We start from the raw sequence: 144,179 nt of genomic DNA, 5'->3' as shown, positions 1-144,179 counted from the left end.
TGTTTCAAGTTACACATATTACTTGGCTCTAAATTCAAACCAGTGAATTTTTCAGGTACTCAACCACAGAGAGGCCATAAAGGCAATTAAAAAAAAAAACATTTTATTGGAGTGAGTTCTAAAGAATTGATGCTTTCAAATTGTGGGGCTGGAGAAGACTCTTGAGAGTCCCTTGGACAGCAAGGAGATCAAACCAGTCCATTCTGAAGGAAATCAGTCCTGAATATTCATTGGAAGGACTGATGCTGAAGCTCCAATACTTTGGCCACTTGATGCAAAGAGCCAACTCACTGATAAAGATCCTGATGCGGGGATAGATTGTGGGCAGGAGGAGAAAGGGGCAACAGATGATGAGATGGTTGGGCGGCATCATTTGAGCAAACTCCAGGAGATGGAGTTCAAACCCAGGTCTCTGCTGTTTCTGCTACACAGTGGGTGCCTTCGTGTCCTTAATGATGCCGGGAAGGCTGGACTCTGGAAGTGGCCTCAGCCTGGTGCCAACTCTCACAGGCCAGTGCTGAGCCTCCCTGTAGCCTGGTTCCTTATCTGTAGGACAGGCGTGACAATAGGGCCGCGCCATGCTCCGTCGCTCCAGTCATGTCCAACTCTGCGGACTGCAGCCCGCCAGGCTCCTCTGTCCATGGAATTTTCCACGTAAGCTTACTGGAGTGGGTTGCCACGCCCTCCTCCAGGGAATCTTCCTGACCCAGGGATCGAACCCACAGGGTAGCCTGGTGTGCTGCGGTCCGTGAGGTCACAAAGAGTCAGACACGACTGGGCAACTGAACAACAGCAACAACGTAGTTGCTTCACAATGCTGTGTTAGTTTCTGCCACATCGCAAAGTGAATCAGCCGTATGTGTGCATATATTCCCTCTCTTTTGGATTTCCTTCCCATTTAGGCAATTTTGACCAAAATCAGGTTTTGCAAACCCAGGCCTGATCCCAGACCCTGGCTACCACGTCACCATGTGACCTGGGAGTGGCACTCTTGTACTGAATGCTGTCAGAACTGGCTTCCAAAGACACGTGGCAGCCCCATTGAAATCAGCCTAGGTGAGGGCCCCTCCTCTCACAGGAGGGCCCCCAGAGCATCTAGGGCCCCTCAAGCCTCTCCTTCTGCACCCCTCCCCCTAGCATGAGTGTTCTGGAATTGTTTTTCTTGAAACTGGACACAGGGTTTGCTTTAAGTCAAGTACCTGAAGCCCGAGGGCACCCTAGGGCTGCGTAGGAGCTCTAGGAACCCAGAAACCCAGAGGGGCCACCCCAGAATGGACAGCCTTGTTGTCAGGGAAGCTTGAGGCTGGAGACCTCAGAATCTGGGAGCCAGGCAGGACCAGGAGCAGAAGTGGGCGTGACCAGACAGGACAAAGCATCTATTATTTATTCGGCGCGTCCTGTGTGCTTGGCAGTGGGACCCAAGCTTGGCTGCAGGTTAGAATCATCTGGAGGAGAGGGGGTTTTAGAAATCCAGGCTGCTCCCCTATCAATGACATCAGAATCTCGGGGGTGGGCGGCTCAGGGATTTTCAAGCTCTGAGAAGAGCTGTGATGCATAACAAGGTTGCACTCTGAAGGGCGTTGCTCAAAGTGCTTTCTCTGCACCGTTTCATCCTCTGATTTCATCCTCACCGCTGTCCTTTTGTTGGGCATCCCTGATGGCTCAGTGGTAAATAGTGAAGTTGCTCAGTCGTGTCTGACTCTTTGCGACCCCATGGACTGTAGCCCACCAGGCTCCTCTGTCCATGGGATTTCCCAGGCAAGAACACTGGAGTGGTTTGCCATTTCCTCCTCCAGGGGATCTTCCCCACCCAGGGATGGAATCCAGGTCTCCCACATTACAAGCAGATGCTTTACCGTCTGAGCCACCAGTGAATAATCCACCTGCAATTCGGGAAATGTAGAAGATGTGGGTTCGATCCCTGGGTCAGGAAGATTCCCTGGAGGAGGGCGTGGCAACCCACTCCAGTAAGCTTACATGGAAAATTCCATGGACAGAGGAGCCTGGCGGGCTGCAGTCCGCAGAGTTGGACATGACTGGAGCGACGGAGCATGGCGCGGCCCTATTGTCACGCCTGTGCTACAGATAAGGAACCAGGCTACAGGGAGGCTCAGCACTGGCCTGTGAGAGTTGGCACCAGGCTGAGGCCACTTCCAGAGTCCAGCCTTCCCAGCATCATTAAGGACACGAAGGCACCCACTGTGTAGCAGAAACAGCAGGGACCTGGGTTTGAGCCCTGCTTCTGCCCCCGACCCCCAATGCCTGTAGGGTGGGATTCTGGGCAAGTCATTTCATTTCTTTGATTCTCTCAGCCTCTTATCAGCAGGATCGGGGCCAGTGGGGGAGGCTGTGGAGGGGGCAGGTGTTGTTATTCTTACAGAATATTGGAGGATTCCATGAGATGCTGCTTATGAAGGTCCTTAGAGCAGTTTCGTGCACAGTTCAGTGTTTGACTGCCTATCCTTATTATTAGATGATGTGGCCAAAAACGGGTCAGCAGCTGAGACAGTACATGAGAAGGGAGCATCTCTTGAAACGAGTTATCAGTCAAAACCCTGAGGGGCTGCAGGATGGGCGGCAGGAATGGGAAGGGAGGGCAAGGCTGGGCCTGAGGCCAGGAGGGGTCCAGCAGTCCAGTGGATAGGGACCAGCAAGAGGGGATGAGGGCAGGGCGGCCAGGGGCGTGTGAAGGGACCACGGCAGATAGCGCCACTATGTCATCCACATCCCGTCCCCCATGCTCCTGATCACGGGTAAACACAGTGTCAGCCCAGAGGGGAAGGTTTATGACCACTCCCGTTTCCCGTGGCATCCCCTTTTCTTTTTCCTTTTTTTCCCCCCAAACCTATGCCAGGCTTCCCTGTCATTCCCTCTCTCCCAGAGTTTGCTCAAACTCATGTACATGGAGTCGGTGATTCCATCCAACCATCTCATCCTCTGTCATTCCCTTCTCCTCCTGCCCTCAATCTTTCCCAGCATCAGGGTTTTTTCCAATTAGTCAGCTCTTTGCATCAGGTGGCCAAAGTATTGGAGCTTCAGCTTCAGCATGCAACCCTTCAGCCACGGGTAGTATTGATATTTTTGGTTGCTTGCGTTTCTAAACTTTCCATTTTATATTGGGGTATAGTCAGTTAGCAATGTTGGGATAGTTTCAGGTGGACAGCAAAGGTATACATGTATCCAATCTCCCCCAAACTCCCCTCCCATCCAGACTGCCACGTAACATTGAGCAGAGTTCCCTATGCTATGCAGTAAGGTCTTGATGGCTATCCATTTTAAATATAGTAGTGTGTGGGCAGGGTCCATTTAAAAGCGGACATTAAAAGAGGGAAGGGGGAGAGAGGAAAAAAAGGATGTGCCATTCGTTTCTGACAATTCAAAAGTAATACTTGTGTGCTTAGTAGGTCACAAGTCTTACTTTTTGATACTTGTACATGATAATAAGAACTATTATACAACAAAACAACCAGAAAGTGTGAATAAGTAAAAGAAAGAAAGAGCACAACCCTATCCACGTGACACTGTTCGTACTTGTGTGCATACCCCTCACCTCCTCCTTTAGACATGCGTAAAAATAATTTTAATTCAATTCTATTATCACATGCTTATAACTTGTTTTTTCACTTAAATTATCATGAACAAAAAAATAGTCATGAAGATCTTTAACAATATGTTTGTTTCTGAAACAAGACTCTTTCTAAGCTTAAACCACTTCCAGTGCGTCATATAACTTAGGATAGGACCAACCCACCAGCAGAAGATCAGATTGTTGCCAACTGTTTGTTATTATAAACAATGCTCTTAGAAACCATCTCTAACGATAAATCTTTTCTTTTTAACATTTAGAATTTTTTCCTTATCTTTCCTTTTTAACGTTTAGAAGGTTTTTTTCTTTAGGATAAATTCTTAGAAAGTAGATTGCAAGGTCCAAGGTTTTGCTTTGGAAAGACCCTTTTCCTTACTGAAATATGCAAACACTCATAAGTAAAGCAAGGAATGTCACGAACGTGTAAGCACCCTTCACCCAGATTAAACAACTGTCAGCTCAGGGCCAATCTCCTTTTATCCTCTCCCTTGGCTTGTTTTGAAGCAAATCCCAGACATATATCATTCCATTCATAAATATTTCAACACGTATCTCCAAAACATGAGGCAAGAGCAGGCTCGTTTTTAAAGCTCCTGGGCGATATTATCAAGCTGCCTGCCAAAAACAAATTCTGCAATAATTTTCATTCCCACCATCAGCTTAAGAAGGTGGCAACTTCTCAGTTTTGTCAACCGGGGCTGCATCCATTCAGTGTCCCTTGCAGGGGAAAAATATGAAACACACAAAGCCAAAGCAGAGAGTTCAATAAAGGTGATTTTGAACAGAGAGCCAGAGAGAAGGATAGTGGAAAAGCTGCAAGAACGAACAAAGCGGAGTGACACAGTCCGAGAGCCAGAAGCTTCCCACGAGCAGCCCTGGGATGGAGGGATAAAGGGAACAGGTGAAGCAAGCAGAGCCCAAGGGCCAGGGCACCCACCTGGAGCCAGAACACCCCTCCCCACCCGAGAAATGGTCAGTGCCTGCAGGAGACGCCACCAAAAGCAGACAGAGTGTTGCCGGCCAACATCTTGGCCTTCTCTTCCCACTGAAGCCGAATTAAAAAATACGAGACAGCGTGTATGGAAATACGAAGGTGGCTTTAATCTTCAGCCAGAGGAGAGGGCAACACAGTAGGCTCGTGCCTAAAAACTGTGCCCCCCCCAAACCCCATGAGGAGTCTAGGGGCTTACATAAGATGAGGGCTTGCAGTCAGGTTTTGGCACCAGTTTAGGCTCAGAGGGTAAAGCATCTGCCTGCAATATGGGAGACCCAGGTTCGATCCCTGGGTCAGGAAGATCCCCTGGAGAAGGAAATGACAACCCACTCTAGTATTCCTGCCTGGGGAATCCCATGGACAGAGGAGCCTGGTGGGCTACAGTCCGCACGGTCCCAAAGACTCGGACACGACTGAGCGACTTCACTTTCGCAGTCAGGAGTCGCTGGTAAGGAGCAAAGGTGTTAGGAACTTGGTTTCTTCTCCTCTTGCATTGCTTCAAAGACAGTTAGAAACTGGTGTCAGTTAGCCAGTAATTGAGTCTGACAGTTCGGTGGCCTCCTTTCTGATATATAACTACAAGGGGAAGGGTGTTGTAAGGGTAAACACCAGATAGGGATGTATTTAGCACAGGGTCAAAGGAAAACGTGTGAATCACAGCTCCTGCAGAGTAAGGGGGCAGAAAGGCAAACTTAGTTCCAGACGTTCAGAGATAGGAGCAGTAAAAGTAAAAAAAACAAAAAACAAAACTAGGAATGTTCAGGCCTGCAATGTTCTCTTCATCTTCTTTGTTTTCAGGAAAGGGAAAAAGGAAAACTCATTCATCTTCTTCCCTTTCTGCCCACAAGAGTGAGCAAGGCCCCAGTTTCCCCACTCAGCCCCTCTGCTCCAGCAGCCAGTCCTAACCTGAGGTCAGTGGACAGGAGAGTCTGGGCTATGAATTTGCTTCAGCTCTCACACCGCATCCTTCCCCCACACCAATCACTGATACAGGGAGCTCGTCTGAGAGCCAATATGCCAATGACCAGCACTCTGAGCATCGCCATTTTAGTTGAAGTTTCTTAACGAACACAAGCTCTGTGTGCGTCAAAAATATCTGCAAGGGACTTCCTGGGGGTCCAGTGGTTAGGACTCTGTGCTTCCGGTGCAGAAGGCTTGGGTTGGATCCCTGATTGGGGAACTAGGATCCCGCATGCCTCACAGAGAGGCCAAAAAATAAATAAATAAATAAGAGGAATAATAATATCCGATCAATTTTAAAATTATCTGCACATCATGAGGGAAGGTACGAGACTGACTAGTATAAAGTGTAGACCACAGACACATGCTGTTGGGAAGAAGGCATATTAGCGTGACCCATTTGGAGGGGAATTTGTCAATATCTCTCAATATTTAAAAACACCAGCTGTTTAGCATAGAAATTTCCCTTCCAGAGATGAAGGTTTCCCTGGTGGCTCAGATGGTAAAAAATCTGCCTGCAATGTAGGAGACCCAGATTTGATCCTTAGGTCTGGAAGATCCTCTGGAGAAGAGAGTGGCAACCCACACCAGTATTTTTCCCTGGAAAATCTCATGGACAAAAGAACCTGGCAGGTGACGGTCCATGGGGTGACAATGAGTCAGACATGACTGAGTGATTAATGCGTAGAGATATAGGCCTCATATACTTGCACATAATAAAGGAGTGTGTGTGTGTGTGTGTGTGTGTGTGTGAGTGTGTGTGTGTGTGTTCATTTTGGTATTGTTCATAATAGCACAACACTGGAAAGAACTGACATAGCCATAGGTATCTGATTAAAAACATGAACAAGTTAGTCGAATGAGAGATTTAACTAAAGAATCTAAGAGATTTAGATTTAAAGAATCTAAGAAATCTAAGATTTCTAAGAGATTCAGCTAAAGAAATAATGTTTTCATGTTGAGGTACATCAGAAACCCACACAATAATTTAAAGCAAGTATCCTTCAATTAAAAATAAATTTTTAAAAAAGGGTGCAGGCCATGCTTCCACATGCTCATCAATTAATATGCAAGTAAAATAGTTCTCAAAGTGTCTGCAATTATTCTGCAGGTCGAAGCAGCAGCTGTTGCCCTTGGGGAGAGGAAGCAGGGATTAGAACAGAAGAGAGACTTTTGGACCCTTTATACTCTCAAAATTGGTGTGCGGTGTTTTGTATGAGACGGAATCTTGTGAAATTGCCAACGTGGTGTCATTTCTGACCCGCAAAACAGCAGTTCCACATGATCCAGGCTAATGTGAAAGAAGTAACTAATTTTTAAAATATCAGCAGTAAGAGAGCTATGACCTTGGTATGTGAATTTGGAGATGACACTTTCGGTATGATAGGGGGGGCATTGATAACGTCACCCCACCCAGCGTCAGGATGGATCTCACAGCTCTCAGAATTCAGTTAGAAAAACCAGACTGGCATCTCATGACTCGGTGCTTTCAGGGGAAATAGTCACACAAGGATGCCTTCATGACGATCAAGACAGTATCAACTTGCTTTAAACTGTCAACTGAAAAAAACATAGTCACAATGTGTTTATTTAATTGGGTGGGAATGTTTAGGACTCTGAGCCCAGGAGACAGCATCTCAGTAGCTCTGAGAAAACTGCTCCAAGGAGGCAGGACCAGGAGTCAGGCTATACAGACTTGGTTGCAAGTTTGCAACAAAGGGGCAGGGAGTCTGAACATCAAAGATTGGGTATCGAGTTAAGGAATTTAGCATTCTGTGTATTGGAAGAAGCATGCCTCTGGGCTCACTAAATTCTTTCCTTTCGTGTGCGCCTCAGCTGTCTGGGGCCAAATCCTGCTTCCTTGTTCACCTTAAGGAGTGGCAAATGGCTACTTCTTGCATTTCCTCAGCTCCTCAGCAATCACTGCCATTGTGTGGGGCTGGGGTGGGGGAGGTGGTGGCATCTGGTGGATCATAGTTTGGGGAGCCCTCATTCACATCTGGACGCCAGAGATTGTTGCTGGCTGTGACACTGGAGTATAGGCGATTAACAATGCTGTGTTAGTTTCAGGAGTACCGCAAAGTGATTCAGTCATACATGTACACGCATTCATTCTTCATCAAAATCTTTCCTCCATTTAGGTTGTTATATAATATTGAGTAGGTCCTTATTGGTTATCCATTTTCATTAGGGGGATAATTGCTTTACAAGATTGCATTAGTTGCTGTTGTACACGAAGTGAGTCAGCTGTATGTACATATACACTTCTCCCTCTGAACCTCCCTCCCACCCCCATCCCACGCTCTCGGTCACCACAGAGCACGGAGCTGAGCTCCCTGTGTTACACAGCAGGTTCCCACTAGCCATCCGTTTTACACGTGGTAGCGTATACATGTCAGTCCTAACCTCCCAGCTCATCCCATCGTCCTCTACCCCCGCTGTGTCTGCATGCCCATTCTCTATGTCTGTGTCTCTATTCCTGCCCTGGAAATAAGCTCATCTGTACCATTTTTCAAGATTCCACATACATGCATTAATATGCAAATCTTTGTTTTTCTTTTTCTGACTTACTTCACCCTGTATGGTAAAACGGTCTCCAGGTCCATCCACATCTCTACAAATGACCCACTTTCATTCATTTTTATGGCCAAGCCAGACTTTATTTTTGGGGGCTCCAAAATCACTGCAGATGGTGATTGCAGCCATGAAATTAAAAGACACTTACTCCTTAGAAGGAAAGTTATGACCAACCTAGACAGCATATTGAGGAGCAGAGATATTACCTTGCCAACAAAGGTCCGTCTAGTCAAGGCTATGGTTTTTCCTGTGGTCATGTATGGATGTGAGAGTTGGACTGTGAAGAAAGCTGAGCACCGAAGAATTGATGCTTTCGAACTGTGGTGTTGGAGAAGACTCTTGAGAGTCCCTTGGACTGCAAGGAGATCCAACCAGTCCATTCTGAAGGAGATCAGCCCTGGGATTTCTTTGGAAGGACTGATGCTGAAGCTGAAACTCCAATATTTTGACCACCTCATGCGAAGAGTTGACTCATTGGAAAAGACCCGGATGCTGGGAGGGATTGAGGGCAAGAGGAGAAGGCGATGACAGAGGATGAGATGGCTGGATGGCATCACCGAGTTGATGGACATGAGTCTGAGTGAACTCTGGAAGTTGGTGATGGACAGGGAGGCCTGGCGTGCTGTGATTCATGGGATTGCAAAGAGTCGGACACGACTGAGCGACTGAACTGAACTGAATATTCCACTATATATACTTACCACATCTTCTTTATCCATTCATCTGTCATTAGACGTTTAGGTTGTTTCAATGGTGAAAGAAACTGATGGGTCTCAGTGAAGACAAAAACCAGGACACACATTTGAATGACCAACTGAATACTTGGACCAGCAACTGAGATTTTAAAATATATATAGAAGGAATGACAAACAAGTTTAGAGAATGGTAATGAATGAGCTTTGTTTGAAACAAGTTGAATACAAACTGTTTATGGAACAGCAGAGTGCAGATACCTAGCTTACACTCTAATTTGAGTCCAAATATTGATTAGTCAAACTTCCCTGGTAGCTCAGCTGGTAAAGAATCTACCTGCAATGCAGGAGACCTGGGTTCGATCCCTGGGTTGGGAAGATCCCATGGAGCCAGCTGGTAGGCTACAGTCCATGGGTTGCAAAGAGCTGGACATGGCTGAGCAACTAAGCACAGCACAGCAATTTGAGTAGTCTCTGCCCAGAGGTTTAGATACTAAGGCCATCAGTAGGCAAATTCCAGTTAAATCAATGAGGGTAAATAAGAAGTTCCAGGGAGATAGGGGTGTCTGTAGAAGGGGGCCAGGTTGTCAGGGGAGCGTGAGATCTAAGAGGTGAGAAGAGGAAGAGCCATCTACCAGGGAGACAGGCAAGGAGAAAGGTTTGAGAAGACAAGAGCCAGGAGAATGCAGCTTCTTGGAGTGATCAGCAGCATTGGACACAGTAGAAAGAAAAGACAAGCATGTCTGCCGGTTGGATTAAGAGGTTGTTGGAGCCTTTTGATGAGGGTGAAGAAGGAGAATGAAAGAGCCAGCTTAAAACTAAATATTAAAAAACTGAGATCTTGGCATCCGGTCCCATTACTTCATGGCAAATAGAAGGGGAAATGGTGGAAACAGTGACAGATTTCCTCTTCTTGGGCTTTCAAATGACAACAGATGGTGACTGCAGCCATGAAATCAGATGATTGCTTCTTGGCAGGAAAGTTATGACAAACTAGACAAGGTGTTGAAAAGCAGAGACATTACTCTGCCATCAAAAGTCCATACAGTTAAGGCTCTGGTCTTCCCGGCAGTCATGCATGGTGGTGAGGGCTGGACGGTAAAGAAGGCAGAGCACCAAAGAACTGATGCCTTCAAACTGTGGTGCTGGAGAAGACTCCTGAGAGTTCCTTGGACAGCAAGGAGATCAAAGCAGTCAATCTTAAGGGAAATCAGCCCTGAATACTCATTAGAAGGACTGATGCTGCAGCTGAGGCTCCAGTATTTTGGTCACCTGATGCAAACAGCCAACTCATTGGCAAAGTCCCTGATGCTGGGAGAGATTGAGAGCAGAGGGAGAAGAGGGAGTCAGAGGGTGAGATGGCTGGAAGGCATCACCAATGCAGTGGACATGAACTTGGGCAAACTTTGGGAGATGGTGAGGGACAGGGGGCCTGGCGTGCTGCAGTCCATGGGGTCACAAAGAGTCAGACATGACTGGGTGACTGAACAACGGCAACAGGTGACTTTTGAAAGAGCAGTTATAACTGAAATTGGTGGATGTGTTGTCAGGGGTTGAGGAATGAGGTGAAGGTGAAGGACACACAGAGAATGCAGATTACTTAGAGCTTTGGATCAGGGGAGACGGATAAGATGACACCTTGGAGGACTTCCAGCTCAGTGGAATTTTATGATATGAAGGAGGTTTGAGAAAGAACTGGTAGAGAAGAAGCAGAGAACAGAGAGAAACTGATGATTCTTCAGAAGAATCTGGACTGATGGAGTCCAGAGCAGAGAGATCAGCAGGGAACAAAGCCAAACACCCTTTGAACTCTAATTGCCCAAATGTGTATCCATCCCCTCAAACCCCACTGGTTAGCTGGGAGCTCATATCTGATAGTGCCTGATACATGGGTGTGCTCATTGCTGAGTAGACGAATGAGTGCGTGGATGGCTGGGTGCCATAAGTATATAAGATCAGAGCAATCTGCATGAGATGGCCAAGGTTTGAAATATGAGCTCATCCAACAGAGCTCCAGACCTCCTGAGCAAGACAATGATCAGCAGTAAGGAAATCCCCAAGACTGACTTCCCAGCTGCACACTTAAAAACCAAACCCCAACCACATTATGCTGGATAAAGGCCCCTCTGGTGAGAGTTGCTGGCTTAGAATCAGAGAGGTTAGAAACCAATAATATTTGTGTTTAGATTAACTGGACATCTTAATAGCACTGATTTTTATTAGCTCATTTAGTTTGACTTATAAGAGGTTACTGTGGTTGTCTGTCTTGCTTTGTCTCTTGGTTGGGAGATAGAGTCAGATTTCTTCTCAAGGCATTTCTTTAGGATTTCAGTTGGATTTCTCTCCCAGAGTGACTAAGGGTCTGATCACTCACAGAGAGTTGAAGAAAGGGTTCTTGTCTCTGATCAACGTCTCTGTGAACTGTGGTCTCCATTATTCGTGCCTTCTCTCTGGAAATAGTAACTTCCTGGGCTTGCAGTTGGCTGGATCAACCAGAGAAGTCACCTACAAGGTGGCTGGCTGAAAAGATGCTGAAAACCAAAACAAGAATTGTGGTCATTTTGGGGGGAAAGTGAAGATAAATAGGGAAAATAAAGAATTGTATTTCTTTTGAGGAGTAATAGGGTGGCTCAAAACTCACTCACTGCTCACTTCTTCACATTTCCCATTTGGACAGGCAAACCTTCATGAAGCTCCTCTGACATGGCAATTTATTCATGTAAAATTAAATTGACCTCTGCACTATTCTACACACTTAAAGAACATCAAAAGACAATAATAATACAGCTTCTTCAGAATGCTTTTGGGAGTAAATGAGACAGTATATATAGAATTTCCTGGTGACCATTCATGGAAGGTGCTGACTTAAAGGTCAGTACAATGATGATGGTGCCTCTCGTACATGGAATATAATAATACAGGGATGTACGGGATGGAGAAGGGTTGATGGAATGATCATTGAGTTGAACATCTTATTTTTCTGCTGGGTTGTATGCTCCATGAGTCCAGATACCGTGCGTGCATGCCTGCTAAGTTGCTGCAGTCCTGTCCAACTCTGTGCAATGCTATGGATTGTAGTTCCCAAGGCTCCTCTATCCATGGGATTCTCTGGGTAAGAGTGCTGGAGTGGGTTGCCATGCCCTCCTCCAGGGGATCTTCCCTACCCCTGCATCAAACCCATGTCTCTCATGTCTCCTGCATAAGGTCTCAGGCAGGTTCTTTACCACTAGCACCACCTGGAAAGCCTGAATCCAGATACCACTTCTGCCTTTTTCACCTCTCTGAATCCCTAGCACAGACTCTCACACATAAATATTTAGTTATTAATAAGAAATCATTCTCAACTGATTGTTGTCAGTTAAGTTATAGAATGTCTTCAAATTTTGTGCTCTCCATCTGTCAACATCCCAAGTCGTAAGGTCCTGCTGACAATTAAGAAAGTGCAAGGCACTGCTACAATGCCTGCTCCATGGAGATGCTCAGGGCCCAGTGATTCCTGGATCACTTCCTGTTTGAGGGCTCAGCCCAGTTGAACTGTGTTATCCCTGAGCAGGTGTGCCTTCAGCGCTCCTCCGGCGACTCCCCATGTGCACAGGGGAGGAATTAGGCTCAGGGATGTGGAGGGAAGTGCCCCAAACCACTCACCCCATAACAGACTGAGCTGGGGCAGGGCTAAGATGCAAGAGGTGTGAAGCTGGTCAATGCCTCAGGGTGTGTCTGCTTTCACTAGGCAGAAAACCCACTCATCTGTGAAACAGTTAAATACATAAGGCTGATTAAACATCCGAAGTCCCATGGTTGGGGAGGAGAGTGTGAGCAGGAATATGGAAGGGGGCAGCATGGAGAAAGTGGGACTTCAACTGGGCTTCTGGAGGGGAGAAAGGAGCTGATGGGGAGGGAACAGAATGAGCCAGACCTCAGAGGTGAGGATGGCTGTGGTCAATCCAGATGACAAAGAGGAGAGCCAGGTCACGGGAAGGAGACAAGGCTAACTGACCTCTTCCACGTCTTCCGTGACCTCATGCATGCCTGTCAGGGGTCTCCACCCTAGTTTATTTCACTGTCGACTTAAAAACCTATTCGCAACCTAAAAGCTGAGAATTATATTTTATTTGATGGGAATTTTCAGGACTTCAAGCCTGGGAGGCAGCATCTTACATAATCCTGAGGAACTGCTCCAAGGAGGAGAAGTGGGAGGAGCCAGGTTATATAGTTGTTTTGCAACAAAGGGCAGGCAATCTGAACATCAAAAGATTATTGTTAATAAAAGAAAAGCTAGATATTTCAAATTAAGGAATTTAGAGCTCTTTTAGGTATGGGAAGAAGCAAGAGTCTGGGCTCATCGAAATCATTCCTTTTATATTGCATCTCAGCTATCTGGAGCCGCTATCCGGTATTTTCATATCCTGAGTTCCTTGGGGCTCACCATAGGGAGTGGCTGCATGTTAGGGTTGCCAGATAGCAGATATTCTTTCCTTCAGAGTTCCCTTAGGGCTCACCAACTCGCCATCTGTGGTGACTAACTGCTGACGACTGTGATATCCTTTGTTTCCTGATACGGCAGGAAATCCCATTTCTCATCATCCTCCCACAGAATTATGAGATAGATTGTTGTTGTCCTTTTATAGCTGGAGAACAAAGACTCCTTTGATGTCATTGTTGTTCAGTTGCTAAGTCATGTGTGAATTCTTGCAGCCCCATGGACTGCAGCACATCAGCCTCCTCTGTCCTCCACTATCTCCCAGAGTGTGCTCAAATTCATGTTCATTGAGTTGGTGATGCTGTCTAACCATTTCATCCTCTGCCACCCCCTTCTCTTTTTGCCTTCAATCTTTCTCACCATCAGGGTCTCTTTCTATTCCTGAATCCTCTCCATCCTTAGAACTCCCTGTGTGATTTTAAACCTCAGGATAAAGAATGTAGGCATGAGTCTAATAATTGGGAGTCTTTAAGATTTCCTGACAAATGGGAGGGGTCATGGGTAAACCTATGGCTGATTCATTTTGATGTTTGGTAGAAACCAACACAATACTGTAAAGCAATTATCCTCCAATTAAAAATAAATTAATTTAAAAAAGAAAAAAACTTCCTAAGAAGGAAGGTTGGAAATGCTGAAGTTCCATAAGTCAAGGGAGACAACAATCGAAGCAGTGTTGGAGCAAAGACAAAGGGGATGGAGTGCAGGGTGTATTTGCAGTGGGAGAACCTGAAAAGGTGGCAGCCGTGGAAAAGATTCTGGAACAGTCCAGGGAAAGCGTGGAGTTCAGATCGTGCTGATGGAAAGAGGAGGCAATTTTACAGAGGCATTTTATGCAATAAACACTCATGGAGTATCTACTCTGTGTTAGCACTGTGCGAGGCTCTGGAGGCACAGAAATGGACAAGAGTGACTGCAGAGACACTTCCAGTCCTGGTGGGTGAAACAGACATGAACGACTCTTCCTTTTAGGAAATAAATGGAGTTAATGAAACTTGACCTTGGATGTGGCCACTGGACTTGCTTTGGCCAAAGGAGTGGAAATGAGCGTGCCACTTGTCTGCTTCTGTTCTCACCCCTGTGCCCACCTCAGAGAAAGATGCAACACTTATTTGTATCCCAAAAAGGTCAACCTGAAACATCCCTTTAGTGAAAGGTCCATATTCTACTGAAGATATCACAGGGCATCTGGGAAAAGTCCTGCATTGCACACACACACACAAAATACGGCTACCAAAGTTACCAAGCCCCATTCTCCAAAGCTCTTCTTCCCTCATCTGTGCCCTTACTACAGCCTACTTCACTTTCTTGTCCTAGGTACTAACACCCCCTCCAATATCCGTAATGTTCTTTCTTTTCTTTTTGCAAAGCAAGTTAGCGTTCCCCATCAGCCTGTCAGAGTCTCCATCACCATCCTAGCAGAGGATCAGCCCTCTTGGAACTCCTCCTCTTTAGAAGGGGAAACAGGTGGTGAAGACAGCCATCAGCTTTCTCCATCTCAGTCCATCGCTTTCCCTGACACCCTTTACAGAGCAGAGAACTGTGGCTTCAGCTAATCTATGATTTAATCTTTTCTTGGAGAACTCTGAGAAGACAAAGCAGGCCTCCCACCTCTGCTGGGACTCCTCTTGCTTCTTGGCAGACATCTTCCCTCTTCCTTTTGGCTCTGCCTTGTCATTTAGGACAGAAACATGTTGGCCTGGATCCATGGGAGAATCCACTGAACTTGACGGCCGGGGGATTTGCAACTCTCTCCGGTTCTCCACCCCAGTGCTCGGATTCCAGGCACTTGGGGAAGAGGATGGATGTCCCTGCTTGGTCTCCTATGGATCTTTCTCCCTCATAGAAAGGGAAATTCAGCTCCCAGTGTCACAGCCATATAAGTAGAATTAGCATTCCGAATAAAACTAAATGATGAATATGCTCGGTTCAGTTTAGTCGCTCCATTGTGTCCGACTCTTTGTGACCGCATGGACTGTAGCACACCCGGCCTGCCTGTCCATTGCCAACTCCCAGAGCCTACCCAAACTCATGTCCATTGAGTCGTTGATGCCATCCAACCATCTCATCCTCTGTCATCCCCTTCTCCTGCCTTCAATCTTTCCCAGCATCAGGGTCTTTTCAAATGAGTTAGCTCTTCATATCAGGTGGCCAAAGTATTGGAGTTTCAGCTTCAACATCAGTCCTTCCAATGAACACCCAGGACTGATCTCCTTAAAGATGGGCTGGTTGGATCTCCTTGCAGTCCAAGGGACTCTCAAGAGTCTTCTCCAACACCACAGTTCAAAAGCATCAATCCTTCAATGCTCAGCTTTCTTTATAGTCCAACTCTCACACCCATACATGATTACTGGAAAAACCATAGCCTTGACTAGAAGGACCTTTTTTGGCAAAGTAATATTCTTCCTAGAATGATAAAGCAACTAACAAATATTGTGGTTTTTGTTTTTCTAGGGGATTTTTGTTTTTAATATTTGTTTATTTAGCTGTGCCAGGTCTTAGCTGTGGCACGTGGGATCTTTGATCCTCCTGGCAGCATGCGGGATCTTTCATTGCAGCATGTGAACTCTTAGTTACATCATGTGGGATCTGGTTCCCTGTCCAGAGGTTGAACCTGGGCCCCATGCAATGGGAACGTGGAGTCTTAGCCACTAGACCACCAGGGACGTCCCCATGTTTGCAAATATATAAATAAACAAAGCAATGTGGAATGAGTGACTAATGTATCAATGACTAGTGTCCATTCACTGAATGATGTTGAGATCACTTCCTCCTCCTTGTCCTGATTCACAGCTGCTGGCTGGACTCTTCCTCATCCCCAGCATATCCTGGGCATGGAGAAGGCCCACATCTCTAAAGCCTTGAAAAGAGCTCCTGTCTTCACCTCAGTCGGGTCTCTAAAGTTTCCCCAGATCCTAGAGAAGGGCCTGTGACAAAGCCCTTCCTCTTCTTGGGAAGCAAGTAGAACTAAAGAAGCTTGAAGCAAGTCCACCAACCTCTGTGTGTCCTTTTCCTGGAAAATAAATGAACAAAACCCAGGATGGTTAAGAGGAAGGAGAAAATGTGCCGTGTGCAGAAGTTCCTACACAAAGCCCTCTTGTTGGGGAGACAGTCCCCGGCTGAGTGCTGTGTTTCTCTTAGAGACAAAAACAAACACCCAACCAAGCTGCTCTGGTGCAGATGACTTGGGAAAGTTGGGACTCTGGTCCACAGAGGGCGTAACAGGGTTCAGGACACCTTGCACCTTAAAGGTGACCGCCTGCCTGAGGTCACGAGCTTTGCTGGCCATTGCAGACCAACTGCCCTGAGCCCATTCTTGAGCCAACAGTGGATGATTAGATACCACCCACTGTTCAATCATGTTTTATTATTTTCTGTATTTCCTAACGTTTTGATGTCTTGGGGCCTTGCTTCCCAGAAGACACTTCTATTCCCAGGACCAGCCAATTTCTAGAGATGGAAAAAAATCTATAAACAGTCAATGCTGGAGAGGGTGTGAAGAAAGGGGAATCTTCCTGCACTGATGGTGGGAATGTGAATTGGTATAGCCACTGTGGAAAACAGTATGGAGGTTCCTTAAAAACTGAAAATAGAACTAATATATGACCCAGCAATCTCACCCCTGGGCATATACCCTGAGGGAACCATAATCAAAAAGAAACTCATACCCCCAGTATTCACTGCAGTGCTATTTACAATAGGCAGGACATGGAAGTAACCTAAATATCCATAGACAGAGGAAAGGATAAAGAAAATGTGGTACATATATACAATGGAATATTACTTGGGCATAAAAAGGAACGAAACTGGGTCCTTCACAGAGACTTAGAGATGGATCTAGGTTGATGGACTTAGAGAGTGTCATAACAGTGAAGTAAGTCAGAAAGAAAAAACCAAGTATCATATATTAACACATATATATGGAATCTAGAAGAATGGTATGAAAGTGAAGTCGCTCAGTCGTGTCGACTCTTTACGACCCTGTGGACTGTAGCCCATCAGGCTCCTCCATCCATGGGATTCTCCAGGCGAGAGTGCTGGAGTGGGCTTCCATTTCCTTCTCCAGGGGATCTTCCTGACCCAGGGATCAAACCCAGGTCTCCTGCATTGTAGGCAGATGCTTTACCGTATGAGCCATAGGTGATCCTATTTCCAACACATAAATAGAGACACAGACATAGATAACAAATGTATGGACACCAAGGTGGGAGGCGGGGGTGGGAGGAATTGAGAGATTGGGATTGGCATACTTAGTACACTATGGATATTATGCGTAGAATGGATAACTAAAGCAGACATACTGTAAGCACCGGTAGCTCTACTTAACGCCCTGTGTGGTGACCTGGATGAGAAGCAAGTCCCAAAGGGAAGCCTGTCTGTATAAGACAGTGGATTCATTTTGCTGTATAGCAGAAACGAACACATTGTAAAGCAGCTCTACTCCAATAAAATTAATTTGAAAAAAGAAAAAGGAGGAAAAAAATCCAGCTGCAAGTCTTCCTTTCAAATGCAAACCTACTAACCCAAAGCCCACACCACAAATATCTCCCTTATTGGGCTCACACAGGACTCTCACACGCCAGGCCAACATTCCCCTGCTCTGATCTCCGCACCACCCCCCAGGAAGAGCTGGGTACCAGACAACCCAGGACAGTCTCTACACTGCCGAACCTGATGAAATTAGTCAGAGCAGCTAATGCTAAGCCTGCCTTGCCCATAGCTTCTCACAGAAACCCCAATACAGGCTCTTGCCGTGTTCTCCTCCCACTGTCTGCCTCCTGACCAGCCTTGGTGCTTCCTGCTATGGCCCTACATGGTATGATGCGTCCCCTTCCCCTGGGAACCGTGGCTGGCCGGTAATTCTCAATGGCAGTCATCTCCTGGTCTGTGTACCTTACTATTTCTGAATAACAATGAAACTTACCCTTTCAGACATCCACCATGGGCAGAGGGCTGGAAGTGATGTTGGCAATATCTAAAGGTTGCATAGCTTTATCTTGGATGGGGAAAAAGGGTCAGTGACTAGTGTCAGTCTCTGGGTGTCTTGAAACTTCTGTCTCACTGGATTAACAAAATCCAAATAATTCTTAGGGCAGAGAGGTGAGTCACCAACAATCTGACAGGTCCTGAAACAGAGAATTAGTACGGGTTTCCGTGTGTCCTCATTTTGCAGTGAAGTTTGTCAGAACCCAAAGTCTTCTCAGGTGGCTCAGGGTAAAGAATCCACCTGCCAGTGCAGGAGACGTGGGTTTGATCCCTGGGTCAGGAAGATACTCTGGAGAAGGAAACGCAACCCACTCCAGTATCCTTGCCTGGGAAATCTCATGGACAGAGGAGTGGGATCAGAAGAGTTGGACATGACTTAGCAACTAAACAACAACACCAAAGTCTATGTAAAGGAAATCAACCCTGAATATTCATTGGAAGGACTGATGCTGAAGCTGAAGCTCCAATACTCTGACCACCTCATGCGAAAAGCTGAGTTGTTGGAAAAGACCCTGATGCTGGAAAAGACTAAGGACAGGAGGAGAAGCAAACACCAGACGATGAGATGGTGGGATGTCATCATTGACTCAGTGGACATGAGTTCAAGAAAACCCTTCGAGATATTTAAGAACAGGGAATCCTGATGTGCCGCAGTCCATGGGGTCACAAAGAGTCGGACATGACTCAGCAACTGAATAACAAAGCAGGTATGTTTCATGTCACCTCAGGAAAGAACTCATCCTTGAACCTTATTACCCCTAGTGGGGAAGGAGGTGAGGAAGACTCCCCATCCAGAAAGCAGAGAAGCATCTTCTTGGTAATTAACAGACATGAAAAGGAATGAAACCAGACCCTGATGCTGGAAAAGACTAAGGGCAGAAGGAGAAGGGGGTGACAGAGGATTAGACGGTTAGATGGCATCACCAACTCAATAGACATGAGTTTGAGCAAACTCTGGGAGATAGCGAAGGACAGGGAAGCCTGGCATGCTACTTTTCATGGGGTGGCAAAGAGTTGAACAGGACTTAGCCACTGAACAACAACAGTGATGAGACACCAGCTTTCCCTTGGTTGGTATATTTCACTGTTACAGACAAAGGCTGCAGGGAACACCATCACACTTGAACCTGAGCAAACTTTTGCCAGTAAATTCCTAGGCTCAATGCCTATCTGGTGGATTCCTGAGTCAGGGGATACTTGTAGTTTGCACACCAGTGCACATGTGTGTGTGCGTGTGTGCTCAGTTGCTCAGTCATGTCCGATTCTTTGCTACCCCTTGGACTAGTATGTAGCCCACCAGGCTCCTCTGTCCATGGAATTTCCCAGCAGGAATACTGGAACAGGTTCCATTTCCTACTCCAGGGGATCTTCCCAACCAGGGACTGAACCTCACCTGAAGGGTGAGGGTGGATCCTTCTACCACTAGGCCATCCGGGAAGCACACTGGCGGGCTGTGCCAAGCCTCCACTTCTGAAAAGCACCCCAGCATATGCTCCCAAGAGGAGTGGATGAGAGAGCCTCCTCTCATGGGTGTTAGCTCATTTTAGAAACAGAGCTTCAAGCTCTTTGTAATTCCTCTCCTGACTCCTGACTCCCCAGGCAAATCGAAGATCCCCAAGTGCCCTTCTGTCTCTGTTATGACAGCTTCCGGCAAGGATTTATTTAGCTATAATTTCCCAAAGGCAGAGGAAAGCTGGCTTCACCTCTGCGCACCCAGTGTCTTGATCACAGCGGGTGCTCCTTTATCGGCTCCTTGGAGTCCCTTCTGATCTCACAGATCCTGTAAGTCTAAGTTGGAACAGTGTTTTATTCACCTATGTTTCTCTAGGCCTGAGCATAGTACCTAACATGGGCAGGTGTTCAAGAAAGAGTTCTAGAGAGCAGCACATTCCCAAGAAGTCAGGTCAACCGTGATGGGCTAGCTGCTAGTTTTCAAATCTATCCCCTCTGCCCCTTGAGGCAGATGGAGAGAGGACAAGTGAAGGAAGGAGGGGGAAGGGAAGAGGGAGGAGCAGGAAGGAGGGAGAGAAGGAGGTAGGGAAGGTTGGGGGGTGTTGGAGAGGGAGACAGAGAGGTAAAGAGGAGGGAGAGGGGAGAGGCAGGGAAGAGAGCTGAAGCTGCAGAGAAGACATGTGAGGTGTGGCGGGCGGCCTGATGGCAGAGGCACTGTCATTTCTGGGGAGCCTGCCTGCAGAGGGACACAGTGATGGCCAAGGAGCAGAGGTCTGTGTGCTGCGGTGGTGGTGGTGGGTGGGGGGGGGCTCAAGTCAAGTCCCAGGGTGTCTTGGGAAACTGTCACTCAGAGGGTGGTCATGGAATGCAGGTGGGCTCAATGTGATGGGCTGGCATCTAGCCCATCTGGGCCATCAGAGTAGATAGAGACCTCGGAGCAGAGAGGGGCTGCCACTCTGTTATTTCAGCCTCCATCAAATGTTGAGAGACTTCCCTGGTGGTCTCGTGGCTAAGACTCTGAACTCCCAAAGCAAGAAGCTTGGGTTCGATCTATGGTCAAGGAACTAAATTCCACACAGGGCAACTAAAGATGCTGCAACAAAGATGGAACTTGCTACGGTGTGCACATAACCTGGTGTAGCCAAATAAAATAATTTTTTTTTAAAGTTGAGATGGTGCCCCTCACTTGGCAAGCCAAGACTGTGATCTTCTTAATGGTAAAAACGTTAAAATTTCAAGATACTTATGGAGATGCCTACTGTGCCTTTATTTCCCATCTAGTACCTCTCTAAGTAACATTTGATCTTACCTGCACCACTTCAACCTTTCTGCTGAAAGTAATATTCTTGGAGATTTGGAGGTGTTCTGAGCCCTGAGCTATCAAGATCCCCACTTTGCTGATGGTGCATGACCAAGTGCTATGGGGTCGACCAGGTGACTCTTTCATAGAGTGACAGTAAGGGAGGAGGTGTGCTGCCCTTTTATGACTTTCCTGGGTAGAAAATACCCACCGAGGCTGAACTGCAGTCATTACTGCCTTATTTCATTCAAGACATTGTGGGGAAATTCTTGTGAAGTTCGCTACTAAAACCTTGGAAGAAAGCAAACCAGCATTGTCCAAACTTTTTTTTTTTTTTTTTTTTTTGAGAAAGAGCTTGGAAATCATCAATGTGCGTTTTCCTCTCCCCAGCATCTTCTGGGGTTGCCCAGACATGGATATAGCTTTGCTTGAGGACAAGAGGCAAGAGTCTCAGCTCTGCCGTTAGAGAGGTTCTACATTGTAACATCCCTTCTACATGAGAGCTGGACTATAAAGAAGGCTGAGTACTGAAGAACTGGTGCTTCCAAATTGTGGTCCTGGAGAAGATTCTTGAGAGTCCCTTAGACTGTATGGAGGTCAACCCTAAAGGAAATTATCAGTACTTCATTGGAAGGACTGATACTAAAGCTGAAGCTCCAATACTTTGGCCACCTGATGAGAAGAGCAAGTCATTGGAAAAGACCCTGATGCAGGGAAGAGTGAGGGCAGGAGGAGAAGGGGACGACAGAAGATGAGATGGTTGGATGGCGTCACTGACTCAATGGACATGAGTGTGAGCAAACTCCAGGAGATAGTGAAGGACAGAGAAGCCTGACGTGTTGCAGTCCATGGGGACACAAAGAGTTGGACAGACTTAGAGACTGAACATGGAGAAGGCAATGGCAACCCACTCCATTACTCGCCTGGAAAATCTCATGGGTGGAGGAGCCCGGCAGGCTGCAGTCCATGGGGTCGCTAAGAGTCGAACACGACTGAGTGACTTCCCTTTTACTTTTCACTTTCATGCACTGGAGAAGGAAATGGCAACCCATTCCAGTGTTCTTGCCTGGAGAATCCCAGGGATGGGGGAGCCTGGTGGGCTGCTGTCTATGGGGTCACACAGAGTTGGACACGACTGAAGCGACTTAGCAGCAGCAGCAGCAGTGACTGAACAACAATAACTGGATAATCTAGTATATTCTCCCGATTTCAAGATTCTTGACCTTAACCACATCTGCAAAGTCCCTTTTGCCCAGTAAGGTGATATATTTTCAGGTTCCAGGCATGAGGATGAGAATATATTGAGATGTGGGGGGTGTTATTCTGCCTGCCACAGGCAGGGAGCCCTCCTGGGTCTAAGGTCTAAGGTCAATGTATCTACACAAGTATTAACAATGACTGTCTTTGGACATATAAGGTTGTGGGTAATCACTATCACCTGTTTTCATTGTGATTGAAAAGATACTGAATTACAATAAGAAAAAATAATTTTTAATGGCTCCATTTGGTTCAGTGTAGGAAGTTGCCTGGTTCTATTATTGGATATCTAGGTCACTGGCAGGCTTTATCTATTAGACTTTGGCACCAAGCAGAAATAACTGGCAGAAAATGAATTTGAAATGAAAAACAACTAGTACAGGACAAAGAAAAACAAGGCAAAGAATTTTTAAAGTGGCCAGCTGGCTTTACCATGGTCTGGAGACTTCTGAGAATTCCCTGCGATGCTTTCAGGGGCTCACAAAGTCAAAGCTACTGCCCTACCACACTAAGATGTCATGTCTTTTCACACACCCCTCGGGAGTGGACAGCTGGGGTTTCCAGAGGCTGCAGTAATATTGTGACAGACTGGATGCAGATGAGGGGAGCCCACTGGCTTCTGGCCAGGCAGGAAAGAGATTTTCAAAAGCATAAAACAATGCCGTTCTTCTAATTATCTTTTGTTTTGGAAAATAGTTATTTTTCATAGAAATGTTTCTATTAACATGTTGCGGGTTTATTATTGTTCAAAATAATGCTTTAGGAGACTTCCCTGGTGATCCAACGATTAAGAATCTGTCTTCCAGCGCAGGGGATGAGAGTTCAATCCCTGGTCAGGGAACTAAGATCCCATATGCTACAGGGCAACTAAGCCCACTCGCCAAATCTACTGAGCCCACAAGAGAAGTCATGCACCCCAGTGAAAGACATTATGTACTGCAAGCTAGGGCCCAGTGTAGCCAAATAAATAAATACTTTAAAAAAATGGTATAAAATCTTATTTTTAATTTCTAATACAGTAAATATTAACAACTATGACTCACAGAAACGGAACTTGTTGGGATGTCTCCATAATCTTGAAGATTGTGAAGAGGTCCTGAGATCAGATATTCTGACCTCTGAGACTGAGAGTCAAGAGAGCAGGGTCAAAGCCCACCCAGAGGGACGTGACAAGGACTAGATAGGCCTGGCGGGGCTGGAGCCTGGGCTGGGGGCAGCAGTGGGGGGTGGGCGGAGGGCTTAGGAGGGTCTCCCAGGCCACCAAGGAAAGCCCCCATTCCCCGCCCAAGACATAATGAAGGGTGAGCCAAGTAACAGGGCACTTAGAGAACCTGCTTTCTCCACCCTCAGAGCAGTCAGGAGGGGTGGGCAATGAAGACCCTTTCTGAATTTCTGACTTGCTGATTCCAGTGATGTAAGGAATTCTCAAAAAACAAGTTTGGATAGAAGGATAAATCTAGTTTTCAGAAGGTGGAGGGTGAGGTGTGTGGTCTTCTTGTCACCACCTACGATGTGGAAAAATGGCTTCAAGTCCCCAAGCCAGTTGGATTAGCAAGACGATGCTTAAGAAAGTAGCTCTTAAAAGTTCTCATCACAAGGAAAAAAATCCGAACTATGGGTGGTGATGGATGTTAAACAGACTTATCGTGGTGATGATTTTGCAATAGACACCTATCTGCTCATCATGTTATACACCTGAAACTAATATGATGTTCTATGTCAACTACATTTCACTGAAGGAGAGAAGATGTTTTATTAGTAGAAACTTACCATTCTCTTAAAAATAAAGCACAAGGAGTTCTCTGCTGGTCTAGTGGCTAAGACTCCGCTCTCCGAGTGCCGGGGAGTTCAATCTCTGGTGCAGGAGCTAGATCCCACGTTGCACAAATAAGATCCGGTATGGTGAAAAGAAACAAACAAAACACAAAAAAACGGTGCTATTTAAAAAATAAATAAAAGGGGCAGGATGATCGTTAGTCCCCTTGAAGGCAAAGGGCTATGGACTATAAATCTGACTTTGCTACTGACTGATTGCAGTGGGTGTGCAGTTCTGAGCCTCTCTGGCCCTCAGTTTCCCCATCTATAAAATGGGAATTAAAGCATCTCCTACTCAGGGCTGTTGTAAGAATCCAGTGAGCCCCAGGGCAGGGAAAGTACTGAACACGGTGGTCAGTAAACTGCCTCTTGTTAAGGGACGAGGCTGTGGGGAGTGTTGGGTCTTTGGAGGCAAACTTCTCTCTGTTAGGAAACTTGCATCATTCTAAATGCACATTCTTTTTCTCACCCAGGGCTGACTTAGTCACCCACTTGGCAACAGTGGGGACCTTGGTGGCTCACACACTTGCCTAAACACACACCCTGGGAAAGGAACCCGAGCAGGGGCTGGACACACCCAGCTGAGCGGCCCGCCCCGCCCCGCCCCATCACCCGATGTCGCCCCACTCGCGCGGGCCAATCAGCGCGGCCACAGCGCTGGCCAGGTACACAGCGGCACCTGGCAGCAAACCCCTGGGATGCTCTGGAGCGCTCTTCCGGCCCCTCCCAAACCTACAGGGCTGCCAGCCTTCCCGGGAGGCCTAGACGCTCACCTTTGCCGTGCTCTCGCCCAACCCGTTCGTTTTAAAGGCCCCTTACCTTTAAAAGTCAGGAACCTTAATTCCTTAGCAGCCAGGGGTTAGCGGGTGGCGTGGGGCTGGCAGAATGAGGAGAGAGCCTCCCTCACCAGGGCATTTTGGCCTTGAGGCAGTTTTTTTTTTCCTTCCCTTGAGACCAAAACTGGCTTTTCCCCCTTGGCTGGCAAAGATTGTCAAGGGGAGGTGACTGCAGAGAGAAAGAACTGAAAACCTGGGGGATATCACCTAGATGTGGAGACAATGGAAGGAAGGTGTGACTGCCAGGCTACCCCCACCTAATTTCCCCTTAGAGCTAGGGAAGATCTGAAGTCCCTGTTGGGTGTTCTCTTGAGTACTTACATCAGGTATCCTGTGGAAATGCTTTTTTTTTTTTTAAATGCTTTTTACATTATTATCTCATTTAATCTTCTTGCCTGTTATTTTTCAGTCCCTAAGTCATGTCTGTGACCCCCATGAACTGCAGCATGCCAAGCTTTCCTGTCCTTCACTCTCCCGGAGTTTGCTCAAACTCAGTCCATCGAGTCAGTGATGCCATCCAACCATCTCATCCTCTGTCGTCCCCTTCTCCTTTTGCCTTCAGTCTTTCTCAGCATCAGGGTCTTTTCCAATGGCTCTTTGCATTAGATGGCCAAAAAGTATTGGAGCTTCAGCTTCAGTATCAGTCCTTCCAGTGAATATTCAGGGCTGATTTCCTTGAAGATTGACTGATTTGATTTCCTTGCAGTCCAAGAGCCTCTCAAGAGTCTTTTCCAGCACCACAGTTCAAAGAGATTTGTATCATTGCCTCCAGTTTGCAGATGAGGAAATTGAGCTCCCGGGATGATGGTTTAAGCAACCAATAAGCAACAGAGCCAGAAGGCAAAGCTCTTGGTGCAAACACTGCACCTTTCCGCCTCTCTTACTCCGTGATGGATCAGCTAGCATCCAGCAGGGAGCTGTCACTGAACACACCAGCTTGGTGGGCAGAGAAATGTGGACTGAAAAGAATTGCAGAACTTAAAAGTTGAGAATTATGTTTTATTTAGCAGACTTTCTGAGAACTTCAGGCCTGGGAGACAGGACTCTCAGATCTCTCTGAGTGACCCCTCTGAAGAGGTAAGGGAGAAGATAAGGTATAGAGGAGTTTTTGCTACAAAGACCAGATAGTCAGAACATCAAAAGATTATTAAATGAGTATTAATTATTAATGTGTTTGTCCCTCAGTCATGTCCGACAACATGTGGCCCCATGGACTGTAGCCCACCAGACTCCTCCGTCCATGGAGTTCTCTAGGCAAGAATAGTGGAGTGGGTAGCCATTCCCTTCTCCAGGAGATCTTCTGACCCAGGGGTAGAACTCAGGTCTTGAACTTGATGGACATTTAGGTTGCCTGTACTGTAGGCAGTTCTTAACCATCTGAGCCACCAAGGAAGCCCTTTGCAACCCCGTGGACTGTAGCCCGCCAGGCTCCTCCTTCCATGGGATTCTCCAGGCAAGAATACTGGAGTGGGGTGCCATTTCCTTCCCCAAGGGATCTTCCCAAGGAAGCCCTTCAGTTCAGTTCAGTTCAGTCGCTCAGTCGTGTCCGACTCTTTGTGACCTCATGAATCGCAGCACGCCAGGCCTCCCTGTCCATCACCAACTCCCGGAGTTCACTCAGACTCACGTCCATCGAGTCAGTGATGCCATCCAGCCATCTCATCCTCTGTCGAGAAGCCCTTAGTTATTAATAAACCAAGATTATTAATGAAAGAAAACCAGATATCTGCTTTTCTATGTATGGAAAAATGCGAGAGTCTGGGCTTACTGAGATCATTCCTTTGATGCACATCTTGGCCATCTGGGGCCTGTATCCTGTGTTTTCTCATCTTGAGTCCCCTCAAGGTGCATTGTTGAGGGGGTGGTGGTGACTGCAGTGGCTGACAGCTGGATGGCAGACATCCTGTTTCTGTCCTGAGTTCCCTCAGTGCCCAGTGTCTGAGAGGTTGTGAAGTGTGGGCTTGATGGTTGCGTCATTCTTTGTTTACTGATATGGCAGGCAACATTTTTTCCTTCAGGGGACAAAAGATAGGACAAAGGAAAATACCGTTTTGATGATAACTGCCCAGAACATTTGGCCTTCATAGCAGCACATCCAAAAACCGTCTGATTTATTTAGGCATTCAGTTAACAAACATCCATTGAGCCCTTCTATGAGCCAGGCACTGTCCTAAGAATCAGACATATAGCCTTGCCCTCGTGGAGCTGACATTCTAGTGAGGGGTGGGAAGAAATAGGCAATAAGCAATAAATGTAAGAAAATAATAATTTAATTATACAGTAAAATCAGTGCTATGAGAAAAAGTGGAGCATGATAAAGGGATTGAAAGTGCCAAAGAAGTGGGAGCAGATTGCAATTATAAATAGGGCTTTTGGATGTTGACTTAAAAATATTCACAGCCTAACAGTTCTTTGGAAGGACTGATGTTGAAGCTGAAACTCCAATACTTTGGCCACCTGATGTGAAGAACTGACTTACTGGAAAAGACCCTGATTCTGGGAAAGATTGCAGGCGGGAGGAGAAGGGGATGACAGAGGATGAGATGGTTGAATGGCATCACCAACTCAATGAACGTGAGTTTGGGTAAACTCTGGGAGTTGGTGATGGACAGGGAGGCCTGGCATGCTGCAGTCCATGGGGTTGCAAAGAGTCGGACACGACTGAACAACTGAACTGAACAGTTAAGTGTTATGTTTTATCCGGTGGGAATTTTTAGGACTTAAGCTTGGGAGGCAGCATCTCAAGTAACCTTGAGAGAACTGGTCCAGAGGAACTAGGGCAGGGAGAGGTTATATAGAAGTTTGTAACAAAGGGCAGGTAGTATGAATGTCAAAAATATTTTTGTGAATTAAAGAAAACCAGATATCCCAAGTTAAGGACTTTAGCACTTTTCTTTGTATGGGAAGATGCAAGAGGCCTGGCGTGCTGCGATTCATGGGGTCACAAAGAGTAAGACACAACTGAGTGACTGAACTGAACTGAGATATCCCAAGTTAAGGACTTTAGCACTTTTCTATATATGGGAAGATGCAAGAGTCTGGGCTTACTGAACTCATTCCTTTCATGTGCATCTTAGCTGTCGGGGCCAGTATCTCCTGTATTTCAATTCCTGGGCTCCCTTGGGGTCACCCTAGGGAGTGGCTGCAGTCTGATTGTTGCTGGATCAGAGGTATTCTTCTCCTACCTGAGTTCCCTTAGGGCTCACCAGCTCACATTGGAGGGCTGGAGTTGCTGATGACATTCCTGTTTTCTGATATGGCAGGAAATACGCCATTTCTCACGGGATAGGATTCATTGAGAAGATAGCAGAGGTGTGAGCTTATTGCTGTGTTAGGAAAGCGTTTTCTAGCCAGGGGGTGTACACTGCACAATAGTGCTGAGACTGGCATGTAACTGGAGCAACGGGGGAAGCTAGTAGGGCTGGAAACAGGGGAAGGAGTGAGGAATGAGGAGGGGATGGTAGGAGGTCTGGAAGAGGGGCCGCTCGTCACATCACGTAGGATCTTGCAGGTCATTGTAAAGCCTGACTTTCACCCTGGGTGCCATCGGAAGCCATCCAAGGTATCACATGGTTTGACTTTCATTTGAACAGGATCATTCTACCCCAGAGTAACATGTGAGGAGTCAGGTGGAAGCAAAATGCCAGGTAAGAGGCGTTCATAGCTGTGCAGTTGAGAGATGATGGTGGCCCAGGACCAAGGTGGGAGCAGTGAAGCTGGACAGAAGGACTTTGATTCTGGATCCACTTTGAAGATAGACTCAGTAGGAAGTGGTGACCGACTGGACATGAGTCATGAACTAGAGGAGTCAAAGGCAACTCGAGGTTTTACCAAACTGAAAGAGTAGAGTTGCTCCACCTGAGACAGGAGCTACTATGAAGACACGTTGCTGGTGGGGACAGGGAGTTCACTCTTGTTTTTCAGCCACTGCGCAAACAACAGATAAGGCACAACCACATTTGGTGTGGGAGTGTTTCCTGTGCTCCAGTGTGATGTTTCATTATGTCGAGGGGGGGTGCTTTCATAGCACCTTATGCCCCAGCTTCCTTCCCACCACCACTGCCAGGTAAGTTTCTACTTATCTTTGTATCTTAGGTAAATGGCACATTTCAAAGAACCTTGTGTTGACTCTAAGTGCCTGATGTCAATCTCTCGACCCTTGTTATCCATGCCACCCAGTGTGACACTTGATCACATGCCATCATTTGTGGTTCACCACTTCCTTGAGGTTTGGTAGCCATCTTTCTCAAAAGGTGAGTGCTCATGCCTTATCTGGAGAAGACAATGACAACCCACTCTGGTACTCTTGCCTGGAAAATCCCATGGATGGAGGAGCCTGGTAGGCTGCAGTCCATGGGGTCACTAAGAGTTGAACACTACTGAGCGACTTCACTTTCACTTTTCACTTTCATGCATTGGAGAAGGCAATGGCAACCTTGTCCAGTGTTCTTGCCTGGAGAATCCCAGGAATGGGGGAGCCTGGTGGGCTGCCATCTATGGGGTCGCACTGAGTCGGATATGACTTAGCAGCAGCTGCTGCATGCCTTATAGCTTGTATTTGACAGGGTATGTGACACACGAGCTTCGCTCTTAATGGGACTTGATCAGAGCTTATTGATTGAGCTGCTCTTGGACATTGTGGTGAATGACCACTGACATGGTATGTGGCTGTGTCAGCTGGCAATCACAGATTTGAGATCATGGTGTCAGCACTTGTCTATTTCAGAGACCTGTCATCAGATAAGAAGCCTGGATCCCAGGAAAAATAAGTAACTGGTCAGAGATCTTTTAGGGAATCACAGAGGCAGGACTAGGATCTAGTTGCTCCAGTTTTTAGACTGGTACCCTTTCCCCCACACCCATACAGCTGGAACTGGGACAACTGGCATCTTTTAAAAGAGACTCCAAAATGAAACTCGGATTGCCTCAGAGCAGGTACAAAAGAGAGCGTTTTGAAACAGACACTCTCACAATCTGTTGCTGGTCGTAAATCTCCACAGGCTCTTCATAAAAGCTTGCCAGTATCGAATCAGACTTGGAAATGAACAAACGCTTTAACCCAGCAAATCTGTATCTAGATATTTGCCCTAAATTAGACTCTGATGGTCAGGAAATGACATGTATGCAAGTCTAGCTATTATAGCAGTGTTTGTACTAGCAAAATCTGGAAACAATCTAAAAAGGCACTAATATGGAAGAGTCAAGATCAGTCACAGTCATCCCTGTAAGGCGTACAGTTCTGAAAAGGAGTTGATCTCATGCAGCCAATTTCTCGTGCTAATATGGATGTAAGAGTTGGACTATAAACAAAGCTGAGTGCTGAAGAATTGATGCTTTTGAACGGTGGTGTTGGAGAAGACTCTTGAGAGTCTCTTGGACTGCAAGGAGATCCAACTATCCTAAAGGAGATCTGTCCTGAGTGTTCATTGGAAGGACTGATGTTGAAGCTAAAACTCCAATACTTTGGCCACCTGATCTGAAGAGCTGACTCATTTGAAAAGACCCTGATGCTGGGAAAGATTGGGGGCAGGAGGAGAAGGGGACGACAGAGGATGAGATGGTTGGATGGCATCATTGACTCAATGGACATGAGTTTGAGTAAACTCCAGGAGTTGGTTATGGATAGGGAGGCCTGGCATGCTGTGGTCAATGGGGTCGTGAATAGTCATACACGACTGAGCGACTGAACTGAATATGAAATCAGGTCCAAGGGGGAAAGGCACAATAGGGAATGGTGTGTGCACAAGATTGTTACATTTGCATAAGAGAAAAGTGGACATGTCTACATAAATATGTTTGTGTATATTTCTGGACCAAAAAAAACTGACAGCAACTATTTGGGGGAAGAGGAAAACTAGGGAGGGAGGCTTATCTTTTTTACTTTATACGCATTTGCATTTTTTCAATTTCTATTACCTTTTCAACTAAAAAATTTAATGAAATATATTCATATAATCGAAGTACTATATATTGCCCAAAAATGATTTGCAGGTAGCCCTTGTTGTCATCCTCTCTTTTAAAACTTTCATTTATTTATTTGGCTGTGCTGAGTCTTAGCTGTGGTATGTGAGGTCTTTAATTGCAACTTGTGGGATCCGCTTCCCTGATCAGGAATTGAACCCAGGTCCCCTGCACTAGCAGTGTGGAGTCCCAGCCACTGGGCCACCAGAGAAGCTCTCCTCTTTTTGGGCAGGTGACCTGGATGAATAATACCACTGTTCCCTAAAGGAAGGAAATCTGTCAGGAACATACACCTGAGGAAGCACATCCATTTTGACCCTCCCCGGCATCTTCGGCTTTGGTGGTGACTGCTGACCAACTGGGAAATGACTCGGCCACCTAGGTGTCCTTGCGAGGCCAGATTTCAGTAGGGGAATGAGAAAAGGAGCATCCACCCGTGGTCTCTCACAGGCAGGGTCACAAGCTTGGGGAAGCATAATTCACACCCTTCTGCACCAGGAAGGGGGACCTAATACAGCACCACCAACTCTGATCTAATCAATCAGAATCGCTGGGGTTGGGCCCTGCAGCTACATTTCTTATCTGCTTCCCCCACACCCAATCCTGGCACACACACCCAGGAAGACACATAGGTTTGGCAATGGCTTCCCTCTCCAATTCAAATTTATACCCTCTGAAACTTAGCTTCACTAGTAGAGGGACCGTTGTCCTAACTCGTGTCCTAAACCACCTCCCTTCCTCCAACTGTATCCTAATGGGACTGTTGATAGGATGCCACATACCTGTGGACTTGTGGTTGGCAGAATGCTGCATCCCTCAAAGATGTCCGTGTTCTGATTCCTAGAATCTGTGCATATGAGAGCTTTGAGGTCCCCCCAGCTGTGCAAGAATTCTCTGAGTAGCAGAACTGGAATGGACACTCGGAGAAGTTTGAACAAGAGACAAACTGCTCATACGTGGCTGAAAGTCACATGAGAAGGGAAAGCAATGCAATCCGTGAGATTACACCAAGGGGTGTTGGAAGGGGACAGACAAAAACGTTATGAAAATAGCCTGCCCGTGCTCAGTCCCTGACCTGGGAAGATCCCACGTGCCTCAGGGCGACTGAGTTTGTGCACCACAGTTACTGACCCTGTGCTCTAGAGCCTGGGAGCCACCGGGCCTGAAGCCCACGTGCTCTAGAGCCCCTGAGAAGCCACTGCGATGAGAAGCCTGCAGCCTGCAACTAAAGAGTAGCCCCCGCTCGAGGCAACTAGAGAAAAGCGGAGCACAGGACCTTCACACAGCAGTGAAGACCCAGTACAACCAAAGCTAAAATAGCGGGCCTGATAATCATTGTGGTTTTCATTCCTTTCAGAGCATGGTGCCTGTGGCTCCACGCAACGCTGGACAGATGGATTCCTCTGCTTTGAATTCCTTGTTGCTGTTCAGTTGCTCACTCGTGTCCAGCTCTTTGCGATCCCATGGACTGCAGCACGCCAGGCTTCCCTGTCCTTCACTCTCGCCCGGAGTTTGCTCAAACTCATGTGCATTGAGTCAGTGATGCCATCCAACCATCCCGTCCTCTGGCGTCCCCTTCTCCTCCTGCCTTCAATCTTTCCCAGCATCAGGGTCTTTTCTAAGGAGTCACCTCTTCGCATCAGGCTGGCCAAAATATTGGAGTTCAGCTTCCACGTCAGGCCTTCCATTGAATATTCGGGGCTGGTTTCCTTTAGGATGGACTGGTTTGAATTCCTAACTTATTAGAAATTCCTTTAGGAGTGACTGGTTTGGAATCCTAGCCTATTAGAAATCATTTCTTAGCCTTGACTCTCGAAGTTGACTTTCTACTGTTCCTAGGAAGACAGTTGTGTTAAATACCAAACTTAAAAACAAACAAACAAAAAACAGCTCTGAAGGGCTTTTCTGTATTGGGAATGTTCCCTGTTACTTATCTAACCTGGACCTCCAAGGATCACACCACCTGCTGGAGGAAAGACCCCAGATCTAATGTGAATGGTGTGCCCCCGTGAAGGAGGAAGCAGTATGAGAGGAATGGGACAAAGGTGTCATAACCAAGTATCCCGGCTGCCCCCCGCCCTGGGGGTAAAGCCCCAAGGATGGAGGGGAGTGAAGGAGACTAGAAGCGTCTGTGTGGGCTTGGAGCTAATCTAAGCAGGGGCTGCTATCTCTCAGGCAAATCACGAGACTCCGAGAGAAGGCCTTTGTTGAACCTTGTACCTGCCTCCCAGGGCCCATGGTTGAGGGGCATATGAGGGCAGTGAGAGCCATCACCTCTCTTCCTGTGGTCCCCCATTCTGAGGAAGTGGACTGCAAGATGCTGAGAGAGCTGGTGGGTGAGGGATGCAGACAGGGATGACGGTGACAGGGCCCAGAGGTCAGGAACAGAGCCGGGACTGGGAACCAGCCAGCAGGAGCCACACTCAGTAGCAAAGACCCAGGACCAGCACCCCACCCAGCTCCGCACACTGCCTTCTGTCCCCAGGTGCCTTCTTGAGGTTAAGGCGTGAGGAAATCCCTGAAGAGAGGGAGAAAATAATCTCATGAATAGTCTTGTGTTTGAACTTCCTACGCTATAGAGGTTGAGGCAACCCCAAAGAGAATAATCAAAATCCCAGAAGAGAAAGCAAACTTTAACTGCCTTGCTAACCCCTTCTTCCACCATCATTAGCAGGAACAGGGATTTCCAAGCACAATACCCTCAGTCCACAGGAAATACACGTGCTTTGCAGATCTAAGCTGCACAGCACTCATTTCCGTTTGCCAGTTCTCAGAGCTCATCTGGCCCAGACTCTCAGGAAGTTAGTTAATCTTTCTGGAAATACTCCCTTTTCCAGGCTGTGGGGCATCACGCCCTGAGTCTGCCTTACCTTACAGACTGCTTGTTCTGCGTCATCTTTGCTGTCTTCATCTCCTTTTGCCAACCTCTCTCTCCTGGAGTGTTCCAAGAATCAGTCCTGGGACCCCTGTTCTTGTCATCTACGTGCCTGCCTCCCAAAGCCTCCAAGACCACTCTGTCCTCTGGGTCCAAGTGTCTGCTTGACACATGATGTGGGTGCCTAGTAGGCATTTCAAAGTAAGCATGTCAAGAACCCTTGACTCCTAACTGGTTCCTTCCCACAGGCCCCCAGATCTGTAGATGACTCTCATGATTATCCATTTATTTGGATCGTAACCTAGGACCCTCTTTGATCTTTTGCTCCCCTTTAGTCTTACCTCAAATCCATATACAGGGGCCCTGCTGGTTCTACCATCAAACCACCATCATTTCATACCTTGTCTAACTGGACTTTTGTCCCCCTCCAAGTAATTCTCCTCTTAGCACCCAGAGCATAGTTTAAAACATAAAACCGACCCATTACTCTCCTGCCCAGTACCCTCCAGTCTTCCTTACAGGCAGGATAAAATACAACCTCGTCTCCATGGCTTGTGAATCCCTCTATAATCTGTTTCTCTCTCTGGTCTCATCTCTAATTTCTAGTAGCTCTGACTCCTTGCTCTGTTTTGATGCCCCTGTTCCGGTCCACAAGGGCCTGCTTGCATTTCCACACTCCTCAGACTTACCCCCACTTGGGGTCTTTGCTCCTTGCTTTCTCCTCTGCCAAGAAATCCTGCCCTAGATATTCATATGACTGATTTAACTCACCTTTTCCTAGAGGCATTCTGGAGCCCTCTCTCTAAAGTAACATCCATCCATCAGAAAAGGGAGAATTGGCTTTGAAACCATTGAATGTCACTTCAGGGGCTCCAAAGAGCTCCAGTACCACAGCCCTTTATGTTTCAGCAAAGGTAGAATTCAGCAAGAGGCAACATGATGGATGAGAAATGATTTACTAGCATGGGTGCTTATGAGGCTTATTGCAGGCAGATGCGAGGGTGCAAGGCCCTTGGAACTTAGTGGGTAACAGCTTTATAATCAAAGGAAGAGTGGAGCACAGAGGACCTGCTGCATCCTTCTTGAGCAGATACTATGCTTCCGTCGTCAGCTCCTCCTCCTGGTTGAGCAGGGGAGTTTTCTTGTCCCAGCATGGTCAAGCTGGGTCCACAGATTATCCCGTTTTATGTGGGCAGAGAGCAGGCGCTAGGAAGCATTACCTTGCCGAGCTCTCTGGGCAGGATGCGGGTCTCAGGTCACTGCTGCTTTATTGTCTGGCAATGAGGGCATGCCTCATGCCTCTGTCCCATGGTTTTTTGCTAAGCGAGCCTGCTTGGTTTTGTGGTGAAGCAAACCTGCTTTCCTGAGTAACTTGACTTACGGGGGTCTCCCATATAGTTTTCTACTTACAATCCCCTTGTGGGATTAACTATTTAATCACCTACCGTATCCCTTTTCTCTGTCCCTATGAGCTTGAGGGCTTCCCTCGTGGCCCAGATGGTAAAGAGTCTGCCTGCAGTGTGGGAGACCTGGGTTCAATCCGTGGGTCAGGAAGATCCCCTGGAGAAGGAAATGGCAACCTACTCCAGTATCCTTGCCTGGAAAATCCCATGGACAGTGAAGCATGGGGTCACAAAGAGTCAGACAGGACTGAGCGACTTCACTTTCTTTTCACTTTATGAGCTTGAGAATGAAGCCAGCACAGGGGACAGAAGACTTGGGAAATTAAGAGAAATACAATAGTGGGATATCGTTCTCTGATCATAGATTCATAGTATATGATATAATCATGGGAGCCCCTCCTTCTACACAAGCCTGGACTTGGAATCTTTGCAGTTTCATGAGTCAGCTGAATCTCTTTGTGCTGAAAACCCAGTTTGGGTTGTTTTTTTCTGTCATTTGTAATCAGGGGTCTTGATCATGGGAACCAAGCCTATGTATGCCCACGAGCTGTCAGCCTTGACCTGACGTTCATATTCTACTGTCTTCCTCAGCATGACTTTACAAGATAAACCTTTTGCTCTTTTGTGCCTTAAAAGAAGCTCTCACTAAAATCATTGTACAGCAAAGCAACAAATTCTTTATGAATGGAAAAAACTGCTGAGTCATGCTTCAAAGTTGCTGAGTGGCAAAAACAAATTGTGCCATCACCATCTCGAGCAATATGACTGCTATTCCAGGAGACATCTGTTTGCCCAGGAAGATAAGAAGTTGCAAATGATCTTACTCCTTGGGTCAGGAACTTCCTGAGGTCAAATCAATTTAAGAGAACATCAGACTGCTTGACATTTCAGTAGGTGGTTAATAACAAGACTCCTCTAAACCTGTGCGTGGGAACCCCTGCCTCGTTATGTCCATTAATCCTATGTGATTACGATATGATCCTTGCCCAGTGCTAATCAAGACCATGCATTGAAAGGCCCACCTTAAACCAGACCCCAAACCCATAAATATCTGAATATCCTAACTTTGTTTTCTCTACTCTGAGGCTCTATTAAGACCTTATCAGGGTGGAAATTTGGATTGACTGATCAACCAGTTATTTCAGTGGTATTTTCTAAGAAAAAGTACTTGAGAATAAATAAAACAGTCCATGGAATTTTCCAGGCCAGAACACTGGAGTGGGTAGCCTAGCCCTTCTCCAGGGGATCTTCCCAACCCAGGGATCGAACCCAGGTCTCCTGCTTTGCAGGAGCTGAGCTGCAAGGGAAGCCCTGAGAATAAATACCAATAGCTAACTAATCTTAGACCTGGGTTTTGTGAGTATGTGTTTGGGGTGTGTGTGTGTGTGTGTGTACCTTGCATGCTGTCAGGGACTTTCTGAAAGCTGACACCCAAGTGGAGTCTTTCTTTGTCCACATACATTATCCCTATTTTTTACCTGCTTTCTCCTGATGGATCTCTTTTCTGAGGCCACCTCTGAAAGTGTGTATAAGCCCCTATGCCCTTGTCTTTTAAAACAAAATGCTGACTCAAGGGTTAATGACTGTGGTTCACATGATGGTGGAGGCTTAGTGGGTCCAAAATTCTCAGGGCAGGCATGCAGCCTGGAGGCCCAAAGAAGAGCTGCAGTTTGAGTCCAAAGGATGGCATCGTTCTTGGGAGAGGTCAATCTTTTTCTATCAAAAATGTCAACTGATTGGATGAGGCCCACCCACATTGTGAAGAGTAATCTGCTTTACTCAAAGTCTACTGATTTAAATCTTAACCATGTGTTTAAAACACCTTCCCAGCATATCTAGAGTAATGTTTGAACAACTTCCTGTGTACTAGGACCTAACCAAGTTGACACAAAATTTAGCTAGAGCACAAACCCAAATTTCTGTTTTAAACAACAATAACAACAAATCCAACTTTGTTTATGTCATTTTCCCAAAACTCAAATATTACTATTTTCTACTTTTCTAAAGTTACCAGCTATCAGTTACCATTATCTTTAAATTGATTCAATTTTAAATTTAAATTCATTTTAAAAGGAAGGCTTATTTCCATGCATTAAACTAAAAGCTAATATAACTTTATATATACAGAAAGTAATTATAAAAACAAATATAATGTGAAGAAATTCAAGTTCTTACAGTCTAGTTAGATGGAATTCCCTGGCAGTAAAGCGCTTAGGACTTGGTGCTTTCATTGCCAGGGCCCAGGATTTATCCCTGGTCAGGGAACTAGGATCCTGAAAGCCACACAAGAACAACAACAACAACAACAAAAAAAAAATGTCTAGCTAGAAACCACTGTCTCATGTGAGTGAGTCCTGTTTTCTCTCAGATAAAAGAAAATAAAAGAAGGAAGATGGGCTTTAGGAGGAAAAAAAGAAGATACAATAGCAGCAAACTGAAATCATTCTTTTTGCTGTAATTTGGACTGAGAATAAAATTTAAAGGGAATACTTTTTCTTATCACAAGATGTGCTGCTATGCTCTTTCTGGGAATGGTCTAAAATCATTACACATACAACCAAAAAGTGTCTCTTAAGGATTCATACCTTACTCCTTGGGAGACATGGGCCCCTGAGGGAGGTGTGAAGAGAGAGAATACAGTGCCCAAAATTAAAAAAAAAAAATGGAGAGAGAAACTGGAAGTATGTGTTTGACGGGGACCTAAGGGATGAGATGCTACAGTCTCTGTAAGGAAATCTTTCTATTTCTCCTAAAAACCCTTCAGTAAAATCTACATCTGATGCTAATGCGGTAATTCTTAACCAATGTAAGAGTGTTGAGTTGTACATCAAAGTTGCTGCAGGGCAAAAACAAAACGTACAGAGACAGTGAATGTATGGGTTATAAATCTATTTAATTCAAATGATTATTGAGCACCTATCAAATGCAGGCACTGACACACACCATGGGAATACAGAAATGGAGACATGGTCCCTCCCTGTGTGGAGCTTGTATGAATGGGAGGGACGTGGTGGGAGTGAGTTGTCTCCCACAGGACAGAAGCATTTTTGTAGGATTGTACATTAATTTCTTCATCTTACTTTTGACAGTAAGAAAATAATTTTGAAATAATATTGCGTTCTTAAGACAATGAATGAGATCCACTAGCTGGTGATTTTCTCTCAACCAGTGGGTTCAAGGTTTTCTCTTTCATTTCACTGCTTCAGAAGAGCATGCTTAAGTCTGGCTCATCTGTCAATGCTCTGTCCATCGATACGTTTCAAGTCTGGAGCCAATCAATGTTCTACTGTTCACTAAGAATCACAGGGCTACGACACTGAAAGACTAATCAGATGACGCATTGGTGGCCTATTGTTCCCTGGGCGATTCTTGGATTATAAGAGCTTCCCTATACAGGAGATCTGGAAAGATACACTAAGAGATCAAACCTATATTGACCATGTTTGAACCTGAAGACAGCTGAAAGGAAGCAAATCTCCCCACCCACCAGACCTTCAGGGCAGGTTTGAAACAACTTCTCACTAAACCCAGTAGTGACTCATCTGCTTTAATCACTTTCCCTGTGGCTTCCTGAGTAAACCTCTGTGATTAAAGGAACTCATTTTTGCATAAGCCTGAAGCATCTTTTCAACACTGGAATTGAATTGAATGAAGAATGTGTTGCCTTGCTCTCCAGAACCAATGCTTTGCTTAAGAGAATTGAAGAAAAAATAATAATAATTTTTTTTATTATTAGAAGTTCCTCTTGAATAAATACCATTATCAAATCTCTAAGTTTGTTCCCCTTTCTAAATCTCTCTTAATGATGCTCTGGTTTGTTCATTCATTCATTCAATAAACACTTGCTGCTCATAGACTATGACAACCATGTAAATTGCCTTTACTCATGAAGAACTGATGGATGTTAATAAGCATATTGACCATTTTGGCACAGTATAAGCAGTTAAGTTTAAAAGTCAAGAGAGGCTTCCTGGAAGAGGTAAAGTTTGGGTTGAATCCTGAGGGCTGAGAAGCAATTAGTCAGGCAGTGATGTCAGAGAATGGGGTTCCAGGCAGAGAGAACAACACACAGAAACATCAAATCTGGGGAAAAGCACGAAAGAGGAAAAACCTAGAGAAAAAAGCATGAAGAGATGCTCAGTGTGACTTGAGTGAAAGCACTTAGGATTTATAGTGGGAAAAAATGGTTATAGAGTTTTAGCTCTACCCTGAAAGCAGTCGTGAAGTCACTCACTCAGTTGTGTCCAACTCTTTGTGACCCCGTGGACTGTAGCCCACCAGGCTCCTCCATCCATGGGATTCTCCAGGCAAGAATACTGGAGTGGGTTGCAATTTCCTTCTCCAGGGGATCTTCCCGACCCAGGGATCAAACCCAGGTCTCCCGCATTGCAGGCAGATGCTTTAACCTCTGAGCTGAAAGCAGTGGAGAGTTATTTAAAGAATTTATAATAAGTGAGCTCCTTAAGTAGTATATGGATTATATAGAGGTACCCCTGACAATAATAGCCATAGCACCCAAATTTAAAGGAAAACAAAACAGATATAAGACCACACTGCGTTATCTCTTCACACCCACCCGAATAGCTAAAATGGAAACACTAGACAATGCCAAGTGTTGGCAAGGACATGGAGCAACCAGAACTCACATACTGGGAGAGTGTCTGTTGTGACAGTCACTTTGCAAAACTTTGTTGGTAAGAACTACTAATGCTGAACACACGCCTAACCTATGACTCAGCCATCCACCTTAATATATACCTGGCGAAGTATATACACAGGTCCACTAAGAGACATGTGTGAGAAGGTAGCAGCATTATTCCTAACAACCCCAAACTGGAAATTACCCACATACTACTCATCAAGAGTAGCATACACAAATAAATCATGGTCTATTCACACAATGAAATACTATACACTAATTAAAAAGAAAAAATTTACAACATGAAACAACACGGGTGACCTTCAAAAAGCTGAGATGACGAAGCCAAACACAAAAGCAAGTATGTTCTACAATTCCATTGTTTTAAGAAAAAAAAAAAAAGACAAAAAGACTCTACGGTGCAGGAAAGCATGTTGCCAGCCAAAATCTTGGCCTTCTCTGCGCACTGAAGCCAAATGAAAAACATGTAGACAGAACTGGGAGGAAATAGAAAGGTGACTTGTATTCTCAGCCAGAGGAGAGGGGAACACTGCAGGCTCATGAATGAACAACCGTGCCTCCCAACCCCCTCCATGAGGAGTCTCAGTTCAGTTCAGTTGCTCAGTAATGTCCAACTCTTTGCAACCCCATGAATCGCAGCATGTCAGGCCTCCCTGTCCATCACCAACTCCCGGAGTTCATGCAAACTTAAGTCCATTGAGTCCGTGATGCCATGCAGCCATCTCATCCTCTGTCGTCCCCTTCTCCTCCTGCCCCCAACCCCTCCCAGCATCAGAGTCTTTTCCAGTGAGTCAACTTTTCACATGAAGTAACCAAAGTACTGGACTTACAGCTTTAACATCATTCCTTCCAAAGAACACCCAGGGCTGATCTCCTTTAGGATGGACTGGTTGGATCTCCTTGCAGTCCAAGGGACTCTCAAGAGTCTTCTCCAACATCACAGTTCGAAAGCATCAATTCTTCGGTGCTCAGCTTTCTTCACAGTCCAACTCTCACATCCATACATGACCACAGGAAAAACCATAGCCTTGACTAGACGGACCTTTGTTGGCAAAGTAATGTCTCTGCTTTTCAATATGCTTTTGTTCCAAGGAGTAAGCATCTTTTAATTTCATGGCTGCAATCACCATCTGCAGTGATTTTGGAGCCCCCAAAAATAAAGTCTGACACTGTTTCCACTGTTTCCCCATCTATTTCCCATGAAGTGATGGGAGGGGCTTATATAAGGCAAGGGCTCCTAGTCAGGAGTCAGTGATGAGGAACAAAGGTGACAGGATCTTGATTTCTTCCACTTTCATTGTTTCAAAGACAGTCATAAACTTTCAGCAGTAATCCAGTAATTGAGTCTGGCAGTTAGGTGGCTCTGAGGTTTTCTTTCTGATATGCGACTATAAGGGGAAAGCTGTTGTAAGGGTAAACACCAGGGAGGGGATGTTTTTAGTATAGAGTCAAAGGAGAAAATGTAAATTGTAGCTCCTGCAGTGTTAGGGGCCAGAAAAGCAAACTTAGTTACAGACATGCAGAATTAAGAGCAGTTAAAGTTAAAAAACCTAGATAGCATATTTAAAAGCAGAGACATTACTTTGCCAACTAAGGTCTGCCTAGTCAAGGCTATGGTTTTTCCTGTGGTCATGTATGGATGTGAGAGTTGGACTGTGAAGAAGGCAGAGCACCGAAGAATTGATGCTTTTGAACTGTGGTGTTGGAGAAGACTCTTGAGGGTCCCTTGGACGGCAAGGAGATCCAACCAGTCCATTCTGAAGGAGATCAACCCTGGGATTTCTTTGGAAAGAATGATGCTAAAGCTGAAATTCCAGTACTTTGGCCACCTCATTGGAAGAGTTGACTCATTGGAAAAGACTCTGATGCTGGGAGAGATTGGGGGCAGGAGGAGAAGGGGACGACCCAGGATGAGATGGCTGTATGGCATCATGGACTCGATGGACGTGAGTCTGAGTGAACTCCGGGAGATGGTGATGGACAGGGAGGCCTGGCGTGCTGTGATTCATGGGGTCGCAAAGAGTCGGACATGACTGAGCAACTGAACTGAACTGAAAGTAAAAAAACCTAGATAGCATATTCAAAAGCAGAAACATTACTTTGCCAACTAAGGTCCGTCTAGTCAAGGCTATGGTTTTTCCTGTGGTCATGTATGGATGTGAGAGTTGGACTGTGAAGAAGGCTGAGTGCCGAAGAATTGATGCTTTTGAACTGTGGTGTTGGAGAAGACTCTTGAGAGTCCCTTGGACTGCAAGGAGATCCAACCAGTCCATTCTGAAGGAGATCAGCCCTGGGATTTCTTTGGAAGGAATGATGCTGAAGCTGAAGCTCCAGTACTTTGGCCACCTCATGTGAAGAGTTGACTCATTGGAAAAGACTCTGATGCTGGGAGAGATTGGGAGCAGGAGGAGAAGGGGACGACAGACGATGAGATGGCTGGATGGCATCACTGACTCAATGGATGTGAGTCTGAGTGAACTCTGGGAGTTGGTGATGGACAGGGAGGCCTGGCGTGCTGTGATTCATGGGTCGCAAAGAATCGGACACGACTGAGCGACTGAACTGAACTGAACTGAAAGTAAAAAAAAAAAAAAAAAAAAAAAAAACAAGGAATATTTAGGCCTGCTCACTGTTCTGTTTATTTTCTTTGTTCTTAGAAAAGGCAAAAAGAAAAACTCCTTCCTCTTTTTTTCCTTTTCATTGCAAACAGGCAGGATATAGTTATCCTTAGGAGGTAGTTCATTGGGGTATTCATTGGAAGGACTGGTGCTGAAGCTGCAGCTCCAATACTTTGGCCACCTGATGCAAAGAGCTGACTCATTTGAAAAGACCCTGATGCTGGGAAAGATTGAAGGCAAGAGGAGAAGAGGACAACAGAGGATGAGATGGTTGAATGGCATCGCCAACTCAATGGACATGAGTTTGGGTAAACTCTGGGTGTTGGTGATGGACAGGGAGGCCTGCTGCAGTCCATGGGGTCACCAAGAGTTGGACACAACTGAGTGACTGAACTGAACTGGAAGCTGTGTGAAGGAAGCTTCCAGGGTGGTAAAAAGAGTTGTTTCTTAACCAAGCATGCTCGTTTTGTGAAAAACTCCTCAAAGTGAATATTTATGATTAACTGTTTTTCTGTATGTATGTTATACTGTAATAAAAAGCCACTCTCCTCCAAAAAAGAAACATGAACACACACACACACACGATACATACAAACCAGGAAGAAGAAAAGAATATTAAAACTACCAACACATGTCTCTGGGACTTGAGTCTAGAGAGAAACTAGAACAGATTTTTCTGCAGGTACTTGAGGTTGGTGCTGAGGTAAGAAAGGGAGACCAGCTGACATGTGGTTTCAAAGTCCTGCACAGTATTCTTAACATTTGTAATTAGTCACAAGCATTCTAAAAATTTAGCATAAAAATCTAAATGCCTTCCCTCTTTGTTTCTCAAAAAAGCCTTGAAGATCTAGCAACACCATAGGGTACAACCCAACAACTGACTGCGGTGAAGTACAGCTGCTCCCCGGGTCATGACCCCATTAGCGCTTCACGTGCTCATGTCACCCTCCTCACATGACTGTGTCAAATGCCAAGGAAGGTGAACACAGGTGAAGGGCCAGGGGATGTAACAACATGCGTGCATGCTAAGTTACTACGGTTGTGTCCGACGCTTTGCGACCCCATAGACTGTAGCCCGCCAGGCTCCTCTGTCCATGGGATTCTCCAGGCAGGAATATTGCAGTGGGTTGCTGTGTCCTCCAGGGCATCATCCCGACCCAGGGATCAAGCCCGAGTCTCTTACACCTCCCGCAGTGGCAGGCGGGATCTTTAGCACTGGCACCCCTGGGCACGTGGCCAGAGCTGTCTTGGTAGAGACGTGTGCTCCGTCACTCAGTTGCGTCTGACTCTTTGCAGCTCTGTGGACTGTAGTCTGCCAGCTCCTCCTGCCCACTGCCCAGACAAGAACACCAGAGCGGGTTGCCATTTCCTCCTCCAGGGGATCTTCCTGGACCAGGGATCAAACTCGAGTCTCCAGGGTCTCTTCTGTCACACTTGGATTCTACCATTGAGCCACCTGGGAAGCCCAAGCTGTAAACCTGGGGCCTCCTGGTGACTCAGTGGTGAAAAACCCACCTGCCAGTACAGGGGACGTGGGTTCAATTGCTGGTCCAAGAAGATCCCACATGCCATGGGGCAACTAAGCGCATATGCCACAACCACTGAGCCCTCTCTTGGTGGAGTATTGACCGAAAAGCAGGTGGGGTAAGGTCAAAGAACGGGAAGAAAGGAATTATAATCAATCAATATAATCAATCTTTCCACAGAACTTTGCTTCAAAGGGGAGTTGAGAAATGAAATCACCAATGCAGGCAGAAAAAAAAAAACAAAAAACAGCTTTTCTTTTTTTTTTTTACATTTATATGCCTGTTTTTGTTAAATGGTGAAATTGACTGTATGTTTGCGTGCTGATGAGAATAATGTAACAAAGATCAAAAAATTTGAGGTTGTAGAAAACAGAGGGGAATGTCTAGGAAAATTCACTTGAAGAGGCAAGCAGAGTCGGGAAGCTGGTCACAAAGTGACTGGCTTCTGATATCACCTGTGGCATCACCCAGATGGTAAGTGTGCAGTACAGATGCTGGTAGATGGAAAACCACCCTGAGTCTCAGCTTCCTCATCTGTACTTAACGGGGGCTTACAATGCTCATCTCACACAGACTCTCAGACGGTAAAGAGTCTGCCTGCAATGCAGGAGACCTGGGTTTGGTCCCTGGGTCGGGAAAATCCCCTGGAGGCAGATATGGCAACCCACTCCAGTATTCTTGCCTGGAAAATCCCATGGACAGAGGGGAACCGTGGGCTACAGTCCTTAGGGTTGCGAAGAGTCCGAAACGACTGAGCGACTTCACTTCCACTTTACAACGCTCATCTCACACAGACTCTGTAGAGGCTGAATGAGTGAACATAGGTGAGCCTCTGGTTCCCAGCTGTACTCAAAAAATGACAGGTGGGATGGTGGTCCAGTGGCTGACTCTATGCTCCCAATGCAGGGGGCCGGGGTTCGATCCCTGGTGGAGGAAGCAGATCCTGCCTGCCGCAGCTAAAGACCCTGGATGCAGCCGTGAAGGCTGAAGATCCCATGTGCTACAATTAAGACCTGGCATAGCCAAATAAATTAAAAATATATTTTTTAAAGTGACAACTCCTTGTCTCATTGTTCTTAAGACACAGTTTCCAGCTCTGGAAATCTCTTTATTAAGAAGATGTACATCTGGGGCTTCCCTGGTGGCCCAGTGGCTAAGAATCCACCTTTTCATGCAGGGAAAATGGGTTCAATCCCTAGTCAGAGAACTAAGGTTCCACCTGCTGCGGGGCAACTAAGCCCACGCATCTCAACTACTGAGCTCGCATGCTCTGGAGCTGGCAAGTAAAATAAATTAATTAGGTAAATAAGGTTGTACATTGATTAGATAAATTCAAGAAGCTAGTGAGGTTAGGTTTATCCAGAAATAATATCTCAGATTTTTTTTAGACATTTCACTCCGCAAAACATCTCGGGACTCTGCATGAAATACCTCTGATGACAATATTAAATCAAAGGCAATAACAAAATCTGTCAGAGCAGCATATTTCCAAATCTTTAGACTCCCGCCTGACAGGCAAATTCTAAACATAAAGACTAATTTAAATATTTTGCAGCTTTTGTAACAAACTTAAGGTACAGGAACTGCTTTGGGCTGTGGGTCTGAATCTGTGAGAGTTCACCTCCTTCCTTACTTAATTTCAAAGGGCAGATCAGCCAAATGGATGAACCAAGAGTCTAAAGTCAGCCAAGTGGCAATGTTTAGCTCTGCTGAAATGGAAGTAAAGGGCAGTTCCCTAGAAACAGGGAACCCTGGGTTCTAGCACTGAGGTTAACCTCTGCTGTCGGGCATGGCCAGTGGCTACATGCTGAGTTGCTTCAGTCATCTCTGACTTTTTGTGACCCCATAGACTGTAGCCAACCAGGCTCTGACCAGCAGAAAGACCTTCAATCTTCTGGGACTCTGTCTTAATCCACGAAGCAAAGGGCTTAGACCCAATGGTGTCACTTCACCTTCCAGGGTCTATGATTCTGAGACTTTAGGTGAGAAGTAAAAAGACACTGGGGCCACTGTTAACCCACTAATGGAACTTGAACAGACTGTTCAACATCTTTGAGTCTCAGTTGCATCATCTTTCCCCTGAGTTGTGAGACCCAAATCCTGTTTGCTTGAGAAAGTGATGTGAGAATTTGTTCCTGTTAGAAAGTCACTGTTGAGGGTACTCTGCTATGCCAGATGAAGAGGCTAAGGCAGTGGTCTCCACCAGGAGGGGGCAGGGTATGTCAGGATTGACCTGGGGAGTGTATTCAAAATATCCACATCCCTCCTACCCCTCAGGAAATAAGCCAGTGTGGTAGATGGGGTTCGTCTCTTTTTTAAATACTTAGATTGATGATTCTTGTTTAGAGCCTAGTCTTGAGAAAAATGGTAAGCATGCAAGAGGAGCTCATTAGAAACTTTGTGATTGATTAACGGTGTCTGTGGGCTTCCCTTGGGGTTCACCATGCTAAAGAATCTACCTGCAATGCAGAAGACACGGGTTTGATCCCTGGGTTGGAAAGATGCCCTGGAGAAGGCAGTGACAATCCACTCTAGTATTCTTGCTTGGAGAATTCCATGGACAGAGGAGACTGGTGGGCTACAGTCCTTGGGGCCACAGAGAGTTGGACACGACTGAGTGGCTAATAACTAACACATGTGCTAAGTCACTTCAGTCAAGCTCAGATCAGAAGGCTCACGGCATCAGTACATAATGGGTACTTCTTATCCGCAAGGCTAATTTTATTGCTAACCTTATTGGGGCTTCCTCATAGCTCAGTTGGTAAAGAATCAGCCTGCAATGCAGGAGACCCCAGTTGGATCTGGGGGTTGGGAAGATACCCTGGAGAAGGAAACGGCTACCCACTCCAATATTCTGGCCTGGAGACTTCCATGGATTGTATAGGCCAGGGGGGTCACAAAGAGCCAGACACGACTGAGTGACTTTCACTTTCACTTTCTTTCACTCTCAAGAGTATAATAAACAACAGGTTACATTGGACTTAGGAGATGCCCACCTTTCCCCACCTTTCTTTGTCTGCTACCTGGACACTTCTCACCCAAAATGTGTGGCTTCCTGTCAGTCTAGAATTTCCGGCTTTTCTTTGTCTGTCTATGGACTCTCCCAATCCCCACCATTTGCAAGATGTGTGATTTCCTGCCACCTGGCCCCTGCCTCACTTCTCTGCCCATCCCTAGCTACCTGCCTGCTATAACAATTTTGACAAATAGAATTTAGCCAATGTGATGTTCTGGGACTTGTGGGCCTACACCCTAAGGAGCCACATGGATTCTTCTTTTACTCAGAGGGGAACCCAACCAACCATAGAAAGAAATCTAGGTTATAGGTTCCAGACATGTGAGTGACTTCAGCCCACACTATAGGGAGAGAGAAGCCCACTCATGCTGGTTTGCCCCCAGCCATTCCCGCTGCTCCAGCCAATGCTCTGGCCATGTGAGTGAGGCCGTCTTGAACCCTGCGGTCCCAGGGGAGCCATACTGAGACCCCATGGGGGCAGACACGAGCTGTTCCAGCTGAAAGCTGCTCAGAACTGGGACAAGAAAATGGTAATTGTGCAAGCCACTAAATTTTGAGAAAGTCAAGGCTCAGATGAGTTAATTGCCTTACCCCAAGTCACAAAAGTGTGAAAGTGTTAGTCGCCAGGCTCCTCCATCCATGGAATTTCTCAGGCAAGAACACTGGAGCGGGTTATCATTCTCATCTCCAGGGGATCTTCCCGACCCAGGGCTACAGTCCATGGGGTTGCAAGGAGTTGGACACGACTGAACGATTCACACTTTCCCTTCGCTTAAGTCACAAAAAGAGGGACTAGCACGGCTGAGAGGAGAATGCAAGACGAGGCTCCTCAAAACTGACAAAATTTCCAAAATGTGTGTGTGTGTGACTGTGTGTGTGTGTGAGTGAGTGTTGAAATTCCAGCGATACAACATGGAGAATCTTGCGTGGTAGAATTTTGTTGTTGTTCAGTTACTGAGTTGTGTCCAACTCTTTGCAACCCCATGGACTGCAGCACGCCAGGCTTCCCTGTCCTTCATTATCTTCCTGCTCAGACTCAAGTCCATCGAGTTGGTGATGCCATCCAACCATCTCATCCTCTGTCACCCCCTTCTTCTCCTGCCCTCAATCTTTCCCAGCATCAGGGTCGTTTCCAATGAGTTGGTCCTTCGCATCAGGTGGCCAAAGTATTGGAGCTTCAGCTTCAGCATCAGTCCTTCCAGTGAATAGACAAGACTGATTTCCTTTAGGATTGACTGGTTTGATCTCCTTGCTGTCCAAGGGACTCTCAAGGGTCTTCTCCAACATCACAGTTTGAAGGCATCAGTTCTTCTGTGCTCATCTTTTTTTATTGTCCAGCTCTCACATCCGTGCATGACTACTGGAAAAACCATAGCTTTGACTATATGAACTTTTGTCAGCAAAGTGATGTCTCTGCTTTTTAATATGCTGTCTAGGTTTGTCATTGCTTTTCTTCCAAGAAGCAAACGTATCTAAATTTCATGGCCGTTGTCACCATCCACAGTGATTTTGAAGCCCGAGAAAATAAAGTCGATGACTGTTTCCATTGTGTCCCCATCTATTTACCATGAAGTGATGGGACCACATGCCATAATCTTGTTTTTTTGAATGTTGAGTTTTAAGCCAGCTTTTTCACTCTCTTCCTTATCCTCCATCAAGAGGCTCTTTAATTCCTCTTCACTTTCTGCCATAAGGGTAGTGTCATCTGCATATCTGAAAAGTGAAGTCGCTCAGTCATGTCCGACTCTTTGCGACCCCATGGGCTGTAGCCTACCAGGCTCCTCTGTCCATGGGATTTTCCAGGCAATAGTCCTAGAGTGGATTGCCATTTCCTTCTCCAGGGGATCTTCCCAACCCAGGGATTGAACCCGGGTCTCCTGCATTGTAGACAGACATATCTGCATATCTGAGGTTATTGATATTTTTCCCTGCGGTCTTGATTCCAGCTTGTGCTTCATCCAACTTGGCATTTTGCATAAGATACTCTGTATATAAGTTAAATAAGGTGACAATACACAGCCTTGACATACTCCTTTCCCAATTTTGAACCAGTCCATTATTTCATGTCTAGGTCTAACCATTGCTTCTTGAACTGCATACAGGTTTCTCAGGAGACAGGCAAGGTGGTCTGGTATTCCCATCTTTTGAAGAATTTTCCACAGTTTGTTGTGATTCACACAATCAAAAGCTTTAGCATAGTCAATGAAGCAGATGTTCTTCTGAAATTCTCTAGCTTTTCCTATAATTCAACAGATGTTGACAATTTGACTTCTGGTTCCTCTGCCCTTTCTAAATCCAGCTTTGTAAATCTGGAAGTTCTCAGTTCACGTACTGTTGAAGCCTAACTTGAAGGATTTTGAGCATTATTTTGCTAGCATGTGAAATGAGTGCAATTGTATGGTGGTTTGAGCATTCTTTGGCATTGCCTTTCTTTGGGCTTGGAATGAAAACTGACCTTTTCCAGCCCTGTGGCTACTGCTGAGCCTTCCAAATTTGCTGGCATATTAAGTGCAGCATTTTCACAACATCATCTTTTAGGATTAGAAATAGCTCAGCTAGGATTTCATCAAAACCTGGCCCACTGGAGAAGGGAATGGCAAACCACTTCAGCATTCTTGCCTAGAACCCCATGAACAGCATGAGAAGGCAAAAAGATTACTGGGTTAAAAGTGGAAATTTTCTTATGGGCCAAGGAGATCATGGGAGAGCAGAGATAAAGAGTTGAAAACCGTTTTGTTTGAGGCTCAGTGATAACAGAAGATATTTGTTGGTTGCAATGATGTTGGCTGAGGTTAGGCTTCCAGTGGAGAACTCAGAATGAGGAAGTGGAATGTTTGGTTCCAAGCCAAGGTTCCATGATGGAGATGCCCAGTGTGTCAGGCATGTGCCTAAGACTGGAACTCCACCTTAACCAACATGCTTGGACCAAGACCATGCTGCTGAGGACTTGTTAAGCATTTAAATTTAAACAACAGTGTTTCCACCCTGGGGGCCTGAGCCTGGGCCCTGTTGTCCAAGTATGACAAAGAGTTGGATCCCTTTGAGGAGTTACTGCCTCCCTGAGAAGACCACTGGGATTCTCGGATGATTGATGGGGAGAAGATTGGTTCCATCAATGTTCCTCTTCCTACTCTTGATAGACTGCACTGGGCCTGATCACCATCAGTCTTCCCAGGTGGCACTAATGGTAAAGAACCCACAGCAATGCAGGAGACATAAGAGCTGTGGGTTTGATCCCTGGGTCAGAAAGATCCCCTGGAGGAGGAAACGGCAACACACGCCAGGATTCTTGTCTGGGAAATCCCACAGACAGAGGAGCCTGCTACAGTCCATGTGATTGCAAAGAATCAGACACAACTGAGCAACTAACACTTTCACTTTCACTTTCTACTCACCCTCAGATTTATTCTTTACTCTGGCTTCCCTGGTGGCTCAGAGGTTAAAGCGTCTGCCTCCAATGCAGGAGACCCGGGTTCAGTCCCTGGGTCGGGGAGATCCCCTGGAGAAGGAAATGGTAACCCACTCCAGTATTCTTCCCTGGAGAATCCCATGGACTGAGAAGCCTGGTAGGCTACAGTCCATGGGGTTGCAAAGAGTCAGACACGACTGAGCGACTTCACTTCACTGCCCTGCTCTTCTCTGTATGCAGGGAAGCTGACCCCTGAGGGCTTCAGTGTATTCTGGCTTCTTGACAAATTCAGTAGCTGCAGGAGTTGATGGAGACAGGAAGGTGAGGAAAAGGGCAAGTTGAGGGCTATCCTCCCACCCTCTCTGCTTTGGTAGCCCTTCCTTCAGCAGGTCGGTCATCTCTGGGACTCCCTACTTCTGCCCAAGAGGCCCGCCTGGTCCCAGATGTGGGCTTGATCCCTGGGTGGGGAAGATCCCCTGGAGGAGGGCATGGCAACCTGGTGGGTGGGTGTGTGCACTGTACTGGTAGAAGACGAGCACTTTGATCTCACAGCTTGCCTTGAATGAGAGCGACAAGACAGACCTCTCAACCTGGAGCAGGTCTATTCATTCCAGGATGGCTTGACCATTGCTGTAGTTTTGCCAAAACACGAAGCCCTCTGTCATGTCTCATGCAGCTGAGGTCCCTTTAAACTCAACAATTTTCCCTCAGTTCAGTTCAGTTCAGTTCAGTCGCTCAGTCCGACTCTTTGTGACTCCATGAACCGCAGCACGCCAGGCCTCCCTGTCCATCACCAACCCCTGGAGTTCACTCAAACTCATGTCCATTGAGTTGGTGATGCCATCCAGCCATCTCATCCTCTGTTGTCCCCTTCTCCTCCTGCCCTCAATCTTTCCCAGCATCAGGGTCTTTTCATATGAGTCAGCTCTTCGTATCAGATGGACAAGTATTGGAGTTTCACCTTCAACATCAGTCCCTCCAATGGATACCCAGGACTGATCTCCTTTAGAATGGACTGGTTGGGTCTCCTTGCAGTCCATGGGACTCTCAAGAGTCTTCTCCAACACCACAGTTCAAAAACATCAATTCTTGGGCACTCAGCTTTCTTTATAGTCCAACTCTCATATCCATACATGACTACTGGAAAAACCATAGCCTTGACTAGACGGGCCTTTGTTGACAAAGTAATGGCTCTGCTTTTTAATATGCTGTCTAGTTTGGTCATAACTTTCTTTCCAAGGAGCAAGCGTCTTTTAATTTCATAGCTATAGTCACCACCCGCAGTGATTTTTGGAGCCCAAGAAAATCAGAGTCAGCCATTTATATAAAAAAATTTTTTTATTACTTCACAATGTTGTATTAGTTTCTGTTGTACAGCAAAGTGTATCAGCCATACGTATCCGTAAGCGCTGTGTGTGTCCTGACCTAAAATTCACTGTGATGTGCTTAGTTACTCAGTTGTGTCCGACTCTTTGTAGCCCACCAGGCTCCTCTGTCCATGGGGATTATCCAAGCAAGAATACTGGAGTGGGTTGCCATGCCCTCCTCCAGGGGACCTTCCCAACCTAGGGATTGAACTCAGGTCTCCTGCATTGCAGGTGGATTCTTTCCTGACTGAGCCTTCAGGGAATCCCCAGAATGCTGCAGTGGGCAACCTATCCCTTCTCCAGGGGATCTTCCTGACCCAGGAATCAAACCGGGGTCCCCTGCACTGCAGGCAGATTCCGTACCAGCTGCGCTACCAGGAAAACCCACATATACATATATCCCCTCTTTACTGGGTTTCCTTCCGGTTTAGGTCACCACAGAGCACTGAACAGAGTTCCCCGTGCTGCACAGAAGCTCCTCAGTCGTCAACAACTTTATACCTAGTCGTGCATAGTCATCACTCTGAATCTCTCCATTCATCCCACCACCCCCTTCCCCTCCTTGGTGTCCTTACATTTTTCTCTATGTCTTTCTCTCCATTTCCGCTCTGCATGTAGATTCATCAGTAGTATTTTTCTAGATTCCACACACACGTGTTAATGCACGACACTCGTTTTCCTCTTCCTGACTTACTTCTCTCTGTATGGCAGTCTCTAGGTCCATCCACGTTTCTGCAAATAGCAAAGTCTCTTTCCTTTTATGGCTGAGTAACATTCCGTTGTATATATGAGCCATGTCTTCTTTCTCCAGTCCTCTGCTGATGGACATTCAGGTTACTTCCACGTCCTGGCTATTGCAAATAGTGCTGCGATGAATGTCAGGGTGTGTATATCTTTCCAAATAATGTTTTTCTCAGGGTATATGCCCAGGAGTGGGATTGATGGGTCGTATGGTAGATGTTTTTAGTTTTATTAAGGAATCTCCACACTGTTCTCCATAGTGTCTGTGCTAGTTTGCATTCCCACCCACAGTGTAAGAGGGTTCCCTTTTCCCCACACCCTCTCCAGTATTTACTGTTTGCAGATTTTTTGTTGATGGTCATTTTGACTGGTGTGAAATGAAAGTTCCATCTCATTTTTTTGTTTGAGCCCAATACGGTCACCTTCCTTCAGCAAACCAGGAGTGAAACAACTTAGAAAAACCAAGCTCACAAAGAAGGTTCAAAAGAACGAGCCAGTAGCATTTGAGGTATAGTCACAACTTGTTACTGTTTAGTTGCTAAGTTGTGTCTGACTCTTTTGCCATCCCACGGACTGTAGCCCTGGAGGCTCCTCTGTCCATGGGATTTCCCAGGCAAGAACACTGGAGTGGGTTGCCTTTTCCTTCTCTATGGGATCTTCCCAACCTAGCTATTGAACCTGTGTATCTCCTGCTCGGCAGGTGGATTCTTCACCACTAAGCCACCTGGGAAGCCCATATAGTCACAAATAGAAGACAGTCTGAAGGGGGCGGGGGGTGAGTACTCACCTATTCACATGTCCCTTCTGGTATACATTGACAGAATGCAGATGGTATGAATAAATAGAACATGCAAATAAATAGAAGCTAAGAAGGCCCCGCCACCCCTGGCAGGTGTGGCATAGCCCAGTGGGTGGTCAGATGCCCTGCAAACCTTAGACCCTCATTACTCACCTCCCCAGCGTCTGGCAGTGCTGGAAGCTGATGGTTCTCAGTTGAGTCCGATCCAGGATTGTTTCTGATGAAGGGACCAGTTTACCCACCTCTAGTGACTGTTCAGCATTCATTGTTCCAGCCCTTACCTCCAGGAGGGACTCCCAGGAGGACCATCCCAGCTCCCACTGGGATCAGCCAGACCTTTTCTAAGGCTGCATGGCAGATTCATCTCTCCTTCTGGTCAAAACTGCTTCTTTTGTTTCCCCTCCCAAAGTGTTGATCCCAAGAGCACTGCTCATAAACTTTCTGCTCTCATATCCTCTTCTTTTGAGTCTATTTCCCAAGGATAACCTGATCAACTTGTTTGAAGTCATTAAAGTATTTCTGAGTTTTCTGTTCTGAAGCAGAAAACTCATTTTTTTAAAATTTTATTTATTTATTTGGCTGCTCTGGGTCTTAGTTGTAGCATGTGGGATCTAGCTCCCTGACCAGGGATCGAACCTGGGCCCCCCGAACTGGGAGCTCAGAGTCTTAGCCACTGGACCACCAGGGAAGTCCCAGAAAACTCATTTTTTATCATTTGGAAGTATATGTTATAATAAGTGTGTGCTTATAATTTGGAAGTGTGTGTTAATAAACAGATTACAGAACAGTTCCCATGATATGACTATAATTTTAAATATATATAAATACACATATTCATAATAATAAAGATCAAGGACATAGTCAGTGAACTAAAACTTCTTGAGGACCTACTTTTTGACAGGGATGAAACTTGGCATTACACCAAAAATATGAGAATGGTAATTAACCCTGGGTGATGGAATTAGAAGTCATTTTTATTGCCTTCTTCTTTTTCTTAATAGCATATTTCCCAAATTTTGTTTTGTAATTAAATACAAAGTTATACAAATTATATATCAACCTTACATAAATAAAGGTTCATTTTATCAAGTATTTCAATAAACATTTACTGTAATTTTTATGTTACATGTAACCCCAAATCTTCTCTTTATTCTCTGAAAAGCCCAATACCTTCAGAAATAAAATGTGTCAATGTGATAGAAGTTGAAGAACAAGTTTTAAATTTCAAAATCTGGGATATGCTGAGTTGTCATTAATTCTCCAATACTGAAATAAATGGCCTGAGTGTTTTCTGAATCATTTGCATTTTGAAGCTAGAAAAGGGGACTTTCAGGTACTTCCTGATGACCTCATTACATGATGTAACATTCTGATTACATGATAAAAGGAATATAAAATTTTCCCAGCATTAAGTCTTTGAGAAAGATACCACAGGCATGAAGAAAGGCAAAGCCTGAACTTGAGAGTTTGGGACCACACCCTAAATGCCCTGATATTCTTTATCAATCCAATCTATAATTTGTCATTCAAAAATTGTATCCTCTAGTTTTTCCTGGCCACCTGTCTATTTAGAACATATTCTTAACTGAGAATATTTGGTCTTCAGTTCAGAGAGAAAATTCAATATATCCTCACTCTAAGACTAAAAGGACAAAATGTAGGCACATTTTTTAGATAAATATTATTATTCGTTATTATATTAATAATATTATATTGTGATATTGTATAATCCTTCCAGTACAGCATATATTATTATTGAGTTGGTCAGAACAAAATTTCTGGTCAACCCAATGTCAATATTATTCTATATTATTATTAATTTAAATATATTCTATTATTAATAATATAGAATATACTATTAAGTCTCCAAAATCCATTTGTTTTGGTTGTTTTTTTTCTGTGCATGGCTCAAGTAAGCGTATTTTATTAATGTCTTTCGGCAAAAATTTTTTTGATTGAACTCAAACAAGAGTACCTGCCTAATGGGCAATTGAAATATGGACGTATTGCTACATAATCTTTTCCAGGAGTTTATAAGTTTCTGCCAAGCCAGAATAAAGGGTGAGAGGTAAAGATAAGCTGACACTTTTTAAAATTATGAGTCTGGCCATTATGGTGATTCCACGCCAAGGCACATCTGACCTGCTCTAACGTGGGGTAACCTCAGACACGGAAGTGGGGATCTCTCCACAGAGATAAAGTGGAGATCCCTTTAACAGTGTTTCCGATTTTCTCTGGTCTTGGAACAAACAAGAGTATAGCAAGGACTTTAGGGAAAACAAGAGTGTTCATGGTTTTCCTTGGGAGAAAAGCTATGACAAACCTAGGCAGCATATTAAAAAGCAGAAACTTCACTTTGCTAACAAAGGTCCTTATATTCAAAGCTATGGCTTTTCCAGTAGGCATGTGCAGATGTAAAAGCTGGACCATGAGGAAGGCTGAGGGCCAAAGAATTGATGCTTTCGAATCATGGTGCTGGAGAAGATTCTTGAGAGTCCCTTTTACAAAGAGATCAAACCAGTCAATCCTAAAAAAAATCAACCCTGAATATTTATTGGAAGGACTGATGAAGCTGAAGCTCCAATATTCTGGCCACCTGATGTGAAGAGCTGACTCATTGGAAAAGACTCTGATGCTGGGAAGATTGAAGGCAAAGGGAGAAGGCGATCCCAGAGGATGAGATGGTTGGATAGCATCACCGATTCCATGGACATGAGTTTGAGCAAACTCACGAAGACCGTGAAGGACAGGGAAGCCCGACATCCTGCAGTCCATGGGGTCACAAAGAGTCAGGCATGACTTAGCCACTGAACAACAACAACTATTACTAGGAAGAGTGAATTGCATAGCTTTGAAGAATGCTAATTCCTCATTCACTCTCAACTCATTTGAGATGTAAATAATTTAGGTGAAAATTCACGAGGAAAAGGGCCTGCATTCTCACAGCACCAAACCCTCACATTCTACTGCCCTGGTCCCCAAAGTTTCAGGGCTGGTGCGGCATTTAAAGGGAACATACCTGTGAGCTGAGATGAAAAAACCCAGAGAAGAAAAGAGGGAGGATTTGCCGGCCTCTCCGCCCCTTAGTGGGCTTCCTTGGTGGCTCAGACGATAAAGCGTCTGCCTGCAATGCGGGAGACTCGGGTTCGATTCCTGGGTCGGGAAGATCCCCTGGAGAAGGAAATGGCAATCCACTCCAGCACTCTTGCCTGAAAAATCCCATGGACAGAGGAGCCTGATAGGCTACAGTCCATGGGGTCGCAAAGAGTCGGACACGACTGAGCGACTTCACTTCACTTCATCGCCCCCTAGTGGCCCAGGATAAAATGAGTCATTCATCATTTATCACCTCAGCAGCAGCAGCAGAGTTTGCGAAAACTGGGGAACAGTGAAGAACAGGAAAGCCTAGCATGCTGCAGTCCATGGGTTCGCACAGAGTTTTTTTTAGCAGAATTATTTTTAGCAATAGTTGACAATCAAAGACATTGAACCTGGGTCAGTAAGCACGGTGGCTGGACATTAAAGTCAGATGGTCCAAGTTCTAAGCCCATATTTTTAGCTATTGTCCTTAAAGAGATAGGGCTTTCCTGTTAGCTCAGCAGGTAAAGAATCTGCCTGCAATTCAGGAGACCCCGGTTAGATTCCTGAGTCAGGAAGATCCGCTGGAGAAGAGATAGGCTACCCACTCCAGTATTCTTGGACTTCCCCTGGTGGCCCAGTTGGTAAAGAATCCGCCTGCAATGCAAGAGATTCCCAGAAAGGTTACCCACTCCAGTATTCTGGCATGGAGAATTCCATGGACTGTATAGTCCATGGGGTCTCAAAGAATCGGACACGACTGAGTGACTTTTGCTCACTTAAGATGCTTTTGAACTGTGGTATTGGAGAAGACTCTTGAGAGTCCCTTGGACTGCAAGGAGATCCAACCAGTCCATTCTGAAGGAGATCAGCCCTGGGATTTCTTTGGAAGGAATGATGCTAAAGCTGAAACTCCAGTACTTTGGACACCTCATGGGAAGAGTTGACTCATTGGAAAAGACTCTGACGCTGGGAGGGATTGGGGGCAGGAGGAGAAGGGGATGACAGAGGATGAGATGGCTGGATGGCATCACTGACTTGATGGACGTGAATCTGAGTGAACTCTGGGAGTTGATGATGGTCAGGGAGGCCTGGCGTGCTGTGATTCATGGGGTCGCGAAGAGTCGGACACGACTGAGTGACTGAACTGAACTGAAGGAAATAACTGTGTGGTAGAAGCACAGATATGTAAATAGATCATTTCTATTTACCCCTCTGTCCATGGAGACATTCAGTGAGCATTTATTAACCATCTACTATATGCAGATAGATGCTAGCCCCCAAGGATACAAAATCCAGGGAAAGGTCAGGGCCCCAGAGTGCAGAGAACATGAGTTCGATCCCTGGACAGGGAACTAAGATTCCACATGCAGTGAGGCAGCTAAGTCCGTGTGCCACAACTACTGAAGCCCATGAGCCTAGCACCCACGGTTCTTAACAAGGGGAACCACTGCAGGGAGAAGCCCACCCACCACAACCAGGAGAGCAGCCCCTACTCCCCACCACTGCAGGAAGCCTGTGCAGCAACGGAGACCAGCACAGTCAAAAGCAACAAATATTGAAAAGTATCTAGAATCATGAGAGAGCTCGGTGAAGAAATGACTTTGGAAGTCAGACATACAGGTATGAAGGCCAGCTCTGCCCCTAATTGCTTTTTGTATAAGTCATTAAACTTCTCAGAGCTTCAGTTTCCTCATCTGTAGAATGGGGATAGCAATCTACTTCATTGATCATGGTGGAAGCTAAATGGTATGATAGTTAACTTTATGTATCAACTTAGCAAGTCACCTAACAGAAGCAGAAGATATTAAGAAGAGGTGCAAGAATACACAGAACAACTATACAAAAAAGATATTCATGACCCAGCTAAAAACAATGCTGTGATCACTCACCGAGAGCCAGATATCCTGGAGTGTGAAGTCAAGTGGGCCTCAGGAAGCATCACTACATGCAAAGCTAGTGGAGATGATGGAAGTCCAATTGAGCTATTTCAAATCCTGAAAGATGATGTGAAAGTGCTGCACTCAATATGCCAGCAAATTTGGAAAGCTCAGCAGTGGCCACAGGACTGGAAAAGGTCAGTTTTCATTCCAATCCCAAAGAAGGGCAATGCCAAAGAATGCTCAAACTACTGCACAATTGCACCCATCTCACATGCTAGCAAAGTAATGCTTAAAATTTTCCAAGCCAGGCTTTAGCAGTATGTGAACCATGAACTTCCAGATGTTCAAGCTGGATTTAGAAAAGGCATCGGAACCAGAGATCAAACTGTCAATATCTGTTGGATCATAGAAAAAGCAAGAGAATTCCAGAAAAACATCTACTTCATTGACTATGCCAAAGCCTTTGGCTGAGTGGATTAGAACAAACTGTGGAAAATTCTGAAAGAGATGGGAATACCAGACCACCTTACCTGCCTCCTGAGAAATTTGTATGCAGGTCAAGAAGCAACAGGTAGAACCAGACATGGAACAACAGATTGATTTCAAATTGAGAAAGGAATGCGTCAAGGCTGTATATTGTTACCCTGCTTATCTAACTTATATGCAGAGTACATCATGAGAAATGCCTGGCTGGATGAAGGACAAACTGGAATTAAGGTTTCTGGAAGAATTATCAATAACCCCAGATACTCAGATGACACCACCCTGATGGCGGCAAGTAAAGAGGAACTAAAGAGCTTCTTGATGAAGGTGAAAGAGAAGAGTGAAAAAGCTGCCTTAAAACTCAGCGTTCAAAAAAACAAAGATCATGGCATCCAGTCCCATCACTTCATGGCAGATAGAGGGGGAAACAATGGGAACAGTGACAGACTTTATTTTCTTGGGCTCCAAAATCATTGCAGATGGTGACTGCAGCCACGAAATTAAAAGACGCTTACTCCTTGGAAAAAAAGGTATGACAAACCTAGATAGCATATTAAAAAGCAGAGACATTACTTTAGCAACAAAGTTTCATATAGTCAAAGCTATGGTTTTTCTAGTAGTCATGTATGGATGTGAGAATTGGACTATAAAGAGAGCTGAGCACCAAAGAATTGATGCTTTTGAACTGTGGTGTTGGAGAAGACTCTTGAGAGTCCCTTGGGCTGCAAGGAGATCAAAGCAGTCCATCCTAAAGGAATCAGTCCTGAATATTCATTGGAAAGACTGATGCTAAAGTTGAAGCTCCAATACTTTGGCCGCCTGATATGAAGAACTGACTCATTGGATAAGACTTTGATGCTGGGAAAGATTGAAGGCAGGAGGAGAAGGGGACGCAGAGGATGAGATGGTTGGATGGCATCACCGACTTCATGGGCATGAGTTTGAGCGAGTTCCGGGAGTTGGTGATGGACAGGGAAGCCTGGTGTGCTGCAGTCCATGGGGTCACAAGGAGCTAGACACAACTAAGTGACTGAACTGAACTGAGCAGGTCACTTTGTCCAGCCTTTTGGTCAAACATTATCTTGATGTCTCTGAGAGGCTGTTTGTTTTGTTTTGTTTTTTTTTTTTTCAGATGAGATTAACATTGAAATCTGTGGGCTGTAAGTAAAGCAGATTACCCTTTATAATGCGGGTGAGCCTCATCCGAAAAGTTGAAAGCCTGAGGAGTAGAACGAAGACTGACCTCTGCTGAACAAGAGGGAATTCTGCCAGCAGGTGACCTTCAAACTAGAACTGGACCATTATCTCTTCTGGGTCTCAGCCTGATGGCCCTCCCTGCAGATTTTGGACTTACTAGCCTTCATAATCACACAAACCAACCTCCTAAAATCCTTCTCTATCTATCTATCCTCTATCTATCTATTACCTGTCTCTCCATCTATTACCTGTTAGTGATCTATTTATCGTCTATCTATCATTCATCTACTTATCTATCTAATCATCTATCATTACCCGTCTATCTAATCTATCATCTATCCATCTTCTATCTATCTATCCATCAATTTAACCATCTCCCATGTGGCTCAGATGGTAAAGAATCTGACTGCAATGCAGGAGATCCAGGTTTGATCCCTGAGTTGGGAAAATCTCCTGGAGAAGGGAATGGCAATCCATTGTAGAATTCTTGCCTAGGAAATCCCATAGACAGGGAACCTGCCAGGCTACAGTCCATGGGGTCACAGAGTCGGACACAACTGAGCGACTGACAATCTCCTCCTCTATCTGTCTACCTACTCATGGTTCTGTTTCTCTGCACAACCCCAGCTAATACAAATGGTATGATTCATGAAGGCCCCTGACATATACCAGGGGCTCAATGGGTAATAGGTTTATCCCTGCATCCCCAGAGACCCTCAGGCTCTTCATTGCACCGTAGGAAGATGGTAGCCCCCAAAGGCGCTAGGATTTGTCCACTCCCTCAAAGTTCTGAGATCAACCAGGTAATCCACTTTGAGTTTCACAACTTAAGGCATGGAACATCTCCATGACTGGAGCGACCATTTCATTTTCTACAAAGACTCCTCTTGAAGGGACTTCAGAGTTTATCTGATCCATAAATGTATAAGGTGTTGATCTGAGAGCCAATATGGGTTGTTTTTTTTTGTTTTTCTGACACAAGGTTTTTTGTTTGTTTGTTTTGTTTTGTTTTCTTATTTATTAGTTTAAGATTTGAAAAGTGTCACATAAGCCTGGACTTCTGGTTTCTCTTGAGGAATTGGAAGTTCAGAGGACTTCAGGCAGGCCTGCACTCTTGCCTGGCAACGTTCGGACTGCAGCTGAGAGATCACCACCAGGATAGACAGGATACAGGTCCTGAGGGCATTTTACTAATTTATGTTTCCAGTCGATATCTGCAGACGTTCGAGTCTGTGACTCGACATGTCTTCCAGCTCCTTCAATTAGAAAAGCCAAAACAGAGACCCAGAAAGGTCTGGTGTACTTGCAGAAGGTCATGGAGCTGTGATTTTTCAGAAGAGGGTCTAGAACCCAGATCTTGCTTCCCAACCCCCTTAAAATATGCTCTATGCCAAGTGAGCACAAATCCTTTTATTGACGAATTAGGTGATTCCAAAGCTTTTCCTGTTAAGACAATTATTTCAGTTATCGGATCAAGTTTAGTGTTAAAATGAATGCTGTTCTTTAAAATGGAGTAGATTATGACTTGTCTTCCTCATCTCTGTGATTATAAGCACAATTTGGGGTCAGATCACACCTAACTCTTCCATTATTGTGGGCAAATTTGTCACCTTTCGTGCAGGGAGCCAGCGAGAGGAACTTCACCCATGGCAAAAGTCGTGAGGAACGAGGCTTGGCATACGCAAAGGTGTGATCAAGCCTCAGGAAACCCCCTGTTCCTGAGCATCTAACCCCACAACCAGAGTCTGTTTTATGCTCTCACCTACACCTCTGACTTTACGGGGGGCTCTCCCCCATAACCGTTTCTCTCGGAGAAGGAGTAAACATGCAGCTCCAAGACAATAAAAATTCTTGGGCGTGACAAGAGTGTTTCAGCTTACGGACTCCTCTGAAGGTTATCTAGCCCACCTGTATAGGTTCGTCTGGCCACATGTGATTGTTTACAGCCTCCCAATCTGAGAGGCACGAGATGTTTTAGACTTACTAAAGGCAAATTCTTTGGGGGAGTTACAAATTATTAGTATAGTGGGTTGGTTAGGAATTATATTGGTGAAGGGTTTTTCATTAGTTGTGTCAATAATTGCTGCTAATTCCCTGCTCTGGGTGGGAGAAGGATGTCTCAGGTCAAACCTCTCTGCTGACAGATTAGCTTGTGTGTCAGGATTATCCATACTCCTGCCACTACGCACATGATTGTTTACTACCTCTCAACCATAAACAGCACAGAGAATTTTGGAGTATTTTGAGAGTCTTAATTAGCATAGGGCTTTTTCTTCTTGTTGAGTCAATGATTGCCGCCAGGCCTCCATATCCTTAGGCACCTGGGAATATATTAATCAATGTATTTGGAACATAGAAAAGGAAATATAGTAGTTTTAAGGTTAGCAATACTAGACTTTTTGAGTTAATGGATTTTCTCTTTTGATATAGATCACTGTACTTTATTATAAATCACTGTGTCCTTGTTATGTAAAAATGTAACTTTGTCACTATCTTAAGACTAAATAGATCTTAAGGGGAACATTGGTGAAAGGATTTTCATTTGTTGGGCTGATGTTTGCTGCTAAATCTCCATGTTCCCTACCCTTATAATGAATATAACTAGCATATAGGAAGAAATAAGTATTAACATTTAGGCATATAGGAGAAATAAGTATTAACCTTTAAGACTAATCATGTTAACCTTGGGTTAAATAAATTTCTTTCTTGATTGTAACTCACTACACCCTCACCCTATAGGAATGCAACTTTATTTGGAGGGTGGTGCCTGGTTTAAGAAAAAACACCTTTGGAAGAAATAAGTTTTTTGGTTATCAGAAAGAAAGGATCATAAAATGTCAGCAGGTCTCACTCATGGCCAGAAGATGATGTAATATCCCTAAGACCTTTTTTTTATACATTTATGTGAAGCACCTGATTTTGATAAAGGTCAGGACTGCTGACCCCCGCGTGACTCTGTATTCATCCCTATGTGTAACAAAAGGTATATAAGCAAACCCCAAAATAAAGAAATCGGATCAGTTTCTGGAAAGACTGATTCCCCCATGTCGCTTCTTTCTTGCTCCTGTTTTTCTGGCTGAATTCCCATCTGGAGCATGGATGCTATTCCATGTAATCCAAGTTATTCAGCCTCTTTTTCTCCACTAATCTTCCTACTACTATACTATCCGTTTCTAATCTATCTCTATATCTGTAATTAAATATGTATTTTTTCAAAGACGCCGACTCCGTCCCCCCACCTTCGAATCACCCTGGATCCACCGGGGCTGGACCCCGGCACTTTTGTTAACAGTTGTACAAATCACAAAGTGCAATGGTGAAAACTAAAGGAAATAGTTCATGTAAACTGCTGAGTACCAGGTCTGGATTATAGCAAACATTCAACATATGTTGTAGAATTAGGTCCTCAGAGAAAATTAAATATGACAAAATAGCAATGTAGCTAAACAATATTACATCTGCAAATATGTATAAGTTCACAGTGATCCCATCAACTCAAACTCAACACCTCATTCGTCTTCTCTCAATTTATACATTCATTCTTTGCAGTCATTTGGTCTAACCTGCAAAACATCATACATGTCAAAACGAACTATTGATTAGAGTTAAAGATAGATTTGTGGTTATTTTCATCCTTAGAATATATTCCAATAATACTGCACAGTCAGTATATTATGTTCAAACAAGACTTGAGTCCATTTCTTGTGCCTGGGTAGTTGATTTATCAATAAGATGTACACTAGGGTCAGTTTGTTGCTTGTTTGTATTGATTTTAAGATCTGCTTTATTTCATCCTTTATGATATAATTTTGGTTTTTAATATGCTATACTTGTTTCAACCAGTAAGGACTAGGATCACGGAAATAAAGTGATGGAAAAGAGTTGTCTGTCTCTAAAACTTTAGAGGTGGAGATGGTAGAGGAAACATACATGTAAACAGCAGGCATGCTAAGTCGCCTCGGTGTGTCCGACTCTTCGCCATCCCATGGACTGTAGCCCACCAGGCTCCTCTGTCCACGGGATTTTCCAGGCAAGAAGACTGGAGTGGGTTGCCAATTCCTCCTCCAGGGGGTCTTCCTGACCCAGGGATCAAGTCCGCACCTCTTACAACCTGGCAGGCAGGTTGTTTGCCACTAGTGCTACTAGGGAAGCCCAGTGCGTCACTATAAACCATGTCCTGGAGGTAGGGAGGAGGCGGAAGGGTCGTAGTGGTTTCACTGGTAGATGTGCTGTGCTTGGTCATTGTCGCGTTCGACTCTGCGACCCCATGGACTGTAGCCCACCAGGTTCCTTTGTTCATGGGATTCTCCAGGCAAAAATACTGGAGAGGGTTGCCATGCCTTCCTCTAGGGGATCTTCCCAACCCAGGAATTGAACCCGGGGCTCCTGCATTGCAGGCAGATTCTTCACCAGCTGAGCTACAAGGGAAGCCCTCTTGTGGCTGACTGGTAGATAATGGGGGCTTAAGAAAGCTTGCTGAATGAATCAGTGAGTCAATGAGTCAATTTATCATTTGGTGTGTGACTCAGTGGTAAAGAACCAGCCTGCCAATGCCGGAGACACAATTTCGGTCTCTGGGTCAGGAAGATCTTCCAAGAGTGGAAGCCAGCTCTTAGTGAAAGGTCTTAGGAGGATCTCTGTCCAGTCCTTTCAGGTGGGCAAGTAGTACCCACCTAGGATGACTCAAAGCCTACCTAGGATGAGAGAGTGTGGCTGACCCAGCTGGTTGTCAAGAGAGCCATTCCCTGCCCTCTCCTCCCCTGTCCATGAGGTCTCTGGGTCTCAGCTTCCAAACAAAGTAGGCTTGTCAAGCAATTTACTCTAGAATGAAAACAGATTCCAACAGTATTTTTTGAATTTAAAAAACTAAACTTGATGGTACTCTATGTGTCAAGCACTGTTTTTTTTAAAATTATTTTATTTATTCTGCCATATATCAATATGAATCAGCCATAGGTATATGTGGTATGTGTTCATAGCCTGCCTCTTGAACCTCCCTCCCACCTCCCAGCCCAAGCACTGTTTATACACACACACACACACACACACACACACACACACACACACACAGAGGCCATGCAGCTAACAGGATCTTAGCTTCCTGACAGGGGATTGGACCCAGGCCATGGCAGTGAAAGCACCAAGTCCTAACCCCTGGACCACCACCTCAAGAGCTAGTCTGAGAACTGTGCAGCTATCATCTCGCTTAAAGCTCAAACAACCCAAAGAGCTGGGCACCACAATCACTCTATTTTACAAGTAGAAAAACTGAGCTTTGTCTAGGCATTCTATGCCCCTCAGGATCCGACATCAGCTGGATCTGGTGACCGTGAACGTGAGGCCGGCGTGGGAGGCGAGGGCCACGCTCTGTGTGCTTCGGCATGCACCACCCCCTTCAGTTATTTCTGGTCCCAGAAGCAACAGCGGCCACATCTGGCAGTGACAAAGTGACGGCTGAGTGTCACTGGGGCAAGATGACCCCTCGACCTGACCTGTCTGTGGAGCCCTTTGCAATGTTGCCCTTTTAAAACAAAGAAAGTGTAAAGAAAGTGAAGTCGCTCAGTCGTGTCTGACTCTTTGCGACCCCATGGACTGTAGCCTACCAGGCTCCTCTGTCCATGGGATTTTCCAGGCAATAGTCCTGGAGTGGCTTGCCATTTCCTTCTCCAGGGGATCTTCCCAACCCAGGGATCGAACCCGGGTCTCCCGCATTGTAGACAGACGCTTTACCATCTGAGCCACCAGGGAAGTCCTTTTAAAAAATATTACTTATTTATTTGACTGTGGCAGGTCTTGGTTTGGCACGCGGGATTTGTTGCAGATTTTCTAGTTGGGGCTCAAGGACCTAGTAGCTGGGGCATGTGGGCTTAGTTGCTCCGTGGCATTTGGGATCTTAGTTCCTAGACTAGGGATCGAATCCACATCCCTGCTTTGCAAAGTGGAATTTTAACCACTTGACCACCGGGGAAGCCCTGGAAGGTTGCTCTTGACTAAGTGGCTTCCAAACTGTTCTCCTACCCTCCTGGAAAACCTGCCAGTCTCTGAGCTTCCCTAGAAAATGTATTTCTGGCCGGAGCTGTATTCAGTTGTTGCAGCTAAGGTCACTGGTTGATACACATGTTTGACGAACCTTCTTCGGTTTCTCTTCTCTGCAGGTCTGCAGTGGTTCACGATTCCAAACATTGCTTCACAGTTATGTTCCTTATGAATAGTCACACATTTCACTATCTCATCACATCGACTCCTGGGAGGTCTCAAGTGAGGTTTCTTAACAGGGCAAAGGTGTGTCATCATATGATTCTCCAAACTTCCAAGCTGAGATTCTTGCTGGAAAGCAAAGAGCACTATTTATTCTTCGATGTCTCTGATGGCATAGAGGAATGGTGAGGGCTTATCAGGTCTTCAACAGACTATGTGCACCCCTCTGAGCATCTATTCCAACCTCCCCCATCCCCAAGACATCCACAATGATCGTCCATCCTCTCTCCGGCTGCCCGACTCACTTAACCTTGGGGTGGGGTTGGCGAGCGGCCATGTTGTCTTTGGAAGAGCATCTCCAGCTTGTTTGATTCTTCCTCCAACCCCATAGACAACTGTGGCAGGTTTTTTCCCCCAGCTTTATTGAGGTATGATTGACGAATAAATCTTGACATATATTTAAGGTGTACAATGTGACGTTTCGGTTTACATATACATTGCTCAATGATGATCACAATTAAGCTAATTAACACATTCATCATCTTGCATAGTTACCTCTGTGTGTGTGTGTGTGTGTGTGTGTGTGTGTGTGGTGAGAAAACTTGATATTTATTTTGTTGTTGTTGTTCAGACGCTCAGTCATGTCCGACTCTTTGTGACCCCATGGACTGCAGCACATCAGGCTTCCTTGTCTACCACCAACTCCGGGAGTTTGCCCAAACTCATGTCCCTTGAGTTGGTGATGCCATCCAACCATCTCATCCTCTGCCATCCCCTCCCACCTTCAATCTTTCCCATCATCAGGGTCTTTTCCAATGAGTCGGCTCTTCGCATCAGGTGGCCAAAGTATTGGAGTTCAGCTTCCCTAGTCACTGCGTCTCCAGAACTTTCTCATCTTATAACCAGAAGTTTACAACACCCTTTGACCAGCATTGCCCTGTTCCCCACCCCTCCGGCTCTGATAGCCACCTTTCCACTTGTTATTACTGTGAGTTTGACTTTCTTAGATTCCATGCATAAGTGAGGGCAAGCAGTTTTTCCAGACACAATGGTTTTTAAAAGAATAAATCCACAAAGTCCTTTATTATTTAGTATTTGTATAATTCATTGATATCTGTTGTAAATATATTCCAAACTGGAGAGTCACAGATGTTCATGACCCTTCTCCCTGGGTCACTTGTCTCTTAATCCCACTGTTTTCACTACCTTGGGCTGTTTGCACTTTGCTTAAATGATTTTTTAAAAAAGCATGATGCGTCAATTTGAATTAAGTTCAAGGATAAACACTGTGTTAGGGATCAATTCAAATCCTTCTGTGTTTTGTGAGTGTGATCTGAGGGCCAGCTAACCACTGCCTCTTGGGGTAGCACCCAGAAACTGAGTCCCTGATGGATTGATATAAAAAACATATATTCAAATGATGGCTAACACTGTTCACAATAGCTAACACAAAGAAGCAACCTAAACGTCCATCAGCAGAGGAATGGATGAAGATGTCGTATGTCTATGCAAGGGAATATCACTCAGTCGTTAGAAAGCATGTGAAGTAACGCCATCTGCAGCGCCGCGGATGGGCCTGGAGATGCGTCACACTGTGAGAAGGAAGGCAGACGAGAAAGAGGCATATCGTAAGTTACTGGGGACAGGTGCGGGGAGGGAGAGCTAGGGAGCTTGGGGTTGACCTGTTGTTGTTTAGTCCCTCAGTTGTGTCTGACTCTTTCGGGACCCCATGGACGGTGGCCAGCCCAGCTCCTCTGTCCATGGGATTTTCCAGACAAGAGTACTGGAGTGGGTTGCCATTCCCTTCTCCAGGGGAATCTTCCTGTCTCGAGGACTGAACCCATGACTCCTTCATTGCAGACAGATTCTTTACCACTGAGCCACTTGGGAAGACTACCGCTCTATTTAAAATGGATAACCAACAAGGTCTTACTGTGTATAACATAGGGAACTCTGCTCGATGTTATGTGCCAGCCTGGATGGGAGGGCAGTTTTGGGGAGAATGGATACATGTATACGTGTGGCTGAGTCCCTTCACGGTTCAGCTGAACTGTTAAAACATTGTTAATCGGCTATGCTCCAATAGGAAATAAAAAGTTTAAAAAACGATGGTTAATGTAGCAAAAAGAAGTTAACTGCTTCATTATTTAAAAACTGTGGGAAAATGTTAGGCTAGCATTGCATGTATAAAATGCTGTCTTCTTCTAATACCTTTTTATTTTTTGATTGATTTTTATTGGTGTGCAGTTGCTTTACAATGTTGTATTCATTTCTGCTGCAGAGCAAAGTGAATCAGCCATACATATACACATATTCCCTCTTTTTTAATATCTTAGCTTTTACTTATGTGAAGCTGCTATATAACACAGGGAACCCAGTCTGGTGCTCTGTGACAACCTAGAGGGATGGGATGGGGGTGGGGGTTGGGAGGCAGGCTCAGAGGGAAGAGACATAGTTATGACCAACTCCAGCTATCCTATGGCAGAAATCAACACAACATCGTACAGCAATTATCCTCCAGTTAAATAAATAAATACAAATGCCTTTTAAAGTTATGCTGTAGGTTTATTTTAACATTTTGCCTCATACAATTTTAACTTGCCATACAAGACTTGTATTTGTATAAATAACCACGTGCCCTTTAAAAAGCCACAAAAACACAGAGTCATTCTGCACCATGTGGATTCTACCTGAGATGCCCAAGTCACAGTCTTGGGAGTGGTCCTCAGGAGAAACTGCATGCCAGGAAGTAAGTCAGCACAGCTCCCAAGGCATCTCTTCCAGCGGGGAGTGTGCAGGCTTGGGTGAGCTTGTTTCCAGCAAGAGTGGAAAGGCACAGAAAGCTGTCGAGCCGAAAAGAATGTATTTTCCCAAAATATTTGACAGGTACTTGGCTTTGTCTGCCAAGTATGTAAGAGACACAGATGTGGTGCGAAACAGGTCGACACAAACAGGACTAAGAAAGACCTCCTAAATGCAGCATCCCTATGGACTGAGAAAAATGTGTGTACACATGTATACATATACACCATATGTGCATATGTGTATCCTTCCAACTATCAGAACTGTGTTTGAAAGTGTGCCTCAAATGTTGTCAAGTCATCAACCATTAGAGAAGGAAACTAGTGATCCTTAGGGAGCTGGAAAAGGGAAAGGAGGCTACGGTTCATTCCCAGAGCCTTTGGGTGAATATGGTGGGGCGTAAAATTTGGGATAGGGACAGGATGTTTCTAGAGCACCCAGGAATGGAGTGGGGAGATAAGGCATAGCAGGTTTAGGAGTAAAACAGGAGGTTTGGTGAGCAGTCAGCAGTTTGGTAGAGATGTCGCTTATAAGAAGAGGGAAATAGAGGATCTACTTGCGGAAAAAGTCCTTAGGGCTAGACACACACGATTTAGTCACTGAGTCGTATCTGACTCTTTTGACCCTGTGGATTGGAGCCCGCCAGACTCCTCTGTCCACGGGATCTTCCAGGCAAGAATACAGGAGTGCATTGCCATTTCCTCCTCCAGGGGATCCTCCCAACCCAGGGATCAAACCAGTGTCTCCTGCATTGCACGTGGATTCTTCGCCAGCTGAACCACCAGGGAAGGCCCATGATGCACGGTCAACGGCAAAGATGCAAAATCAGAACTACAGGGAGAGCGGAGTCACGGACGAAGCATCATGCTAATGGAGACACAAAGGTGGTGAGAAGCAAATAGCACCTCAGCCCCCGGCCGCCTCCAGGGCCCTCAGGGCGCTCTGCAGCAGGCGTGACAACCTGGGGACCAGCCTCCTCTTTGGTGTCCACCAGCTTTGACCTTAAGCACTCAGACGAGTCTTCCTGAGGGGAAGATTCTCACAAACTGATTTTTACTCTATCCATTTCATCACTGAAAGGAGATGTTAAGGACAAAACTTTCCTGACACAGGGAGCCACCTCATGGGGTATCCTGGTACACAAGGAAGGTACATTAAAGGACCCGGAACTCAGCAAGCTAGCCCAGCAATAAGGCAGAGTCTTGAGAAGAAAAACAGCTGGGTTACCCAGTGGATTAGCAGGGACCTATTTCTGCAGGTAGGCAGGAGGCAAGATTGCACCTTAACCAGAACTGGTCCCTAGCACCTATTTGCATGTCCAGCCAAGACCACATCCCATGAGAAGGCGGAGAACCGGCTGGTGAAGAACCCCTGCGCTGGTGGCGGTGGCGGAAGCTGCAAGAACTCCCGACGGGAACTGGACTGTCAATCAAAGGGCAGGCAGAAGGGCATCTACGATGTTCTAGTGACTTCTTACATACGACTCACTGTGTTAGACTGTCAGTTTCTGTCCTCTTCTTCAGTGTTCACGACACTCTGATGTGGGTAAATTTATAATCCTTATTTAAGTGACAAACAAGCTGAAGTTCAGAGAGGTTAGGTATTTCATTCTAAAGCACAGACTGATGCCAAAATATGGACCCCGAAACGTCTGACTCCAAAATGTATGCTGTTTTCAACAAACCTACTGGGCTCCCTGAAGGATTTCCGAATGAGTTTATCAATTCTCCACTCAATGCTTCTTCTGTTTTGACAAGAACAACAAAGAAGTAGAAAATATCTGGATGTTTAAAACTTAAGCAACACATTTTGAAGTAACAATTAAATCAGAAAATATTTTTAAATTATGAGGAAAAGAGACGTATCAAAAATTTTAAGAGCTGCAGCTAAGGCAGCGCTCAGAAGAAAAATTATAGTACTAAAATGCACACAGTTTGAGTTCTGCAAACTCAGTGATCTCAATTTCCATCTTAAGAAGCTGAATAAGGAAATGCAAAGAAATTAGACTCTCTCTATCTCTAACAATACAGAGAAAAGTAAAACCTAAATAAGTAAAATGAGAAAATCAACAAAGTTAAATGTTGGTTCTTTAAGAGTAGTAAAAATGATCATTCCCAAGCAAGACTAATCAAGTAAAATTCAAGTGAGAAACAAACTGTCAGCATCAAGAACACATAAATACATTTTAACTGACTCCTACATAAGACAGGGAGATGAGGAGAAGCAAGGAAGAGGATGAAAAAATGTACCTGCCTAGAAGCCATGCAGAAAAATCACATTTCAGATTCTATTGTATTCAATTTAATCCAACACACATTCATTAGAAGAGAACATAAGGACTATCAATCTAGTATTATCTGCTTAGAAAGGGCAAGCACGTGAATTTTTGAAATAAAGTTGAGTTCAAATTCATTCTCTGCCTTGACCTAAACGTATGACTTCTGGGAAATTATATAAACTTTCTGAACTTATTCTTCTCATTTAACAAATGGAGGATAGTAATATCAACCTCACAGGGCTGTTGGAAGGATTAGAGATAAAACAACAAGCACAGGAGTAACTTACATCCTACAGAATGTAACATGACCCACAGCCATGGCATCTAGAGTTTATCTGTAGGAAAGATTCAAAAATATATCCTGAGGTAAGGTCATTCATTTTGATACGTGACCTTTGCTGAAAAGTCTGGGCATTCATTTTTCTTGACCGGCCAATCGGTTTGGAGAGGTCATTCTTCAACAGAGAGGATGTTACCAACATATTAGCAATATAAAAGAATCATATGAAAAATAAAATAAAAAACTGTATAAAATTTCTACTCTAACTTTATATTATAATTAATTTTTTTTGACTATTAGATCAAGATTAAAACTATGTCAATAGCATAAGTTATTTTAAGATCCTGGAGGAAAAGGTTTCCATCTCTGGTGTTAATTTTATGACAAAAGTTTCCCCCCAAAGTCCCAACTTTCCACCAGCATGTCTCCTGAATCGTGTGTGTTGATCTGTACAGCCAGGGCTCAACCATGCTGACTGACTCATCCGCAAGATAAATCCTCAGAATCTTCCAAGAAACTCGTCCCGGCTATGATGAGAAAGAAGAAAGGTCAAGAGGCAGTACAATACACCCCTTGGTCAACTTGCCAATGAAAGAAAGCCCTTCATTAATAGCAAAAGTATGCACGGACCACTTAGCACCCACACAAGTTTCTTCTGCGGCAGTGACAATGCTGAGAAAGGTCAAGTCCAAGAGGGAAGGACTGAAACCACAGCCCAGTGTAGCTTCATTTCATGTGCAAAGCCGTAGCAATAGATAACTGATGTTTGATGATATGTGGAGACGGGAACGAATGTCTGGCTCACACATGTCACAGAGAGCTGCTGTGAACCTCCGCCGATGGTCAAGAAACAGCAGAAGCAGCAACCAAAGAGGAGAGACCCCATATTTTCCATTGAGGATTGGTTTTCTTCTCTTCAAAAACTTCCTGAGGAAGTATTGGGTCAAAGCATCAGGCAGCAAGAGGTCATAGACACTCCAAAAGAGGGCTGGTTGCCGTCAGCGAGAGGACTCCGATTTTTTGCACAGAATACCTCCTATACTATCAGCAGGTGAATGACTCTAGTTTTCATAAAAATCAAATCACAAAGCAACAGAGTTCAATGGGAGTGGCTGGCACATAGTGGAGGGGGTTGTCTAGTGGGAGTAAAGTGGTTCCTTTAATTGCAGTCAAATCTGATTTTGTTAAATGTGAGTCAAGAAAGAGAGAGAGCCTTAGAAGTAGCTAGCAGCATCCCTGGGCTTCTAGGATGGACCATCTCAGGCTCATCTCTAGCCCTCTGTCGTGACCAGCTGGGCACACTGGCTCTAAGAAGAGTCATCCATCCTCAACAACACTGTGATCTGGGATCCCCCATGTGAATACGTATGTGTGTGTGTGTGTGTGTGTGCGCACACTCAGTCGTGTCTGACTCTTTGAGACCCCATGTCTTATAGCCTGCCAGACTCCTCTGTCCATTCTTGTCTGGAATATTCCAGACAAGAATACTGGAGTGGGTTGCCATTTTCTACTCCAGGGGATCTTCTTGACCCAGGGGCTGGACCCTCATCTGTATGTCTCTTGCACTGGTAGGTGGGTTCTTTATCACTAGTGCCACTCAGAAAACCCACGTGAATACATTCTAGGTGGGAGAAGTATCCTCACCCTCAAGGAAATAACGCTATGGAAGGAGTCTACAGTCGACATCTATATCCATGACATTCATTTTGAGCTCCCCTGCTGCTGCTGCTGCTGCTGCTGCTAAGTCGCTTCAGTCGTGTCCAACTCTGTGCGACCCCACAGACAGAGGCCCACCAGGCTCCCCTGTCCCTGGGATTCTCCAGGCAAGAACACTGGAGTGGGTTGCCATTTCCTTCTCCAGAGACAAGCAAGTTTCTTGCAAAGTCATCAAATTGTTAGATACAACAGTTCGATACAATAGGGAACTGTTAGATACAACAGGGGACCCTGAGGGTCTGGTTATGCTGAATATATCATGATCTCATGGCTGGAGCAAACCAGCAGTGATTTCAAATATGGTGCCCAAGTTTAAGGTCACATGTACTGATGCTTGAGTGACAGGTGCTGGCCTACTATGTAGGCCACTCCACAAGTCCAGGTGGGAAGGTATACTTAATTATTTTTGCAAGGTGAAGGATGAGTGAACTCACCCAGAACCTACAGTTCGGGCCATTCATTTAAAAAAAAAAAAAAAGGGTGAAAGGTTAATGTAAGGAAAGAGACAAAAGTGTTTTGTGAATGACTCACTTAATATTCCCTAATCTTGCCCCAGGTTTTCGTATTCCATTCTCTCAATGCAAAAGACCTTTGAGTAACTCAGACTGGTCAGATGTCTGCCATGTCTCTTCTATGGGTGTCCCTTTGTTCTGTTTTCCCATCTAACTGCTACAGAAAGCTTGTGTTATTCTCTGGCAGTTTCCAGAGAGAAGCCAGCTGGCTGATGGGGAATTCAGGTCATTGGAGAGACAAAGCCTTCAGCGAATGTTCCTTGAATCTGTCCTCTTGCCTTTCTGACACGGTTGGGGGGAAAGGGTGGTGGCAGGGAAGTGATGGGAAGGATTTCAGCTTCGACATTCTTTGAGAAAGTGTTTTTCTCTGCATCTATTCTATGGGAACTGTCTGTCCCGTATCTATCTGTCATATATGGGAAAATTTCCAAAGATGCTTTTGGCACAGATCTCTGCCTGGAGTTAAATATCGACCACACATCTTAAAAATAGTGAGGGGTCTCAGTTATGATAACAGAGTTGTAGGTGATTTTAAAAAACATATACTCGGGGCTTCCCTGGTGGTACAGTGGATAAGAATCCACTTGCCTATCCAGGGGACATGGGTTCGATCCCAGATCTGGGAAGTTCCCACATGCTGTGGAGCAAATAAGCCCTCATGCCGCCAACTACTGAGCCCCGCACACCCTAGAGCCTGGGAGCCACAGCAAGAGAAGCTACTGCCGCATGAAGCCCGCTCACCACAGCTCGAGACAAGCTCACACGGCAACGAAGACCAGCATGGTCAAAAGTAAACAAATAACTAAAATTTTTGAAAACCAGAAAAATATATATATATATCTGTAATTTAAACTTTTCTCCAATAAATATGTGTTACAGGTAAACAGTTTTAAGAGTCTACATTTTTAAATTAGAAAACCATAAAGCTTGCTCTTTATGATTTGAGATTATGGATATACCCTCTACCCTCTAAATCAAGGGTCAGGAAGGCCAAGCTAGGAAGTCTTAGAAATCACCCAGTCCATTCCAGTGTTATAGATGATGGATTGAAGCCCAGAAAGGGCGGTGGGCTTTAAGGAGAATAAATGTGGAGGCTTGAAGTCAGGTCTCCTGTCTGTTGTGAGTGTCTGCTTAAAGCCCCCCTGAGCAGATCTGAGTGTTGGTGTCTAGAGGAGCTAGGCACCCAGGGAGCTGACCTGGGTGTGAGCTGAGCTGTTTGTGTCTGTGTGTAAGCCACGAAGTGTTAGGCATCTACAACTGAGACCCAACCAAAGAAACCTCACCTGAAAGATATGGCAAGTCACAAGGCTTTTATAAATCCTTTGCTTTGGGCAAAATGTGCTTCTACACCCCTGAAAGTCAGGAGCTCTGGGTCATGCCTGTCACATGGGAAAGCAGGAAAGATGCCCTCAAACCTGGGTCACCTTTAGAAGCAAATCACTGCTAGAGTGATTTGCTTGGGGAAGGACAAGGAACAGGGCAGGGGAGTGGACATCAGAAGGCCACTGGCTGGAAATGGCTTCCCGGCTAAGCTGGGAGAGGGGCGGAGTTCACTGAAGGTCACTACCCAGACCGCCGTCAAGGCCAAAGGGAAGAGCGTCTGCATGTGGCGCGAAAGCATCAGTTACCTGAGATTATCCCTGCAGATAAATCTGACATTTCTTTCACTTAAGATGGACCTCAGTTTCGTTATAGAGGAGCCAGAGCATGAGTCACTGGAGGAAAAAAAAAAGAAAGTGTTGAAACAACAAGAGCTCACAAGCATTTCCTTGGAGTCGCTTGGTTTCTTCCAGGAGGTGGGCCCTGGGCAAGGCCCTCAGATGAAGACGTGAAGTGGAGGGAGCTTCAGAGAGCTCACAGGTCCGCAGCAGAGTCAAAGGTGTGAACTAGGTAGAGACCTACCACGGAGATACAATTAAGAGATTGTCAAGTGAGTGAAAGTCACTCAGCCGTGTCCGACTCTTTGCCACCCCATGGACTTAGTCCATGGAATTCTCCAGGCCAGAATACTGGAGTGAGTAGCCTTTCCCTTCTCTAGGGAATCTTCCCAACCCAGGGATCAAACCCAGGTCTCCCACATTGCAGGCAGATTCTTTACCAGCTGAGCCACCAGGGAAGCCCAAGAATACTGGAGTGGGTAGCCTATTCCTTCTCCGGTGGAACTTCCCAACCCGGGAATTGAGCCTGGGCCTCCTGCTGAGCGGATTCTTTACCAGCTGAGCTATGCTGGGATGGGGTACAGGTAGAGGAAGGCCCCATTCATTTCCTGAGCCAGTGTTTTCTCAGCGCATTCATCCCTGTGACTCTGGATTCTTTCACAAGCTGATTCCTGAAATAAGCCTGAGAATTTATAGGAGTACAGAGTAATAACACATACCGGGGAGATTTTCCAGGGTCATGTACCAGCCAAGCCTGTAGTGTAACCATTGGCTTCAAGTTAGGGGCTTCCACCCGTCCAAATATGCTAAGAGAGAAGAGACACAGAACATTGTTAACCCCAGACTGAACTGTTGGAGCACCCACAGCCCCTGTGAAAAGTCATCGGGCTGGGTGTCACTGGTTAGAACCTACCGTTTGGAAGTGACCCATGATTTGCATCAGAATCAGCCACCTTTACTTATTCAGGATGACCCCAAATAAGTAAGATTCCCAAAATAAGGGTCTTCATCTGTACATTGATGCTGATTCTTTACACACTTGCTATTCCAAGAAGATACAATTCTCTTACACTCGCTTAGACCGAGGTAAGGCGCTCACTAGAATCGCAGAATCTCTGCCCACCACCACCTGCTGAATCAGAGCCAGCAGCCCAACAATTCTCAGGCGATCCCCACGCACAGTGAGTTTGAGAGGCGTGTCGTTGAAAGACCCCTCTGTCCTGTTCTGACCCCAGCCCTCAGCTCTCCCCATTAGGCTCCACTACTCCTGTCACAAGCGCCTGGGCCCCTAATATCCGATTACAACATTTTGGAAGGTTCACACTTGCACCCGAAAGCCCGAAAGGTTGGGGTCAGAAGAAGACAAGAGGACAAAGGCTCCCCCTGGACTCAAACAGTAACAGAGGGCAAGGAGGGGCTTCTCTGGTGGTCCAGTGGTTAAGAATCCGCTTGCCGTGCAGGAGACGTGGGTTCAAACCTTGGTTGGGGAACTAAGGTCCCGCATGCCATGCGGGCAACTGCAACTAAGACAGGATGTAGCCAAATAAGTATTAAAAAAAAAAGAGAGGAAAGAAGCAGAATTCATCTGGGGCATCTGGAGTGCCGGGTGGTGGCGCTTTAGTCACTGGGTCATGTCCAGCTCTTGTGGTCCCATGGACTGTAGCCTACCAGGCTCTTCTGCCCACGGAGAGGAAAACAGTGGAGCAGGTTGCCATTTCCTCCTCCAGGGGATCTTCGCGACCCAGGAATTGAACCCATGTCTCCTGTGTCTCCTGCACTGGCAGGCAGATTCTTCACCACTGAGCCACCTGGGAAGCTGTACAGGAGAGAGAGCTGCTGCTGCTAAGTCACGTCAGTCGTGTCCGACTCTGTGCGACCCCACAGACGGCAGCCCACCAGGCTCCCCCGTCCCTGGGATTCTCCAGGCAAGAACACTGGAGTGGGTTGCCATTTCCTTCTCCGACAGGAGAGAGAGCAGGTCTCATAAAGCTAAGAGGAAGAGTTGGACCCCGTGCAAGGACCTTTAGAGAATTTTAAACATCGGAGAAACTGGACAAAAGTGTTGACTTAGAAAGACAAAAATCTTACCATAGAATACAACATTCTACCTTTTGCAGCCCACATATTCAGTCCTGAAGTTTGACATGAAAAGCATATTCTTCTAAAGGCAAAAGAGCCAGTAGGAGACTGTTAGCCCTGACCCACCGGAGGCAAAGGGAAAAGTACCTCATTTCATTAAAGGCGTTCTCGAGCGACCCGTCGAGCACCACCTGGACTGTACCACAGGCACTTTCTGCAAACTTAAAAACAGAAACACCATTCCTCAGCGTGCAGACTTAATGCCAGTCCCCAGCAGGTCCATCCCCAGCAGCTCTTAACATCAGCTGGTGAAAGAGCAGCTGCCCATAGGGTTCTACCTCAGACGGTTCCCCCAAATTCAGTTCAGTTCAGTTCAGTTCAGTTGAGTCACTCAGTCGTGTCCGACTCTTTGCGACCCCATAGACTGCAGCACGCCAGGCCTCCCTGTCCATCACCAACTCCCGGAGTTCACTTAGACTCACGTCCATCGAGTCAGTGATGCCATCCAGCCATCTCTTCCTCTGTCGTCCCCTTCTCCTCCTGCCCCCAATCTCTCCCAGCATCAGAGTCTTTTCCAATGAGTCAACTCTTCCAATGAGGTGTCCAAAGTACTGGAGTTTCAGCTTTAGCATCATTCCTTCCAAAGAAATCCCAGGGCTGATCTCCTTCAGAATGGACTGGTTGGATCTCCTTGCAGTCCAAGGGACTCTCAAGAGTCTTCTCCAACACCACAGTTCAAAAGCATCAATTCTTCAGCGCTCAGCCTTCTTCACAGTCCAACTCTCACATCCATACATGACTACTGGAAAAACCATAGCCTTGACTAGACAGACCTTAGTCGGCAAAGTAATGTCTCTGCTTTTGAATATGCTGTCTAGGTTGGTCATAACTTTTCTTCCAAGGAGTAAGTGTCTTTTAATTTCATGGCTGCAGTCACCATCTGCAGTGATTTTGGAGCTCCCCAAAATAAAGTCTGACACTGTTTCCACTGTTTCCCCATCTATTTCCCATGAAGTGATGGGACCGGATGCCATGATCTTCGTTTTCTGAATGTTGAGCTTTAAGCCAACTTTTTCACTCTCCTCTTTCACTTTCATCAAGAGGCTTTTGAGTTCCTCTTCACTTTCTGCCATAACAGCGGTGTCATCTGCATATCTAAGGTTATTGATATTTCTCCCGGCAATCTTGATTCCAGCTTGTGTTTCTTCCAGTCCAGCGTTTCTCATGATGTGCTCTGCATAGAAGTTAAATATTCAGGGTGAAAATATAGAGCCTTGACGGACTCCTTTTCCTATTTGGAACCAGTCTGTTGTTCCATGTCCAGTTCTAACTGTTGCTTCCTGACTTGCATACAGATTTCTCAAGAGACAGGTCAGGTGGTCTGGCATTCCCATCTCTCTCAGAATTTTCCACAGTTTATTGTGATCCACACAGTCAAAGGCTTTGGCATAGTCAATAAAGCAGAAATCAATGTTTTTCTGGAACTCTCTTGCTTTTTCCATGATCCAGCAGATGTTGGCAATTTGATCTCTGGTTCCTCTGCCTTTTCTAAAACCAGCTTGAACATCTTACTAGAGGGCATATGCTTCCCTCCAGAGTTCTGGAAGCCATTGTTCCAATCTGTGTCTGAACAATGAAGTTCAGCTTCATTGCTGCTAAGTTGGCAGTTCAGAAGGCAGAAGTCCAGATGAGTAAGAACAGCATCATTGCCAGAGAAGGACGGTAACATTGCTTTCCTAACACCACGCACTGTAGACACCATACCTCTTATTCAGTGGGAGCAGACCCGTCAGCAGTAAGAAAGGAAGAAAGACAACAGAAAATGCCAAGGAGAAAGAAACTGTGACAGACGGTGGCCTTGAAGGCTGCATGGGCATACTGAGGAGTGGAGAACAATGAACGAGTGGATATTTTTGAACATGGGGTTGTAGTTCTTCAGGCAACAAAGATTCAGCTGGAATCTTCGCTAGATGCTGGGGAAAATAAGACGAACAAAAGTATGTGATCTACGGAGGGGAAAATGGATACATGTATATGTATGGCTGAGTCCCTTCACTGTTCACCTGAAACTGTCATAACATTGTTTGTTAATCGGCTATATGCTAATACAAAATAAAAGCACTATGCAATCTACTATTTCTTCCAGGAGGCCCACCCAGACCCCCTGGGACTATCTCTGCATCCCCTTCTCACATTATCCAGCTCTAGGGAATTATGATGATGAGTTTAACGTGGGTTTAGCCCCTGGGACTGAGAGTTGTGAGCCTGGCCATTGCACCCATCTCCACAGCGCTGGAGCCTTGCAGCCAGGGTGGGTGCCCAAGGAAAGTCCATGGACGGAGAACAGGGAAGGAGAGCAAGATGCCCAAACACCCTGTGATGGAGAGCAGTGAGGAACCAGCAAAGGCACAACAGAGGAGGACCAAAACCAAGTGCTAGAGGGTGAACAGGATTTCACCTGGTAGGGGTTGAGGCAGGTGCACAGAGAAAGGCCAGGACAGGGCTGCTGTAGTGGGCCAGTGGTTAATAATCTGCCTGCCAGTGCAGGGGACACAGGTTCGATCCCTGATCTGGGAAGATCCCACATGCTGCCAAGCAACGAAACCCATGCACCACAACTTCTGAAGCTCCTGCGGCCAGAGTCTGTGCTCCACAACAAGAGAAGCCACACCAGTGAGAAGTCCTCACACTCAACTAGAGAAAGCCTGGGTGCAGCAGTGATGACCCAGCACAGCCAAAAATAAATAAATCAATAAAAGTATTTTTAAAATAAGCACAAAAGCAGCTTAGAGTGAGGCCAGAAATATATAGACAGAGGGGAAGATAGTATTTCCCAGCGTGAATTCTGGATCGGGAGTCAGACATCTTGGGACAAACAACCACGTTTGCCACTTGCTGCATCTCTTTAGTGGAATGCTTATTTACCTGCACCTCCATTTTGTCATCTGTAAAACGGGTATGATACTCAAGGTGCCTGCTTCACAGAGTTCTTGCAAGGATGCATGATTTTAATCCACATAAAACCCTGAGGACTACACCTAGCACACAGTAAATGGTCTGCAAATGTAGATTATTAAGACTGTTCCAGGAATCTAAGATGGGCCAATACCTGGATCAGAGGATTCAACCAAGCCAGAGGTGCCTGGCAGCCAAAGCTCCAGAAAAAGGCAGAAGCAGGACTCTTCATCTAGAGCCCAAGACCTTCCATGAAAGGTCACAAATTACATGTGAAAGTCTTTGGGCACGTGCTTACGAACATTTTTCTCAGGAAAGAACCCTAAACTTTTGTTTCTAAAAGGAGCTGGGATGCTCCCTTCTCCAAGTGAATTAAAACCAACCACTGATTGATGACCTCCTAAGCTCTTTGGACTCCAAATTCTAGAATTTCATGTGTGGTACTCACCCTTTTGTTTGTTTTTCTTCATAAAGTGAATTATTTTATTTTAATATTTTTAACTGGAGGATAACTGCTTTACAATGTTGGGTAGATTTCACACAGTACAACAACATGCCAGTACCAGTGAAATTGCTCAGTCGTGTCAGACTCTTTGCGATCCCATGGACTGTAGCCTAGCAGGCTCCTCCATCCATGGAATTTTCTAGGCAAGAGTACAGGAATGGGTTGCCATTTCCTTCTCTAGGGGATCTTCCCGACCCAGGGATTGAACCCAGGTCTCCCACATTGCAGGCAGACACTTTACCGTCTGAGCTACCAGGGAAGCCCAAACAACATGAAACAGACATAAATATACATATATCCCCTCCCTCTAGAAACTCCTTCCCATTCTGCCCCCATCCCACCCTGGTTCTTACCCTTTTGGACAGCACTTCCCAGAATACAGTAAGATAGTTTGTTCTGCAGTCTTCCTTCCAGTCTGGACAAGACCACGTGTTCAAATCTAAAAGACATGGTTTGCAGAAAAGTACTTAAAGTGGGAGAGAAAAGGCGTAATTCATCTCTGTTCTTTGTGGGCTGTCGGATCACAGTGGAGCCACTTTCCGCGGCATCACTGCCAAGACAAAGGACGGAGAACAGACGCCTCTCGACCCAATTTAACCGAGTGCCCCCTGAATCCCTTCCAAGTTCTCAGCTTACCCTCCACGCCCCAGACAGGAACACAGTGACCAGCTTTGAGTCATCATTCTGGGAAACTGCAGCAAAAGCTCATCTGACAGACACAAGCCCCCAGTAGAATTTCCAGTTCCAGGAAGAATTTGAGATCATTTCCTCCCTCACTGCTTTCATCCCCACACCCTCAGGCTCAGATACCCTCAGAGTCTTCCTACACATACCCCATCCAGACAGGCTCAGCTGTCAGCAAGGAACCACAGACATAAGGCAGGAACACACAGTTTCTGTGCTACTTCTACGAAGGATACATGCCTTAACACGCTGATATTTTTTGTATTGTTTTTTATTGAGGTATAACAGAGGATGAGCTGGTCAGCATGACCGACTCAATGGACATGAATTTGAGCAAACTCTGGGAGACAGTGCACGGCAGGGAAGCCTGGCACGCTGCAGTGTAATGTGTCGCAAAGAGTTGGACATGACTTAGCAACCGAACAGCTGCAACGACAAATAACTGACAAAATTGTAAACTACCTAACGGGTATAATATAATGATTTGATGCGCATATATATTGGGGAAAGATTCCCCCCCATCAGGCTAATTAGTGCATCCATCACCTCACATTCTTCTTCTTCTTTTTTTTTTTTTTTTTTGATGAGAACTTTGAAGTCCTTATGGTGAAAGCTGAGTGCAGAAGAATTGATGCTTTTGAACTGTGGTGTTGGAGAAGATTCTTGAGAGTCCCTTGGACTGCAAAGAGATCCAACCAGTCCATCCTAAAGGAGATCAGTCCTGGGTGTTCACTGGAAGGACTGATGTTGAAGCTGAAACTCCAATATTTGGGCCACCTCACGTGAAGAGTTGACTCATTGGAAAAGACTCTGATGCTGGGAGGGATTTGCGCAGGAGGAGAAGGGGACAACAGAGGATGAGATAGCTGGATGGCATCGCCGACTCAATGGACATGGGTTTGGGTGGACTCCGGGAGTTGGTGATGGACAGGGAGGCCTGGCGTGCTGTGGTTCATGGGGTCGCAAAGAGTCAGACACGACTGAGCGACTGAACCCCACTGATGGCTTCTGTGGTGGCTCAGCAAGTAAAGAATCTGCCTGCAACGCAGGAAACCCTGGTTTGATTCCTGGATCGAGAAGATATCCTGGAGAAGAGAACAGCTACCCACTCCAGTATTCTGGCCTGGAGAATTCCACAGACTGTATAGTCCATGGGGTCACAAAGAATTGGACATGACTGAGCAACTTTCACTTTCTTTGAAGTCCTACTGTCCAGCAAATTTCTGTTATATAATACAGAGTTAACAATTATGGGCACCATGTTACACATTAAATTCTCAGATCTTATCTGTCTAATAAATGAAAAATTTTACCCTTCTTTCCCTATTTCCTCCACTTTCCAACCCCTGGAAACCACTTATGTAGTTTCTGTTTCTATGGGTTCCTTTTTTTTTTTTTAAAGATTCCACTTATAAGTGGCACCATGCTGTATCTGTCTTTTTCTGTCTGGTTTATTTCACTTAGCATAATACCCTCCAGCTTCATCATACTGTCACAAATGATGGGACTTTCTTTTTTCAAAGGCTGAATAATATCCCATTTTGTGTGTGTATATCACATTTTCTTCATCCAATGCATTTGACTACAAGCATTTATTGAGTATTATGTCCTGGAGACAGAGAGATGAATTAGATAAAAGTTCTGCCTTCAGAGGCCCCGGTGATCTGCTATAATCAAATAAATCAGAGAAAAGTCAATTTGGGTTGGGGGTGGTATGCAGCACCAGGAGGGAAGGTGATGTTGAACTTGGTTTTGAAGGATCAATAGGAGTCTTCAGACAGATGAGCTAGAGAAAGGGGCTCCATGAGGAGAGAGCAGTGCACAGGCATGGGGCTGACAATGATCTTGGCAGAGCAGAAGGGATGGGGAGGGGCTGGACTGATGATCAGGTGTATGAAAGACAGAATTCAGACTTTATCTTAGAGGCAAAGAGAGCTGTTCGGGTTTTAGGTACGAGACAGAAGCAATCCCATTGGGATGGCCAGATGGAGGCTGACCTAAAGGGGTCAGGGGTGAGCAGTCTGTCCAGCAAGAAAGGAGAGGATGTTAGTGAGCTGGATTCAGGCAGTGGTAACAGACACAGGAAGGAAAGGATGAATGCCAGGTAAATGACTAGGTGGGGACTGACTGGGCATGGCAGCGGAGGGCAGAATGAGAGTGAAGGCACAAGCTGGCATGGTGTCACCTTGGCTTTGCACCAGCAAGCAGGTCCTGGGGGGTGTGGAGAGACCCCAGAACCCTTTCTCGTGCCCCAGAAGTCAGACACATAGCAGCCACTTCTCTCGTCTGCAGGTATGTGCACAGCTGACCCTACAAAAGCACCCATCTTTCTGCTTCCCTCTTATTATAGGTTAACTCATGTTCCCCCCAAAAGATGTGTTGAAGGCTGTTTGCAGATGCAATCAAGTCACAATGAGACTGCTACTGCAATTAAAATAATTAATTTTTTAAAATGAGACTGCTAGGTTGGGTGGGTCCTAGTCCCATAAGGCTGAGGTCTTTATGAGAAGGGAGGTTTGGTTACAGAGGCAAACACAGGGAGAAGATGCTGTGGAGACACACAGGAAGAAGACAGCCAAGTGGGGATGGAGACGGGGGTGGAGTGGGTATCCATGAGCAAGGTTTTCCAGCAAACACCAGAAGCTGGAAGAGTCAGAGTCTCTCCCCCTGGAACCTTCAGACAGAGCACAGCCCAGCCGACACCTTGATCAAGGACTTTTAGTCTCCAGACATGTGAGAAAATAAATATATATTGTTTGATGTCACATTCATTAGATCATAGAGAAAGCAAGGGATTTCCAGAAAAACATCTACTTCTGCTTCCTTGACTACGCTAAAGCCTTTGACTGTGTGGACACGCCGAACTGTGGAAAATTCTCAAAGAGATGGGAATACCAGACCACCTTACCTGTCTCCTAGGAAACCTGTATGCAGGTCAAGAAGCAGCAGTTAGAACCGGACATGGAACAATGGACTGGTTCCAAACTGGGGAAGGAGTATGACAGGACTGTATATTTTCACCCTGCTTATTTAATTTATATGCAGAGTACATCATAAGAAACGCTGTATGAATCAAGCTGGAATCGAGATTGTGTGTGTGTGTGTGTGTGTGTGTGTGTGTGTGTGCACGCTCAGTTGCTCAGTTGTGTCAGACTCTTTGTGACTCCGTGGAATGCAGCCTGCCAGGCCCCTCTGTTCATGGGATTTTCTCAGCAATAATACTGGAGTGGGTTGCCATGCCCTGCTCCAGGGGATCTTCCCTACCCAGGGATCAAATTTGCATCTCCTGAATTAGCAGGCAGGTTCTTTATCACTGAGCCACCTGCCAGGAGAAATATCAACAACCTTAGACATGCAGATGATACCACTCTTAATGGCAGAAGGTGAAGAGGAACTAAAGAGCCTCTAGATGAGGGTGAAAGAGGAGAGTGAAAAAGCTGGCATGAATCTCAACTTTCAAAAAACTAAGATCATGGCATCTGGTCCCATCACTTCATGGCAAATAGAAGGGGGAAAAGTGGAAACAGTGACAGACTTTATTTTCTTGGGCTCTTAAATCACTGCAGAGAGCAAATGCAAGGATAAAATTAATAGACTCCAGCTCCTTAGAAGGAAAACTATGACAAACCTAGACAGTATATTAAAAAGCAGAGACATTACTTTGCTGACAAAGGTCTATTTAGTCAAAGCTATGGTTTTTTCCAGTAGTCATGTATGGATGTGTGAGGTGGACTATAAAGAAAGATGAGCGCTGAGAAATTGATGCTTTTGAATTGTGGTGCTGGAGAAGACTCTTGAGAACCCCTTGGACTGAAGGGAGATCAAACCAGTCCATCCTAAAGGAAATCATTCCTGAATATTCATTGGAAGGACTGGTGCTGAAGCTGAAATAATTTGGCCACCGGACATGAAGAACTGACTCATCAGGAAAGACCCAGACGCTAGAAAGATTGGAGGCAGGAGGAGAAGGGAGCAGCAGAGGATGGGACGGTTGGAGCGCATCACCGGACATGCTCAATGAACATGACCTTGAGCAAACTCTGCGAGATAGTAGAGGACAGAGGAGCCTGGTGTGCTTCAGTCCCTGGGGTCACAAAGAGTTGGACATGACCTAGTGACTGAACAACAGCAAAAATGTGGTTCTTCATTATGGCAGCCTCGGGAAACTAGCATAACTACAGATGTGGGCTTGACCGCCAATGACGGAAAATAAAGCTCTAGATCAGAAACCTTCCAGGGATGAGGAAGTAATCCTGAGGGTTTCCATAATAATTAAATGCATTAAAAACAAAATAACACAAATTAGAACAAAACCTTTTCCATGTACAGATGTAAATAAATACTGTGGAGTCGAAAGATAAATTTGAATCATCTCCAATAGAGGCAAAAATGTTGATGATAATGAAGTGAGCATACATTTTTGTAAGGTGCTACAACAGTGCCCCTGTTCATAGGGTTTCACAAACATAAAGCTTTTTTATCTTCACAACCACATCCAGAGAGAAGTTTCTGAGTTTGTCACCTACCTCTTGCCCACAAGGATATCTCCCCCTTGCCACCTGCTCATTAGATTAAAAGAAAAGGAGAGAAATTTTACAATAAAGAGAAATCAAGTACGTAAAAAGCAGAATAAAAAGTTTTTTAAAAAACGGAATTAGAAGGTTACAATGGAAACTGCTGCTGCTAAGTTGCTTCAGTTGTGTCCGACTCTGTGCGACCCCATAGACGGCAGCCCACCAGGCTCCCCTGTCCCTGGGATTCTCCAGGCAAGAATGTTACCATTTCCTTCTCCAATGTGTGAAAGTGAAGTCACTCAGTTGTGTCCGACTCTTCAAGACCCCATGGACTGCAGCCCACCATTTTCATAATAAAGCAAAGCAACAAGGCAAAATTAATGTAACAAAAAATAAGGAAAAAGCATTTAAGCCAGACTGTAGAACAATTAAAACATAAATATAGGAATGGAAAGACAGCAAACAAAATAAGAGGAAGAGGTTAAAATCAGTAAAACCTGAGGCCAAAGAAGAAGGAAGCTGACAAAATAAAATGACCTATATGGTATTTAATTGAAAAGAGAGCAATAATAAAGAACTCTAAATGGTTAACAGATGAGAAGTAGATGTTTATATATCTTTAACTTTAAGAAAGAATTGAAGTGGTAAATTGAAAAAAAAAAACTAAAAAGTTTTAAGGAAACACATTCAAAAGCTAAAAGGATTAAATGAATGACCATCAAAAGCTAAAGCAGGTGCACTCTTTACCACTAGTGCTGCTGGGAAGCCCAACTTACAATAAAGGAAATTTTCAAAGGAAAGCAAGAAATATGGCAAAAACTGGAAGTTGGCCAAAAAGAAAAAAAAATGGAGACACATATTTATATGTCATATTTCTGGGTGGAAATTCTAGATTAAAGATGAATTGAAAATGACAAAATAAACACACTAGATGAAAACACAGAAGACTTCAATCTTGCCTGAGGAAAACCTAAGCAAAACAGGCAACCCAGTAGCCAAATGGGACAGGGTTGACAGACTTCCCTGCCTTTCTATAGACAAAACACAGAATATAAACAGTATTAAAAGAAAAACAGAAGCTGAGAAAAATAGATAGGTGACAGAAAACAAGCAGGATGTCACGTGGTTCAGAATACAGATCCTTCAGCCAGGAATCCTGGGTCTGCTCCAGCTCTACCATTCACTAGCTGACAACCCACTCTGCAGCCCTGGGCCTCAGACTTCTCATCTGTACAATGGGATCATCTCAGGAGTCCTGAAGGATTAAATGAGCAAATATTCATACAGCACATTGAGCAATGACTGGGACTATTATAAGTCCCAATAAATAGTAGCAATCACTGTTGACTTATATCAAACTTCTTTGAGAAAGCAATAAACATCCAATAAAAGGATTAATACATATGAGCTATCAGTTAACAACAGGAATAGAAATGTCCACTATTAAATACACAAATACGCTGAGCCTCAAAATCGAAGCTAGGCAAACAAGGTCCTACAGTGTAGCACGGGGGACCACACGTGATCTCCCGGGATCAATCATAATGGAAATGAATATTGGAAAAGAATGCACATGTGAGTTTAAGTGAGTCACTTTGCTGTACAGCAGAAACCAGCAGAACACTGTAAATCAACTATACGTCATTTCAAAAATTGGAGGAGCTTCCCTGGTGACTCAGTTCAGTTCAGTTCAGTTGCTCAGTTGTGTCCATCTCTTTCTGACCCCATGAACTGCAGCACACCAGGCCTTCCTGTCCATCACCAACTCCTGTAGCTTACTCAGACTCATGCCCATTGAGTCAGTGATGCCATCCAACCATCTCATCCTCTATCTTCTGCTAGGAGCCAGCATGAGGAATCCCGCCCATGGCAAAGGTCATGAGGAAGAGACCCGACAGGCAAAGGCAAGTTGGATCTCGAGGGAACCTCCCTGGACCTACTCGAGCATCTACCCCCAAACCAGAATCTGTTTGCCTTACTATATTATGCCTTTCACCAACTCCTCTGACATTAACAGGGGGCTGTCCCCCCACCACCTTTTTCTGGAAAAAGTTAATTTAGAGCTTTTAGATAATAAGTCTGCTGGGCATAATAAGAGTGTTTCAATCCAAAAACCTCTCTGATGGCTTTCTAGCCTGCCTGATAGGTTTATCCAGACTCTTAACAGCTACGCATGTGATTGTTTACAGCCTTCCGACCGCAAGAGGCACAGGAAGCTTAAAGATCCTAGGAATGTAGGGCCTTCTGAGGAGTCAAAATCATTAGAACAGAACTGATTAAGGGTTTCACTGTGGAGCCAATACTTGCTGCCAAGTTTTCATATCTTTTATTTGTTGATATAGTTGGTATGTAGAAAAACCAGGTAGTAGCCCTGGCATTAGCAACATTAGATCTTTGAGTTAAGTACTTTCTTTGTTATAACCCACTGCACCTTTGTTCTACAGGAATGTAACTTTATTTAGTACTTTGAGGGTGATGCAGATTAAAGAAAAAACACTTCAAGGGAAAATGAGTTTTCTGGTTGATAGACATTTATCTAGGAAAAGAGCCATAAAAATGTTAACAGGCCTCTTGGCAGAAGATAATGTAAATCACCGGAGACCTTTTGTATACGGGAAGGTATGCAAAAAGAAAGCCTGGTCTCAGTAAGGGTCAGGACTGCTGCCCATGCATAACTCTGCATATTCCATTATTTCTCTATGTACTACTTAGGGTATATAAGCTGCCTTTGAAAATAAAGTTGTGGGTCTTGCACTGATGCTTGGCTCTCCCATGTCATTCTTTTCTTATTCTCCCTTTTCAGGTGAATTCCCATCTGGAGCATAGAGGCTCACCGTGTCTACTTATTTGCCTGGGCTTCTAAGACCCACGCGAGAGGGAGCCCAAGGTGGGGCACCCTCTGCTATTCAAGCGGGCGCCTGCGGCCTATGTAGATGGTGCAAGTCCCTTGTCTCGGGGTTTTATTGGCTTTCTATGTAAACCAAGGAATACAGCCTCTTTTCTCCTCTATTTTTTCACTACATTATTCTTCTCTAATCTCTCTTTAAATCTCTAATTAATCTCTCTTTAACTGCCGACTCTGTCCCCACTTCAGATACCCTGGATCCAACCGGGGCTGGACCCTGGTAGTCTTCCCCTTCTCTAGCCTTCAATCATTCCCAGTTCAGGGTCTTTTCAAATGAGTCAGTTCTCCGCATCAGGTGGCCAAAGTATTGGAGTTTCAGCTTCAGCATCAGTCCTTCCAATGAATATTCAGGACTGATTTCCTTTAGGATGGACTGGATGGATCTCCTTGCAGTCCAAGGGATTCTCAAGAGTCTTCTCCAAACACCACAATTCAAAAGCATCAATTCTTTGGCGTTCAGCTTTTTTTTATAGTCCAACTCTCACATCCATACACAACTACTGGAAAAACCATAGCTTTGATTAGAAAGACCTTTGTTGGCAAAATAATGTCTCTGCTTTTTAATATGCTGTCTAGGTTGGTCATAACTTTTCTTCCAAGGAGTAAGTGTCTTTTGATTTCATGGCTGCAGTCACCATCTGCAGTGATTTTGGAGCCACCCCCCTCGCCACCACAAAAATAAAGTCTGTCACTGTTTCTACTCTTTCCCCATCTATTTGCCCAGAAGTGTTGGGACCGGGCGCCATGATTCTAGTTTTCTGAATGTTGAGCTTTAAGCCGACTTTTTCCCTGGTGGCTCAGTGGTGAAGAATCCACCCGCCAATGCAGGAGACACGGGTTGATGCCCAATCCAAGAAGATCCTACATGCCAAGGAGCAACTAAGTCCGTGGAACCCAACCACAGAAGCCCACGCACCCTGGAGCCCGTGACCACAATAGCAGAAGGCATGGCAGCGAGAGGCCCACACACGGCAACTAGAGAGTAGCCCCATGTGCCACAACAAGAGAAAGAGCCCTCACAGCAACAAAGACCCAGCACGCCCAAAAATAAATAAGTAAATAAAATAATTTTTTTGAAAAAGAGGGTATCCTTTTTGTATTTGGAAACAGTGGACATCTAGGTTGAAGAAGCCATCACAGTGAGTTTTTTTTTTCCTTGGTAAGTAAAAAGCAATAAAATAATATTAAGAAAAAAATATATAAAGTAAAAGAATAAAACTACAAAAAGCAAAAATACCCACATTATAAATAAAAAGAGGAGGAGAAAAAGAAGTCAATGCGCAGTCAGACTTTCTCGGCAGAAATACCTTCCTGCAAGGAGGTGTTCTCTGTCTTTCTGGGAAGATAAAGGGACCTCTCACCTCTGGCAGAGCCGCGCACAGCCCGAGACAGAGAAGCCCTGCACGTGGTCCCTGGGGGCTGTTCTGCAAATCAAGGGCTTCTGCCTGGCTCCCTTGGAGGCTCCTCCTGCCCGAGAATTCCTTGGTCCTGAATGGCGCCATTAGAGAAAGCAGACCACCATTTCAAAGCAGGCTACACCTTCCCTCAGGAAGGAGAGAATCAGGAAGCTTGGACAGTCCCAAATCCTGAAGGCATTTTTTCTCTAGAAATCATGAGCTGGCCTATAGAACACTGTCTTCCATCAGCCCAAGGAGCACTCAGAGCCCCAGGCTCCTGCACCCTGCGCTTCCCCGGGGCCGCCCCACACAACCCCAGATCTCACCAGGAGAGCCTGGCTCTCCACACCAGCTGAGGTCGTCCGCAAGGGAACCCAGCAGCGTGTCCTCCAGGGTCACCAGGCCCCGCGCTTTCGCGTATTCACGAGCCAGCTCCTTTGTTTTGCTCCATAAGACTCTCTAGGAAAGAAGAAAGACAATCTATTATTGAATCAACTTACTAAGCTGAATAAAAACATCAAATCTGCATCTTTTTTAATGAAAGAAAACATGGGAGACATCATGTAAATCACCTGTATAAGAGTAAGGAGGGTGGGCATCGTCAATTTCTGTCTGTGAGTGAGAGGGTGCGTATGTATGCGTGTGTGCATGAACCTGTGTGTGTGTGTGTTCTCTAGGTCACAATGTAAAGTGAAGTGATTTTTCTGGACTGCAGGAAAAAAGCCTGAGAGCCACTAATCGGTATCTTATAATAGGACTTCCCTGCTGGTCCAATGGTTAAGAAATTGCCTGCCAACGCTGGGGACACAGGTCTGATCCCCGATATGGGAAGATCCCACATGTCAAGGGACAACTAAGCCTGTGAACCATGACTGCTAAAGCCTGCGCCCCCCAGACTCCCTTCTCTGCAACAAGCAAAGTCACTGCACTAGAGAAAAGCCTGAGCTCAGCAACAAAGACCCAAAATTAAATAAATAAAAATTAAAAATAAAAAGTGCAGCCAAAGTTAAATAAATAAAAAAATTTTTTTAATCTTAGAATTCTTAAAGCTCCAAACACATCTGGGGAAGGCATTAAGAAGTTTCAAATTCCTGAAGTTCTTGGCAAAACAATTTTTGCTACATGCCATTTTCTGGGAGAACTGCTCGTTGCTTCTTAAAGAGCTCAATGATTCCCGCTTTCCCCCTCAAATCTCCCCTTACAAACGGAGGAAAAGAACAAACACAGTGAGCTCTGTCAGGGACCCTTGTAAAGGTCCCTTGTAAAGTCAGATTTCAGAACCATCTTCTGTTCCATGGATCTGTTTATTCTCAGTAGGAGGCAGTGGAGGCTGTACTGTGCAGCCAGGCCCTGGAGTCTCGCTGCCTTTATAAAACCCAGCATCAGTGCTCACTAGCTCTCCAACCTCGGGCGACTAAGGAATCTCTAAGCCTCGTGTTCCCCATCCGTAAAATGGTGTGTGTGTGCTTAGTTGTTTCAGTCGCATCTGTCTTTTTGTGACCCCGTGGACTGTAGCCCGCCAGGCTCCTCTGTCCATGGGATTCTCCAGGCAAGAACACTGGAGTGGGCAGCCAGCCTTGGGGGCTTCCCTGGTGGCTCAGATGGTAACGAGTGCCCCTGTGATGCAGGAGACTCGGGTTCGATCCCTGGGTCAGGAAGATCCCCTGGAGAAGGAAATGGCAACCCACTCCTGTATTCTTGCCTGAAGAATCCCACGGACAGAGGAGCCTGCTGGGCTACAGTCCATGGGGTCACAAAGAGCTGGACATGACTGAGCGTTGCTGTGCCTTCCTCCAAGGGGTCTTCCCAACCCAGGGATCAGACCTTGGTCTCCCAAGTCCCCTGCTCTGAGACCCTGGTCTCTTAGCTCTCCTGCGTTGGCAGGCGGATTCTTGCCTCTTAGCCACCATCGATAATAATGGTAAGGAATCCCTGAGATGCTGAGGCGAAATGAGACAAAACAAGGCAAGGGCTCGTCAGCGGTCCCGTCACTTGTTCAGCCAGCGCCTCCCGGGTGGAGATGTAGGAGCAGCTCCTCTGTGAAGGGCCTCGTGCTTGTTGCACCAACCAGAGCGCCGTGGTGACCGCAGCTCTAACAGTGGGGGGAGACGTTGTAATTCGTGGCTTTAAGGCTTCGGGGCTACATGAAGGTGCTTTGGGGCACACTGAATTTTCACCCTGAACACCGATTTTAGAAAAGACACACTCCATGGGTGCGGGGATTTGCGATGGAGGGGACACATGTATACCTATGGCCGATTCATACTGATGTATGGCACAGACCATCACAATACTGTGAAGTAATTATCCTAAAATTAAGATAAACCAAGCTTTTAAAAAAGAAAAGATGCACTCCGTTAGAGACCTTTCCCAGTATAATTAGTGGATTAAAATGCAGGCGAGTCTGGGTCTAAATCTTGAACTCTGTGCATTTCAGCTGGGTACTTTCAAGAGCATCAAATTCAGTCATCACTGGTCCCCCAACTCAGGAAGCCTCGGTGTTCTTTCTGGTGAAATGGAAAGACTGATGCCTAACCTGCCTATTTCACAGGTTCACAGTGAAAACTTGACAGGATAAGATTCAGAGAGTCCTTTGTAAGCAAAAAGGACACTCAGAAAATTCAAAAAGGCATTGCTGTTACCATCATCACTATCACCAGAGGTTAGGGAGAGTTTTGAATTTTATCAGGTGGATCACTTTGGTTTGGATTGGGTTGGGATTTATGCTAGGTTTGTTTTGCCTGATTTTTGGCCAACTTTCCTTTCCTCTTTCTACATCCGCAATCCTCTCTCTCATCTCCTGTCCCCCGGGGTGTCCTGAATCCCTGTGACATCCTGGTCTCCCAAAGGCCCACAAGCTCCCTCCCCACCAGTTAAGCCTACATCCTAATATCCAGTTTTCCTCTTCCCTCACCCTGATTATGACCTCTTCCCTTTGGCTTTTATGGTCAGTTTTTAAATCCATAACTTGGCCCCAGTTACCTTGTCACAAGGCACAGTGGAATCTGCCAGGTCGATCAGTGGTTTGTAGTCTTCCTTTGTCGCTTTGCAGGGATCCTTGGAAATGAATGCACTCATGAATGCCTGCTTGATCTCTTGGCAGTTTCTGTTTCTGTGAGATAAGATAGGAAGCAAAGTAAAAGATGAATAATTCGATTTCAAATATATGTTTAGAGCACAAGGCCTCCCAGGTGGCTCTAGCGGTAATGAATCTGCCTGCGAAGGCAAGAGATGCAGGAGACGTGGGTTCCATCCCTGGGTAGGGAAGGTCCCCTGGAGGAGGACATGGCAACCCACTCCAGTACTCTTGCCTGGAGAATCCCATGCACAGAGAAGCCTGATGGGCTGTGGTCCACGGGACCACAAAGGGTTGGACACGACTGAGCGCACACACACGCCAAAGAAGTCTCACTGAGAAGGTCACTCTGTGCCAAGCAGTTCATCCACACCATTGCGTCTCATGTGCACAGCATCCTTATAGGATGAGCATCAGCCTCCCCGCCCTACAAGGTCCCTGCCCTCGTGAGGTTCCTCTCTGGTCAGAGAGACAGATCGGACACAAACAAGCAAATAAGCTAACAAAGTAAGTACAGGTGATGACAGGAGCGTAGGGAATCAGTGGGGAATTTTGGTGCAATGACCACCTTAGGAAGGCTGGTCAGGAGATGCCTCCCTAAGACTAGATGTTGGGAGGGGTGCAGTCCAGGCAGAGGGCCCTACAACTGCAAAGGCCCTGAGGCAGAAAAGAACTTGCTGATTTTGAGGAAGTGAGTGAAGAACAAGGGGAGCAGAGGGGAGAAGTCAAGTCAGAAAAGTAACTGAGAGGAGATCACGCGGGCCTTTTAGACCAAGGAAATGGTTCTGAATCTTACCTAATTACAAGGGGAAGATGGTGGATAGGTGGAAGCAGGGAGGCGGCCTCTGCTGACTTTTTTTTTTTGTTTTAAATCATTCTGGAAAAAATTTGTGATGGCCTCAAAGATGGAGAGAAGTCTTTGAAATAGAAATTCGAACCCCATGGCCCCCTCCAGACAGCCCCTGGTGGAGAGCAGGCAGGCTGGCAAGGCAGCAGAAATGGAGGGGAGACGGGGGTTGCTGGAGGAGACCGAGCTGGACCTTCCCTTGTGAGTTTGTGTGGCAAGTGAACCCGAGCTCTTCGGGGCAAGGGGGCAGGGAGTGGGTTTCCATTGGCAGAGCTCAGCTATCGTCATCAGGACAAACTCTGGCCTTTGGACTTGGCATCCCAAGTATAATATCAGATCAGACAGTTGGACCCAGGGGAGGGAGGATGAGCCTCCAGTTTTTTATTTCCTCTGAGCCTGCTTTGTCCCTGCGGGGCGCTAGCCAAGCTGTCATTCCAAGGGTCTTCTGCCTTCCGGCCTCAGGCTGGCCAAGTCGAGTGGCTCCTTCCTCCTGATGAGCCCAGGAATCGAGGAATATCAGCGAGGCCCAGCCGCTATGGCCTTCCCTGGTGGCTCAGTGGTAAAGAAACCACCTGCCAATGCACGAGACGTAACAGACACCGGTCTGATCCCTGGGTTGGGAAGATCCCCTGGCGAAGCAAATGGCAACCCGCTCCAATACTCTTGCCTCACGGGAAATCTCATGGACAGAGGAACCTGGTGGGTAACAGTCCCTGGGGTTGCAAGAGTGGAACACGACTGAAGAGACAGCACATGAAGGCTTAACCCCATCCCCTTTGCCTCCTGGCAGCATCCAGGGAAACCAGCCTCCTTGAAACTTGGCCAAAATCTCATAAAACAAGTCCAAATCCTTTAAGTCCCTTCTAACATTCTTAGATGGAGAAGGAAATGGCAACCCACTCCAGTACTCTTGCCTGGAAAATTCCATGGACAGAGGAGCCTGGTAGGCTACAGTCCAAGGGGTCGCAAAGAGTCGGACAGGACTGAGCCACTTCACTTTCTTTCTTTCTATAGTTCCTTTTGGAGAAGGAAATGGCAACCCACTCCAGTGTTGTTGCCTTAGTCATCGGACAGGACTAAGCTACTAGCACACAACATCCTTAGATGGAGCCCTCTCCTGCCCCTGTGTGTCCTCTCCTGCCCCGGTGCGTCCCTAGGGCGAGAGTCCAGTCCTTCTGCAAAAAGCAATAAACCCACTTTGTTCAACCACAGGTGCTCTTATCTAGAGGTAGGAGGGCAGGCATTGACGGTAACCAGCAATCTGAACTGGTTTTTTTTGTTCTTCAGTCACTAATTTGTGTCCAACTCTTTGCAACCCCATGAACTGTAGCCCACCAGGCTCCTCTGTCCATGGGATTCTCCAGGCAAGAATACTGGAGTGGGTAGCCATTCCCTTCATCAGATTTTCCCAACCCAGGGATCGAACCCACATCTCCTGCATTGCAGGCAGATTCTTTACCATCTGAGCCACCAAGGAAGACTGAAAAATCAGCGTGCTTCATCAGTGTTCATGCCCGACAAGCTCCAGGAGCAGCTTCTGAAAAAAAGTGCTTTGTCATAAGCAACTCTCTGGGTTGAGCTGGGCTCCCAGGCTGATAGCAGTTTGCTGTTTGCTTCCTTAATTGCTGACCTAGAGTCTTGATGCATGCAGGCTGGGCACCAGTGTCAGGATTCAAGGTCACTGAGATGTCCTCCTCCTATCACTCAGCTCCTTCCCACAGACCCCCACCAGCTTCCCTCCCACCATGAGTATTCCCTCCTGTGCACCGCTTGCCCCTTCTTCCTACCTCTGGCCCACTCGTGCAGGCGTCTGCAGTGCCCAGAGGCAGGGGAGTGCTAGAAGGAGCGAGGAGAGGGTGTGAACACCGCAGCATGCACCGCTGCTCTTCGTGGACGCATCCAATTTAACCCTTACCCCAGCTCTCCTTGTGTGTCGGGGGGCAGGGGAGGCGGGGGGGGGGGATTACCCTCTTCCCTGCTTTGGAGCTACCTAGTCTCAGAGCTTAGCAACCTGCCCAAAGCCAAACAGTCAGCAGGCAGGACAGGTGCCTTACCGCCAAACTTCTCTCTTTCTGCTAAACAATGCTGCCCCCTTCAGGAAATTTAAAATCACGTCCCTACTTCTCTCCAGTCAATCCTAAAGGAACTCAACCTTGAATATTCACTGGAAGGACTGAGGCTGAAGCTCCAATACTTTGGCCACCCGACTCATTGGAAAAGACCCTGATGCTGGGAAAGACTGAGGGCAGGAGGAGAAGGGGACGACAGAGGATAAGATGGTTGAACGGCATCACTGATTCAACGGATATGAGCTTGAGCAAGCTCCAGGAGTTGGTGATGGACAGGGAAGCCTGGTGTGCTGCAGTCCATGGGGCCGCAAAGAGTCGGACATGACGGAGTGACTGAACAACAATAACAACTTATCCCCAGAACAGAGCTGAGTCCTAACAGGAATTAGGATCCGGGGGTTCAGATGGTGAAGAACCTGCCTGCAATGCAGGAGTCAGTGGATTCTCAAATTTGAGGCTCCTGGAAGCCTGCGCTGAAGGCGAAGACCGCCAGCTACTGGGAGGAGAAAGACTGACGGCATTCACTGAGGTGGTGAGGATTTTCTCAGCAGAGTCTCAAAATCAGAAGGCTCTTCAGGCTTAGGAAAGCTCAGAAATCATTCATTCATTCACCTGGCAAATATTTATTGAGCATCTCCTATGTTCCAGGCACATTTATGAATAAACAAGATACACCAGTGAACGAAATAGACAAGACCCTCTGTCCTGGGTGGATTCCATTCTATCAGGGCAAGACTGATAGCAGACGGTAAAGATAGTGAGTATCCCAGCAGTTTATAAATTCTATGGGCGGGGGGGGAGGGAAAATAGAACAGGAGAAGAGAGTCAGAAGTCATGGGGAGGAAGTGTCTGTGTTGGGTGTTAAACAGGGAGGACAGTAGATAACACAAGCAAAAGATCAAAGGAAGCAAGGAAGTTACTTGCACAGACACCCACTGCACTCTGGGCAGAAGGGACAGCGTTCACAACAGCCCTGGTGCCTGGTTGTCCCTGAAACAGCAGAGAAGCCAATGTGGCTGGAGCAGCGAGCAAAGTGGACAGTGGACGGAAGTGAGGTCAGAAAGGCGATCCCACTGGGCCGAGCTTAGCGAGGTTCTACTCATGAACTGGGGAGGCACACTGGATGCTGAGCAGGGGAGGAGGCGCGTGACATTACTTAGGCTTCACAGCACTTCTCTGACTGCTTTGTTAAATATAGTCTGAAAATCGGAAGAGGCAGAGAAAGGTGAGCAACTTTCTGGGTTGAGCTGCGCTCCCAGACCAGTAATCCAGACAAGTGCCAATGGTGATTTGCACCGGGATAGCAGCAGATGTGATAAATTCTTGATTCATTGCAGATTTCCTAACAGATAGGATAAGTAGTGTGAGAGAAATAGTTCGGTTCAGTTCAGTCGCTCAGTCGTGTCCGACTCTTTGCGACCCCATGAATCGCAGCACACCAGGCCTCCCTGTCCATCACCATCTCCCGGAGTTCACTCAAACTCACGTCCATCATCGAGTCGGTGATGCCATCCAGCCATCTCATCCTCTGTCGTCCCCTTCTCCTCCTGCCCCCAATCCCTCCCAACATCAGAGTCTTTGTCAATGAGTCAACTCTTCGCATGAGGTGGCCAAAATACTGGAGTTTCAGCTTTAGCATCAGTCCTTCCAAAGAACACCCAGGACTGATCTCCTTCAGAATGGACTGGTTGGATTTCCTTGCAGTCCAAGGGACTCTCAAGAGTCTTCTCTAACACCACAGTTCAAAAGCATCAGTTCTTTGTTGCTCAGCTTTCTTCACAGTCCAACTCTCACATCTATACATGACCACTGGAAAAACCATAGCCTTGACTAGACGGACATTTGTTGGCAAAGTAATGTCTCTGCTTTTGAATATGCTATCTAGGCTGGTCATAACTTTCCTTCCAAGGAGTAAGCGTCTTTTAATTTCAAGGCTGCAGTCACCATCTGCAGTGATTTAAGGAGTCAATAATTCCAGGGTTTGGGGCCTGTGACCCTGGAAGGATGGAGTTGCCACGAACTAGGATGGAGAAGTCTTTGGGTCGAGGTGGTATTGATCAGGATATGTAATATATTGTATCAGTTCAGTTCAGTTCAGTTCAGTCGTTCAGTCATGTCTGACTGTGACCCCATGGACTGCTGCACACCAGGCTTCCCTGTCCATCACCAACCCTGGAGTTTGCTCAGACTCACATCCATCGAGTTTATGATGCCATCCAACCATTTCATCCCCTGTTGTCCCCTATTATGCTATAAACTATATATTAAATACTATATATTAAGTACTATATGAAAACTATATACTACATATTATATCAAAGTAGAATATATACATGTATATTAAACTATAGGAATGCAAAAATTAGAAATATTAACAAATTTAACAAAATATATGCAACTTATGCTCTGAAAACAAAACATTGCTATGAGAAAGTTTCAAATGCCTAAGAGCTTCCCTGGTGGCTCAGATATTAAAGAAATCTTCCTGCAATGCAGAAGACCTGGGTTCCCTGGGTAGGGACGATTCCCTGGAGAAGGGAATGTCTACCCTCTCCAGTATTCTTGCCTGGAGAATCCCATGGACAGGGGAGTCTGGCAGGCTACAGTCCTTGAGGTTGCAAAGAGTCAGACACAACTGAGTGATTAACATTTCAAGGAAATAGATACACCATATTTATAGGTTGGAAGGCTCAATATTAAGATGGTAACGAATTCAGCATGCTGTGTTAAACATATTGACAAGTTGAGTCTAAATTTTATTATACAAGCTAGCCAAACCAATCAAAGGGAAAAAGCTAGAGGACTTACATTATTTGATTTCAAGATTTACTAAAGAGCTTCAGTGATCTAGACAATGTAGGAATCATGAAAGAATTGATATAAATCAAAGAAGTAGAAGAGGGGGCAGAAAGAAACCCAAACATACTTGATGCTATAGATTGAATGTTTGTGTCCCCCCAAAACTCATAAGTTAAACCTGTTTCCCAAGGCGATAGTATTTGGCAGGGGGGCATTTGGGGTAATTAGCTTATGAGAGCGGAGCTGTCATGAATGGAGTTAACATCCTCATAAAAGAGACCCAGAGAACTCCCTCCTTAATCCCTGTGAGGACACAGCGAGAAGGGGCCATCTTTGAAACAGGAAGTGGGTTCTCAGCACACACTGAATCTGCTGACATCTTGGTCTTGGATGCTCAGCCTCCAGGACTGCGAGAAATAAATTTCTGTTGCCCATAAGCCACCCAGTCTATGCTATTCTATTACAGCCTCTGAAATTGACTAAGACATGGTCAACTGACTTTCAGGAAGGGAGTCAAAGAAGGCAAGGGAAAGCTTTTTCCATAAATGATACTACAGTTGTGGCCGACTCTTTGCAACCCTATGGATTGTAGCCTACCAGGCTCCTCTGTCCATGGAGATTCTCCAGGCAAGAATACTGGAGGGGGTAGCCATGCTACCCTCCAGGGGATCTTCCTGACCCAGGGATCGAACCGGAGTCTCCTGCTTGGCAGGCAGATTCTTTACCACAGTGCCACCTGGGAAGCCCAAATAATACTATAGCAAATAAGTTTGTATATGCAGAAAAAAGAAATTGACTCTCATTTCACACCATACACAAAATTAACTAGAAATTGATCAAAGACCTAAAGCACAAGTTGTATAAAAGAAAATGAACAAATTGGATCTTATAAAGGGTTTTTTTTTTTTTTTTAATTTTGGTCCTTAAAACATTCCATTAGAGAAGATGAAAAGACAAGTTACAAAGTGAAAGAAAATATGTTTAGGACACATCTGATAAAGGACTTATTTGAAAAGACCCTGATGCTGGGAAAGATTAAGGCAGGAGAAGAAGGGGACGACAGAGGATGAGATGGTTGGATGGCATCACCGACTCAGTGGATGTGAGTCTGAGTAAACTCTGGGAGCTGGTGATGGACAGGGAGGCCTGGCGTGCTGCAGTCCATGGAGTTGCAAGCAGTCAGACACGACTGATCGACTGAACTGAACTGATAATGGACTTGTATTCAGTATAAATAAAGCACCTACAGCTCAATAGTAAGAACAGAAACCTAATTTGTTAAAGGTTGGCAAAAGACTTGAATACGTACTTCAATAAGTCCACGAGACGATGTCCAATATCATTAGTCATGAGGGAAATGCAGATTAAAACCACCATACAAATACCACTGCAAGCCCATTAGAATGGCTAACACATAAAAGCCCAACAATAACAGTGCTAGCAAGAATATTCATACCCTGATAGTGAACACATAAAGCTATGCCATTACCTTGTGAAACAGTGTAGCAGCTTCTGAAACAGCTGAACCACAATGGCTCAGCTATTTTATTTCCGGGGATTTACCCAAGAAAAATGAAACCACATGTCTACACAGTAACGTGTATACTAATATTCATAGGAACTTTACTCATAATATCCAAAAAGTGAATACAAGTCACATACAAGTCAACAGATGAATGGATAAACACACTGTGGAATATACACACAAGGGACTACAGTTCAGCAATAACAGGGAAGGAACTATTAGTACAAGACGGATGAATTAGAAAACATCATGCCACAGCCGTGGAAGACACCACACAAAAATATGGAGTATGTAATTCTGTTTGCATAAACTTCAAAAAAAGTGTAAACTAACAGAAAGTAGAGGTACCCCACTCAATATCAAGACATTAGTAATTTAAACAATGTGGAGTGGTTTAGAGATAAAAAGATCATAAAATATATTAGAGCCCAGAAATGAACTAATAAACCTGATACACAACCAAAGTGGCATTATAAAGCCCTTCATAAATAATAGATTATTTAATAGATGGAGCTTACAGAACTGACTATCCAACTATAGGGATAAAATGAATTAGCCTCCTACATTATATCATACACAAAAATACATTCCAAAAGTATAAAGCACTAATGAAATCAAATGTTTTAAAAATTTTTTTATTATATGTGACATTTTGTGGCCTCTGGTAGAAAATAAGTTCTTAAATAAGATACAAGGGACTTCCCTGGTGGTCCAGTGGTTAAAATTCCGAGCTTCCAATGCAGAGGGCATGGGTTTGATCCCTGGTCAGGGAACTAAGATCCCACATGCCCTGCAGTGTGGCTCCCCCCAAAAATAAACATTTTTTTAAAGATGCAAAAAGGCATAACCATAAAAGATAATATGAGTATATTAAAATCTTCAGTAAGACAAGGGACCTGATAAATAAAGTCAGGTCAGACCACAGATAGGGAGAAGTTATTTGCAAGCCACATAACTAATAAAAATTTAGAATCTTTATACAATCAGTATGAAAAAAAATTCAATATAAAAAACAGGCAAAAGATAAAAATAGGCATTTCACAGGAAAAACCAGAATGACATAAACACATTAGAAAGTGATCAGTTGCATTAGTAATCAGGGGAACAAAAATTAGAGCCGCAAAAGATGGGCAAAACATTTTGACAATTTCCAAGTGCTGGTGAGGATGCATGGTAACGAGTAAATTCACACTGTCTTTGTGAAGGGAAATTGACACCACAAATTTGGAGGCCTGTTTGGCCATATATGACGTAGCAGACAACTTTGCTTTCCAACCCGAATAGATACCCTTCACTCTTCTTCCCTACTGGCAAAGCACGTCTCCTATCATAGAGATTCCAAATATCAAACACTCACTTTGCAAGCCTCCTCTGCAGTTTGGGGAGCCATGTACACCAATTCTGGCTAATGAAGTTCAAGGAGGAAGCACAGAGGCAATTGAAGGAGGGCTCTGGGAAGGATGTTATTCCTTGATAAGGAGACTTGCAGGGAAGGCAGTCTTGCCATCCCCCTGCTCTCTGTTCCTGGGTATCACGATATAAGGACATAATGCCTGGAACTGCAGCAGCCGTCTTGTGACAAGAAGCACAAGGATGAAAGCCACCCTAGGGAGATGGAGGAATGGAAGGTCCCGAGTAATGGGTGAGCTGCTGAACCTACCCAAGGACCACCCCACTTCTGTATATATTGTTATGTGTGTCTATTAAAAACCTCTTGTTTTAGACCTCTTATAGTTGAGTATTCTTTTTCTTGTCACCAAAAGCATCTTCACTGATACACCCATTGTTTGAGCTAAATTGTGTGCCCTAAAAGATGTATCCGTTCTAACTGCCAGTCCCTCAGAAGGTGACCTTATTTGGAAATAGGATCTTTGCAGATGATCAAATTAAGGTGAGAATAAGGGTGATCCTTTACCCACTATGACCAGGGTCCTCAGAAAGGGCGGAAAATTTGGACCTAGAGACAGACACACACAGAAGGAAGAAAATGTGGAGACATAGGGAGAATCCCATCTGCTAGACAAGGAATGCCTGAGGCGTCTAGAAACTGGAGAGTAGCCCGGAACAGAGGCTTCCTCGTGGTCCTCGGAAAGAGCCGAGCCTTCTGATACCTTGACTTCAGACCTCTGGCCTCTAGAACTGTGGGACAAGAAATTCCCATTGTTTAAGCCACCCAGTTTGTGGTGGTTTGTTACGGTGGCTCTAGCAAACTAATGCACCCTGGACAGGTGAAAACGGCACTCTAGGGCTGAGGAATTCAGTCTCTAGCTAAACATCTGAGAAAAAACACAGGCACAAGAAGATGTGTGTGTTTCGGCATGGTTTAGGTCAGCGAAAACAGAATAAGGGAGAATTTGCTGTGTAAAACAGAGCGCTCAACCCAGGGCTCTGTGACAACCTGGAGTGGTGGGATGGGAAGGGAGGCCGAGGCAGGCTCAGGAGGAAGGGCGTGTGTGTCCCTGTGGCTGACTCAGGTTGATCTGTGGCAGAGGCCAACACAAAACTCTGTAGAGCACCTCTCCTCCAATAACTGTATTTTGTTTCTACACGTCTCAATATTGTACAAGGACAATCTGTGATAGTTAAAAGAAAAAGAAAAAATTTTAAAATAAATATATTAAATGTATACCTTTAGAAAAAGGAAATCTATTCATAAATGTAGGATACAGTCATTCACTAGGCTACTATGCAGCAGTTAAAATGAATGAGCTAGTGCTCACATAGCAACATGAATAAATCACTAAAGTAATGTAATTGAAATCACCAAAACATATTGGTAAGTGGAAAAAAGCAAAGTTCATTCTACAGGGCAAAAACGTAAAACAAATACAAACTAGAATTCAAAGGCAGTAGCATCTTCCCTTATCAGATTGACAAAAATCAGAAAGTTTGAAAACATCCTGCGTAGTTAACAGACGGGGAAATAAAGTGTCATTGCCTCATGAAGAGGATTGCTTCATCAGAAGTGTGTCCATGTTTTGAAAATGTAGAGGGGCACATATTTTGACTTCTAGGATTCTGTCTTACAAACCCAAGGATTTTATTGCAGCATAGTTTGCAATCTATTGCAAAAGTTAAAAAAGTTTAAAGCGAAGTCGCTCAGTTGTGTCTGACTCTTTGCGACCCCATGGACTGTAGCCCACCAGGCTCCTCCGTCCATGGGATTTTTCAGGCAAGAATACTGGAGTGGGTTGCCATTTCCTTCTCCAGGAGATCTTCCCGACCCAGGGACTGAAACTGGCTCTCCCATATTGCAGGCAGACGCTTTACCGTCTGAGCCACCAGGGAAGTTTTAAAACAACCTAAGTGTCCATCGACACAAGTCTAGAATTTGGTAAATCTATAAAATGGAACACTACTATAGAATGAAACAGAACTACATTGATAATCAAGATACACTATTAAGTGAGAAAAAAAGTGAGATACAGATGAAAGACTGTGTGCAGAAAAAAAGAATATATGCATATGCGCTCATATATTCAGAAAATATTTCTAGAAAGATACAGGTCAATCAAGTATTGCTTGCATCTGAGAAAGAAGAAAATTGAAGGAAGATGTACTTTGATTTTTCTCTCTAACATGTTTCTTTGAAAACTGGGGGGAAAAGATCTGAATGAAATATGACAACCATTTTATTGTCAGTTAACTCTGCATGATGAGTAAATGGATATTTGTTCCATAGATATTTCAGTGTGTTTAGCATTATCATGATTTGACATGTTTAAAAGAAAAGACTTGAGAGGATACATGAACTGAAGAGTGAGGAATATTGAACAAGGAAAAGCGTGAAGAAAACTAGAGATGTCAAATACAAAACGCACAACATTCAGCACAAACGGATATGTTCATAATCTTGGTTTCCAAACCTTTAAAATTATTTTTTATTTTAAAGATCAACAATTCATGAATGAAACAGTACCCAATTTAGCAGACCAGAAAGGAGCTCCAAAGAGCTGTACAAAAAGAAATATGAGTGGGACCAAAGAAGTTATACTAGACAAGAAAAAAAAATGCAAGGCTTTAAAATTTTTTACCAAGAAGTATTTAAACATGAAACCAGATCTCCCAAATACAAACAGTTACCTTTGAACTCAGCCTCACACATTCCTCTGCAGTTTTAAATCTCTCCCAGTTTCCATACAAAACTGTATGTTTTCCATCTCTCTTTACTCTTAAAGAATCCCCAAGGAGATTTTATTACTGCTTTGCTACTGCTACTGCTAAGTCACTTCAGTCGTGTCCGACTCTGTGCGACCCCATAGACGGCAGCCCACCAGGCTCCCCCGTCCCTGGGATTCTCCAGGCAAGAACACTGGAGTGGGTTGCCGTTTCCTTCTCCAATGCATGAAAGTGAAGAGTGAAAGTGGAGTCGCTCAGTCATGTCCGACTCTTTGCGACCCCATGGACTGCAGCCCACCAGGCTCCTCTGCCCATGGGATTTTCCAGGCAAGAGCACTGGAGTGGGCTGCCATTGCCTTCTCCGATTACTGCTATAGACAAGCTAATTCATACACAGAATTTTACTCTGAGAAATCAAGATAATGAAGAAAGAAATTTTATTATGCATTTTACAATATTTAAACTGTGGGTGCCAAAGACAGAAATCACTTTATAATGTTTGCTTGATAGTCACAACAAGAGAAAAGAAACATCTCAACCATGGCAAGGCGAGTATGGATCATGGCTAAGTGAAAGCATGGGCGGAATTGTTAACATCACTTCAAATCAAGCTTTACTAACTGCTTCAAAACATCCAGAGACTAAAGAGGTAGATAGCTTTCTGCTATACAGATGCATTCAGGTAGGAAGTGGAGAATGTAGATCAGCAATTTTTTCAATGTCATATTATGGGGGAAGTTTGAATTATATCTATAAAACTACTTAGCTGAAGCCACCCATTTAAGCAGGTATACAGCTTACTTTTGTGAATCACCTTAATTTTTGTGGTATGCCCCACTAGTATTTAGAATTCCACTTTGGGGTTTCCCTGGTGGCTCAGACGGTAAAGCTTACAATGCAGGAGACCTGGGTTCGGTCCCTGGGTCAGGAAGATCCCCTGCAGAAGGAAATGGCAACCCACTCCAGTACTCTTGCTTGAGAAAATTCCATGGATGAAGGAGCCTGACGGGCTATAGTCCATGGGGTCGTAGAGTCGAACATGACTGAGCGACTTCACTTCACTTCAGTTCACTTGGGGGTTAAGTGATTTATTTTGTAGTCTTCTCTACATTAAAAAAATTTTTTTTCAAAGTGTTCTAAAAAGGTCATGTTTTATTTTTAAAATTAGAAGAAACGTCACTACAAGGAGAAGGAATGTCATTCTCATGCAGCACTTATTCAAGCTTCTGACCTCGGGTTTCACTTTCTCTTTTATCTTTAAAGACAACCTTCTCATCATCCCTCCCCCCTACCTGTTTCAGAGCAGGTATTTACTGGTGATATTAAAAAAACAAGCAAACATGATCTCCTACAGAGAGAGTCAATTCCTAGGCAGGTTGATAAGAAGTCCAGGGTTCCCAAGGAGGAGACAGGGGTCTGGAATTCTCAAGGAGCAAAGGACAAACATTTTTCCCTCTACATTCCTTAGTCTTATTACATAAAACGTTTTTTCTTTAAGCCTGGAACTGATGATTACACAACAAATTTTAAACTCTGTCTTAAGGATTATATAACAACAATGTATCCTGCTTGAGGACAGTTTCTCCTTCCTGAAAACCTTCTGGCTAATCCTGTTATCTTAAAATGTAAATTATGGGAGTGAGTCTAGTAAAATGATTTACTACCTTGGGACATTCTTTTGATTTATTGTAATAATTAATTAAAAAATATATGACTCCCTTGCAAACACCAGCAAGGGGGGCATTCTCCATGCCCTTCTGATGTCTATGTCAGAAGCTTTCTCTGAGCCTTTTCTTGACTTGAATAAAACTCTGCTACACAAAAGCTCTTGAGTGATCAAGCCTGGTCCCTGGTCCCGAAGCTAAATCTTCTTCGGAGATCATGAATCCAACATCGTTCACCATAAGCTATCGTTACTCTCCACTCAGATCAACTACGAAAACTTGTGAATATAATCAGTCATTCCCTTCCACGCACACACGAAAGCAATTCTTGATTTCATCTATCATTCATTTTCATGTTTCAGCCTCACCATCTTGCATCTGTTCTTTACACCATGAGTGTGTGTGACAGTCGCTCAGTCGTGTCTGACTCTTTGTGACCCTATGGACTGTAGCCCGCCAAGCTCCCCTGTCCATGGGGTTTTCCAGGCAAGAGTACTGGAGTGGGTTGCCATTTCCTTCTCCAGGGGATCTTCCCGACAACAGGGATCGAACCCAGGTCTCCCACATTGCAGGCAGATCTTTACACCACAGTTCATTTAAAGAAAAGTTTGTCCTGGTAGTTTTCTGAACTGAGGCAAGGAAGAGATCTCTAATGGAAAAAAAAAAAAAAAGCAATGCCTGACCATTTCTAAAATCATTCATTGCAAAAATGAAAAAAGAAACTCTACCTGACCCATATTTAACGGAGTCTCTGTGTTAACACCACCATTTTTCACTCTCCCTACACAGGTTGCTTGCCTTCTACACAATTACTAGGCTACTTTCTAGGATACCCAAGAGCTTCCATTTTTACTCATTTGGTTCTTTATTTACCTATTCTTAAGTAGGTGTATGCCTATCCTTTTTGCTTTAATTATACCCTTTCATTAAATTGGATGCATGAAAAAAGAAAACCTTTTTTCCTGTGAAAGCTAAGTTGAAGTTTTGGGTAAAAATGACCAAGGTGAGTCACTTTAAAAATGCTGCTGAGTTTGATATTGGTAGGTCAGTTGTCAAAAACCTTAGAAAACTGTAGAAATTTAGACGCATTCTTCACTTAGACAACTTCTCAGTCCACTTCAAAGAAGCTGTCTCTCAAACTAGCCCCGATTTCTCCCATCTTGGATGCCCCGCTTATCCACCCAATCACCATGTCGTTTCTGCTCTCCTTTCCGGCAAGACTCCTAGGGAGAGCTGTCTAGTTACAATTTCTGATTCCTCTCTTCCCTGCTTCTTCAGTCCATTATGACAGGCTTTCCGCATGACCACTCCTCTAAAACCAGTCTTGTCAAGTCATTGATCCATTGGTCCATTTTCAGCTTTCATCTTGTTTAGCCAGTCAGAACTACTTGAAGAAGACAATGAACACTTCCTCATCATGAAACATTGGCTTGAATTTCTACGCACAGTTGACTTTCACATTCATATCTTCAGCCCACACCCCTCCCCAGTACCCTCAGTCATAGCAGCCAGCATCCTATTCAGTGTCTGCACTTCAGTGGCAATGGACAAAGCTAATATGTACAGAACCAAACTGGTGGTTCCTGGCCCAACTTGCTTCACCCCAGTCTTTCCCTTGTTAATATAGGGAAATGCATTTTTCTGGTAACTCAGCCCACAAACCTCAGAGTTTTATTTTTTTTATTCTTTTTTCCTAATATACTATATTCAAGCCCATAGCAAATCACAAGAAATCTGTTTTCAGAATATATCCAGAATATGTCCCCTTCTCACCCCCATCCATCAAGACCAAATCTGCAATCACTTCTCACCTGAGCACCTACAGGAACTTCTACATAGCTTCCATGACCCTTCCTACCATCTATTCTCAACCCAGCAACCAGAGGGGTTCCTTTAATACAGTGTCAGTCAGTTGTACATCACTATTCATCACTAGTGGGATGCAGCCTATATCCTAAGGACCAAAAGAATCATAACGCTATTTACACATTTTGCTAACAACAATAATATACATACAATTATTTAATTATTTCACATATACATATGAAATAAAATACATGATTATGTTAATGCTATTAGGATCCAAGATGAACAGTAAATAGGACATTTTCTATGGATCTAAGTAAAAGCATTTTGACAGAAAAGAAAGGAAACATCCATTTTACAGCTCCTATGGAAATAATCTGCAGAAGGCAATGGCACCCCACTCCAGTACTCCTGCCTGGAAAATCCCATGGATGGAGGAGCCTGGTGGGTTGCAGTCCATGGGGTCGCAAAGAGTCGGACACGACTGAGCGACTTCACTTTCACTTTTCACTTTCCTGCACTGGAGGAGGAAATGGCAACCCGCTCCAGTGTTCTTGTCTGGAGAATCCCAGGGACGGGGGAGCCTGGTGGGCTGCCGTCTGTGGGGTCGCACAGAGTCGGACATGACTGAAGTGACTTAGCAGTAGCAGTATGGAAATAATCAATCTTGGCAATAATCATCAAATGCTGCTAAACTAATTCAATGAAAAGTTGTTGTGGAACTTTATAATGAATGAATTAGGCAGTTAACGGCCAATCTTGTTAACGCCCCTAAATGCAAGACAACGTGACATTATGTGTCTCCTGAGGTGATGCCCAAGGAATTCTACAGCTCCCTCTATGAAGCATTCCTGACCACTCCCGAATCTAATCTGACTCTAACCGAGCTCTCTGTCTGCAGGTCATACAGGGACAGGAGATGTAAGAGGCTGGGTTCAATCCCTGAGTCCAGAAGATCCCCCGGAGGAGGGCACGGCAACCCACGCCAGTATTCTTGTCTGGAAAATCCCATGGGTGGAGGAGCCTGATGGACTACAGTCCATGGGGTCACAAAGAGCTGGAAGCAGCTGAGTGACTGAGCCCGCTCACCACAGGGACTAGAGAAAAGTGAGGTCGCTCAGTCGTGTCCAGCTCTTTGAGACCCCATGGACTGTAGCCTACCAGGCTTTTCAGTCCATGGAATTTTCCAGGCAAGAATACTGGAGTGGGTTGCCATTTCCTTCTCCAGGGGATCTTCCCGACCCAGGGATCGAAACAGGGTCCTCCCTCATTGCAGGCAGATGCTTTACCATCTGAGCCACCAGGGACGCGCACAGGGACTAGAGGAGAACATGAAATAAAACCAGGAGCCAAACCCAGCAGGTGGGAAATTCTATAAGACGAATCATTGAATCTCTTCAACAGAGTAACAGGCTCTTAAAAATGATTATAAATTAAAGGATACTAATAATCCATCCTTGAAGATACTTAGAGGATACTTCAGATAGCTGAATGTAATGAGTGAATCTTTACTTGAACAAATCAGTTATAAAACTACATGATTTTTAAGAAAATCATAGAAAACTGAATGCAAGTTGGATATTGGATAACACTGAAAAAATGCTCTTTATTTTGTTACATGAGAGTATGGTATTACATGGGCTTGAATTTTTTTTATGTTATTTTTCATTCAAGATTCAGACTGAAGTATTTACAGACAAAATAATGTGAAGTCTGGAATTTGCTTTAAAGAAAGTGTTTTATGGCTACAGTCTCCAAACTTTTTGGTTTCATGGAAGACAATTTTTCCTTGCACAGGGGTGGGAGTAGGGTGGTTTCAGGACGATTTGAGTGAATTACATTTATTGTGCACTTTGTCTTTTATTATTACATCAGCTCCACTTCAGATTATCAGGCATTAGATCCGAGAGGTTGAGGACCTCTGCTTTAGGGGAAAAAAAAATGTGAGGAGACAGATTAAAGAAGAATAGCAGGATGTTGATAATTTTTGAGATTGAGTAATGGGTGATTGCAGCCATGAAATTAAAAGACGCTTACTCCTTGGAAGGAAAGTTATGACCAACCTAGACAGCATATTCAAAAGCAGAGACATTACTTTGCCAACAAAGGTCCATCTAGTCAAGGCTATGATCTTTCCAGTGGTCATGTATGGATGTGAGAGTTGGACTGTGAAGAAAGCTGAGTGCCGAAGAATTGATGGTTTTGAACTGTGGTGTTGGAGAAGACTCTTGAGAGTCCCTTGGACTGCAAGGAGATCCAACCAGTCCATCCTAAAGGAGATCAGCCCTGGGTGTTCTTTGGAAGGAATGATGCTAAAGCTGAAACTCCAGTACTTTGGCCACCTCATGTGAACAGTTGACTTATTGGAAAAGACTCTGATGCTGGGAAGGATTGGGGGCAGGAGGAGAAGGGGACGACAGAGGATGAGATGGCTGGATGGCATCACTGACTCAATGGACTTGAGTTTGCGTGAACTCCGGGAGTTGGTGATGGACAGGGAGGCCTGGCATGCTGCAATTCATGGGGTCACAAAAAGTCGGACACGACTGAGCGACTGAACTGAACTGAGTGCACTTAAGCATCCATATCTGAAAGAGAAGGGAAAGAATATCCCCAGGTGGAATAAATCGTATTTTACACTTATCTACTGATAAGCAATGTGATTCTGCTGCAGAATCACAAATAGACGTCACACACAGATAGTCTCTCGGGACTATTCTAACCAACTGCTGGCATCTACCTACATGGCAGGCTGAGGTTGAACCCAGGCTCACCCCCATGTGCTGTGATCAGTAGGGACCTAGGATTAGTGTGCTTGGTATGAACCACATCCTTCCTGACCCAGTTCCAAGAGATGATGGTTCAAGACGTGAGATAAACCACAGAGACTATGGCTGTTAGCTAGCGCCAGCGTGGCACTCTGCTGCCTAACCTGCAGAAATGTGTAGTATGTCCCGAAGCACAAACATTAGGACCTTGCCTCACTAAATGGAGGCCTGTGACCTCACCCAGCAGCCTAATGACTCACCTTTGAGATGACGGAGGAAGACACCTCCATCTGGAGACAGCAGAAATGCTAACACACTGGGAATGGGTTGCCTCTGGCCTCGGACTTGCTTAGAACACCCTCTTTTGGAAACCACTGAATGGGACAGCGCCAGGCTACGCAGTCAGTTCAAAAGCCAGTTCTACCATTTAGCCAGCTCCGACCATGGGAAAAGCACTCCCTGTCTCTGTTTCCTCTTCGTTTGAATGGGCCTGATGATTCCAAGGGTAGAAAGAGATGAGTTTCGGTCCTCACTCTGCCGTGTACTAACTTCAAGATTGTCTTCATGCACTGATACAGTCACAGAGAGCCCGGGGCTCAGAAAGACTGCACTTAGAGTTTGATGCTCTGAAGTCGCTGTCTGGAAACTTTTAAAAATTTTACCTTTGCTTTTGTGTTTCTACAAGAGAAGCCCAATAGGACACTGGGAGGGGCGCCAGGGCCTTGAAGTTTGGCTCACATATGGTTCCCCATCTGCTGCTTCTCCACCTCCCTGGGGCAGGGTCTTGCCTGTGAGGACCCTTCCTCACTCTGCCCACCAGCAGGAGGGTCTGGTGGAGTCAGGCATCCCTTCCCTGTGTACCAAGTTGCGGGGAGCAATCCGGCACCTGTGAGGGTCTGAACTCTCCCTGCCAGGAACCCCCATGCTCAAGGGGACCCTGCAACCAGGAAAGGTTAATTTTGAATTTCTGCTGGATCTGTTTCTTTGACTGGAACCCTCATCTTGCCTGTTTTGTTATTATCTGCGTGCACAATGACCGGCCTCAGGGAGATGAACTGAGCCGCCCACCTATGAAGGTCTGCAAGGAAGTGAAACTAACACATCCCCCTGCCTGACTTGCCATTGTGGGGGACATTTGTAAGGACTGAATAGTCTTTTTATTCAGTTTCCTCACCTCCCTGCATCTCTGATCCATTAAAGAACCTGGCTTCCAGGCCCCACAATATGGTTCTTTTGCGGCGCTGGTCGGCCGTCTTCTCAGTCAGCTTCCTCCCAAATAAAGTCCTGATTGCAGGGCCTTGTCTCGGATTCATCACAGTGAGCTTGGACTCGGTAACAACCCGACTTCCAAGAGCAGGCAAAGCCCACCTGGCAGGGCTTCCTTGGTGGGCCAGTGGTTAAGAATCTGCCTGCCAATGCAGAAGAAATGACCTCCATCCTTGGTCTGGGAAAATCCCACACGCTGGGAGGCAACTAAACCCATTTTCCACAACTCCTGAGCCAGCACTCGGGAGCTCATGGTCCCCGACAGGAGAAGCCCTGGCACCAACTAGAGAGGAGCCTCCTCTGGCCGCAGCTAGAGAAAGGCCACGTGTAGCAACCAAGACCCAGCACAGCAAAAATATCACATAAAATAATAATGATAAACCAACATGTCTGACTCTGTGCAACCCCATGGACTGCACCGGGCCAGGCTCCTCTGTCCATGGGATTCTCCAGGCAAGAATACTGGAGTGGGTCTCCGTGCCCTCCTCCAGGGGGTCTTCCCAACCCAGGTATGGAACCCATGTCTCTTACGTCTCCTGCATCGACGGGAAGTTCTTTACCACCAGTGCCACCTAGGAAGCTCAAGACCACAGAATAAAAGGGAATCTTCCTCCTGCTTTCTGAACAACGAGCAAGTCATCTTTATTTGTACGAGGACCCCACAAGTTACCTTGCAAGCTCTAGGAAATCACTCAATCATTTATAATAACTGTCTCGGCTCCATCCCTACAGTGTGTGTCCTGAGACTTCTCCGACAGGATGCGAGATAGAGCTCCTACTGTGCTGCAGACAGCCCATTCACATGGATTCCCAACCTTTATCCCCTTGAAATTTCTAAACAGGCTTTTTGCAGCTGTTTTCCAAGGGATTTTCCCTCCAAAGAGGAAGGGAGGAAGCAGAGAGGCCGTGAGTGCTCACTGTGGTACTGAATAAAGGTTTTCTTTATTCATGGCCACTTCCTTGGGTTATTAATAACGATACCAGGGAGGGAGCTTGGGCGGCAGGCAGCTGCAAACAGCACCGACCTTTCTAAGAACAACATCAGAAGCAACAAAGAAGCATCTTTGGCCTGGAAATGACCTCTCTCCTTCTCTCTCTCCTCTGTTTCTGTCCTCTCTCACTCAGCCATCTAATGGGCTCCCAGAGCATGCAATTAACCCCTCCTTCTAGAAGAGTCTACCCACCCCCAGCTACCTTTCCCCAGATATCCTGGGAGCACCCCAAGCCCCACAGGCCCCACACTCGGTTTATTTGCATATGTACTCCACTCCACCCTTCCTTCCACAGATAACTTAGCCCTAGGGTCCAAGTTCCCTCCTCGTAACCATAGCAGCAGCTCGGACCCTTGTTTCACTTTCCACATTCAGTCGGGCTCACCTGAGACCCTCTGGCCACTGGTCCTGGCTTCAGAAGCCCAGAAGGAAAGATAGGCTTGAAGGAAACCTGATAATCACAGAGAGTGCACGGGTGAACCCAAGGCCCTGGGGGCGCTGATGAAGTTCAGGGTCTAACTGGGAAGAGGGGCGATGAGCAGGTGGTTGTTCCATCACCACGAAGGGAAACCACACTGCCATTCTGTCCCTTGCAAGGACGGTCACCCTCTCACAGTCTCGTGTGCTGAGAAAGTTCAGGTTGTACACGGGCCGGCATGACCCTCTAACCAGCGAGATCCTCCCGAGGGCCCGCAGCCATCAGAGAGTTTTGGTCCACAGATTGGCCAATCTGCCGCAAGCAGTGGCATCTTCTCTATCTCCCAGACTTTGTTCAACAGGGTTAATACACACTCTTGGGAACAGCCTTTTGTGGAAACCCTACCATTAAAGGAAGACTTCATGCATGACCTCTTTCATCAAGCCCTTCCTGATTCAGCCGCTCCAGGTGGGTTCAGTTTGCTGAATCTCGGTGGTGCTGCTGTGACCCTTGGTACGTGGCAATTCATGTACCGATATTTTCTCGTTTGATGGGTACCTGAGTACATCCCACACGGCCCTGGAGAATCCAGCAAAGGGCTAATAGCAGAGAAGTGGCCCCTCCCTGCTCAGGGCCCCTCTCGTCTGGATACAACCCTCTTAGCTGCTGAACATCACACTGTCCCACGTTACTGTTTCCAGGCCAGTCCTCCTAAACCTGCCTTGCAGGACCCGGAGGGCAGGACTCAAGCTCTCTTTCTCCCTGAATCCTCCACATCTCGCCCCAGCTACACACACACATACATAAAAGCCTTGACTAACAGTTTGTATAAATCTGCTATTGGGTACAATTTTTTGCTCATACATTTTATGGGAAGTGGAAGTTAAAGAAATGCTAAAGTCATTAAAATGGGAGGCATGGGGAAGTAAAAATGAAGTGCTGGCCCTGAGAAATCTTATTGGAAATTTTGAAAAGGAAAGAGAAGCTGAAACAAATGATGAACTAGAGATAACGGCATCAGAAAAGACAGTGGATGCGGTCACAGAAGGGATCATTAGCAGCTGGGAGAAGATCAAAGAAGAATCTTCTCTGATTAAGGCTCTCATTGCTTATGTATCAACAAGTACGGTGTGGACTTCAGCAGGTTCAAGTCAGTAAGCACGGATTAAGACTCTATAAAGTGATGAAGGACATGCTGGACCACAGGGAATGCAGAGATGAGTTAAACGCCCCTCTCCATCCAAGGGGAATGGCAACCCACTCCAGTATTCTGCCTGAAAAATCCCACGGACAGAGGAGCCTGGCGGGCTACAGTCCACAGGGTCGCAAAAAGTTGGACATGGCAGCATGAGCAAGCAAGCAAGGCCTCCAGCCAGGACCCTAGCTTGTCTCAGGACAGGGACAAAAATAATCATTTATTATGATTTTGTTCATTTCTATTATTTGTAATATACTGGCTTATATATTGTTGTTATTTAGTCACTAAGTCATGTCTCTTTTGCAACCCCATGGACTGTAGCCCAACAGGCTCCTCTGTCCATGGGATTTCCCAGGCAGGAATACTGGAGAGGGTTGCTATTTTCTTCTCCAGGGGAATCTTCCCAGACCAGGATCCAACCCATGTCTTCTGCATTCCAGGCGGATTCTTCGCCACTGAGCCCCCTGTAGCCCCTGCTAGCTTGTACATCACTCACTTAATCCAGCTAAATATTTTTGCTTATTATATCCCAGGCACTCTTTTAGATCCTCGAGATATATCCCGCAACAGAATGTCTCTAGACTAAATGACCGTACATTTCATGAAGCATCTGCTAGAGTTTTAACATTTTAAAATCTAGTTTTGTTTTTTTTTAAAAAGCAATAAAGTAGAAAGAGGTGTAACAGAAAAACAAAAAAGATGATAAAGAAATGAACATTTAAAAGCTAACATAAAGATACATAAAGGGTGCAGCTGCCCACAATACCTCCGTCACTCCTGGCAGGCGGTGGGCAGCGTTGCTTCTCTGCCTCCCGAATCTGGGTTGAAGGGGCGACTTGACCAATGAGGAAGTGATGCTGTGCTGGTTACGGGCCTAAAGCTTGAGGAAGGGCTCTTCTGAAAGTCTGGGAACTTGGAAGAAATCCAGGTGCATCACAGAGAGATCGTATGGTGACACCATGGGGTGAAGAGGGGCCCTGAGAAGAGCAGAGAAAGCAAGGCCCCCGCCCCAGCTGACACCACGGGCCACGGCGCCATCTCGTAAGCACCACGTTTCCGATGTTCCAGCCAAGTCAGCTGCTCATGACTACAGCCCCAGCTGGCACCATGTGAAGCAGGCCATCCAGCTGATCCCAGACAAGCCACTCAATTGGGAAAGATAACAAATGGCTGAGGCTTTAAGCCCCTAGGTGTTAGGGTAATTTTTGATGCAGCAAAAGATAACCAAAACAGAAAGCGCACCTGGAAGCAAGGCATGGCCTAACGGAAACCTAAAACACATGTTCAGTCCAGTTCAGTCGCTCAGTCGTGTCCGACTCTTTGCGACCCCCTGGACTGCAGCACGCCAGGCCTCCCTGTCCATTACCAACTCCCAGAGTCTACCCAAACCCATGTCCATTGAGTCGGTGATGCCATCCAACCATCTCATCCTCTGTCGTCCCCTTCTCCTCCCGCCTTCAATCTTTCCCAGCATCAGGGTCTTTTCCAGTGAGTCAGCTCTTCACATCAACTGGCCAAAGTATTGGAGTTTCAGCTTCGACATCAGTCCTTCCAATGAATATTCAGGACTGATCTCCTTTAGGATGGACTGGTTGGACCTCCTTGCAGTCCAACATGTGTACGATGGTTCCTTTTCTGTGTCAGCTTGTAGCCCGTGGTACCCACAGATTTAGTCAGATGCATCTGGATGCATGTTGCGTTTAAATGGATGCCCACTGAGTAAAGCAGGTGACCATCCATGGTCTGGGTGGGCCTCATTCAGTGAGCTGAAAGCCTTAAGAAAAAGACTGACTTCCCCCAGGGAAAAGGGAATTCTGCCAGCAGAGGCCTTCAGATTAGAGCTGCAGCATCAGCTCTTCCCTGGATCTCTAGCCTGCCTGCCCACCCTGAAGATTTTGCCTTGTCAGACACCAAATCACGTGAGCCAACTCCTCAAACATTATTGACTGGAGGATTTTTGCAGAAACTAATGCCTATGGCCAGCGATTTGTTATGCAAGTGAATATTGAATCACGAAGGATTTTAATCTTTTTGTTGGCCTAATAGTCACATCGTCTGAATCAGAAGTATACTCTGAAGAACTATCATCTTCTGAGATCCTAGTCTTTATGTTGCTTGGACAATCAGAGAAAGTATCTGCATAAAATTCACCGAAAAATGCCTCTTCACTTAAAATTTCATGATGCGTCCTTTTAAAAAATTTTATGGTAATAAACTTGCTGATGATATACATAAGGTTGGAACAAAAACCTAATGGAGCAAAATGTGAATGATAACAACCACAAGGTGTATGAGAAACCCTTGATCAGTTTTTAGCTCTAACAACTTTGCACGGTGATGTTAATTGTATCACTCTTAAAAGCACATTGCCGTGTCTCTGGTCAATAATATGTTAAATGAGCACTTTCTCTTTCTCTCCCTCTGTCGCTATCTCTCTGTCTCTGTCTCTCTCTCTTTCTTATTACAACGTGACTTTAGCATTTAGCACTGGGTGACAAGCTACAGTCATTAATAGAAAGGCCTCAAGAAGACTGTTTGTGAAGGCTGAACAGGCAGGACAGAAATTGTTATTGGAGGCTGGGGAAATGAAATCTGTGCTCTGAAGACCTGTCACCTGCCATAACGAAACTAATAGAAACAGACCTAGTGACCTTAGGGTTTTGGCCACGGAGATTGCCAGGCAGAATGCTGGCAGTGCCAACTCATTTCTTCCAGCTGTCTGTGAGAAAGATTCAGGGAGAAAGAGAGAAACAAACCAAAAGAGAACTGTTCATTTCTAAGCAGATTCAAGAGCAAGCATTTCCAAGTCAAGATTTGTTACGTTTGAAATAAAACTGCTTTTCATTCCCAGTCTTTCCTAGTAAAAGAATTTCAAAGCAAGAAATGGCCTCAAGGCAATGATCACATCCAGGGTGCTGCTAATAAAACACATTCACAGGGTCAAGACTTCAGAGGTGTGACTGGAAGCCTCTGAGACATCATGGAGAAGAAGAAACTCAGCATTTCCAGCAATCCAGCTGACACCAGCCTTTCAGCTGACTCCGCCACTATGCCATTCATGGAAGTGATGTCTGCGCTGTTTGGGATGCTCCAGCTTAGTTAAGCCCCCCAGTGACTTCAGCCCCAGCCGACATCACGAGGAACAGAAGAACCACCTAGCTAAGCCCCATCAATCCTCAGAGTCATGCAAAACAGTAAAATGGCTTATATTTTACGACACTAAGTTTGGGGGTGGTTTGTTACATGGTAATAGATAAGCAAGATACCAATTACAGATCATTTGAAACTGAAGAGTAATAAGGGAAGAGGCCTACCATAAGCCTACTGATGGCAGGGGAGTAATAATTATCAGTGGCTAACAAGCCCCTTTACCTAGCACTGCCATATTCTGTCTTTCTTCCTTGACACTCAATTTTACATAGCTGCAATTATTATACTCATAATTTTTATGATGGTTTTGTTTTGCATGATATTACTTATCACAATTTTATGTTAGACATAGTTTGAATCAAGTACTGCAGAGGTAAGAAGAGCTAGATCAGAGTAGAAATACCAAGTTGAACAGTTGGCATAAATTGCTGCTTTGGCCCACTATAAATGACCAAGGCAGGAGAGAGTAGTCTAGGCAAGAGATGGAGGCAAAGGAGGATTGCAGAAATGGTCTCAGCTTTCATCAGGGAGAAGAGGGTATGACTACAAGGGAAACAGCGTGCTAGACTTTCAACAACATAGAACGAGGAAGTTATTAATCAAAGAGCCATGACCTTGAAGTTAAAAGTCTCTGGGGGAACAGAAAGCAGAAGGGCTACAAGAAAAACAGGCAGAGAGAAAGAAAACATCACATAGATAATCTACAATATATGAAGAATTCTCATAGAAAGAAATAAACAAGCAACTCCGTAGAAATTAACAAGGATCTGAATAGGAAACTCATAGGAAAAAATATATAAACGACCAACACTGCTGCTGCTGCTGCTGCTAAGTCACTTCAGTGGTCTCCGACTCTGTGTGACCCCATAGACGGCAGCCCACCAGGCTCCCCCGTCCCTTGGACCAATAACCATATACAATATGCTAAGAATCATCAACAGTCAGGGAACAATTAGTTGCTATTGTTGTTCTAGTCAGCAATGACAAGACTGTGGGAAAGTATGACCTCTGATGGATGGTGATGGGAGTATAAAATGATACAGCTACTTTGGAGAGAACTCAGAAATATTTATCAGATTTTAAAATATGCATAATACTCCCTTTGGCCCAGTAAATCTATCCTATAGAAACACTCCCATACGTACACAAATATATGTTGTTGTTTAGTCTCTAAGTCGTGTCCAACTCTTTACAACCCTATGGATTGTAGGGCCCCAGGCTCCTCTGTCCTTGGGAAGCTCCAGATAAGGATACTGGAGTGGGTTGCCATTTCCTCCTGGCAGAGATCTTTCTGACCCAGGGATCGAACCTTTGTCTCCTGCATCTCCTGCATTGCAGATAGATTCTTTATGAGACACCTGGGTAGCTACATATATATATAACAAAAATTATATATTTCACAAAAATATTCATTGCAGCATGTTTCTCCCCAACCAGCATGGTAGCTTCATGAGAGTGGGCGCTTTGTCCTTCACTCCTGTGTTATATCTACATCCACCCTACAGAATGCTGGCTTCTCCAGTGGCTCAGAGAGTAAAGAATCTGCCTGCAATGCAGGAGACCTAGTCCTTGACTGGGGAGATCCCCTGGAGAAGGAAATGGCAACCCACTCCAGTATTCTTCCCTGGAAAATCCCATGGACAGTGGAGCCTGGCCGGCTATAGTCCATGGGGTTGCAAAGAGTCAGACAGGACTGAGTGACACACACACACACACACACACACACACAAGCACACTGGAAATATTTATATCCACCCTACAGAATACTATTAGCTGTTAGATGGTGCTAGTAGTAAGGAATGCCTTCCAATGCAGGAGACGTAAGAGATGGGGTTTGATCCCTGTGTCCTTAAGATCCCCTATAGGAGGGCATGGCAATCCACTCCAGTATTCTTGCCTGAAGAATCCCATGGACAAAGGAGCCTGGTGGGCTACAGTCCACGGGGTCACAAAAGAGTCAGATATGACTGAAGCAACTTAACCTGCACAACCTATGTGTAATGACACTGAAACATCTCTGGGACCAATTATAAATTAAAAAATGATAATTACAGTAGAAAAAATTTTTTATCATTGGAGATTGATTTAGTGGATTGTGATTTAAATAAATCTAATCTTAGGCACCTACTTTTTTTGTTTTTGCTTTTACTTTTATTTGGAATTTTTTTTTTTTTTTTGGCAGCATTTATTCCCAGGCCATAAGTTTTCGTTTTTTCAGTTTCTTCTGGGAGATCTTTTCCTTTTGCGCAACCTCCTCTTCTGATTTAGGAATAATCTGTTCTTTTTCAGTGAAGATCATCTTAGTGTGGCCAGGAGAACTCATGTATGGGTTGATCTGACCATGAGCTCTGCAAGTCCTACACCAACAGCAAATGGTTTTTAGAGGTCACCTATAGGCCGATTACGGCAAAGGAACATCTGTTTTGATGTTGGCCTTGGTCCATGTTTATTATCATTGAAAGATGTCTGTGATATTGCACTTCCCTCAAAAATAGCATGTTGAACGTTTAGAATACATCAGGATCTTTCCTCCTTATTCTTATCATTCCCCGCATGTGGTAGGCACTTCCATTCCATTTCACAGCTGAGAACATTGAAGCTCAAAGAAAGTAATTTGCCCAGAGTTATGCTGTGACAGAGCTGGGATTTGAACCCAGTGTGCAGAGTTCCTGCTCTTAAACTACCCAAGGATAAAGTGACCGTATGTTCTGTTTAAGCCCAGCATAATTATTAATAGTGTCCTCTTTCTTTCCAAAAAGTTCCAGACACAGTCAATGCATTATGGTCCCTCTACCTATAGAACCTACTTAGGTAGCAGTGTTAAGAGTTGTTTCTGGAGCCAAATTTGGGGCAGTTTGCTCAAACTCTCCAATTCAGTTTGCTTATATGTAACATGGAGAGAGCACTAGTAATGCCTCAGATTGTTGTGAAAGGGCTAAACGGTTTGATATTTTTAAGTGCCTGGCACACAGGAAGTACAAGATTAATTATTAACCTGTTTATACAAAGTGTGTGTGTATGTGTATTGTGAGATATCTGGAAAGATGTTCAAAAAATAATAACAGGAGATATCCCCATTAATATTTTAAAAATATGTGTATACATATACATTCGCCAATGGATGTGTCTTTTAGATATTGTGTGTTTTGAATACTGAGTGTGTATTTAACATTGAGTAGGCATCCTGACAAGCACTAAAAAGCCACCTGGTCTCTATGGCATCTTGCTTGCTATATGGATGTGAACGCCCTAAAGATGATCAAACAACAGCAATTTAAAGACTATTAAATTAAGTAAAAATAAAATGATCACTTTTATCATTACCATTTCAGATTGTGTATCACTTGATTTGAGCTTCCAGGGCAGCTCAGCTGGTAAAGAATCTGCCTGCAATGCAGGAGACCCTGGTTTGATTCTTGGGTGGGAAAGATCCCCCGGAGAAGGGATAGGCTACCCACTCCTGTGTTCATGGGCTTTCCTGATGGCTCAGATGGTAAAGAATCCGCCTGCAACGTGAGAGACCTGGGTCCAGTCCCTAGGTTGGGAAGATCCTCCGGAAGAGGGCATGGCAACCCACTCCAGTATTCTTTCTTGGAGAATCCCCATGGACAGGGGAGCCTGGTGGGCTACAGTCCATGGGGTTGCAAAAGGTCGAACACGAAATGAGCGACAAAGCACAGCACTTCACTTGATTTAATTGATATGTTAATTGAAATCTAAAGGAATGGCTCAACTTCTACATTTTCTCTCAATTAACTAATTGTAAGCAAACATTTGAGACCATGGCAATCTTTGGACTAGAACAATTTGCAAGTAAGAAACCTCAGTCGCTGCGCTAGAACCTGAACTCATGGGCACCCGCAGGGAGGCTGGGGGGCAGGAAGGGGGCTTCTCTCTGCCCATTTCCTCTCTCCCCAGCCCGGGGTCAAGAGGCAGAACTGATTAGAATCGCACAGGTGGATATCACGGCTAGCCTGCCCGCCTTTGGCAGTCCGGAAACGGCAGCCAGCCAGCACCTTTTTATTTCCTAGCTTATTCTTCTTCATGTACAATTTCAAAACTGAGTTTTCCGGGTGAAACTAAGCCCTGGTAATGGAAGTCAGAAAATCGGTTCACTTTGGGGTGAGATTAGTGGCTAGCTGGGATAGTGCCAGAGAAACCTTCACAAAAGTTTCCATAGACTGGGTGTTTCCAGGGTCCCTATAGACTCATAAAGCAGATGCACTATTGAGGCTGTTAGAATCTTAATTTTTAACCTTGCTGTTACTTTGTTTTCTGTTGTTACCGGGAGCTCTGGTCACATTTATTTCAGGGCGCACAAGGAGACTCTCGGGGCTGGTATATTAATGAATGAAATGAATGTCGGTGATCCGGCCCCCCAGACACTGTCCTCCCCCGACCCTAGGCTCCGCAAACCACTTAATCCAGTGTCATCTACAACACTCCGGGGACTTGGGAGGCAAGAGTTGGCGAACAGAAACCCCGCGCGAGGTAGATAAGGCCAGCAACTCACCGGCCTCGCGTTGGCTTTCCGAACCAGTCGCCGGGTGGTGGGCGCCCAGAGAGTGCTGCGGCCCCAAATGGAAGGCCAGGCTCAGGGCGTCTCGGACAAGTTCCAGCAGCCCAGCGGACGCGCCAGGAGCCGCGCGCTCTCGGCGGGCTCCCGGGGACCACCGGCCGCCCGCACCTCTAGCGAGTGGCGCGCGGACTGCCTACTCGGCACCGCCCGGCGCGCTCTCAGCTGACTCGGGACAGTAGATGCCTTGTTGCCAGCAAATCCAGCCGGCTGCTGTTCGGCACGCGGCGTCCAGCTGTGCCCAGCTGTGCCCCGCGAGTCCCGCCGAGCGCCGTCCCCACCGCGCGTGGAGCCCCGCAGGGCGCCTAAGACGCCCACTCACCTGGAATACGACCAGATCTGCTGCTGGTAGGTGTCGCATCGCTCTTGGATGATTTTCTGAAAATCAGGGGTGCTGCCTAGCCCGTGCCACCTGTTGAGCCCGGAGTGGTACCACTTGTGGATTCCGATCGCCCCTCCGGTGATCCCCGCCACCAGGAAGCACAGAAGAAGGCAGTAGCAAAGCTGCTTTCTCGTGCAGCAGTCGGCCATGGGGTCCGATGAGGGTCTCCCGGACCGACTTGTAGAAGAGGCCGCTGAAGTCCGAGTGGCCGGGGCGGAGAGCGCTAGCCCGGTTCTCAAACTGCACTTCCCCTTTAGCGCTCGCTCGACTTTTCTCTGGCTTCCTTTCCCACTCCTCCCCCCTCTTTCGAAGTGCCTCAGTGGCGATCGCTCAACCAATAAGGATCTCAAGGTCTTAAAAAGCCTACAGCTGTTCACTTCCTCGAAGGCAAGAGTGAATATTGACATTTTAGGAAATCAACGAACTAAAACGGACTGGATCAGATGGATTATATACTTTGCAACCAAAGATGGAGAAGCTCTATACAGTCAGCAAAAACAAGACCGGGAGCTGACTGTGGCTCAGATCATGAACTCCTTATTACCAAATTCAGACTTAAATTGAAGAAAGTAGGGAAAACCACTAGACCATTCAGGTATGACCTAAATCAAGACCCCTACGATTATACAGTGAAAGTGACAAATAGATTCAAGGAATGAGATCTGATAGGCAGAGTGCCTGAAGAACTATGAACGGAGGTTCATGACATTGTACAGGAGGCAGGGATCAAGACCATCCCCGAGAAAAAGAAATGCAGAAAGGCAAAATGGTTGTCTGAAGAGGCCTTACAAATAGCTGTGAAAAGAAGTAAAAGGCAAAGGAGAAAAGGAAAGATATACCCATTTGAATGAGGAGTTCCAAAGAATAGCATGGAAAGATAAGAAAGCCTTCCTCAGTGATCAATGCCAAGAAATAGAGGAAAACAATAGAATGGGAAAGACTAGAGATCTCTTCAAGAAAATAAGAGATCCCAAGGGAACATTTCATGCAAAGATGGGCACATTAAAGGAAAGAAATGGTATGGACCTAAAAGAAGCAGAAGATATTAAGAGGAGGTGGCAAAAATACACAGAAGAACTATGCAAAAAAGATCTTCATGACCCAGATAACCATGATGGTGTGATCACTCACCAAGAGCCAGACATCCTGGAATGTGAAGTCAAGTGGGCCTTAGGAAGCATCAGTATGAACAAAGCTAGTGGAGGTGATGGAATTCCAGTTGAGCTATTTCAAATCCTAAAAGGTGATGCTGTGAAAGTGCTGCACTCAATATGCCAGCAAATTTGGAAAACTCAGCAGTGGCCACAGGACTGGAAAAGGTCAGTTTCATTCCAATCCCAAAGAAAAGCAATGCTAAATAATATTCAAACTACCACACAATTGCACTCATCTCACACACTAGCAAAGTAATGCTCAAAATTCTCCAAGCCAGGCTTCAAAAGTACCTGAACTGTGAACTTCCAGATGTTCAAGCTGGATTTAGAAAAGGCAGAGAAATGAGAGATCAAACTGCCAACATGTGTTGGATCATGGAAAAAGCAAGAGAGTTCCAGAAAAACATCTATTTCTGCTTTACTGACTATGCCAAAGCCTTTGACTGTGTGGATCACAAGAAACTGTGGAAAATTCTGAAAGAGGTGGGAACACCAGACCACCTGACCTGACTCCTGGAAATTCTGTATGCAGGTCAACAAGCAACAGTTAGAACTGGACGTGGTACAACAGACAGGTTCCAAATCAGGAAAGGAGTGTGTCAAGGCTGTATATTGTCACCCTGCTTATTTAACTTATATGTAGAATATATCATGAGAAATACTGGACTGGAAGAAGCACAAGCTGGAATCAAGATTGCCATGAGAAATATCAATAATTTCAGATATGCAGATGACACCACCCTATGGCAGAAAGTGAAGAAGAACTAAAGACCCTCTTGATGAAAGTGAAAGAGGAACGTGAAAAAGTTGGCCTAAAGCTCAACATTCAGAAAATGAAGATCATGGCCTCTGGTCCCATCACTTTCTGGCAGATAGATGGGGAAACAGTGAAAACAGTGACAGATTTTATTCTGAGGGGTGCCCAAATCACTGCAGATGGTGATTGCAGCCATGAAATTACAAGATGCTTGCTCTTTGGAAAAAAAGCTATGACCAACCTAGACAGCATATTAAAAAACAGAGACGTTACTTTGCCAACAAAGGTCCATCTAGTCAATGCTATGGTTTTTCCAGTGGTCATGTGTGGATGTGAGAGTCGAATTATAAAGGAAGCTGAGTGCCAAAGAATTGATGTTTTTAACTGTGGTGCTAAATATTCATTGGAAGGAATGAATGGCCAATACTTTGGCCACCTGATGGGAAGAAAAGACCCTGATGCTGGGAAAGATTGAAGGCAGCAGGAGAAGGGGACAGCAGATGACGAGATGGTTGGATGGCATCACTGTCTCAGTGCACATGAGTTTGAGTAAGCTCTGGGAGCTGGTGATGGACAGGGAAGCCTGGCTGCTGCAGTCCATGAGGTCTCAAAGAATCGGACGTGACTGAACTGCACTGAACTGTTCACTTCTTGAGCAGAGGGAGCCAGGCTCCTCATCTAGCGAGAAGCCACCGCTTTGTCTTTGTTTGTTGTTTAGTCTCTCAGTCGCGACTCTTTGAGATCCCGTGGACTGCAGCCCACCAGGCTCCGCTGTCCATGGATTTTTCCAGGCAAGAATACTGGAGTGGGTTGCCATTGCCTTTTTCTAGAGAATCTTCTCCACCCAGGGATCAAACCGGCATCTTCTGCATTGGCAGGCAGATTGTTTACCACTGAGCCACCTGGGAAGCCCTTGACCTTACTTGGCAGACACTCAAAGAGCAGACAGTATAACTTTATACACCTTGGTTGGCTCCCTTTCCCAAGCTATACTTTACACTTAACCGACACCTGCTTCCTGGAGATAATCAAAGGGACTGTCTGCCTCCCTCCCTGTGTACATGCAATGCCTACCTCTGCTTAGCACTTTGAGAAACACCTGCTTAGTTCAGTTCAGTTCAGTCCAGTCTCTCAGTCATGTCCGACTCTTTGCGACCCCATGAATCGCAGCACGCCAGGCCTCCCTGTCCATCACCAACACCCGGAGTTCACTCAGACTCACGCCCATCGAGTCCGTGATGCCATCCAGCCATCTCATCCTCTGTCCTCCTCTTCTCCTCCTGCCCCCAATCCCTCCCAGCATCAGAGTCTTTTCCAATGAGTCAACTCTTCGCATGAGGTGGCCAAAGTATTGGAGTTTCAGCTTTAGCATCATTCCTTCCAAAGAAATCCCAGGGCTGATCTCCTTCAGAATGGACTGGTTGGATTTCCTTGCAGTTCAAGGGACTCTCAAGAGTCTTCTCCAACACCACAGTTCAAAAGCATCAATTCTTCGGCGCTCAGCTTTCTTCACAGTCCAACTCTCACATCCATACATGACCACAGGAAAAACCATAGCCTTGACTAGACGGACCTTTGTTGGCAAAGGAATGTCTCTGCTTTTGAATATACTATCTAGGTTGGTCATAGTTTTTCTTCCAAGGAGTAAGCGTCTTTTAATTTCATGGCTGCAGTCACCATCTGCAGTGATTTTGGAGCCCCTAAAAATAAAGTCTGACACTGTTTCCACTGTTTCCCCATCTATTTCCCATGAAGTGATGGGACCAGATGCCAGGATCTTCGTTTTCTGAATGTTGAGCTTTAAGCCAACTTTTTCACTCTCCTCTTTCACTTTCATCAAGAGGCTTTTTAGTTCCTCTTCAATTTCTGCCATAAGAGTTTTGTCATCTGCATATCTGAGGTTATTGATATTTCTCCTGGCAATCTTGATTCCAGCTTGTGTATCTTTCAGTCCAGCGTTCCTCATGATGTACTCTGCATAGAAGTTAAATAAGCAGGGTGACAATACACAGCCTTGACGGACTCCTTTTCCTGTTTGAAAACAGTCTGTTGTTCCATGTCCAGTTCTAACTTTTGCTTTCTGACCTGCATACAGATTTCTCAAGAGGCAGGTCAGGTGGTCTGGTATTCCTATCTCTCAGAATTTTCCAGTTTCTTGTGATCCACACAGTCAAAGGCTTTGGCATAGTCAATAAAGCAGAAATAGATGTTTTTCTGGAACTCTCTTGCTTTTTCGATGGTCCAGCGGATGTTGGCAATTTGATCTCTAGTTCCTCTGCCTTTTCTAAATCCAGCTTGAACATCAGGAAGTTCATGGTTCACGTATTGCTGAAGCCTGGCTTGGAGAGTTTTGAGCATTACTTTACTAGCATGTGAGATGAGTGCAATTGTGTGGTAGTTTGAGCATTCTTTGGCATTGCCTTTCTTTGGGATTGGAATAAAAAATGATCTTTTCCAGTCCTGTGGCCACTGCTGAGTTTTCCAAATTTGCTGGCATATTGAGTGCCGCACTTTCACAGCATCATCTTTCAGGATTTAAAATAGCTCAACTGGAATTCCGTCATCTCCACTAGCTTTGTTCGTAGTGATGCTTCCTAAGGCCCACTTGACTTCACATTCAAGGATGTCTGGCTCTAGATGAGTGATCACACCATCGTGATTATCCAGGTCATGAAGATCTTTTTTGTACAGTTCCTCTATGTATTCTTGTCATCTCTTCCTAATATCTTCTGCTTCTTTTAGGTCCAGACCATTTCTGTCCTTTATCAAGCACATCTTTGCAAGAAATGTTCCCTTGGTATCTCTAATTTTCTTGAAGAGATCTCTAGTCTTTCCCATTCTGTTGTTTTCCTCTATTTCTTTGCATGGATCGCTGAGGAAGGCTTTCTTATCTCTTCTTGCTATTCTTTGGAACTCTGCATTCAGATGCTTATATCTTTCCTTTTCTCCTTTGCTTTTCACCTGTCTTCTTTCCACAGTTATTTGTAAGGCCTCTCTAGATAGCCATTTTGCGTTTTTGCATTTCTTTTCCATGGGGATGGTCTTGATCCCTGTCTCCTGTACAATGTCATGAACCTCATTCCATAATTCATCGGGCACTCCATCTATCACATCTAGGCCCTTAAATCTATTTCTCACTTCCACTGTGTAATCATAAGGGATTTGATTTAGGTCATACCCGATGGCACCCCACTCCAGTACTCTTGCCTGGAAAATCCCATGGACAGAGGAGCCTTGTAGGCTGCAGTCCATGGGGTCACGAAGAGTCGGACATGACTGAGCGAGTTCCCTTTCACTTTTCACTTTCATGCACTGGAGAAGGAAATGGCAACCCACTCCAGTGTTCTTGCCTGGAGAATCCCAGGGATGGGGGAGCCTGGTGGGCTGCCGTCTAAGGGGTCACACAGAGTCGGACACGACTGAAGTGATTTAGCAGCAGCAGCAGCATATATGAATGGTCTAGCGGTTTTCCCTACTTTCTTCAATTTAAGTCTGAATTTGGCAATAAGGAGTTCATGATCTGAGCCACAGTCAGCTCCTGGTCTTGTTTTTGTTGGTTGTATAGAGCTTCTCCATCTTTGGCTGCAAAGAATATAATCAATCTGATTTTGGTGTTGACCATCTGGTAGAGTCTTCTCTTGTGTTGTTGGAAGAGGGTGTTTGCTATGACCAGTGCATTTTCTTGGCAAAACTTTATTGGTCTTTGCTCTGCTTCATTTCACATTCCAAGGCCAAATTTGCCTGTTACTCCAGGTGTTTCTTGACTTCCTACTTTTGCATTCCAGTCCCCTATAATGAAAAGGATATCTTTTTTGGGTGTTAGTTCTAAAAGGTCTTGTAGGTCTTCATAGAACGGTTCAACTTCAGCCTCTTCAGCGTTACTGGTTGGGGCATAGACTTTGATTACCGTGATATTGAATGGTTTCCCTTGGAGACGAACAGAGATCATTCTGTCGTTTTCGAGATTGCATCCAAGTACTGCATTTCGGACTCTTTTGTTGACCATGATGGCTACTCCATTTCTTCTGAGGGATTCCTGGCCGCGGTAGTAGATATAATGGTCATATGAGTTGAATTCACCCGTTCCAGTCCATTTTAGTTCGCTGATTCCTAGAATGTTGACGTTCACTCTTGCCATCTCCTGTTTGACCACTTCCAATTTGCCTTGATTCATGGACCTGACATTCCAGGTTCCTATGCAATATTGCTCTTTACCGCATTGGACCTTGCTTCTATCACCAGTCATATCCACAGCTGGGTACTGAAATCATACTCACAGAAAACTAGTCAGTCTAATCACACTAGGACCACAGCCTTGTCTAGCTCAATGAAACTAAGCCATGCCCGCGGGTCAACCCAAGATCGGCGGGTCTTGGTAGAGAGATCTGACAGAATGTGGTCCACTGGAGAAGGGAATGGCAAACCACTTCAGTATTCTTGCCTTGGGAACCCCATGAACAGTATGAAAAGGCAAAATGATAGGATACTGAAAGAGGAACTCCCCAGGTCAGTAGGTGCCCAATATGCTACTGGAGATCAGTGGAGAAATAACACCTGCTCAGCCTCCTGTAAAGGTTCTGCTTAAGCCTTCTCTCCAGCGGCATCAGTGTAAGTTCTGGTGGAGTAATGTGGGCTAAGTTACTTGACCTCTCTGTGCTTCATACTTACTTTACGGGCTTGTTATGAGGACTGTTAGTGAGCTCAGAATTACCAAGGGCTTCCCTGGTGGCTCAGATGGTAAAGAATCTGCCTGCAATGTGGGAGACCTGGGTTTGATCCTTGGGTTGGGATCCCGGGAGTAGGGAATGCTACCTACTCCAATATTCTTGCCTGGAGAATTCCATGGACAGGGGACGCTCCACAGAGGAGCCTGGTGGGCTATATAGTCCATGGGGTCACAAAGACATGACTGAGCAACTTTCACTTTACTTCTTCACTTATCAAGTGTTAAGCGAGGTGCATGATAAACACTAACATGATATATGTTAGCAGTTCCTACCTACTCCCTGAGGCTGTCAACAGGATACAGTTCTAGAACCCATGAGGTGTTGCTTGGAACATGTCTGGCATGTGTCTGGCATGCAGTAAAAACTCAAAGTAGTGATTCAATAACTAATCCAATGGCTTTTCCCAACACCCACTGCATTGACTTTCTCAAGGTCCTACACTAGGAGCATCTCTGATATTTCAGCAGAGACCTAAGGAAAGTGACTTCCTGGGGCAAAAAATTCCCATACAGAGTGGACAGCAGGTGCCAATACCCTGAGGCAAAAAGTCTCCAGAAGATAGTGGAGGTCAGAGGAGCCTGGTGTGCTGCAGTCCATAGGGTTGCAAAGAGTGAGACAAAAGTTAGCGACTAAACAACAGCAGGAAAAGCTCTTGGTCTGTTCTGGGAGCAGCAAGGAGGCCATTGGAACTGGAATGCAGGGCTGAGGGAGGCAGACCAGGAGAGCAGTTCAGAGGGTAGGAGGAAGGCAGGTCACCTATGGCCCTGCAGCACAAAAGAAGGATGTTGGGGACTGGGGATTTTATTTGTAACCTGTTGAAAGTCACTCCGTGACTTGATCAGATATGACACTTTAAAGGCTCTGTCTGGCTTCTCTATTGAGAATAAATTGTAGAAAAGTAAAGATAGAAAGATGGGCACCAGTTATGATGACTGTAACCAGGAGAGTAGCAACAGAAGCAGCAAAGAAAAAAGGAAGATGCATTCCTGATGTAGTTTAAAAGCAGAAGCAAGGGAATTTACTTATGAGTTGGATGTAGGTTTTACCAGAAAGAGGAAAGTCTAAGATGACTCCAGGAATTTTGGTCTGAGTAACTGAGCAGAAAAAAAGACAGAATTGCCACGTACAGCAAAAAGAAAACTGGGGGTGAAATAGATTTGGTTTGGGGGGAAAGGCATGAAGCAAGAATTTGGTTTTAGGGGTGTTAAGTTTGAGACACCTATTAGACTGCAAGAGGAGACACCAAGTAACTGATGGGATATGAACATTTGGCATTCAGGCCAGGGGTTGGTCCTGGAGACATAGGTATGGAAACCTTTCACATATAGTTAGGTTTTTTTTGGTTTTTATTATTCACATCTTAGCCATTTGTAATGCTTTAGAATTTTTCTATTCTGACGGAGCTGAGTCTTTGCTGCGTGGGCTTGCAGGCAGTGAGGGCTGCTCCCTAGCTGCCAGTGCACAGGCTTCTCCTTGCTGTGGCTTCTCTTGTTGCAGAGCACAGCCTCTAGGTACATGGGCTTCAGTCGCTGCAGTATACCGGCTTAGCAGTCGCAGCTTCCAGGCTTTATTGCCCCGCAGCATGCGGGATCTTCTGAGACCAGGGATCAGACTCAAGCCCTTCCCCGATACTGGGTCTTCACAGATGCCATCACCTCTTCACCCCCGTCCCCACTCCTGCTCCCACCCCCCTCCCCACTCCTGCTCCCAACCCCAGCCAACTCCTCCTGATTTCCTTCAAGATGACTTCCTCCAGAAGCATTTCCTAATGCCCTGGATCTCCCACACTGGGTTAGGCCTCCAAGCTGTATACTTTCCTAGCAGAAGAACACAGATGCCAGTGACAATACAGAGCCCCAAATGTCTGGTGTGGACCACCTAGACCAGGAACACGTCCTCTGCTAATTTCTTCAAGATGTCCTCCTCAGCTGGACCAGGGTTTGCTTAAGGCCAGGTCTGCAGGAATAGTACTTATTCTCTCAGCATCCTGGGATTCGAGCTGGTGTCCACAACTGCTGGCTGAATGAATAAATGAATGAATCACAGACCAGAGTCTTATTTCTGGCCCCTGCTACCCCATCCTTCCCAAACTAGATTCAGAGAGTTACTTTCACAATCTCAGATCTACGTGAAATAGTATGAATATGGGGTGAGAAAAGCTGGTTTTGCCCGAGGGTTCATTTCCCTGATCTCTGACCTTGTGCCCTGCCTTCCTCCACTCCCTTCTCCTGGGTGTGAACTTTGTTTTATGCTGAATATTGAGCAAGATCCAAAATCAGTTACTCCTATTCCTTACGGAACTAAGTCTTCTGTTATTACAGCATCTACGGTCTGCCACACAAACAACCCCTTTTAACAAAGTATTTGTTTTTGGAAATGGGGGAGTCATTTCATGTTTAAGGGGTACAGTTTCAGTTCAAGAATGTAAAAAACTTGAGAGATGGACAATAGGGACAGTTGTACAACAATATGAACGTTTTCAGTGCCACTAATCTCTGCAGTTAAATACGGTTAAATAGTATATTTTATATTATCTGACTTTTACCAAAATAAGAAAAAAATGTTAAAAGAAAAGATAAATACACATGGAATAAAAGCCAAATAGAACCAGGGAAAAATGTAGAAAGTCCTTCTTTCTCCTACCCTGGATGTTCCTCTTACTGTATAATAAATAGAGAGTATTCATGCAGACACATATGAACAGAGAGGTAAGCTTTCATTGTTTCATTAAAAAGTACAGCATATTGCTAGCCCTGGCATGGACCTGGTTGTCCTTACATAGAGATGTATTTGGAAGACATTGGCTAACAGCACATATTCTAGCTAATTCGCTTAAATGACCCTAGTGTTCCAACGTATTCTTGTTGTTCAGTCACTCAGTCGTGTCCGCCTCTTTGTGACCCCATGGACTGTAGCATGCCAAGCTTCCCTGTCCTTCACTATCTCCTGGAGCTTGCTCAAACTCTTGTCCATTGAGTTGGTGATGCCATCCAGCTGTCTCATCCTTGTCATCCCCTTCTGCTCCTACCTTCAATCTTACCCAGCCTCAGGGTCTTTTCCAATGAGTCAGCTCTTCTCATTAGGTGGCCAAAGTATTGGAGTTTCAGCTTCAGCATCAGTTCTTCCAATGACTATTCAGGATTAATTTCCTTTAGGAATGGACTGGTTTGATCTCCTTGCAGTCCAAAGGACACTCTAGAGTCTTCTCCTAAACCACAGTGCAAAAGCATCAATTCTTTAGTACTCAGCCTTCTTTATGATCCAACTTTCACATCCATACATGACTACCGGAAGTACCATAGCTTTGACTATACAGACCTTTGTCAGCTCTGCTTTTTAATACACTACCTAAGTTTGTCATAGTTTTTCTTCCAAGGAGCAAGCATCTTTTAATTTCATGGCTGCAGTCACCATCTGCAGTGATTTCGGAGCCCAAGAAAATAAAGCCTCTCACTGTTTCCATTGTTTACCATCTATTTGCCATGATGAAAGTGAAAGAGGAGAGTGAAAAGTTGGCTTAAAGCTCAACATTCAGAAAACTAAGATCATGGCATCTGGTCCCATCACCTCATGGGAAATAGGTGGGGGAACAGTGGAAACAGTATCAGACTTTATTTTGGGGGGCTCCAAAATCACTGCAGATGGTGACTGCAGCCATGAAATTAAAAGACATTTTGGCTTCCATGGTGGCTCAGAGGTTAAAGCGTCTGCCTCCAATGCGGGAGACCCGGGTTCAATCCCTGGGTCGGGACGATCCCCTGGAGAAGGAAATGGCAACCCACTCCAGTATTCTTGCCTGGAGAATCTGATGGATTGAGGAGCCTGGTGGGCTGCAGTCCATGGGACCACAAAGAGTCAGACACAACTGAGTGACTCTACTTTACTTACTCCTTGTAAGGAAAGTTATGACCAACCTAGATAGCATATTCAAAAGCAGAGACATTCCTTTGCCAACAAAGGTCCGTCTAGTCAAGGCTATGGTTTTTCCAGTGGTCATGTATGGATGTGAGAGTTGGACTGTGAAGAAAGCTGAGCACCGAAGAATTGATGCTTTTGAACTGTGGTGTTGGAGAAGACTCTTGAGAGTCCCTTGGACTGCAAGGAGATCCAACCAGCCCATTCCGAAGGAGATCAGACCTGGAATTACTTTGGAGGGAATGATGCTGAAGCTGAAACTCCAGTACTTTGGCCACCTCATGCGAAGAGTTGATTCATTGAAAAAGACTCTGATGCTGGGAGGGATTGGGGGCAGGAGGAAAAGCGGACGACAGAGGATGAGATGGTTGGATGGCATCACCGGCTTGATGGACATGAGTCTGAGTGAACTCCGGGAGATGGTGATGGACAGGTAGGCCTGGTGTGCTGCGATTCACGGGGTCGAAAAGATTCGGACCCGACTGAGCGACTGAACTGAACTGAACTGCACTGCCATGAAGTGATGGGCCTGGATGCACCATGCTTTATCTAAGTAGACCCGTATCAATGGGCATTTAGGCTTTTCATTTCTTTCTTACATTAAATACTGTAATTTTTGTGTTAGCATATTTTTCACATACCCAAGTAGTTACACTCCTAAAAGTAGATTTCCTGGGTCAAATGGCACAACCATTTAAACTTTGTAAGGTATTTCCAGTCAAAGAGATTGTACCAATTGAGTCTCACATCCGCAGTTAGTTTCAGATTGCCTTGCCTCAATTTCTGGTTATGAATCAGGAGTGACGTGGGAGCACTTCAGCTTTCAGCCTCTCCTGCTGTTAAATGCAACAAACACTTGAGGAAATAATATCTAAAAAGACCCTCTCATCCTTTGCTCCTGCTAAGTCTCTTGATTTATGAACCCTCTCACCTTGTATTCTTTCTTTCTGCAAGTCAGGTGTTCAGCTACAAATGTCAGACATCCTGGTATGCCCTGGGAGAAGGACATTACAAAGGCACAAAAAGGAACCACCCTCACTCCACACTATCTGGACATGGTACGATTTGGGGCAAGTTGCATTTTTGAATTTCAGTTTTCTCATCAGTAAAATGGGCACAATATAATGCTTACTCAGGTCAAAGCAGGGGTTGATTGGGATAATATACACACCTTGGGCAGGTTAGGTGCTCAACACATGGTGCGGTGCACTCAGGCTCAAAAAATGGCATCGATCCAGTACATTCAGGACCCATCACACACCAAGCACTGTGCTGGACTGCTGAGGGTGGGGAAGTAAACCAGCTTTGAGGAGTGCCTGTGTAGGGCAATTAAGAACGCAGGCTTGCTTGCATTATTCACAATAGCCAAGACATGGAAGCAACCTAGGTGCCCATCGACCCGTGAATGGATAAACATGGGGCATGTATTTACGATGGACTATGCCTCAGCCATAAGAAGAATGAAATGTTGTCATTTGTAGTGTCATGGGTGGACCTGGAGATGATCATGCAAGGTGAAGCAAGTCAGGCAGAGAAAGACAAATATCATATCATGTCACTTACTCATGAAATCTAAAAAAGAATATAATCCAAATGCATGTATTCGGAAAACAGAAATGGACTCAGGGACATAGAAAGCAAAACTTATGGTTGCCAAAGGGAAAAGGAAAGGGGGAGGGATAAATTAGGGATATGGAATTAACAGATACACACTACTGTGTATAAAACAGATAAGCAACAAGGATTATCCATATAATACAGGGAACAGTATTCAATGTCTTATAATAATGTATAATGGAAAATAATCTGAAAAATACAGATATGCAACTGAATCAACTTCCTATACATCTGAAACTAACACAATCCTGTAAGCCTACTGTACTTCAATTTTTCACCCAAAGTTGAAACTTAATTGCCCATATCTTTTTTACCATCATGTTATAACAATAGAAATAATGATTGAAAGTTATATCAACAATAAGAGCACGGGTTTGCTCGTTAAGTAGACCTGAATGATCTCTGCCACTTAAAAGTGAGAGAGAGTGTTAGTTGCTCAGTCATGTCGAACTCTTTTTGACTCCATGGACTGTAGTCTGCCAGGCTCCTCTGTTCATGGGATTTTCCAGGTAAGAATACTGGAGTGGGTACCCATTCCCTTCTCCAGAAGATCTTCCTGATCCAGGGGTCGAACCCAGGTCTCCTGTATTGCAGGCAGATTCTTTACCACCTGAGCCAAAGATCCTATTTTTCCTGCCAGTAACAAAACATCTCTGAGGGACAAGTTCCTCTTCTGCAGAGCAGAAGAGCCAGCAACAAAGACCCAGCGAAACCAATAAAAAAAGACTTAACAGCTAAAACCAATCCATCCAGTAAGCATCTGTCGGTCATCTGAGGAGTAAAGCGCAATGGTGATGGGAGGGGAGGGGAAAGGCTACAGTTAACTACAAAATTATTCTTCCTCCTTCAGTAGTGATTGCCAATATCGATTACTGTCAAATACTTGTGTACAATACCCCGCAGCATTGCCATTGTGTAAATTGTTTGTTAGTCCACATGAGGACTAAAATAGATGAGGAACCAGAGGCTTAGAAAGATAAGCAATTTGGCCAAAGTTAGGTAGTCAAGGAGAGGTTTGAACTCAGACAATCTCATTTCAAGCCTGTCCAGCTAACCCTACCTTTAAACCAGCAGATAACCCTAAAGCAGCAGATAGTTAATGGGTTCCGACTGTGTGCTGGCCCAGCATTGACAGACTCAGCCTGTTGCTACAGAGGATTTGTTGTCCAGAGAAGGAACTTCTTGAAACACGTTTTTGGGTATGCATCCACGGCAGCCATGAACTCTGAGCATCATCAGGGGCTTAGGATGGACCTATTTTCCTAGGAAGGCATTTGTCTTTGCAACGTGTTTTCAAATCAGAAGGGTGAATAGATGCCGAATATCACAAACATCAGAAACACACATCCATTGATGTCAAACACATCACAGCCTCTCATCTGGGGATTTTTTTCTTCTCACCTTCTTGGGAAAACAAAAGCTGTACAGTGACATCTCCCACATCCTGAAACTGAGCACAGCCACGTCATTCACCCTTTAGTCTGTATTTTCAATGAATCAGAATTAACACGAATTGGCAGAAAACCGTGAATTGCTTTTAATTCACTCTGAGCTGTGTGTTCTTTTTGCACTGCCCTGGCTTGTTCGTTGTGATAAATCAACTTCTCAGCCTCTTCCTGAGTCAGTGCTCTAACCTCAGCCTAATAGATTCGGCAGCTTCATTCTCCTCACCCTCCACCTCTTTGGTCAACTTACTTGCCCTTTCATGAACTTTTAGGTGACAGCTTACACACCCCATGTCTAGAATCTTTCATAAACTTTCTCATTCCTGTCATAAGTGTCTATATGCACCTGAGACTTCCTGTATGGTTTTTTTTTTTTTGGTCGGTTGAGGATTTTGGGGGTCATTTTCCTTGTTGCTCTTTGCCCTTCTCTAGACTTTAATTTGAAGCAATCTTTTTCTCTGGTGTGATCCCAGTGACTAGCACGTCTCTGACATCTAGTAGACACAAAACTGTGTTTGTAAAACTGTGTCTTGATGAATATCACATTTTAATGCGAATATTTCTTTGTTTACTCATTTATTTATTTATGCAGTAGTCACTGAGCACCTATTAGGTTCCATGAACTGTTTCATTTTTTTAACTACCCCCCCCCATTTTTATTGAGAAATAGCTGATATACATCACTGTATAAGTTGAAGGGCTTCCCTGGTGGCCCAGATGGTAAGGAATCTGCCTGCAATGTGGGAGACCTGGCTTCAGTCCCTGGGTTGAGAAGATCCTCTGGAGGAGTGCATGGCAACCCACTCCAGTATTCTTGCCTGGAGAATCCCATGGACAGAGGAGCCTGGAGGGCTACAGTCCATGGGGTCACAAAGAGTCACAGCTGAGTCACAACTGAGCATACACACTCACACACACAGCAATTTAAAAACTCAATTCTTATGGAACTTAGATTCTAATGGGAGGGAGCAGACATATAATGGATAAAAAACGTGAGAAACCACAAGGCATGTGAGGTAGTGATGAGAGCTAGGAAACAAAATAAGCAGGGAATGAGATAAGAACTGGGAGAGGAAGGGAAGGGTGGCAACACTGGAATGAAGACCTTCCAACTGAGAAGGCAGGCTTTGCGTAAGGATCTGAAGAAGACGGGGTAGCCACAGGACGTCGGGGCAAACAGAGTCCCAGCAGAGGCAAGAAAAGAGCAAGTGCTGAGTGCCTGGTGTGTTGACAGAAGAGCAAAGGTCAGATAAGAGATGCTCAGTGCAGAGAGAGCAAGATGGGAAGAGGTGGGAGAAGAGGCTGGAGACGTGGAGGTGGGACAGCGTGTGATGGGGTAGATGGGCACTCATGGTACTGAGAATTGGAGTATTCCTGCCATACCAGTAAACAAGGCTGTCATAGTCATCAGCAATTCTGGCTCTCCAAATGTGAATCTCTGAGCCCTAAGGGCACCCAGGAAGGAGAACAATCCTTACACCATCCAGCAGTCAACAGGCTGCAGCCACTGCCTACGGTGAGCACTGAGGAATTCAGGATGTGAAAAACACAGGATACCGGCCCCAGATAGCTGAGATGGGTGAGAAAGGAATGATTTCCATGAGCTCAGACTCTCGCATCTTCCCATACATAGAAAAGTCCTACATTCCTTAACTTGGGATATCTGATTTTCTTTAATTCACAAAATACTTTTGATGATCAGACTGCCTGCCCCTTGTTGCAAAACTTCTGTATAACCTGACCTCTCCACCACCACCACCACCCACCTCCTCAGAGTAGCTCTCTTAGGGCTCCTTCAGATGCTGTCTCCCAGGCTTAAGTCCTAAACATTCCCACCGAATAAAACATAACTCTCAACTTTTAGGTCATGACTATCTTTTAGGTCAACAGTGCAGTAGAGCGATCTTTTCTGACTTGGTTTTATCAGATTCACTCTGGCTGCTTGTTGGGGATACACTAAAGTGGGGCAAAAGCAGAAGCAGGGAGAACCTTTAGGAGGCTATGGTGCCATCATCCAGAGAGGAGATGATGGTGCCTTGAGCCAAGTTGACATCTGTGGAAGTTGGTTGAATTCTGGATTTATTTTGAAGATAGATCTGACAGATTTATTTACAGAGTAAAGACACAAAGGGAAAGGTCAAAGACAACTTCAAGGATTTTTGGCTTGAGCAACAGGAAAGCTGGAGATGCATTCACGGAGCTGAGGAAAACAATGAAAGAAGAATGTGTGTGGAACATGTTAAATTTGAGATGCTCACATGACAATTTTGAGGAGACAAACATCAGGACAGGCTTTACAAACATTCATGCATTCAACCCCCATAACAACCTTTGAGACAGGGAGGATTCTTGCCCCATTTTGCAGAGGAAGACTGAGACCCAGGAAAGATGAGTGACTCACCCAAGGCCACTTGGTCAGAGGGTAGTGAAACTGGGCAACTGGGGTTCAAACCCAAGCCGTGGGTACAGAACGCATGCTCTTCTTTGCCATACTTCCTCTTAGCTGAGAAAACACACACACACACACACATGCACACACACCCTCTCATTCCAGTCACTTAAAAAACTTCCCATTGGCTCTGAGCCAATCATTGTAGCTGGGGGCTGACACATTCTGGTGACATCAGGTCTGAGTCTCCTGTTGCCTGATCTGGGAGCTGGAGCCCCCATGGGGAAGGGGAAGTTCTCCACAGGAAAAATCAGGATATCATCCCCAGAAGAAGGGAGAATAGATGCTGAATTTCAAAGACAACAGGAAAGGACACTCATTGTCAAACTTAGCCTGCGTGAATTTAACTTGGGCAAAGATTATACACTACTAATTACACATATGCATCACAAACGACCCAGAATTCCCCAAAGCCATGCCAAAATCTTCTCAACGATTTCCTTTATAAGATGTTTATTTCAGTCCCTCAGACACTTGCGCTTTCCATTCTTATATTCCAACACAAAGGGCTAAAGGTCAAATATCTCAGCTGGGAGGAGGAACACATTCTTGAATATTTAGGAGACAACTGTGAAATTATGTTTTCTCAGTCTTTTCTTTTTTTTAAGAGCAGGCTAAAAACAAAATAAGCAAACACTCAAAAGAAAGCCCCAAATCAAATTCACTGAAAGGAAGGATATTGTATATCATTCACTGATTTTCAAAACTTTTTTTAAATAAGCTTTTAGAGCAGTTTTAGATTCACAGCAGAAGTGAGCAGACAGGAATGAGTTCCCATATACCCCTTCCCCCACACACCCACTGCCTTCCCTCCCACATCCTCCTCCACCAGGGAAACCAACCTGTTGTTGTTCAGTCACTCAGTCATGTCTAACTCATCTTGACCCCATGGACTGCAGCACACCAGGCTTCCCTGTCCTTCACTCCTGGAGATTGCTCAAACTCAAGTCCATTGGGTTGGTGATGCCATACAACCTTCTTGTCCTCTGTTGTCCCCTTCTCCTCCTCCCTTCAATCTTTCTCAGTATCAGGCTCTTTTCTAATAAGTTGGTTCTTTGCAACAGGTGGCCAAAGTATTGGAGCTTCAGCCTTAGCATCAGGATTGACTGGTTTGATCTCTTTGCAGTCCAAGGGACTCTCAAGAATCTTCTCCAACACCACAGTTCAAAAGCATCAATTCTTCAGTGCTCAGCCCTCTTGGTGGTCCAAATCTCACCTTCAAATAGGACTACTGGAAAAATCATAGCTTTGACTAGCCCTTTGTCAGTATTGTCTATACATTTTAATATGCTGTCTAGGTTTGTCATAGGTTTTCTTCCAAGGAGCAAGCATCTTTTAATTTCATGGCTGCAGTCACCATCAACAATCATGAAACCAACCTAGACAGCACACTAAAAAGCAGAGACATCACTTTGTCGACTAAGACCCGTGTAGTCAAAGTTATGGTATTTCCAGTAGTCATGTTCGGATGTGAGAATTAGATCATAAAGAAGACTGACTGCCAAAGAATTGACGCATTAAAACTGTGGTGTTGGAGAAGACTCTTGAGAATCCCTTGGAGTGCAAGGAGATCCAACCAGTCCATCCTAAAGGAGATCGGTCCTGAATATTCATTGGAGGGACTATTGCTAAAGCTGAAGCTCCAATACTTTGGCCACCTGATGCAAAGAGCCAAATTATTAGAAAAGAGCCTGATGCTGGGAAATATTGAGGGCAGGAGGAGAAGGGGATGACAGGGGACGACAGAGGACAGATGGTTGGATGGTATCACTGACTCAATGGACATGAGTTTGAGCAAACTCTGGGAGATGATGAAGGACAGGGAAGCATGGCATGCTGCAGTTCATGGGGTCATAGAGAGTCAGACATTTAGTGATTGAACAACAAATAAATCTACATTGACACATCATAATCACCCAAATTTCATCAGTCAGTTAGTTCAGTTCAGTCGCTCAGTCGTGTCCGACTCTTTGCAACCCCATGAATCGCAGCGCGCCAGGCCTCCCTGTCCATCACCAACTCCTGGAGTTTACCCAAACTCATGTCCATCCAGTCAGTGATGCCATCCAGCCATCTCATCCTCTGTTGTCACCTTCTCCTCCTGCCCCCAATCCCTCCCAGCATCAGAGACTTTTCCAATGAGTCAACTTTTCTCATGAGGTGGCCAAAGTACTGGAGTTTCAGCTTTAGCCTCAGTCCTTCCAATGAACACCCAGGACTGATCTCCTTTAGGATGGACTGGTTGGATCTCCTTGCAGTCCAAGGGACTCTCAAGAGTCTTCTCCAACACCACAGTTCAAAAGCATCATTCTTTGGCACTCAGCTTTTTTCACAGTCCAACTTTCACATCCATACATGACCACTGGAAAAACTTTAGCCTTGACTAGATGGACCTTTGTTGGCAAAGTAATGTCTCTGCTTTTGAATATGCTATCTAGGTTGGTCATAACTTTCCTCCCAAAGTTCATATGCTATGTTAAAATTAGACTTCCCTGGTGGCTCAGATGGTAAGGAATCTGCCTGCAATGCAGAAGACCCCGGGTTTGATCCCTGGGTAAGGAAGATCCCCTGAAGAAGAGAATGGCAGTCTATTCCAGTATTCTTGCCTAGAGAATTCCATGGGCAGTGGAGTCTGACGGGCTATGATCCATAGGGTCGCAAAGAGCAGTACACAACTGAGGAACAACACTTTTATGTTAAGATTGACCCTCGGTACTGTATATTGAACAAGTTTTAACAAATATATAATGACATGTAAACCGAGGAGGTCCTGTGGGCTTCTGAACACAGAAGGCTTTTTTTTTTTGCTCCCCATTTCTTGTAAGTAAGACTCCAACTTTCATGATTTTACTGTGTTCCAGGGGGTGGATTCCAACAGTTGCTAATCAAGGAGAAGCCAAGAAATCACCCAAGGCAAGATCAAAGGGACCAGAGAAACTCATCAAGATAAGGAGGCAGGAGGTAGTTGGACACCCTCGATCTCCTGAAGGAAATCAACCCTGAATACTCATTGGGAAGACTGATGCTGAAGCTCAATACTTTGGCCACCTGATGAAGAGCTGACACACTGGAAAAGAGCCTGATGCTAGGAAAGACTGAGAACAGGAGAAGGTGGGGACAGAGAATGAGATGATTAGATAGCATCATTGACTCAATGGACATTATTTTGAGCAAGCTCCAGGAGATGGTGAAGGACAGGGAAGCCTGGCGTCCTACAGTCCATGAGGTCTCAAAGAGTTGGACAGGACTGAGCGGCTGAACAACAATCACCTCCCCACCCCTCGCCCCAGGGTTAAGTGATTGGGAGATTCAATCCCTGTTGTCTAAAACTCCCAGGACAAGACTAGCAAGACAATTAAGGGAGGAGCCTAGACCACATACTTCTCGTTCTGAAAATTAGAAGACCTCCTTGGCCACACAAGTGCAGAAAGCCTCCTTGCAAGTCAAAAGGGAATGATGTCAAGAGATGCTCTACCCATACACCTCTTTGTATGGATAAGAGATGCATGTGAAAACCTGGGAGAATCTGAAAATACACCAAATATGGACTGTGAACCAGGCAAATCAAAATGACTGGCCAAGGGAAATCCAGAAGAAATGTCCCATGAAAGTAAATCAAATTGCCATGAAGGTGTGACTCAGCGATCCTCTCTCTCTCCACTCCGCTGTTTGTCTCTCTACACTTACTGTACTCTTTTTCCCTTCTGGTAAATATTTTACTTGCTTCACTACTTCCTGTCTTTGTGGAAATTCTTTTCTGCAAAGCCAGGGCCTTGTCTAGTGGTTGGAACTGGTGCTCTCACAGTCCTACCCAGCCTCTGGCTGTATGTAATTTTGAAAATTAAGAAGACTACAAAGAAGAAAATAGAATTACTCATAACTTCATTCTGGAATAAATATCATTAATAATAATAACTTGTTATTATATATATGATTTTCCTAACATTTATACTCTAGGATTTTAACAGATATTTTACCCTCTTAAATATTCTTCATCAGTAGTATTTCTAACAATGTATAGCCTTCCACAGTATTGTCCTACCATGGTTTATTTGATCATTATCTCAATTTCAACTATTTCCAATCTTTTGCGATGCTATGATAGCATCCTGAAAGAAAAAAAAAAAAAACCTCTGGGCACATCCCCTATGGTTTTCTTAAAATGAGTTCTGGAATTTGAATAAAATAGTATTCTTATTTAAAATTTATTTTTAATTAAAGGATAATTGCTTTACAGTATTGTGTAGATTTAAAATATTATTCTTTATGTTAGAAAAAGAATGACATAAATCAGAAGGAATTGGAAATTAATACATATTTTAACCATATAAAACCTGATGGAAGACCTTTTTCCATATTGAGACATGGGGAAGTCATTCTGGCTTAAAAGCGATTTAGCTTAAACTTAACTCTGAGTAGGACCCCCCGTTTTGTGGCCCATTATAACATACTTTGTACATTTGCTTTAACCATTTAAAAATCAAAATGGAGTAGCTGTGGTTCAGGCAACGGAAAATGGAACCTGATGGCCATTGTGGATGTGATTCCAGATACGCTCCCGCATCACTGAGAACCTGAGTTTTCTGAACTGAATCAGACTCAAGGACACCACCGTGCTCAAAACCATATCTGCTAACAGAGCTGCAGCCCCATGGTCTCAAGGTCTCCCCTTGTAGCATGCAGGCATTTCAGATCCCAGACTACCCTTACTTACCAAGCTCTCTTACTTCCTACAGCTCCGATTGACTCTTGACAAATGACTTAAGAAATGTTATGGGTTTTGCCTTGATAAGCCTCTCCCATTTTATAGTCCAGTGGAAAACAGTTCCACTGCTTCCTGAGCCTGTGTCTCCTGGGCTACAGCCCCCAGTTTGGCTCAACTAAACCTCTTTTCTATTCCTGTTAGAGATTGTTTGTTGATTATTGCCATAGGCTATTTCACATCCCTCTTCAGGGGCTTCAGTGAATTTTTCCTGATAGCTGGATCTTCTTGTATCATGTGATGCTCCACGACTTCTGTTTGCCAATT

General features: G+C 45.2%; 1 protein-coding gene across 1 annotated transcript; it reads right to left on the bottom strand.

The window, feature by feature from the left end:
* Positions 1 to 69,785: 69,785 nt before the first annotated feature.
* Positions 69,786 to 123,235, bottom strand: CD38 (CD38 molecule). Its single transcript, XM_052642276.1, has 8 exons — positions 123,027 to 123,235; positions 93,414 to 93,543; positions 90,758 to 90,890; positions 81,285 to 81,370; positions 77,619 to 77,692; positions 76,112 to 76,198; positions 75,363 to 75,449; positions 69,786 to 69,815 (listed from the first exon to the last, which is right to left on the bottom strand). Exons 1-8 carry the CDS (start codon positions 123,233 to 123,235, stop codon positions 69,797 to 69,799), a joined length of 825 nt encoding a protein of 274 aa, XP_052498236.1. The 3' UTR covers positions 69,786 to 69,796.
* Positions 123,236 to 144,179: the final 20,944 nt, after the last annotated feature.

The sequence above is a fragment of the Budorcas taxicolor genome, chromosome 6, assembly GCF_023091745.1.
Source record: "Budorcas taxicolor isolate Tak-1 chromosome 6, Takin1.1, whole genome shotgun sequence".
In the NCBI taxonomy this organism is placed as follows: Eukaryota; Metazoa; Chordata; class Mammalia; order Artiodactyla; family Bovidae; genus Budorcas; species Budorcas taxicolor.
Note: the sequence above shows the minus strand (reverse complement) of the source record. Positions and strands in the feature narration are given on the sequence as shown.

Excerpts from the sequence above, each read along its gene's own strand:
- CD38 (XM_052642276.1), bottom strand. The coding sequence starts at position 123,235 with ATGGCCGACTGCTGCACGAGAAAGCAGCTTTGCTACTGCCTTCTTCTG. Across the intron at positions 81,371-90,757 it reads TGGAGAGCCAGGCTCTCCTG|ATTTGAACACGTGGTCTTGT; the intron begins GTGAGATCTGGG and ends CATGTCTTTTAG. Across the intron at positions 75,450-76,111 it reads GACCCTGGAAAATCTCCCCG|TGACTCATGCTCTGGCTCCT; the intron begins GTATGTGTTATT and ends TTTTTCCTCCAG.